Consider the following 144,179-nt stretch of genomic DNA (forward strand, 5'->3'; position numbering starts at 1 on the left):
TCAAATGAGATTTAGTGTTTGTAAACATCTTGACATTAAGTAAATTATTAGAGAGAGCGCTATATGGCTGCCGTCTGTAAATAATTGAGTCTGGATCAGACAATCCAGTGATCAAGAACATGAGCATCGATCTGCCCAATTGGGAACCGATGACATGTGTCAACCAAGTCAGGGAGCCTGACTACCCGATTCCACTGAACGCCTTTTAAGACAAGCATAGTCGCCTTTTATGGCAAGTATTGTTGAAGACGTATTTCACCCCGGATCTTCACGGGTTCTAATTAATTTCATCTGTTTTCAAATTCTCCATTCCATTGACCATTATAGCATTCAAAATAATGCGTATTTTAAAGCTTGCGTATGATATCGCGTTCATTAGTTGAAGGAATTACCCGCATGGTCTATATGAGCTTTAAGAAACGTGAGTAATGAGACAACATATACATACTAACGACTTGAGTTGAGTCAAACAAACAAAAAACCAAACAAGTTTCCGTCGAAAGATGGACCCACATTGTGTGGAATTGCAAACCTAACACCTAAACCTAAGAGGTTCATGCGCTACGCCCCGACAGTGACTAAAATACATAAACGAAACCAGACTTACCTTGAAGTTAAAGTTTGATTGTGGCTATGGAATGCTGGAAGTTTAGTTGAGATAGAGACCGATCGACGGTCCGTTTCTTGAGCATCTGTGCCATACGACACCAGGCAGAAAAATATGCTCAGTGCATGTATGGGAGAGAACGGAAAGAAAGCATACCTAAATTGCAATCAACCTTCAACTTCCAGGTAAATCTGGTAACCGTTTAATTTCTGTGTTCTGCTACGTCACGAATGCTTCCAGTTCACATGAGATTTCAAAGCCATAATGACACACAAGATGTGTGTGACTCTCCGGTTGTTATATAATGTCTGTTTTAATGAAATCCAAACTCTCCTGAGACTAAGCATGCTTGAAGCTGCAGATTCAACTGTATTATGATCACAGTCGGAAACATTTTGCACTGGGATGCAACATCTTCAAACACATTCAGCGCATGGAATGAGGTAATATCTAGGCCACCAATCACTGTATTGGTCTAACACCTTGGCCAAAAAGGGATTCTCATGAAGTACTGGCACACAATAATGATGTTAATGTTAACAGTGAACAATTGGCATATGAGAAGTTAGAGCAGCCCTAGTACTGTAGGCGCCAAACGTCTACATATCAAACGCAGACTGGTTTATCACGCTCTTAATCCATTTACCAATAGTATTGGTGGATGCCTGTTTGTGTGAGGACTGGTAACTGATCAAGAGTTGAGTCGTATCCCCTCTGAAGGTTGAAGTGGCATCAACACATCGTTGTAAAAGCACACAATCTGACATTTCTAGGATAAACAGCTATCTAGTTCTTGGCAGGGCGAAAGTGCGTTAATTTGCATAATCTGAAGACTGAATGAGTACTAGATATCTCCATAAGCAAGATGTATAACAGCTTAAGTGATAGCAGTCTTTGAGTTATACTCAGAGCAAGTAACATGGTCAGTTTGAATGTCAAATCTCTCAGTAACAGGACTTGCGTGTCTCCCATACCTATGTATTGCAACACCACTGATGCATCCCAAAGACTTGAGCATCGTGATTGAGTTGGTCTGCTCGGATAGACTCCTCGGCATGACCTCGCTGAAAAGTTCAGTCAAAAAGTCGAACAAAAGTATTCACAGAGGCACAAAGAGAATTAACTATTCTTTTACCACAGCACATCCCACTTTGGAAGGAAGACTTGATATTGTTTGTGAGTGGACTTCCGCCATGAGGAAAGGATGATGGGGCGAGTATCCTAATTTCCTCTGATTTCCATTGCTTTCCGGGCAAGAAGCAAGCAAGCAGTACCATTTTCTTAATGAGCGGATGAAGTTCTGACTTGTGATGAGGTATCAACAGATCTATCCGACGTGGCAACAGGCGAGGGCGGTCTACTAAAACCCACGTCAATATAGCATACCATTGCTGTGCCGGCCAGCCAAGGACTATTATCGGTGTTTTGACTCCCTCACTATTCTCTGAAGACCCCTGCTGATGACACCGGAAGGAGGGAACAAATAACAGCAAAATGTGTTCCATGGTTTGCTAAAAGCATCACAATAAAGTGCACCTGGGTCTAAGCTATGCATTCAACCTTGAAGCAAAAAGAGCAATATCAGGGATGCCCTATAGCCGTTCAAAGAGAAATTGATTAAGCATTCACTCTGTCTTGTCATCAAATATCCTTGACGCCTTCACAGCAACAACATTTTTGGAACATGCAGTGTGATGTGCTGTTTCCTTGACTCAAACTACTATGGTTTGTCCAATTTGCTAACAAACCCTATATCTTGCAACTGTATAGCTGTTGCTTTCACAGTGTGACTCCATTCTAATTTGTCATCCCTTTGTAGGTAGTAACCATTCAAATAAGGATAGTACAACCAAGCTGTCAGAGGGATGTATAGATGTATTGTTAAGTTTTAGGCACACATGCCTAGCCATTGTGGAAACAGGTATATTCATACAAAATACCTTTCCAAATGATGTCCTTGGGCAATTGGGACTGAATAGGATGCATTCTGCAAGTCATAAAACAGTTTGGGTTTATAAGTCTTACGGCTTGATATAAAGATGCTAACATAAAATGTTCATTGATGACATTTCTATTAAATTCTTTCAGATTCAAAATGATTCTGTAAGAGTCGTCTGTCTCAAGTCTTGATAAAAATGGAAGATATGCATTCTTCCTTGCACAATCGCACTAACCCGAGGAGAATGTAATGTCATGTCACATGGAGCCGGAATGTCAATGTGAAAACCAACAACTCTAATACTCTGTCTTATATAGAAGGATCTTGTGTGATCATTTCAGAATAACCCCAAAACATCTACATGATCCTGCTATCAAAGAAAACAGAGAGTAATGGGATATTAACACTCACATAAGACACACATAAAACATTTACTTCAGTTAATGTCTCTTTTTTGCAGGTGGGGATTCTGGACCCGACCTAAGCAAGATCCCCTACTTCCTAGAATGGGGATAGCGTGGGTAACTTCTGTCTCTCTGTCAAAATCGACCTCTGAACCTGGTACCATAGCTGGCATGGACATATGGCTTGATCATGTCCTTCCGACGGGCATTAAGGTCAAAGATTGCCATGCTGGCCATTCCAGTTGCGCCATCTCTAATGATACCTACAACTTCATCCTTTAGTGTAGACAAATTATCAATGACCTTCGTTTGCAATCATAGGTGAGTCACTCTAAAACATGCAGCTTTTTCACGTATCAGGATTAAAGCTTCAATATAACCGTCAAATTTTATCACTGTGTTACAAATCTGTTTTCTCCTTCATCAGCTATATCTAATCTAGCTTGGGAATTTTTTATGACAAACAAAAGGAACAAATACATTTTGTCTTATTCCTTTTTGTAACAAAGGATATGCATTTTGTCATGTATCCGGGTGGAGACATCAGGTGTGCACTAAATTTCATTTTAAAAAAAATATTATTTCTGGAGTAGTTGAAAACAATAGACCTTTTTCCCATTCCTGGCAGACGTTTGTGATTTTCAAGATGAATTTTGGAGTTTAAAAAATCGTTTTCTCTCGTATACAAGAAAAATGTCATTCCTGTAGCAGTTCCATAAAAGTATGAAATAATCAGTGATCTCTTATCCTGTGGAAGTGGAACTCCCTATCATGCTCATTAACAGCTTCTGGTTGAGAGTGATAAACATATGGCGATGATGTTCAAGACAAAACCTGTAAGGAAAATCAAGTTGAAAAGGTAAACATTTGCAAGTAATTTGTATGGGTGTCTTTTAAGTAACATCAATAAACAAAAGAAACAAACAATTAACCAAAACGATGTGTTTCTCTTTGCATTTGGAACCACAATTACAACACAAGGATGTTGTATGAAATGGGAAAGGGAATAGTCACTATTTTTTTCTGAAGTTACTTAAACAATTTGTCTATCAAATAACACTCCTTTCTGTAAGATCTATTTTGTTATTGGAAAGACCATCAGTGTTACTTCAAAGAAAAATATCTTGATCAGTCACATATGCTTTCTTTTTTAATGTCAATGTCATTAACAGCTTAATTGTGATAAAGATCTAAGGTGTATATATGCTGAAACTAAAACATGCTTTATCCTTTCTCTTCTGAATGCAGCTATACTTATTTTTGTACAAGGTTGTTACTGGAGAGACAAGGTACATAACTGCAAAGACAATTCAATACAAATTTGAAAATACCCAGTATATCTAGTAGGTCTTTGTTCATCTAGATTTGCTGTGTGCCCACATTAGGAACATTAAGTTTATATTTGAAGTAACAATTGATATTTTCCTTTACAATTTGTATGTTTTACACCTTTCAAAAGTACCCGTTATTTAAAAGACTTATGTTGTTACTGCAAAGACAGTTTAATATAATGATCTTTCATTTTTGTTTTTCTTTGATGATTTATTCAGATGTACATTAAGATATGAGACAATTACCTTATGCTTAACACAGACGTATGTTATTGAAACATTGCTCGTCATGATGTGGCTGAGATATTGCCGATGGGACGTTAAATATTAACTCATTCAGTCTTTAAACTCTGCATGCTTATATCCATTTTAAAGACTGTTATTTGAAAGACAGTGTGTGACAGAGTAATAATCAGTCTGCAAAGCATTGAATATCCAGTTTCTTAAATAATTTAATTGGTAATAATCTAAAACAAAACCATCAGTGAAACATTCATTTCTGTATGCTTTTCAGAACTGGCAAAATGGATCTGAGAAATACAGAGAATAAATTTTGTTGATTTATTTGTTACTTGAGACAGCTTGAGGCAGACGATCAAAACTTTGATGCTTTTGTTAGTAGCAAGCCTGCTTACGTGTTTGAGGCAGATGATCAAAACTTGGATTCTTTTGTTAGTTGTAAACCTGTTTGACACTTTGGGGATGGTGATCCAAACTTTGATACATTTGTTACTTGTAAACATGTTTGATAGTTTGACAAATTCGTGACAAATACTGTCAAAAGTGTCGTTATTTTTTTTTCTGAGTTCCTAATAGAAACAAATGCCAAGATGGTAACTGCTCCCTTAATTGTTGTTTATTAAAGCACAAAGTCTAGAGTTTTTTGTTTTCCATTAGCATGTTCTGAAATGCCTTTCCAGTAACACTGACATGCCTTTGGGGTAACACATTGTCAAAGTTTTATAATATAGACTTTATATTTTGGTCTACAAGTATGGTAAAAACAATACTTTTAGAAACTAGGATAGGAACCTAGCTTATCATCAATGCCACTGATATATTCTTATCCTGACTTAATATACAATTGAATTGTCTTCTCTGCAATAGACATGTCATTGTTAGTCACCTTATTTGGAGATTTGGATATAACATTTAACACGTACTATACTTCTGAGGGTAACACGCAAAGAACTCTTTCTTTCATTACAGATAGATCAAAACTTTATAAATGTTTCATGATCTAAAGAGTAAGACGTTGTCAGAAATCAATCAGAAATTTCAAAATATTTTCTTCAAATCGCCTTCAGTGCAATATTGTTTTATGAGAGACAGTTGAGGGGATTTCAAGAACATTGAAAAGTACAAGCAGATTTCACTTTTTCATCTGACACAGTGTAGATCAGGTATACTTCATAAACATGCAATCATAGAACTGAATTTTTAATTGTGTGCAACACAATAACAGGTAAGGTAGAAATTACAATGCAAACTCTTTAGGTATCAATGTAGTTTTAAGAAAAATATAAGTATTATTGTTGTTACATGAAAGACATTGTGGCTTCGACCTAATTAGTTTAATTAGGCTTCATGACAACATTGAACATAATCAAGCCTCAAATATTATTGATATGTGAACCTTAACAATCATCAGTGTAGTTTGTCATTTGTGAAAATAGTGATTGATTAATTTGTATTTGAATTATGTTGTGTTTTGTACATCAAATTGCTGCAACTTTTGAGAATGACTCAGTTTGGGTTTTCTGCAGTTTTTCTTTGTCAGTTGCCTGGACATTTAGTTATGGTCCATATCAGTTCATCTACCCTTGTAGGCACATGAGAAGCACAGTTGACTGATCTCATAGTCGCTTCCATTTTTACTTTTACTGTTGAGTCATTAGGATAACTGGTTTTAAGCATCAAGCCATTCAAATTTCCGCCAACAGAGTATTGACTGGCTCTGACGTTCTCTCCTTGTCCACAAACTGTTCGTGCATTTCTTGAAAAAAATCAGCGTTGGGCTCAGAGGAAGATCCGACAGTAGGGGATCCACTGTCTCTTAACTGTGATAACACATCTCCTGACTTGGCAAGGCTTTCTTGTGGCTCTTCATAGTCTTCTGTTGCAACGTCACCAGTGTGAGTGCAATCACATTCTGGGTCACAACCATAGTCATTGGTTTCATGTGACATCAAATGAGAGTTGTAAGTCATTGAATCCATCGCTAATTCTTTTTAAAATCGTTGATGGTTCTGGTAAGAGTACTGACCAGATGAAGCTGTGTGCTGTTTATGGCAGATTCTGTAGCAGCTTAAGTCCGCACACTGCTAGGACTGGTCCACGTAGACACATGTAGCATACCCATGCTCAACAGTTCGGCGACTGTAGCAGATATGTCTTTGTCCTGGGGTCAGACATTCTCAAGTGATCACTTGTCACATCTTCCTACGTAACCTATGTTCTAATACAACCCTTTCATGGTGCGAGTGTTCAAGACTCGTGATTGGAGGCAATCATGTTTAGTAGTGCAGTCACAGATCTTGTTTCAAAAGTGATCGTTCGAAAGATCTCGGTAATTTCCGGATGCATTGTGAAAACTAGACAGAACTCAGCCATGTCATTTTGGTTTCTCCACGTTGCCTGCGTTTGTAAAGCTGAATCGATGCAACAACGTGTTCTGATTGGACAGAAAAAAGGAGATAAATCTGCTGCCATTTTTTGCCGCTAGGGGATTTTATGAGAACCGCGAAATATGGCTGTATTAGAACAGAGGTTTGTAGGCAGATATGACAAGTAATGTCTGTCGGAAGAGAACGGGGGTCAGATTGGTGTCTGCAATTTGTGGACACGGTGTCTTTCCTCAAAGACGTGCTTTTGTTTACGTCGGCATTGTCCGCCATTTTCGGTCAAATCTGTAAATACCGAGTCTAAGCAATGAAAGACGAGGACAAGAATCAAACACTCTCAGCACACAATCCCGTAACTGTCCCTTTCGACCCTAATTTGGCTAAATTAAATAGCGCAGATCGATGCTCATCCTTTGATCACTGGATTGTTTGGTTCTGACTCGAGTATTCACGCCAAAACATTTGATGAAAATTTAAGTCTAACAGGTTTTTAATCGTACTGTTCTTTTGTTGTTCAGTTGTATGAATAATCGCCAGCAGCTGAAGGGATAGTGTAAATCCAACTAGGATCCATGCAGGTGGCAATGGTACCGTAAGTGCCCATGGTCCCAAGTGAGGCGATCTATAGCCAGTTGCTATAGTGTTTTGTCCAAATAGTGTTATTGTTTTCATGCAAGTTTTAGCAGTAATTGTGATATCTTAGTTCTTTTACTGTCCCTTGACGACAGGGTTTTATATTATATAATTATCTTCCATTTAAATGTCAAACATGTAACGATGTGGATGCAGTCTAAGTAAACTTAGTCTCAGTGTATTTCGTTACACTCCACCACTGAGTCTAACAAAACCTAGTAGAAGGTCGCGTCAGGTAACCTTTGAGCGACCAAGGACCGTCCAATCAAACGCGAGACGCTTAAATAGATTTAACCAATCAGACAACGGCTACTATTTAGGGATCGGAGGGACTTTCAAAATATTCAGGTCACTGACACAGATCTCTCCTCAAAGAAAAATCCGCATATAACACAATTATTTGACCTGCAGTATATACGCTTTGGGGTTTCTGTTGACATTGTTACCATTAGCTAATATTTCCACAAGATGACATCCTTGAATAGTGCCAAAAACACTATTTTCAGCGACTGTTTACTTACCGTTGTCATGGTTGTACGTACGCCGTGTGCATCACCCGGAAGCGAACGCACGCTATATAGCATTCGGAATCGTTCGGGTACGAACCTTTTGGAGATAAAATGTTCAAAACGTATGTGCGAATGTCCACTTTCGCGATTTGGTAAGCTGATTGGTCAATCTCAAAAGGTTACCTGACGCGACCTCCCATAAGGTTTTGTTAGACTCGGTAGTGGAGTGTAACGAAAAGTACTGAGGATAAGTTTACTTAGACTGATTTACCAAACTAAAAAGATATGAAATACATAATGCTGTTGTTAAATTATGTATCTAGGCCGTCACTTAATCAAACCTGAGTTTCGTTTTTGTTTCAGTATTTGAAGCTTGTCAAGCAAATTACGATGCGATTATCATTTTTCACCCTGAACATAATCATTACCCTTGTGGACACTTAGGGCAGAAGAAGTTTTATTCACTTGAAGTATGCATCTACAAGTATTTTCAACAAAATGGTTCCATAACGCACTACGCCCATGTAAACCTGCCACTTCTTTTTATTCTTTTGGAAATGAATTTATTCAAACAGACTTTATATAACCAAATGAGGTATATATCTCTTTTGGTGCATTTAAAACTGTCTCTCTTGCAATTGCCAACGTGCTATTTTTCCCAACATCAAACGCCAGTGCCAGTCGGATAGTTGGCCATCTCGACACTTATAGTCTAAGTAAGATTATTTCAGACATATCATCAGCTACAAATTCATACACACCACTATCCCATTATCAGTCATGAATGCTCTTGTCAAAATCAAACCTCATGAATTTCTGTTGTCTCAATGAGAATGCTGGAACTATTATCTGGAGGCTGCTCGAATATATCTCATGCTATGGAAAGGACCAGGCACCAGTAGGGTTGTTATTGATGTACAATCTATTTGGACAACAGTTGCTAAAGCCATGGCAGTATTTCTTCGGCTGTTTTCAGACACCAGTGGCCCCATGGTTAAAACATTCATTGGCGGGTGTCAGTTCTTGTATCTATTGTTATTAGTCCCTTCACATCGTGAGGTAAATAGGCCATGTTCCAGATAATTACACTTGTATTGCGACGTGCGTGTTTGCCGTAGTTTATCGCACGTACGGCAGTGTATACAGAACGTGAACTACGCACGTCCCGTCTCTTAATATTTCTATTGTACTGTTATGACAAGCTGTGAAGGAAACAACGAGCGACTGCTCCCGGTCAGACATCTAGATCACGGGGCGGTCGTGATGGGATGTTTTGTGCCTTGAAAACATCTTTTGTCAAGATGTTTTATTTTAATTCTTTTACCAAGAACACTTGACGGAATATAACTCAAATGGTGTTTTTCTATCCTTAACATCTTGCCACGTAATGCCAAAATAAGCGTCAAAAGCAAGCAGATGTTCGGTCGACGGCACGCGTTTTAAGAGGAATTTAAAACGCCGATAATAAAAAAAGAAGGAGCATTTCACATATAACCCGTTTTTGCCTTCTTTGAGCAATTACACATAATACATAAAAACGCACTGTTAACCAGCAGAGACCGTCTCAGTCATCATATTTCACACCATCCGGACATTGTTGAGTCGGACCAGACGATCCCTGCAAAGTTGTACCATGTGGAGGCAAGATTTTGTTTGTGTTGGATGCAGCCTGGAAGGCCGGACATCCTGGAGTCGTCAGAATATCACATCTATCTGTCAAAGACCCGAAAGTATTTTGACAATATCAAATTTGAGCCGACATCCTCGACCCGTACTTAGGTCCAGTTTTCAGGCAGAAGAAAATCTATCAAAAATTGTTTGGTTTAGCTGAACACACACTAGATTGGTTATTCATATGCATGTAGCTCAATTGTTATGAGACGTATGTTAATGCAGTAACAGTATTTTTAAGCATACACTTTCAACATAAATCATGTATCGGCATGGGAAAATGTGCGAATCGCTATATGCGTTAATTGCTGAGTGTTCTATTAGGAGAACAAAGCTAGAATCGTCTTGGTTACTGATGTGTCAAATTCGAAATTGCATAGCTTTCCAAGGATTCATTTAACCAGTGAGCGTCATAATCCTGTTTCATCATGGCTTGAACAGGAAGTGTTTGAACGACCAACTTAAACGTGAGGTCGCCATTGGTTGTAGGACGCGACGATGGATCAGAATGAACTCATTCATTCAAATTCGTGTTTTCTTTAACTTTATCTGAAGATAAAAAAAAAAGATAAAAAGTCTTTCTTTGTCGGATTACGGTACTGGTTATTTTAGCCAGCGACCTTAAGTAGTTATGAAGTATGCCGAGAATAAAAAGTTAAGCATGAGCCTATTTCAAAACTATCATGTGAAGCTTTGGAAGGCTGAACTAACTAGGGCCGCCAAATCATATTTAGAGTAGGTTTCACCTGGGTACTGATTTAGGGTGAGTGAGTGAGTTTAGTTTTACGCCCCACTCAGCAATATTACAGCTATATGTAAGTAATTAATCGGGTCTTGACCAGACAATCCAGTGATCAGCAACATGAGCATCGATCTGTGCATTTAGGAACCGATGAAGTGCCTACCAAGTCAGCGAGCCTGACCACCCGATCCCGTTAGTCGCCTCTCACGACAAGCATAGTCGCCTTTTATGGCAAGTATGTGTTGCCGAAGGCCTATTCCACCACGGAACCTTCACGGGACATTGATTTAGGGATGTCATAATCATTTGTATTTACAGTAGAAGGAAATGTTGTTACAAATATGATGACACCGCTTTTTAAATCAAAATAACTTCCTGTTATTCTTATACAACACTAATAAACTTTCACTCTGCCCAAAGTGTGACCATATAACAGTTATTTCTCCTTTTCACTTTTCAAAAGAGGTGACCTTTTTTAGGAACATGCATGTTTTCCAAAAGCAAATGCATCCTGTTGAAAGTAAAAGATATTTCCATTATGGTTTGTTTTTAAACTAAAGGTACTAAACCAAATTATGGTAACTCGTTTTTTGCTGAAAGATTTCCTATGTGCCAGCCTACAGTTTTGCAAAATATACTGGGTAGAGTTTCCATCATTTCACATGCTGTTTGTCTGGAACACATTTCAATGAGCACGGTTGTAGAGCAACCGCCGTGCAAATCACATCATGCAACGTACCGCCTCCGGGTCATATTTAGTTAGGGAAAAGGAGGATTCAACAATTTTTCGTCATACTTGTGTCCACAGGCATTTCTGTCTGCCTTTGAAGATATTAGCATGTACCAAATGAGTTGGACCTCATACATCTTTAAAGATCATTATCTTCACCAAGTTTACCATGAGCCCGCCATTGGTTGTAGGCAGCGATATGATCGATTTTTGCAGTTGAACTAATTCATTTGAATTCGTGTTTTTAATTCTTTAATTTTATCTAAGTATATAAAAATCAGGAATATTTTTTGTGGGATTACGGGACTGGTTATTCTTTGACGGTGGCCTTGTGTAGTTATGAAGTATTTTAATTTTGATTTAATCTGACCGTGTGCATTTTTTTTTTCATGTTTCTTCATGCGAACATTGTTTTCGCAGTGGATCGCTGGTAGGCTTATCTGACGTGTTAGTCAGCACGGTTGTCCAGCAACATCCGTGCAAGTCACCACATCATACAAAGTGCCGTCTTCACAACCCATTTAATTAGTTAAAAGAGAATTCAACAATTTCTCATCACACTTGTGTCTGTCCGTCTTTGAAGGTATTAGCATGTAGCAAATGAATCGAAATGAGTTAGGCCTCATACACCTTTAAAGAGTGACGTACTCTCTCAGACCTGGCATCGTTTGTTTCAAATATAATTATGAACATTTGCTTTTCAAGTACACAGCTGTTTATCATCATATATTGAGGAAGTTGAGAATCTCTTAACTGTAGGTATTTGGTTTCCAAGAAGGGAATGACAAAATTAATAGTGAATACAAATGTAATTAGGTGTCACATTGATAAATGTGAAAATAGCTGTTCAAATGAGAAATCTCAATGCTATAACCTTTGATCCTATTCATTTCTGTCTTACGTGACACACTGAAACGTGAACTCGGGATAAACTCCATGTTAATTTTATGTTTTCGTATGTTCAGTGTTTGTCCTTATCTGTGGAATCTGGAGTTTGCCCCTGAATGTGCATACGGATAGCCTCATCAAAATGAGAAATAGTGCCTTCCCGAAGTAAACATGATTTATCCTAAAACATCCACTTCACATTGTTTCAGATGTAGAATGCTGCAATACATCGTTACGAAACGTCAGACTTATGGATGTCAACGTCTTATTGTGGACATCCATAAATCCGGCTTTTCTTATGCTTTCTACTTCTAAATGACCTTCAACGATTTACAATGTTATCATTTTTTCCCCGTAGGACACTATAATTCAGAGGTATTATGCATTGCAAAACATAGGGGAACAATGTTCATCCAATCATTGTTATACATGAATATTTGGCATTCAATGTGGTAAAAGTGCAGAAAGTTTGAACTCGTGGAAAGGATATTTTACAACCACAAACATTGACGTTGTACAAGATGACTTACGGTCTTCCCTACAAAGCATTATTTTGACGTTAGAAAATTTACGCAACAGTTAAACTTGAGGATCATTTACCAAACCACAAAATAAACTAAAAGTATATAACCCCGTTAGTCGTAAATCTAGCTCGTCAATCCTGTTTTTTTTCCTGATAGGGACGTTTCCACATTTGGCCTCCACCCGCCGACCTCCATGGAAGAGACTGACCGTTTGTTGATGCTTTCAGATGTCTACTTCAGAAATAGCTTCGACGTGTTAAAATTAATTACCTGCCACGTATGAAACAAATAACACTTCTAGAACATGATGTTCGTATTATTCGGGACTGATACCGTGAATTTCAGCTTCATCATTTGACTGTAGATGCAACAATGTGTCTTAAATTGTAAATTGTTTATAGCACTCCGACGTCCTGCCGGCTGCAGAGTCATACAATGATGATCTACTATTTGCTTGCATGACTGTCATGCTGAGATTATTTGCCGTCCGCCCGAAAGTCAAGAGTATCGAGGCATCTTGGTAAATTGTCCAAATGACAAGTGACAAGACAGACATACACCCACACAAAAGTCACAACGTAAATTATGAAATAGCTCCATTACCATATAAACCAAATGTCACCCGACTTACACTGCGTCATGAAATTAAAGGTGCCCTAGCCTTGAATCAATTAATTGTTGTTATTTACGATTGTGACAGTGAAACCGATTTGGATGAAACATGAGATTAGGAATCTGGGGCTCCTGGCACGAAGCTACCTTTAGGCTAACATTGACTCCCATTCTTTAACATTTACCTTAGTCGAAGGAGGCCCCGATCAATACTTTATAAACTGCTCATCTATTTAAATCACATAATGTTACATACATGTATCACACATCACAATAATGCTGGTTATGGAAGCTAAAAGTCCAGAAACTCTCAGCGGTGTGGGCAGTTTACCTATCGAAACAGAATTTCTATTTGCTGTTTTATAGATTGCAGGAAAACGAATTACCAAACAACGACTATGATTAGTATTGTCGAATTATTACGATAATTCATTTAAAGCATTACATCGTACATAAATATATTTGGCGTAGTTTTAGTAGTAGGGGTATCACTGCAACATCAGCCATTGGTCCTGTCTCCTACTTTCAACTTGGACTGATAAATTTTGGAATAATGACAACTCTAATTACAATGACTAACAATGGTACCATATGCTTGGCATTATTTTTTGTATCATTAAATGTTCAACTGTGCGTCTGCGGAGCTTTCTTGTGCCAGTGGTCGAACATCCAGATCCTTAAAATATTTGTCCATGTGTTAAGGAAAATTGTTTGCCAAATGAAAGCCTGTCACGACAGTCTGTTAATAAGTATGATACAGTTAATAAGTATAATGCACTTTGCGAAGGCATGTTTTTTTTTAACAAAACATCATTAGATAAATGGAACGTGGGTGGACAATACTGTTTCATGACATTCCTCGTGAAGCTTTTCAAGTGTATTTCACGACCTTAAGCAACGGGAATATCATTTGTCACCCTGGAACATGATCATCCTTGTGGGCATTTAGTGTTTTAATCACATGAAGTTTAATTTACGTGATCTGTGCACGTTATGTGTTTCTGCTTTGTAGTTCCTTTGCGCTACCGTGAAGAAGTATCTTGAATAAGTAGGACCCACAATGTATTATGTACATGTAAATCTGCCAGTTCTGTTTGTTTTATTTGTTTGTAGTTAGTTTATGTATTTTCTTTCTTTTTCTTGAAATAACGTTATTTAAACAGTCATAATACATTCAAATTAGGCATGTGTTGTTGTACCTCTTCTCTTTTGATGAATTAAAAACTGGTTTGGGGGTTTCTTTTGTCAACATGCTTTTTTTCGAAACATTAAACGACAGTGCCAGAGAAAAATCAGTCTGGATTGTCTAAACTGAAAGTCATTTCTTTCGGGATAAAAGAAAGACCAAAGGAGAGAAATATTCGATTGTAGAAATAGATATCATCCTAAACAAAACTGATCACGACTGTGCATTTGTAGGTGATAAACACGACGTGCACTGTGGCCATCTCGACACTTGTAGTCTAGGAAATATTTGAATACTTCAGACATTTAAATGTTTACTAACGAATTCATGAACGTCTTCATCCCGTTATCCGCAAAGCTCTGACATACATAAACAATTACTTTCGTCCAAGAATACACTTGTCAAAATCAAACCTCATGCATTTCTGTTGCCTCAGTGAGAGTGGTGGAACTATTTCTTGGGGGTTGCTGAAATATATATCACCTTCACAGCAACGGAAGGACCAGTCGCAGAAGGGAATGTTTCTGTCGGACCATCCATATGCACAACAGTTGCTAAAGCCATGACAGTATCTCTTCGACTGTTTCCCGACACCAGTGGCCCCTTGGTTTATCATCCACACATTCATTGAAGAGTGTCAGGTTTTGTATCTGCCAAGTTGTTAGTCATTGTCTTGTGTCAAATATATGAAAACGGACATCCAATCAGTATTGACCGCTTTAGCGGAGCAGATTGAAGAGTGATAGCGAAAGAGTTATATATTTTAATTGTATTTGTCAAACTTTGAGATGGCCCCTCGCAGGGTGGGGTGATTGGATAAAGGTCATGTTCCAGATAATTACACTTGTATAATGCGACGTGCTGTAGTGTAACGTACGTACCGCCGCAGACAGGGTATACAGACCGTGAAGGACAAGGAAGGAAGGAAGGAAACAACGACCAACTGTTCCTCGGTCAGACATCTGGATCAAGGAGCGGTCGTAATGGGATGTTCTATGGTTTGAAAACGATCGATTCTAGGACTTTACCCAAGATGTTTTTAATGTAGCCGTCACGGAAACGAGGAACCACTGTTCCACTGGATTAGATCTCTACACAACGAGGGTGGTCTAGATGACTTGTTCTGTGGTTTGAAAAAAGATTGTTTCTAACTCAAGACATCAAGACTTCGCTCAGGGTGTTTTTGTTTCAGTTTCTTTACCTTGAACACTTGGCAGTCTATGACGGGAACAATGTTGATCTATCTTTAATACTTTGCCACATTGAGCTTCTAAAGCAACAAGATGATGTTCGGCCGACAGCACGATTAGAAGAAGCGAACTATGTAACCCACAACAGATCCTTAGAGGCAGCAGCATCATACATGTAAATCGTTTTGCCTTCTTTGAGCAATTACGCATCTACATGAAACTCACAGTTAACCAGCAGAGACCGTCTCGGTCATCGTACTGGACCACCTACATATTGATGAGTCGGACCAGACGATCCCCTTCAACCAGACACGTTGTTCTTAATGAAATGATGTGTGGGAGGGTTTCACGCATTATTTTCTGGTGAATAATTGCAAGTTGCAAGTGTATGTGTTGGGTGTCATCACTGTATCATATCTATCTCTAAAGGAAATTAGAAAATATGTTTACAATATCAAATTTGGCCCGGCTTCCTCAGTTCTGACTGAAAACTGGGCCTATCAAAGGTTGTTTTGGTTTAGATGAACTCACGCTGGATCGGTTATTCACGGAGTTCAATTATTATGAGATGTATTTAATGCAGTGACAGTATTATAGCATTCACATTCAACATTTATGGGCATAAGAAAATGTGCGAATCGTGACGTACGCGTGTTAATTGATGAGTGTTCTATTCGGGGCGTCAAAGCTATGGCGCAGGAAATAGATGCGTCAATGCGTAAGGCCCCCCACAATCCTCACATATTGTTACCATATGAAAGTAAGAAGTAAAATAATTCATCAACATCGTCAACGAACCAGAAGAATTTATTCTCATGAGCAAACACGGAATCATAATTATGGTACATGTTAAAAATGAAATTGCAATGGCGATCGTTTTGGTCACAGATGTGCTTAATTCTGAATTGCATAGCTGTTTGAAAGCTTCATTAAAGCAGTGAGTGTCATAATCCCGTTTATCATTATCTTCACCGAGCTTATCATAAAGCCGCCATTGGTTTTAGGAGGCGACGTGATGGATCGTTTTGTGCACTTGAACTCATTCACTTGAATGTTTGTTTTTAACTCTTTAATTTTTTCGAAAGATGTAAAAACCAAGAATATTCTTTGGCAGTGGCCTTATGTAGTTATGGAGTATTTTGATTTAGTCTGACATTTTATGCATTTTTCTTTATGCGAACATTATTTTGACAATGGATCGCTGGTAGCCTTATCTGACGTGATTACAGTTGTAATTCGGTGTGACTGTTAAATGTGAAAAATAGCTGGTCAAACGAGAACCTCAATGAGAACCTCAAGCGTTTATCCGACTTACTTCAGTCCTTCGTGCCACACTGAAACGTGGACTCAGGGTAGACGCCATATTATTTCTGCATATGTAAATTTGGTCAGTGTATGTATATGTCCATAACCTTCATCAAAATGGGAAAAAGCTCCTTCCCCAAGTAAACTGATTTAACCTAAAATATCCTCTTCACCTCGTTTCAGATGTAGAATGCTGCTGTTTTCGAGCACGGAGGTCATGTCTGTGGCATTGGAAAATGACCTTGCGCAACATTAATTTTGTTGATAAAAACAGAAAGCAACAAATTAGCCGAATGAAGGAATCTGCAATGATCCTGAAACGTTATGTGGAAAGAATAAAGAAACTTAAATCCACAGAATATCTATAACGACTTCTGAATGCTGTTGAAAGACCTCATGTAGTGGTATGTTTTCATTTTTAACAACTGATCAGTGCAACGCCATAATCCGTTTCTCGCTGTTCTCCCGGAGAGAACTGAAACAGCTATGTCATATTGTGTCATTTAGGCACATAAGAAAAGTTGCCAATACCGGATCCTACTTCAATCAGACTCATATAAGATTTGCATTTGCATTTTTAATGACGTTTGTTCAGGCATAAAAGTGTATTGCTATGCAACAGTGGCGACGCTAATGTTATGTACGAGTTGATGTTAATGTAACACTCTGATTAAGGCTGCAGTTGCCACATATATATTACAATTGTTTCACGCCATTTCACTAGACGCCATGAAGGCCTCCCAATCCGCGTTGCCTTGTCGAACCCACCAACAACGTTGTGCAAACGTAATTACTTTCCAACAGAACAGCCCCTGTTTTAACTCTACCGGCACAAGTTCCAGACAGCCCATTTGTATACACCCACAATGTCAGTCAACAAATGGAATGGTATCAAACCTAAGGGATCGATATGTGCGGACAACTTGTTACTCAGCAAGGGCAGGATAAGTAACACATTTTCAAGATCTTTCAATTCATGTTCGTGTCCTAAGGGACAGAGAATTCAATGTTTATAATGTTTTCCAGTGGATGCATCAAAATGGAAGAGAGATCAAACAGGGATAAACGTGTTCAGATTTTATTAGAATGAGATGGGGTTAAATTAGTGTAAAATTATTGTCTTGAAGAGAGGGTACGTACGTCCCAACATTTTCAAAATAAATATGCAATTGACCAGGATTTTAAAGCGTGGGATATTTGCGATTTTAATTGTGTCTAACTTTGACTACAATCGCCGGCTGCTGAAGGGATTATGTAAATCTAAATCCTAGGTTCCTTTGTAGGTAACAAAGGTACTGTAAGTCCCCATGGCCCCTAGTATGGTGATCTACTTTCTGATGTTGGCCATCTATAGCCTGTTCACACATTGTGTTGTCCAAATAGTGCTAATCGTTTTAACTTTCCAGTCTAGTTTTAATTCTAATTGTGACTATTCAGTTGTTTTACTATCCTTTGTTCACAGTTGTTTTATATATATTATACACGTATTCCAATTCAGTGTTACATATGCTCTGAAATATTGCCGATGTGACGTTAGATATTAACTCACTCACCAAGGATTATAATGTACTGTGGCTAAGTGTTTTCCTCTGATGTTTTAGGATATGGCTATTCGCATTACCTTCAAGACGTACTTTCGGCCAGAGGTCGACAGTCTCAGCAATCTAGTAGCGCATTAACGGCATGATTGAAAGACTATGGGGCACTTACATAGTCTGGATCAACACTGGATCAAGGAGCAGAAGTGAAGATAGATGCTTAGTAGTAATGTCACCAAGACGCTGTCTAGCTCTACCATTGACATTTAAATTAACAACCTCTTAGCTTAACTATGTATCACAGTAGCACGACACCATGACCTAAATATCTAATTTAATGTTAAAAGTGTTAATGGAATCATTGTATTCATTATGAAGAGACGATAAGTAAAGGAAAACTTGTGAATGTCTGTTGAAGAGTGTTCTGAATGACCTCCGTCAAAAGTCTGTAATCAAGGACGTGAAGGATTAACATACAGTTAAGATACTCTTCGTTGACAAGGCCTAGAGTAGTATATGTATGCATTATAGAACTAGTTTAAGTGACGACATGGGTGAATATGGCCGATGTGACGTTAAATTATAACTCACTCACTTACTCGCTTACCTGTTCATGGAGGCACACACAAGAGTTAAACCTCTCACCCGGACGTCTGTACACGTGAATACGGCTGTCACTGTACTGCAAACAAAATCTTCACTCGTCAGCGGAGAGCACATTGTTCCACTGACGCCTATTCCAACGCAAATGGCGTCTGGTCCATGTTAAACGGTTGGCTCTGTGATGTGGAAGCAGTGGTGGACGTACAACGTCGTGACCATAAATTGCTCTTACGCAGACGGTTCCTGATAGTCTGATCTGAGACACTGACGTCTGCATTTCGGAGGAGACGTCTAAGGGTGTTTGCAGTGACAGTTCTTTGCCGCAATGCTGTGATGACGATGAATCCTGTCCTGTCATCGAGTTGTTATTCGTGGACGACGTGGGAGGCGTTGTTCACGGACTTCTCCAGTTGTCTGGAAAGGAACCCATAGTCTGTGAATAACCGAGGCTGAAACATTGTGTCATCTCGCTGCCTCACGCATGGCAATCCCCTCCCCCAGATGGCGATGTTGAGGCATGATTTTGAACATGAGACTAATCTGGCCCACAGAAACCTCAATTTGAAATTCAACATTGCGGGAAAATGTGTACCTTCTAACTTCAAACCCTTCAAATGTCTGTTAGGTTATCATTCTAACATAACGTGACCTTTAAACCCTTACCAGTTGTCGATCGAATGTAGTCATTACCTCTGTAAATTTTCAAGCATATCAACCGACAGCATCTGACCCATATCACCGCTCTTCCTTGGATTCTCTTGTGTAGTGTGCTAACAAAGCCTTATCTACAGATGGGTCCAAGGACGGTGGTGCAATGGCTTGTGTCACTGTCACTGGATTCAGGACAATATCTTCTTGATTACCAGATAGCAGCTCTATTTTTAATGCAGAAGCAAAAGTCATATTAACGACTATTTAGTATATCCAAAGACACTCTAGATATAAACAATGTATAATCTTTTCCGACTCTCTTTCATGCTTCCGGGCTATTAACAGTTTCTTGCAAACATCCATTTTAAATGAAATTATTCATTTATATAGTGATCTTGCTACTGGCCAATATGGCATCGTCTTTTGTTGGTTACCCAGCCACGTTGGCCTTTCTGGGAACACACTGGCTGATCTTGCTGCCAAGGCATCATTTAACAGTGAGTTGAGTTTTACGCCAAACTCACCCATATTCTAGCTATATGGTGGTCGTCTGTATATAATTGAGTCTGATTGGGTCCATTGGCTGAGGGGATGGTGTAAATCCATCTGGGGTCCATGCAGGTAGCAAAGGTACTGTAAGTCCCCATGGTCCCTAGTATGGTGATCTACCTTCAGCTGTTGGCGACCTACATCCCGTATTTTGTATTGTATTGTTCCAAAACTCCCAGAGCAAATTTCAAATTATCAGGATTACCAGGAAAAGCGTAGTATTTTTGTGATTTGAATTACGGCTAAATTTAACTCCTATCGCCAGCGGCTGAAGGGATGAATCCAACTAGGGTCCATGCACGTAATAAAGGTTCTGCAAGTCCCCATGGTCCTTGTTATGGTGATCAACCTTCAGTTGCTGGTGATCTATTGCCCGTTCTTAGGTTATATTGTTTTCTTGCTCTATAATTTATGGTACTCGTTTGAAATTGTGATATTCTGGTAGTTTTACCGTCGGTTGATGACAGGTTTTTTATGTAAGACATATATTGACTTGAATATTGACGTAAAGTGTCCTCGTCACGATATGGCTGCAATAGTGCAATATTCACTCACTCGCTTACCTGTTCATGGAGGCACCTACAAGCAGTAAGAGTTAATGTTTTGCTTGACGCCACACTGAGCAATATTGCAGCTATATGGTAGAAGTCTGTAAATAATCGAGTCTGGACCAGACAACCAGTGTCTGACATTATGAGAATATATCTATGCAACTGGGAAACGATGACAAAGAGCATCCAAGTACGATTTCCTCTCCATCGTTGCTTCGGAGGACAATAACGGATTGTCGATATTGGTTCTAACCTGGATGGTCAGATTAACGCCAAGCGCATTGTACACAGTTTCCATCAAGCTGATGTATTGAGGTCGTCAAGCATTCATTTCACAGCAGTTCCAACTGCTAGCTGTTAATTCGACATTAATACTGGTACAATTCGTGATGATTTACATGAGCATTGTAAATGTTCTCTTAATTGCGTCAACCCTCACAGCTGTGAAGGCAGCTGCTGGTCTCGAGTTTTTCTCCTGTTACCATATAGCTTGGTTTTTGCTTGTGTTTATGACGCCTGCTAGAGATAGCCAGGATTGGCTAAATGCTTTGTAAAGACGTGTGTGATAATTATTGATAAGTAAATCAATGACAGAGTTGGGTACCTATGGAGAACTCCACTTCTAATAGTTTCCTTTTGCTTCTGTTAAGAAGAAAAGAAACTATGTTCCTTGATTCGTCTGTTTAATCGAGCTAGTAGAAACCTGGCGGTATTAATGCTTTCCCAAAGGGAACTAGTAGCATGTCGTGCTGTGTAAAACATAGAAGAGAGGGGAGGGAGAAAGTACATCCGATGAATGTGTTGGTGTGTATTGCTAAATAACAGTAGCAGGCGTGTGAGTACAGCATCAGTCATGAGTTCTGCCTCCTATTGTTCTCTTCGACATTTACTAATGATGATTCGTTTTTAAACGGTAAGCGTAATTTGATCACTCTAATGTCAATCCTCTACGGTGGTGATTAATGAAACGTCAGGCATATATTAGTCAATTGTCAATTGTGTTCAATTGTGAGTCAAGGAACTTGTGTCAGTGGTTGGACATCCAAATTCTTCAAATGTTGTTTTATTTTACAGTGTCCAATGTGTGTATATGTTGAGGAGCAATGTTAGGTATCTGCGCGGTCGCCTAATGCATAGCTGGCACCTTCACGCAAGTAAGATCAAGTCATTTTTGACGTTTTGAAAACATCATTCGCTGAGTGCTAGCTGGATGACACTGTCTCCTGACGCATTCCACCCAAATGGTTTATGTCAGTCGCATCACCTGAAAAAAACGGGAATTCATAAATATATTTCTTATTCTGAGGTATGATCATCAATGCGGCTAATCTCCGTCAGTCTGATGGAAATACTGATGACGTCATTGCTGCCTTGTAGCACTCCCTGCACCGCCGTTAAAAAACGTTTGCTACAAGTGATTTTCCTGGCACTTCACGATTGTTGGCTAAGGTATCTGTATCTCGGAAGAGATTATGTAGAAAAAATAATCAGCAGCCAGCTTCCGTCAAAGCTCGTGAGATATACCTGAAAGATGTTTAAAAAGAGAGATCGATATCAATGTATGGCCATGCAGCTAGAACGTGTGAAGTGATGATCATTCATGTCGTCTAACGTGAGAATGAGAACACATGTGTGTACCTGGCACGTGTTAATCTGACACTTCCATTAGGTCTTTGGGACTAGAGATATATAAGCATACATGTGCTTGTGATTTGTCGTGATTACACAGAAATTATGTATCACATAAGCATGCATCAGATAAACAGCTCTAGACATTGCACTGCGCCCTCAATCTCAGATATCGGGTGTTATTGTATAATGAATGATAATGATCCGACAGAAACACATTTACTTGGAGGCAATTAGAGTGAGATCGAAAGTGGTTTTTTTTCACTCTTCAGTCATTCAAAGTCTGCATACTTTTCCGAAGGTCCTCCGACAACAAACAAAATAAGAGCAAAAAAATTATGAAATATTTCAAGTTGTCGGAAATTCCTTAAAGCTGTCATGGATTAAGACAAGGACTAATGTTGCCGGTCAAGACTGGAACGTCCAGGTAATTATAGTTAAGTGTCAGTATCCTTGAACGTGTGATCCTGTCGTGTCACGTCTTCAAGCTTCTGACGACTTGGAGTTATAGTTACTTAAAAAATAAAACCTGTAAACAAGATACACGTCAAATTGGATGAAATAATTTTGTGAAGGAAATACCCATTCGACATGCCAACAAACAGCACACTTAAATGATACACCTCTTGTACTTATTCGCCTGGCACTTGGAACTTGTCGGTAGTTCATTAGTGGATTGCGCTCCCCAGTCTTGTTGAAGAGTTAACAATACGAAACTAATTATGTTGTGTATCATACAATCGTTGTGTGAAACCGCGTGTACATGTTTATCATCCAGGCGTCTATAGTGCTGACATAACATTAGGGAACTATATTATTGTTGGCACGATAAAGGTATGGGTTATCAGTACAGCGTACGACTCCTTACCATTGTTCGAAAAGTGAAATTTAGAAGTAATTGACATCTACCATCCGACGCTGGTCAGTCTGACATTTCCTCGAAAGACATCGGTAGCTTGTTGTTGGGCAGAGAGTGTAACTAAAGATCCAGTTCGGGTTACCTTCAGGCGAAAAGAAAAGAGAAAACAAGGAAAACCAAGTGAATCATCAGTACGCCATACAGCTGCCAAGCATGCTACTCAATGTGGTGGACACACCCGATGACTGATCAACTCTGATTAAACACATTTTGAATACATTGAACTGCATTTCATCTTCCCTGTCATATCATCATTTCCCCTTGTTTTGTTCCTAGAAGACAAGACACTAATTTACAATTCATGAGGAAAGAGTCTTCATTAAAGGTCAATGATCTGTAATACGAATGTCGTTGGTATATTTTCTGATCTCATAAGGACCGCTGGGATAGTTTTTGAATTGGTAGTGAAGGAATAATTGTCGCAGGTAAAGTCACCTGTGCACACAATAGTGCTTAATGAAACTCAGGGGAGATAATCAGGGGAACAATGTCGATCAGCTCCCTGCTCAATCCAAGAGACAAACGCCCGTATTTTGCTCTGTTAATTACTTCCTGCCACTTTTAAGTGAGTGCGTCTATGGCGTACAGAAGCTACAGCCACGTGAATTCGAATGAAAATATGTAAATTTCCATGGTTACACGTTTTTCTCGACGTATGTTTCTGTTGGTTCTGTATATTCTATTATCTAATTCTAAAACACAAAACTACGTGACTTATTTTTCAATTTGCGTTCTGTCAAGTGTGAAAACATACATTAGATTCTATTGAATGTCTGAGCACATTCAACTGATGAAAGGATAAAATATGAAATGGACCTTGGTTTGTTCGCGCGACTCGATGGTGAGTGTAAGAGTTTAGTATTACGTCGCAATCAGCAATATTCCATATATATGGCGGCGGTCTTAAAATGATCGAGTCTGGATCAGACAGTCCAGTGATCAACAGCATGGACATTGATCTGCGCAAGTCAGCGAACCTGACCACTTGATTCCCTTATGAGCCTCTTACGAGAGACATGGGTTACTGAAGGTCAGTAGTCTAAATCGGACCTTCCCATGATGTCCCCTTACCGCATCTCACCTCACCACTATTCGACAAGTGGGCATTATGTAAAAAAACAGTCACTTTAAGATGACAGATGTGGTATTACGAACAAAGCGATACAAAAGATAAAGCCATCTAAATTACACATTCACTCGCGAAAAGGACACTGAGCTATCTTGCAATTCGACACTCGCGTCAACTGAAGTCGGTGAGTCACGTGCTAATTGTCACGTCAGAACTCAAAACTGCTCAGTACGGTGGTTTGACTCGGGTGATCCTTGGAACGAACCCTGGAAGTTCACATGTTGATGAGTACACGGATTTCTCTATTAGACCAAAACAAAAAAACAAAAAACAAATCACAAATAATGCAATTCCAGTATTTTTGGCATATTATATGAAACTTGAATTTGTTGAAGTATGTGATAGATGGGTGTTTTTCTTTCTGGTTGGATTAATTACTAGAATGTTTTACTTTTCTATGCTAGTTTTATATCCAGACCTTTCATACCAGAGTATATTTACTGTCCAGGTTTATTCTTCAAAAGGTTTTCATTTTTCTCATATAAATTGTTTTCGTCACGATATAGCTAAGACATTGCCGATGTGACGTTAAATATTTTAACTGACTCACTCACTCACTCACTCACTCACTCATTCAGTTTCTGGGAGAAGGCAATGAACTCAAGAAAAAGTGTTCATTCAGAGCGCAAGGTGATAAATCCACAGCTTAATTCACAGCTTTACTGGCGTCAGCTACATTTCGGTGCCGCCCTTACTGGCTTTTTAAACGCTGAGCGATTCGTAAAGGCAAGCGAAAAATATAACCCCAACTGTAGAGTGGGAATTTCTTATCGTTATGGAAATGATATTTGTCAAATTTTTTTCAACGCTGAAAGTAACCGTGTTCCTGTGAGCTCTGTCTACGACTGAACACAGACGCACTCCTCTTTAAGCTTATTTGTATGTATTATCTAATAATACCATCAAAGTATACATTACGACATGAACACAGAATGCGTATTTTCTCTGGTTGCATTATGAGTGATGAAATGACTGGTCTAATCCCGGTCAGACAGTCTGTGTTCTTTCATGCTGCAAGACGTATGCACATCTTTGTAACTACATTTCGTTTCGATTTGCTATTCGTCTCAGTCAGCACTATTCCAGCTGTATATCGGCGGTCGTCACATTTGCCCATCGAGCATGCTTAACTCTTTCACCACCAGTCAACCTGAGGCATATACTGCCATGACACCGAGTTCCCAGAGACTCTGAAGTCATAGATGAGGCCTATGTTTATCAGGGAAAATATCAGCTCAATAATCATGATAATATTTTTATCATATTATTCACGTAATACGCCTACAACTTAAATACTTTTATCTTTAATAAAAATGAAGGCTTACACATTAGTATGTCCAGATAAAGCACGAAAGAAGCGAAAACTTGAATTACATTACACAATCGCACAATGAAGATGGAAATACTAAGGTTATTATGTTCGCCAGAACTTTTATGAGTACTGCTGTTGATTTTATTCTTCATTGCATTTGATTTGGTTAATTATATCCTCTAAACATTGGTAATTTCCTCACTGAGAACTCGGCTGTAGACCCGTTGCCGAAGCATGTGCGCAAGAGTGATTTTTTTTCCAAAAACATTGGTAAAATAAATCATTATTCTAATCCTGTCGAGAATATATGGCCATGTGAAATACAACAAGTGCTGACAGGCATTATGAAGAGTTATACATGTGATAAATGAATAATATGTTAGTTTGGTTCCTGAAATTATATATCATTTTGATGCGACTTATCCCGGCCCCATTTTTCGGCTGTTTATTCGCAAGTAACAGAGAAATACGTGTTAACGTGACAGAAAAGAATTTACGTTTGAGTAGCAGACTTTAGTTTAAGTGGCAGCATTGACACAATGGAAGAATAACGAGAAATCTATAGTGCTACCAAATTCACAGAAATTGCAGGAGTTGGGTGTGTGTTGAAACAAAATCAGTGATGATTTTGATGAAAAACATAAAGTTCTTGAAAATACAGTGCCTGAACTTATAATCAAATGTGGTAATCTTGGTAAATTATATGCTTGTGTGTCACCTAGTACAAGGTGAGTTGAACAAGATATTATGATAAACAAAATGCTAAATTTGATGTGAATGACTCCGGAGACCCCAACCAAATACTGCACACAGTGACAGGATTGATAAAGGACGGTCTGAAACTTAGCAATGTAAACGTTACGCACATAGAGCGGGCACAAACCAGGAACAATCATCTGGAGATTGTAATAGCGTCTCCAGAAATTGTTGAACAGAAAATTTAGGTCCTGAAATCGAAATTTAAGTTAATAAATTCTACAAAATATCCATCCATCTACGTCTCACGAGACTTAACAAAAATTCTTTTGTTGGAACTCTTCTGGAGGAACTTGGTAAAGATTCACGATATTGTATTTGTGGACCGAGAATCGTTACATCAAAATATTGGGACACATTGAAGAGTGCTCCCGGATTTGTAGGGTTTGGTCGTCATAAATGAAAACTCTTTCTCCAGAGAAAATCAATCTTTTTTGTGACATCAGGTCAACCGTAACATTATGATATTGACATTTCACGAGACATGCCGTTGCCAGACCACTGTCTACGCTAGTGGAAATTGTATTTGTCAGGACTAACAATTCACGGTAACAACTCCTCCTGCCTTCAGCAGCTGACAACTTCATGATATTTTCCACAGCAGACAACATCCGTCATCTTGCATCTGCAGACACCCTGTATTGTCATGGGACATGTGACGTGTGTTCTAGATTATACCTTCAAATCTATACCATTCATGCTGTTGTAGAACAACAGAGGACATATCATGACTTTCTAGAGTGTATTAACAACCCATTTACGTTCCAAGTACAGAAGAAAACTGTATATAATATAAATCCTGAAACTGTGACTTATTACAAGTACCTGGGTATTGTGTTTTCCTCAACACTGATACGGACAAAAGCATGTGAAATTTTGGGAATGCAAGGACGGAAAGCAATGGAACCAGTTTTATCGTTGTTAACTAGCAACAAATATATTGATTTTCAAACTGCCTGTAAAATAGTTTATTCCAAAATATCTCCTATTCTCACATATGGGTAGGAAATCTGGGGTGTAAAACACCACGAAGTAGGTTGGCTTGGGTGTGGTCGGATATGGCAGATTTTGAGTCATCTTTCTGGACTGAGGTTTTGTGTTCTTTGTTCGGGATATTTCCCCAATATAGGAATCTCCACATTCACAACAGGTCAGGTAGACTACTCCAGGGGGTGGTGTTTTGTTGCTGATTTTGCCTGTGGCTCGGAGGAGGTGTTGGATGGATTGGTCCGAAACAAAACGTCTGTATCTACTTGCTGCTGAAGGAATCGCCTTTTCTGGTGGATGACTGCTGGGGCATACGGGATACGTATTGCGAAGGGTCCCGATGTCCTAGAGGATGGTTTATGTCTTGGAGACATGATGACATTATTGGCTAACTTCTGGGTCTGCAGGTTGTATCAGGCTGTGTGGAAGGGTGTGGTATATCACACGTTATGCACGTGTGTAGATGGTCAGTGCATGAGTGGATAAATGTTTGATATATGTGAGCTTTCGATGCGATTATGATAGTTCGTATGGTGTCAAGAGGTTCCCAGGATGCCAAATTTGTATATATTTTTCATGGTTCGTTCTGTTATATATCTCAAATGTATAAACTTCGCTCATAACCATTATGGTGACCTTTTAACATTTCATCTCATCATAGACCCGTGAAGGTCGCGGGGTAGAACAGGCCTTCAGCAACACATGCTTGCCATAAAAGCCGACTATGCTTGTCGTAAGAGGCCACTAACGGGTTCGGATGATCAGACACGCGGACTTGGTTGGCACTTCATCGGTTCCCAATTGCGCAGATCGATGCTCATGTTGTTGATCAATGGATTGTCTGGTCCAGGCCTGATTACTTACAGACCGCCGCCATATAGCTGGAATATTGCTTAGTGCGGCGTAAAACTAAACTCACTCATCTCATCATATATTGCAATTTATACTTCGTGTATTTAGTGAGCCAGATAAACGATTTTTCTGTCAATACTTCCATATAACCACCAAGTACTAACTTAAAGAAAGCATTTAAAAAGAAGAAAGAAAGCTCCAATCAGACCACCCGCTATATCATCCAACACTAACGCACGCTTCAGATTGCCTTATTTTCGGTCAAATATTCACCCCTTTCGATCAAATGGTCTGGAGGTGGAACGGCTAACACAAATTTGCCATTAAATAAATTTCTGTGCATTTTGTCAGAAAAGCACAAAGGATCATTTTCATGAACATTTGTGAAATAATTTCAGATATGCAGGCTCCTGATGTTTTGTGGGTGTGCGCGCGCTGTGCGATGTACAAGGAATGACACGACATTTTTAATGTTTCCTTTAAAGAACGAATAAACTCACGTTCACATGTTTTGTTCTCTTTTATCAGTACATTTGAAAGGCTTATGGTTAGTCTTAAGCGGAACAACAAACTCATTCTTTAAACAATAATAAAACGGAGCGATTAAAAGTTGCCAATAAGTCATCTGCTTTACTCTCGCCCGCCAAGGAAACCACAGACAGGTTACGTAACACCCTGGCTAGATAACAAGCTCATCAACTTGGTGATTGCCAGACGTCAACAAAGACATCACGAATCGTTGTGTTGCTGTCAACTGCTCCCAGGTATCTGGCGATCGTGTCATCACACGCAAACACAAGCATGGAAAGCACGTGCACAACCTGGGAGCCTCCCACACGTGCATGGGGTGTCATTATGAATTTTGACGTTATTCAGGCAGGTCGATAAATCACTGTAGACCATTTGTTCCGATACTTTTCTTGCATCTGTGCATGTTCAAGGTTTTCTGGGTCAAATCACACACTACTGACTGAAAATTATATACCTGAAATTTTCATGTTATACTCCAATCACCTAACAAGGGGGATAACTGAACGAACAGCTTTGTTTTGAATGAAATCCAAGTGATGCATTCTCAAAGCATTCATTATTATTGTATCAACATATCAGTGTTGATTCAGTCCCATATATCTCCCAGTTTCGTCAATCGTACATTGAAAATACTGTTCCCCTACTTCTTTTGAAGAGTATATGTGCTTTGTTTTTGGAAGCCTGCATGAATTACATTCCCTGGGGGGTTTGACGCTTGCCTCGCTTCCTAGACAGAAGATGCTATTTAAATTTGTTTTCATCGAGTTTCAAAACCCCAAACTATTTACTAGTTGTAGTAATTATAAATGATTGATGTCCAAAAGGATTTTGCATGACAAGCTCTTAACGTAACGATTTATTCCTCGGATGTGGAGTGGTCGAAGTGACAATAATTATGAAGATTCCAGGAGGGAAATTGTTATGTTATAAGCAGTGTCATTAAAAATCCTATTGCCCATCAATCAAATGCATATTTTGCTACCAGTAGACAGTAGTTTAAATTTTGTACCTCGGTGAAAACAATCCTAAATAGCACTCATTCTCAGACTGGCGGATATTCGCGACAGGGCGACGCCATGTTTTTACAATCGTGACGTCACGGTCTAATGTCAGTTTGAAAAGCAATTAGATGGTTTGTTTTCATCAAGTTAAAAGTTCACAACCACTTCCCACTCGTAGTTAAATATGTTTTTGAATCAGGACTGAAAAGGTTTTGTATGACACTGCTTGTAACAGAACTATAAGAACGCTTTATAAAAATTATGACAACAAGCGATTTTGACAGAATCGTCCATTAAAGTAGGTTGTATCTCGGAAAATAAGCAAAGCAGGTAACAAGATTAAATGGCGTTAGATTGTGAAAACATGGAACATAGAATTTATCTAAACCGTTGTCACGATCGCTGGTTTAGATAAATCTGTAAACAAGAGAATCCATGCCTGAAAATGTACAACAGCAGCCCATATAGGTATACTTCACATAAGTCACGGAGGCGTGTCCCTCTGGTTGACATTTCGTTCGCGTGACAGAATTGTGCATTGCCGATTTACGGCAATTAAAATGGCGAAATGAGCAGTTTTAATGATGGGGTTTCATTTAAAAGGATGTTAATAAATGATTACATTATCAATATTGTTGAAAATGCACATAACATTTGGCAAAATATCTTCAAGACAATAATTCATGTGTTAAAGGGGGTATTTTTAATAATACAATCTTTAAGTCTACAGATGAATCAAGATTTGTCTTTTGCAATTGATCAGTCTCTGTTTTTTCACTGTACATTCTAGAAAACATCACGAAGTCGCACTTTTACTGTTTGATAATTTCAAAAAGAATAAATCATACCAATTTATTGACAAGTTTAACAATACAAAATAAAATAATGTCTTTACCTGTTATATATCATTTCAGCATAATAAAGGTGTGGAGTTTGGGCGTCCGTAAAACTGGTAACACATTAAGTTTATGTTCATAGAATATTTATTACAAATAATAACTACACAATAATCGTCTTCGTTTACAGGTCCCGTGACAGTTATACCTTAAATGACAAGTTACAATATTGAATTAGGATTTCATGCTCGAGGCCATAATGAAATATATCCATGAACATTAATCATGCAATAACCCAATAGATACATATAGGTGCATATATGCTTTTAAAACTAAAATTACACGTATTACAATAGTAACTGCAACACACTTTACCCTGATTTCAGAAAAAAAGAAATTAAAACGTGTTAACATATTACCGCCATCTGAGAAGAATACTAGAAAAAGTGAACATTAACAGTGCTGGAAAATCTTATTGTCGCATAGGTTTTCAACAATGGCTGTCCTGATTACATACACCACCCCAGCTAATATCGCGGAACTGGGCAAATACTGACCCAATAAAATCAGAAATCAGGCCCATCTGAGGCATTCTGGATCAGTACTATTTTGCACATTGGCGTTGAAATGGACAAGTACAGTCAAAGTATCTGGCCCACTAGACAGCCGAAACAGTTGCAAATTGGCCTCACAGTTTAGTCGACACTGGCCCGGTTTGTACTATTTAAAACGAACTGATACCAAAACAAACTCAGAAAAAACAGACCCTCGAAACACAAGGTTATCTCTAAGATTGGAATTAATGTGTTACGGTTAAGAAATTGCCGTGGAGAAAGGTGAAAGAAATTCCCTTTGGGCCAGCAAAACATAACACTGGTAAATCTTAAACATTCAGTAATATATTCAGCTAACAATGAGCAAGTTACAATGAATCACACTACGATTTCTAGTACACTGCAGTTGAGTCACAGGTCTAAGGTAATGGGTCACAAATATCAAGTAGTAACTCGCCCGAGTCTTGGTATTAAAGAGAGACCTGATATACTCAATGGAGCTTGTTTTGAGTGAGACAGCAGTCAGGCACGAAGTGTCGGATGTTTTTGACAAACAGCGGATGACGGTCAGAGGAACACAATTTCAGTATAATTCCGAGTGTAAGTCCGTAACACCGTCACCACAACAGCCAACCATTATATATACTGACACAGTCGGGAAAATTTGATCGCTAATCACTTAAGACTTTCTCCATAGTCGGAGGTCAACAAGATAAACAAGCAGTCAAGGGAGGCAACTTTGGAGCGCCATCAAAAAAGGCGTGCTGCTGAAATACTATTACTGCTGAACATGCATGATGCAAAATGTGACCCATAATAGCTAGCAGCTATAATCGATGATGATACAAATTACAAAAAAACACCATCGCAACACATAGAACAAGATGAAAACATGATGCATCATTCCTTCTTTGGTTCTGAGTTCATTGTCCCCGGTTTTATGTTAAGGTTCTCCCTGCATACAGGGTCCCGATTTCTCGCGCCTCCCACGTTCCTGGCCGTTGACACCTGAGTGACATCATTTCATCATGGAAATCAACTTCGCTCGAATTATGTGACGTCATCAATACTGCTCCCCAAACAGTTATTGCCATGTGATAAAAATTTTAAATACCAAATGTACTGTTTTTATCAGAAAAGCGTAAATTTGGCGTACCGCTGAATATCGTAAACATGAATCAAGAGAATATAGTGTCCAGGGACACGGATATCTCCACTACTGTACTGAAAAAAAAGTAATCGTCTCACCATTTCTGTGTCACCGCAGTGATATTATTATGATATAACTAAAATCATTCACATTTGTTAGTATCTGACTCCTCCACCATTCCCGGTACAGCGTATGGCTAAGTTCGTCACTTGCAACAGGATATAGTTCAGCGCGAAATTGCCCACAGGCAGTCCGAAAGATGTTCAATGAGGTATATATCGGCCGGGGTTCCTTGTGGGCCATTGATGTCTCGATGGAATTGTTCTCTAAAGAGGATGATGACCACACGGGACGGCCATGACGTTGTCACCCATGGAGATGTGGTGATTGGCTTGGGTAACAAAACGTGGTACCATGGCCGTATCCAGTAGATCCTGCGAGATCCAGCCGTGAGACTAACGAATTGCAAGCCCACACCATCCCGTTCAAGTTGGCTCAAGTTTTGCAACATCCCAGTATCATGGACGTCAGTACCTTCCCATCATGTGTGTTCCGAACGTCACAAAGTTCCTATTTATTTCTGACGTCTTTTAAATCATTTCAGGACATTGTACCACACGTACTGCATGCATGAAAATTATACTCCACTTTGCTCTGGACCATCGCTTCATGTGATTATGAAACCCATAGGGAAAGTGCAGTTTGAGATTTTCTCAAAGAAAGGAACAAAGGAAGGAACAAAACCGATTAACAGTTAGTGTCTTTCACGTGTTATTTTAACTCTGACTGACTTTTAATGAAGCCGAAAAGGGAGTAACGAGGACCTGGAAATACTGAAAAGTGGCGCAGAACTCTTTTCAGAGTGGACATTTGGCGTGAGTCACGTGGGGACATTTAGATGATTCTGATTAGCAAGAAAAGCCATGCCTATCAGGAAAGGGATGCTTTCGCACTGACCTGATGGCACAAATAGAAGCATGTATTTCATTCAACACCAGGGTAGCCATCTGTTATCACTTAAATTATTGACGGAACTGTTACTGTTCAAAAGTTGAAACCTAGAACCGTTAAACCATTTGATAAAAATGTCTTCACTTCTCTCTTTCAGTCATCAAGAAGCCAATATTGATATACTCATACTTCATGTTGCTGATGCTGCAAAACATGGCCCTGAAAAGATTATGTTTCAACCCGTAGCTGCAGATGTTGTGTTGCGTGTAGTAACGCCAGTAAGAACATGTCATTCCACCAGCGCAGAACTTTTTTGTTAAGCATGTTAGAAACAGCTTAACAGGCAGGCCATATATGGGGTAAGTCACTTCTTGTACAACTTTAACACTGGATTCAGCAGAAAAGTGTGCAAATAGATGTGCAAAGATTTATGTTTTTCTAATTAAATGCACAATTTATCTGTGCAGCAACTTCTTATAGAGTCGTTCCCAGTTGCGCAGACCGATGCTTGTACATGCTGTTGATCTGAATTTTCTGGTCGTCCAACTGATTATTTACGGACCATATAGCTGGAACATTGCAGAGTGCGGAGTTCAACACATGCTCCTTTTGCTAATCATCTTCGTTATCCCTTCTCCGACATAAACACAATTTAAAGTGTGCAATCGGTAGACGGTAGAAATACTTTGGGGAGCTTTTTTTACCCATGTGAAAAAATATTCTTCTAACAAAAACCTCTTTTGTAATTACAGTTTTAGCGGTTTGTTTCCAAATGTGGCAATTACAGGATTAAATTTACTTTCATTTTTCTTTGTTAAGGTGCAGCATCTGATCAGAATGTGATCTGGATCTCCGGCCAAACTAGCTCGTGGCTCGTGTGTGTTACTCATCGTGCACATTCACATCATTTTCGTTCATTTTGAAATTTGAATGGTAGATTTACGGGAACAATCTTAATCCACACTGATCACTACTCCTGGGGATGTTATCAAGTAGAGACAGCCTTGTCACAAATTATTCCAAGAGGCATATACTGACTGTGACATTGAGAAGGCATTGCTCATTTAATCCGACTTCCACCCTAAATCACAACTTGGGGCTACATACTTACATTAAAGCATATTGCATTCCTCTATCTTGGGGCTCTCCATTTCGTGCTTTTCCACCACTTTCCATGATCAATATGGTTCTTACTGTATGGTTCTAAGTTGGGTAGCCTAATGGTTAAAGGGTTCGCTCGTCACGCCGTAGGTCCGGGTTTCGATTCCCAACATGGATAAGATGTGTAAAGTCCATTTTCAGGTGTCCCTAGTAGTGATGGTGCTGGAAGAATGCTGAAAGAGAGGTGAAACTAAACTCTCTCACTCAAAGTTATTAATACACGGAATTCAAGCTCGATCAATACCAGCTGAGATAAGTATCAGCTACGGTAAATCCTGTGTCCCAAGTGAGAACCCTAAATGGCGTCTTGACAGGGATCCATGCATGAAAAGATTTATTCAAAAAAGACTTTAGATCTTAGAGAAACGCTATAAACGATCTTTATGGATGGATCGACACATGGATGTACATCCTCCCTTTTTGTTCGTGTTTCATGGTGGAAGGACGCATCTGACTAAGTTGTTTTGGTAATACTGTATCTCAAACTATTCATGACCCATGAAGGTAGAACAGGCCTTCAACAACCCATGCTTGCAACATTTATCTTTGTCGTAAGAGACGACTAACGGGATCGGGTGGTCAAGCCCCTTGACTTGGTTGACACGTCATCAGTTCCCAATTGCACAGATCGATGCTCATGCAGTTGATCTCTGGATTGTCTGGTCCAGATTCGATTATTTACAGACCGCCGCCATGTAGCTGGAATATTGATGAGTGCGACGTAAAACGAAACTTTCGCACTCACCAAACTCGTCGTACTCGATGATATTTGAGACGGATTGTATTTGGAACAGCCACTGGAAATGTGATTGAAGCGACGGTTTTAACGGCGTTTAAGGAAGTCATTTTAGTTTTTAGCCTGTTATGGGCTAAAGTAGAGTAAATTTCAGGGTGACGATAGTTGAGGACGTTTACATGGTCGCAGGGGAAATCATGGCATGAATTCTGGTTTCATCTACTAAAGATTCTGGCCTGGCTTAAGAACAGAACTCTGCTCTCTCTCTATTGAGGGACTGAACAGTAGCATATCATAAAAAAACATAATTGATATTTAAGTATGATCAATATACCAGCCAAGCTGGAACAACCCCGGTATTGTAATTACTCCACCCCTTCATATCTGAGATATTGCTGAATGTGTAGTTAAGCAACAAACAAATTTAAAGTCCGAATACTTATCAGAAATGGAATACAAAATAGCGAGCAAAGTGTGACGAATAATTTCCGTGGTGGGTATAGTAACTCTGTTAAGACGACCAACAATAGCCAGACAAAACCGGTGCTTACTGTAACGCGGTATTTAGTTTATTCGGTTAGTGTACTTAACCACTGGATACAGTCTAATAGGAATGAATGGGTGGCAACTAATCGCCAACAGAAAACGGTGGACAATCTCCCGAATATCGTATGACTGTCATTAATGGAAACTAGAGAATCTCCGAGCATCACATATCATATTTAATGATAAGTGCGTTTTCGTTCTGCTCAACCCTGCAAATAATCATACAACTCAAAACTCATATTATCAGAAGGATTAAATTTCTCAAATAATCGGCCGGGGTAATAATTGTTTCGAAGTTAAATGTATTTTAAAGTGAATGCTCACAAACTAAAAACAAGTTCAAGAGTTCAGTAGGACGGAGTGAAGTAAAGATCAAACTATTCGTATGTTCATGATTGCGAATGCATGGTTTCGTTAAGGTTTCAATCCTTTAAACTCTTTGTGAAAAATGTTCACTAATAGGCATTGCTTGAAGTAGAACCAAACCCACTCCAAAGTAAATTCAGTAAGTGGTGAACTTGGTTTTGAAATTAAAGTGGTGAACTCACACTCAATTTTTTCAGTAAGTAGTGGACCCTTTATGATCTAAACTAATTGGTATAGTGAGACGACCCCATACTGTCAAAACAATGATAACTGGCGATAATTACTTCAAAAGACACCGACAAGTCGGTCTGGCGCACCTCCCTGCATGTCTGTTTGTTACAAATGCCGGCCTCTCAGCTAGCCCTCCGTTGGTGCCACGATTACCAACAGAAAGGAGTTTGTTTTGATATTAACCTTGTTTATTAGGGTATTGTTTCATGAGTAAATTACCGCATTAACACACATTATGTATTTTATCATTATGAACAATAATTATCATACCAAAACTCATGCTGCCATTTGCTACTTGTAAGCCTTCTGTATAAGACCTCTGGGGCTTGGAGTCTTATGGGTAATGGAATCGGAAGACGACTTCAACTCTCTGTCAACCCTCACTTTCAGAAGAGGGTTCGAAAGTCTATTGGACAAATACGCCCAAAGGCCACGGCAAATCACAAACAATGCATAGTCATAGCAAAGGCACATGAATTCCATTTCAACACACGTACAATTAAACGCACATTGTGTCACAACTCACTCACAGTGATGCTGTGAAATGATGTGGAGAATCCCTCGTGTCCTTTAACGACGGCTCGGCAGCCGGCAGGTCACAAACTGGGCTGTATTTAATGGTCCCATTGCTAATCATGTGCCACAACCAGGCCCATTTCTTGTGAATTGACATGGTATTAATGAGTTAATGTTGAAGTTCATCATAGTTACAGTTGTAACCCTTGATGATGCGGAGCTCCTTTATAACACCTGCAGCCAACTGGTCAAGTTCAGCTACAGTCAATGGTAAGTGGAATAACATTTAAGTACACCATAGTTACCGTATGTAATCCTTCATGTTACGGAGCTTCTCTATAACATCCGGAACCAATGAGAGTTCAGACTTTACAGCCCATGGTCCCTAGTATGGTGATCTGCCTTCTGTTGTTGGCGATCTATGGCCTGTTTTTATATTGTACTGTACAAATAGTGATAATATTAGTTTTTAAGTTTCCACGCTAGTTTTAAATAGTAACTGTGATAGTCTAGTTGTTTTCTTGTCCGTCGTAGACAGATTCTTCAGAATATGCATATATATATTCCTTTTTATGTCTCGTATGTTCTCGTCACGATATGGCTGCATTATTGCCGACGTGACGTTAAATATTAACTCACTCAGACTTTACAGCGATGTTGGTCAAGGTCAGCTACATCCAACGGTAGGTGGAATTGCATTTATTGTGAATTTACATTACTTAATTGGGGTTAAATGCTTAGTCTCCTAACCAATTAATTAACATAATTAATATCACCAGTACCATGCTAGTTATTAAAGTATGTTGGAGAAATAAATGGGTAACTTTCATAACATGTCACCATTCACGGTGTTGGCAAGAGTAATGACCCCTGCGTTAACGGTCATTGGCTCAGCCACATGTGGTCGTCTAAGAGTGCCATCTTGATCGCACCAGTGAACTTGAGTAAATTCATATATATGAAAGAGAGCACGACCCAACTGCAACAATAATACCTTTTATTAGGACTATACACATGAAGATACGAACCACCAAAATCAGATAGGTCATATGGAAAAACAATGAACTAGTATCTGAGGACTTTACCGCATTAATCCTCAACCAGAATGAAGATAATGAAACTCTGACATAAGCATTGTTCTAGTAGGTGGGAAACATTTCATGTACCCCCTAAAAATATCAATACCAGCCTATCCCTGTCAAGACGAATAGTCTAAAAGTTACAAGTGGAACGCCAGACTGAAGGTAAGAATGCAAGGAATGTACCATCATATCCCTGTGTCCAGCGTCCCAAGGGTTCTAGTTGGTGTGAGTCCACCGTGGGAACTGCCACCAACTAGAATGGTTCCTGAATTTACAGGTGCCTGGCGGACGTCGGAGGGGACAGCCTCTGACTTGACCAAGAAATATTAAAACTGATACTTGGAACCCAGTAATTGTGTTACTCAAGCATCAGGTTTTAATCCATAGGAAAACTATTAATTGATCTTGATTTGATAATTGAACAGGTGATAGCAGACGCTACTGGCTACCTTCACCTATAATTTTGATTATCCTGGAGTAATTAATATTGAAGATATAGTTCAAATAAAGATAGTAACAATAGCCTTCCACTGAGTTATATGGAAGGAAATACTGTACCCCTTCCAAAATAATCCAGTTAACATAAGTGAAACCATAAGGCCTGAAAACTAGTTACTATGGGTTCAATTACATGACAAAAACATTTAAGTTAAATTGAACTGTTGACAGTAAATTTTGACATGAACTGTCCGTGACAATCACAGACACCTTAATACAGGGCTTCGTCACATCACCCCACTATGGAAGACTAACGGGATCTGGTGGTCACGCTCGCCGACTTGGTCAACATGTCTAATCGTATCCCAGTTGGGCAGATCGATGTTAGTAAACTGGCCCAGACTCGATTATTTAAAGACCACTGCCATATAGCTTCGATATTGCTGAGAGCGGCGTTACACAACAAACTATCCAGTCAACAGTGAGAGATTGCATAGCGCAGATTTCCAAGAAATGATTTCTCAACAAACACAATTTCCCATGACAAGGTTGGTATGTGTAGTTTACATACCGGTGTCTTGTTGTTGTGTTCTTAAGCATTAAGTTCAAACCAAACTATTTTTCGTCCGAATGTATACCTTAAATACAAGGGTTGCCTATGTACCTGTGTGGTATAAGAAATAGAGCAGTGATCAATTAGTTGCCTGAAAAGTTAGTCTCTAGTTAATCCCGTGTAATGGAAGGATTACGTGAAATTGCCCTCTGCATGTGAGAGTCAGCCATTTAAAGATTTGTAAGGGAGAATCAGACAACAAATGAGTATTGGAAATCCCAAATAGTTATTCAATGGAGGAGACGTAATTCCCCCCATTACTTCGGATTAGCTGACAAAATCCCAGGCGAACATTAATTTACATCTTAGTCTTATTTAACACTATGATGCAATCAGCTAATCACGCACTACTCGGTATCATGTGAGACTGACACTCACAACAACACAACAACACAATAAAGGCAAATCTCAAGTTTTAATGAAGATCTTGGGTTAACAAGAGAACAGTGAGAAATTTATGTCAGCATACAGACTGAATATGTTTACAAAAGCACCTTTCCTAGTGTCACGTATAGTGCATTATCTGAGAACTGCTTGGACTAAACGTTTATCATTAAAACAGTGTAAATAGAGTCTCCGAAGACTGCTTTATGCAGAATCTCCCATGTACGCAGCAATGTAGACAGAGCTGCTGAGCCGAGATCACGCAGGTATCAATGCCGTACCGTGCCAGGCCAATTCTAATCCAACAACATGTAGTGTATAGTGATACGGTTTGGTGTATGATACAGGACTTCTTGTAACAGTGCCTCACAGTTGCGAGGTTGTCTAATGCGTTTCGTGTCAAGTACTCATCACTGTATTTTTCTGTGTCTGGGATAGTTTTTTTTTGTCTAAGCGGTTTGGCAAGCCTACATGGCTGTTTTACTAATTCAGAAACAGAGTTCCTTTATGAGTGACACATTCTTAATATCCAACAAAAATGCAGATATTAGCAGGCTCTGATTTACAGGTAATCGGAGCGACCTGCAACACAAGAGAGATAGAAAGTATGAGCTAGACTAACGTAGGCAATAGCGCCCGAAAGACCTCAAGTGTACTCTAGTTAAATCTTTATAAACAAGTTGATAGAAAGACAAAATGTTGGATACAATAAATAAGATCGCTATGTCACAGCCAATGGTGAAATGCATTGCTTGCACAAGACTCCAGAATCCTGTTTGCACGATGGTTTTAGTCGTGTATGCACACACGTTAAATACATACAAATAGTGTCATGTGTAATGATAGATTTGTACGTAAAGCATTAATTGACTTTAAAGTCCATTCTGTTACATCTTGAAACCTCTGTGATGTCCCATCTGCATCTACATAGTTTACACCTGCTCTGTCTGAATATGTCTTTGCACCAGCTCCAGATTTATGTCACGGATTGTTTTCCAAATTTTCAGATTGCACGTTTCAGACAGAATATGAATGTTTTGCTGGTTTGTTGTTTAATGTCGCATTCAGCAATAATCCAGCTCTATGGTCTGTAAACAATCTGGACCAGAGAATTCATTAAATCAACAGCACGAACATCGATCTACGCCACTGGGATGCGATGATTCAGCGTGCCTGACCAAACGATCCCGTTACCCGCCTCGACAAGCATTGGTGGCTGAAGATCAATTCTAACTCGGATCTTCACGGGTAGAACATGAACGTGTTTTCCACTAAAAGCAAAACACTGTAAAGTCACAAAAATAGCTTTAGTGTATAGTACATTGATATAGATTTGTTCCACAATCCACAACCTGTACATACATCTGGGGATTTCGTCAGATCCATAGACCTTTCACTGTCAAAGAATCAAAACTACAAGGTACCAAATGGACTGGTTATTATTAATGGATATTTAAATGGTGCACATATCAAGGCAACCAGTTCATGTGCAGGGCGGTATTATTGTTTCCCTTAGATCACTGGATGTCAACACTGGATGTCAATCTCAACTCCGTGGGGATCATACAATCACTGCGGTGCTCATAGTCACAATACAATGTCCACGTTTACTGCACGTTGCTGCACCCGCAACTGGATGTTTGCTCGTATTCGTGCGGTCACCATCTGTTCATGTACCAACGGATTCCTGGGTTCTTCTAAGTGCACAGGGTTCTCTATTTTACACCTGGGTTTTTGACAACAAATGGACTGATGGAAAGCCTGATACCACAAACACAGTGGGTTTTACAAGAGGAAAGTATTGTGTAGTTTTGTTTCTGAAAAAATATAAGCAGTGCTTTTTAATGGAAGATGCCTTTTCGTTTACTACTCTGTTACTATCACAGAGCCAATAACGAACCCAAGACATTTGACATTTTTAATGACTACACACCAGGGCTTTATGTATGGTCTTTGATGCCAGACAATGCAAGTAATATTATCATAGAGTATGCTCATGATATAGTAAAACATACAGTAACGTGGTTCCGGGCTTTTACTGGGGCCATCTGGGATTTTTTAATCGCTGCTCGTCCTAACGAAAGGTGCACCTTTATTCTTCCTTAAGCATGCTTAGCATGAAAGGCGACACTGCTTGTCGTAAGAGCAACTAACGGGATCGGGTGGTCATCGGTTCCCAATTGCGCAGATCGGATCTCATGTTGTTGATCACTGGATTGTCTGGACTCTATTATTTACAGTCCGCCGCCATATAGCTGGAATATTGCTGAGTGTGGCGTAAAACTAAACTCTGCCTTTTGCGACTGGAAGACTCGACTTCAGGGCCAAATGGTCCCAGATCAAATTGTGTAGCACTGACGTCTTGAGATCCTTTAAACTTTGATGCAATGAAAGCATCATCCATACTAGTCGTGAATAGCTCAGCGACAAGTTCTGCCTTCTATATCTCCCCCACTGAATCGACATCTGTCCAAAAAAAGTATAACTTTTTCGTGGTCTGCTTATTAATAAGTCACGAATACACCAGTGATGCGAAATTTCTTTACGACAATTTTTTTAAAAAATATTTTCGACTCCGTTTGTTATCGATAAACGATCGATATTAAATTTACTTAACGACTGTCGACCTGCATGATCGATTTCGATAACCAGCCAAATTTTATAGCGTGTAATTTATCAAAGGAATTTGAATCTACCCCCCAGGCAGTCACATATGAGGGCATACATTCTGTATGCAAATAGTATTGAAAGTATGGAAAACCATAACGTCTGTATCATCATAATCGATGTCAGTTGTCTGCATCAACAAATCCTTGTAATCTTCGCAAACTGTACATAATTCTCGCTGTCATATTCATTTGCTCTGTTGAAATACGTGAATGTCTGAATGCAGATAGAATACCACTGCATAGAAGACTCGGCATTTACGGTAAGAGCCGTTGGACCCACAGTACACAGAGAGAGCTCTTGACGGTAAGGTGATCGTCACCACACAGACTTACGACAGAGAGAGGTCTTAGCTGTAAGGTGACCGTAACCGCACAGACTTACGACAGTCGTTATGCTAAAGTTGCATTGTTCAACGGCGCTCTGAGGTAAGATAAAGAGACGTACCATTAAATGGAAAATGGATTAACACCCACTAGGAACTATGCCTCGATTTCACATGTTACAGGTGTGTGTCGGGAAGGTACATGATTGCGAATAGTCCCGATCTAGAAGGAGACGTGTTAATATAATCTGATATTAGAATGGAGCAACAATACGGATGAATGCATTTCGTTGTACCCCAAGGTCTAATGTATAAGTGTACAGTTTTGCACTGAATTATTATAATATCATGGGACAGAACGAACTAAATTGATTTTCTAACATGCCAAATTTACTGCCTACCGACGATTAAATCCATGGTACAAATCAAACCGAACAATGACGGTGTCGTAAACTATCAATCCACGTTCAGGTCCATCTGTTTTTGTGATACTCTAGTTATCTTCCAGTCCGTCGATGACTGGTTCTTTAACTACCTGTGTTTACTGCGTACCTCTCATCACTATTTGAGATGAGGCATTTAGCTACACCTAATGTTTCCACCAGCGATAATTGCCTATTGACGGAACTATAAACCAAGAAACGTAAGTGAGTAAGTTTAGTTTTTAGGCCGCTCTCAGCAATATTCCAGTTATATGGTGGCGGTCTGTAAATAGGTCGAGTCTGGTCAGACAATCCAGTGATCAACAGCATGAACATCGATCTGCGCAAATGGGAGCATATGACATGTGTCAAACAAGTCAGCGAGTCTGACCACCCTATCCCGTTAGTCGCTCTTACGACAAGCAGTGTCGTCTTTTATGGCAAGCATGGGTTACGACAAGCAAGGTCTATTCTGCCCCGGACCTCCACGGGTCAGTTCAGTTGTTGGCGATCTACACTCCGTATTTTATATTGAATTGTCCAAATAGTGACATTAGTTTTAACTTTCCACGCTAGGTTGTATTGAAAGTGTGATGTTCTAGATTTTTTACTGTCCTTTGACGACAGGTGTTTGTAATGTATACATATTTCATTTCAATCTCAAACATGTTCTCGTCACGATATGGCTGAAATATTGCAGATGTGACGTTAAATATTAACTCACTCACTCACTCACTCACTCACTCACTTCACGGGTCAACCAAGAAACAGTTACTACAGAGTAGACGTAGTGTAGGAGACTGAACAGGGCGATGATTACTGGCAAGTAACGTGGCGTCGGTTACCAAGGCTATACGTTTGATTATGAAGGGGCATACGAATACGAGAATGACGCCAATACATTGTGATGTAATGCAAAAATGTGTACTTTATCGCCTGATGAAGTTTTGAAGGCGGCTTTGATCTTTTAGTGACGGTTCTTGAAATATATAACTTTGTGTCTGTACGGAAATTCCTTTAAAATAAAACCGTATTTGTAATGGACTTCCGTCATGATACGGCAGAAATTGACAATACCGATGTGATGTTAAATGCTCCCTCACTCATTGTAATGGACTTGGCCATGTGAGTATGGTATCGCAGCAATATGTCTGAGTGAAAGGTTTATCAGCTGAAACAGAAACCCTTCTGTGTGAACGCAAAATAGTGATACCGCTTAATCCACTAATCCTTTGTTTTTACAAGATCCATTGTCAAAAGTGGGCACAGCGCCTGTACATGCAGGAAATGAACTACAGTAAAACCTCTTGGTAGCCTGACTACCGTAGATGATTATCGGCGTTTCTGTCTGGTCTGTGTCTGAGCGCTATTAGACGAGTTATTTTTTCATTAGTGCACAGCTACAAATGCTACGGATGTGATTTCTGTGCTTTAGAGGTGAGGTTGGGTTTAACATCGTACTTAAGAATATTTTACTCATAATATATGACAACGTGCATGTGTGGCTGTTTGTACTAGCACAGATACAGTATGCTGGAGATAAGCATGATTAGCCCGCTCAAAAAATATCAGTCCTTGTTGTACCCGGTAATGCCGAGCGCCAGGCAGGAACATACAAGTACCATGAATTTGGTATGACGCGCCCGGGGATCGAACCCGCGACTTTCCACTCTCCGGGCGGACACTCTAACCACTACAGACCCGTGAAGGTCCAGGTGTAGAATAGACCTTCAGCAACCCATGCTTGTCATAAAAGGCGACTATGCTTGTCGTAAGAGGCGAGATCGGGTGGTCAGGCTCACTGACTTGGTTGACACATGTCATCCTTCCGAATTGCGCAGATCAATGCTCATGTTGTTGATCACTGGATTGTCTGGTCCAGACTCGAGTATTTACAGACCGCCGCCATATAACTGGAATGTTGCTGAGTGTGGCGTAAAACTCAACTCACTCTAACCACTACACCATTAAGACGACCTGTGCTTTATATCATACACCGTATTGCTGTGTGCAGGGACCAAGAAGCCTGGTCTATTGCTAAATGTGATCCGTCGTCAGGATTACGCCCCTGCAGTTTATCACAAAGGGAACAATATCCTGTCGATGTTAAGTGCCTTCAGTAATATTTATGCACGTGGTGTTGTTATCTATGTTGGCCTCATTCATCGCAGAAAATATACTGTATCGTGGTGTGAATTCCAGTTTTATGTAATGCTTCTGGAACTGATTAATAGTAAATAAGTAGACCTTCAGGGTATTGCTGTTTACAAAAGTAATCCCAAGGCAATCGACCATGTTCCAGGAGTGGTCTCTGGCCATAATCCAGATCCCAGAGTTATTAAAGATCAAGAAAACTCAACGATGCTAGTTTGCAGATTCCAATACCTTTGGGCATAATAAACTGAAAATTAAATTTGAAAAGAAAAAAAAACATGAACCAGATGATAGAAAACGACAGCTGAAATCGATCCCCAACGAAAAATCCTGCGGACATTCTTTCCATCCTGTTTAAAACTGGTGTTTGACACTAAAATGAGATCATAACTACGTCAGCTTGGTTGTTTATTGTAAGTCTAGCACCTACTGGTTTTGGATTGAATCGCTGATATAACAAAGTACCTCATTCTGGAAATCAACGTAAAGCATTATATGACGGCAAAAATTTGAGTCCAAAACAGCATGCTGTATTTGAGCGCATTCTCAAAGGACTCGAGAAGATCTGGGTTTTCCGCAATCCGTACTTGTCGAAAGAGGCGACTAACGGGATCGGGTTTTCAGGCTCGTTTACTTGGATGGCACAATGTCATTGATCCATATAACTTAGGGTGATACTCATGATGTTGACCAGTGGACTGTCTGGTCTGGACTTGATTACTTTACAGACCGACGCCATATAGCGGAATATTGCCGAGTGCGACATTACACGAAAATACACGAAAACCCTACCAACCAACCAAATCCATTTTTGTGGAAGCTGCGGTGATTCCCTGCATCAGGTAATGACTGTTCACAGCTCACGTTCTAATGTCACTCCCACTGTGTCCCGCCTCGAATCTCTAATGGGACCCAATCCCCCAAATTCGTGCTTTCATTTGTGAGTGTAATCCCAAACACAAGCATGCACGCACTAAAACAAAGTGAAACTGTTCTGTTAGTAAGGTTTGGGCCTAGGACAAAGCCAAGGAACAGTATTACATTGTAGGAAATTGAAAGCTTGAGTTACAGTCTATTCAGCACTGGGTGTGTACATATACATGTTCATGATTACGACCAGTCGTCGTTCCACTAGAAATCTAATGTCAGTGCTGTGTTTCACTGAAACACGAAGAATGATTTTGGATGATCAATAGAATCTCACCTTCGTGTCTAGTTATAAAAATTATATCAACACTCGTTGATAAAGGTAATGATATCCTCGACAAGCATCAGATATTTGTTACTTTATCAACTCTTCTTGATATATTTGATATCAGTACACACTTAGGTGAGATCCTCTATTTATTGTAAACGTTCCCAACGAAAAGCTGAAGAAGCTGAAGATAACTAAAGCACAGATACATGTAACTTACTAAATATATAACTTGGTCACAAAGCACAATAACTTAGTCTCGGGGCAATGTGTTGTTATTCAAGGAACTTATCTTGAGGGGTGGCTTCCAAATATCTACAACGTTGGCTGAAATACTGCAGACAGAGAATTCTGTGATCTCATCCTGTTAGTTAGATTAGAAGACGTATTGAAACCTAGACCTTGAGCTCAGGAAGCAGAGAGAAACCAAAACCGTTGTACGTCTATACAGATCTGTTTCATTTTTAGCGTTTCTTTTGAAATGTACATTAGTAAAATTGATACTCGCAATGTCACACACACTTTGTTCATCTGCTTTCCCATTAATGCTCTTTGAAGATATTCACGTCATGCTTTTTATGTTGACCATATTTCTGATTTTAGGAAATTAATTAGGGTATGTACAAGTCTTGCAAGGAACTGAAAATGCATTTGGCTCTTTAAACATTTTAAACTGCTTTAATTTTTAATGGTAAAATACCAATTTCATTAACAACAGTTGCATAAGTGTATCTTGAATCGATATATTCATGACATGTAATTTCCGTCTGTTGTTACTAATATTGGCGATGGTTCCTCTCAGACGTCAGAGACGCTTCCCTCAAAGATCAAAGACGCCGACTGTACTTTTTCCCCGAATACCTTTGATTTACATCAGGTTACGTCATAATCTACTGATGGTATGGCGCTGGCAAAGTACTTCCGATGATCTAACATATTCCTGCTAGCATCGGTCCTTCCTTTCTGTTAAGTGGCGCAGCGAATCCACATTAGTTATCCATTGACGAAAGCACTTATCTTAATATTACCCCCTAAAATATGGCAAGATGACGACAAACATTGTCTGTATCCCACAGTCACAAAATTGTCAAATCGCGTGTGGTTGCCCTAAGAGCCCTGTCTGTCTCTGAACACAGGAATACGTAATTTTGGACAGTGTACGTTGGTTACTCAGCCAAAAAATACTGACTAGAATTAGAATAGACGGGTTTTTCTTTGGTTTTGTTTTTGTATAATGGTCATGTCACGACGACCGTGGCCCCATGTCAAAACCCAGACCGTCGCACATGGCGATGATTGTTTCAGGTAATGCACCATACTCAGTGATGATACTGTATCATGGACTGGCGTGGTTACTGGCAGTGGAAACAGTTTGCACGCAACTCCACGTTTACGCGAGTCAGGGAGCGAATTTAGTTTTACCCCGTATTCAGCAAATCAGTTACTAGTATATGGCAGTTATATCGTAATTAATCGAGTCGTGACCAGACAATCCACTGACAATGGTCAATAGCATGAGCATCGATCTACGCAGCTGGGATACGATAATATGTGTCAAGTAAGTCAGCGAGCATAACAACCCAAATCAGTCAGTCGCTGCTTACAACAAGCATGGGTCATTGATGATCAGTTCTAACCCGAATCTTCATGGATGTGTTTTAAGTAAATTTCTCAGGGCAAGAAATTTGCAGCGTCTTCATGTAAGTGTAATTTTCGTAACATAGCCATACTTTATTACGCTACACTTAAGGTATGATAGACCTCATTGTTTGTAAGAAAAAGCACATTTTCCTTGTTGCGTGGCGTCCCTCGTCCCATGTCATGAAAGTTTATGGACTTAATTTAGGTCATTTTAACTGTACATTGGGTATAATGTACAGTGGCGATCCCATTGTGATTGTGTAATTGTACCATACCTGACCGGTTTCAGATACGAAACAGGTCCATCAAAGAGCATGACTTTGAAATACCTTGTGAATTTTGTGAGCGAGGAGATTTTGTGCATAATGCCAGTTCAGCATTTTTGCAACCATTACGGCCGACACACAATTATAAACATGTTGAATATATCACTGATTAGTCAGTTCCAAGCATTTGTGTACATGGATGAACGAGTGTGGATTTTTAGTAATATTTCAGCAATATTTCGTCTGGAAACTTCTGCAACAAAAGGCGACTATGCTTGTCGTAAGAGGCGACTAACGGGATCGCGTGGTCAAGCTCGCTGACTTGGTTGACACATGTCATCGGTTGCCAGTTGCGTAGATCGATGCTCATGTTGTTGATCACTGGATTGTCTGGTTCAGACTCGAGTATTTACAGACCGCCGCCATATAGCTGGAATATTGCTGAGTGCGGCGTAAAGCTAAACTCACTCACCCTGGGAACTTCTGACATGTGCTCCACACATTAGACATGTGCCCCACCATGTTAAAGCCGGCTCTTCGGCATGATGAGGAAACATTCTCTCCACTAAGCTGCCCGTCTCTCTGCAGTTCGATCTGTACTTACGCGGGGTACACTAATGTGTGGAGTATATGTTCAGTGCAATATACAGATTGTTCACCTTAAAGCATTGTAGGATATGGGTGTGCCAAGGCAGCATGTTGTCTGTTACAGTGTTTAGTATCAGGGCCAACAGTTTATCCCAGGCTTTACATGATTTAATAGATGGATATCTTTTGTGTGGACGATTCTAACATTTCGTATCGTTTCATAAACATGTATGCTATTAAACGGCAACGGCAGTTTTGTTGAAACAAAACACTTACATGGTGTCTTGAAAACTAAATTTTCAGATACAAAGTTGTAAAGGAAGCCAAGTCCTTGGGCCTATGTTTCGACTCAAATGTAACTTTTCTTCTGCATGCCATATACCTAAAGATATATTCCTGAAAACACAGAGTTGGGAGGGAATCTAACTACCCTCCTACACTGATGGGGAACCTGCTAAAGCAACCTAAAACTACAGGATTCTGTCAAGCACCACTGTCTAAAATTATGTTTTGGATCCGTCAGAAGTTCTCCTGTTGACAGTCTGCACGTCGAGGTTGATGAGCCCTCTCTCTTATATAACGACCAATGAAATTATCTTTACAATTATACATAACAGAACTACATTATGACAAGGCTAACCCTGCATTTAACTGAGTGTGCTTTAACTCTTCTTGTGAGGATTCTTACAGCAAGAAGTTATTTCTTATTCCTCCTCTAGGAGGCCTTGACTTAGAAATTATATATCCTTTATGCCTTCTGTTTAGTCCTCCTTGGCAATTGGTTAGGCCAAAAACTGACCTTACAGTGGCCTTACAACGGCATACACCGACATAGCTAAGGAAATCAGAAACGAATGAATTACCATATAGACAAGTATATGCTCAATTTAAAAAACTAAATGTAATACATACAAATCCTTATTTACAGATCGTTCAGTGTTACTTGTGCCACTGTCATTGGATCCAGAAAAGTATCTCCTGGAATACCCGATAACAACTCTGTTTGTACAGCAGAAACGTACGGCACACTAACAACTCTTAAATATATTCAGACACCCTAAACTTAAACAGTACATATCATCAATCTTTTCCGACTCTCTTTCTTGCCTTCAGGCTATTGGAAACTTACCTTACTAGTCAGACAGAACTCATCAATTATGTGACACCACCTGTTTTTTCATACTCTGATTATAAAGATATGATCAGATCCTATATCCGTCTTATGATGCAGAAGACGCGAGACACCCAAGTGGATAATTAATAAATTACATGAAATAGAACTCTATATTGGTTATATCTACTTGGGTTGTCAGTCCTGATTTGATGACTGCATTACGCGACGATATACTTTAGAATATTCATTGAAAGGAGACGATCCCTCGTTTTGTATGAGAGAATGAGTGTGATGAGAGAATCACGGTCAAGCATGTTCTGCTTGACTTTTCCACCACAAGAGATACATATTTCAGCGTAATCAAGAGTAATCACTTTCATAATGTAAGTAATATTTTAATCATTGTTTGTTTAAAAGCAGCTTTTTAACGTGGAATATTTGTTATTTTAAATTATGGGACCATTTTTCCAAACACAGCCAACGCCTGAAGTGTTTGTGTAAACCTAGCTTTGGTCCATGCAAGTGGCAAATGTACTGTAAGTCCCCATGGTCCCTAGTGTCGTGATCTACTTTCAGCTGTTGAGGTTGTATTACATGGTATTCTCAAAGATGCCATTTGTATTAACGTAAGATGTAAGTTTTAATTCTAAGTATGATTATCTAGTTGTTTTCCTTTCTTTCGATCACATGTTGCATAATATACCAAATGGCATGCTCATTTTCAAAGTCAAAAATGTTCAGACAATCTCGTCACGACATATCTGAAAGCGCTGCCGATGTGACGCTAAATATCAACTACTTCACTTGAAGTATGAACAATATCATTTGAGATTCCGCTGACGTACTGTTGTGCGTTGTTGAGTAGTTTGTATGCAAGTAAATCCTATTTGTTGAAATGTATGTCGTGCTCCCTGACAGAGTGGAAGTGCAGTATTCCATCTTCTATTTGTGTTACTCTCACAAATTGTGTCCGAGTATGTGGAGTCGTGCGTCACTGCTGAATTAGCTGTCACTTGTTTAAATGAAATGTAGAAATTCACCACGGAATGGGGATCTCGGGGAACTAGGTGGCGATATGTGTTCCTGGCGATTGTGGTTGCAGCGTTAACAAATGAGCTTCTAGGTAAGACCAGCTTCTTTCATTGAAATTGTTTCATGTTTTCGGCTGTATGTATGGTGATAGGAATTTGAAGCATTTGTGACCGCCCCCAGTTCATGTCTGTGGTGAAGACGAGAAAGCAGTGGCATATTGAATGTTATTTCACACAATAAGTTGTCAACCGTACACGCACCACAGTGGCACCACACCAGGGTACTTTAAATCATACACTACATAAGCTACATGTTGAACAACTACTTCATATATGAAACAGTCATTCATCCAGGTCCGGAATATACGTCCGCAGTTTCACTGAGTTCGTATCGGACTACGCTAACTAAACTAATTTTTGCCCTTAACGCTATGCATTCGCAGAAATACCGGCCCATTTGAACTCATTGATGTATATTCGACATATACATGCATTATCCGATAGAATTCTCTGTGCGAGACATCTGCGACAACATGAAAATATATGCCCCTATTATTACTTAATCAGAAGCTAGTATTTATTGAAACGCGAAGCAAATACTATTTTTACGTATTTTGCACCTGACAACTTCGAGTGTATCAAACTGTTCAATCATTTACGTTACCAACATGGACTTGTTATGTGAATTCCTTGAGAAGGTTGCATATGGTCATAAGCAAGATGTACAAATTGTCTCCAAACATGATCAGGAAGGCACAGCATCGATAACAGCGCGAGTGAGTATGGTTTTACGCTTGTTTTTGCAATATTCCAGCAATATTGGGGTTGGACACCAGAAATGGGCACTGTACCTACGTGCAGAATCAAATCCAGATATTCAGCTATTCAGCGCCGTGCGAATCGGTCCAGAGCGGTCCGGCAATCAGCGAAAAGTTATGTTTGTCCTCAATGCAGCATAACGTGATCACTCAATGACTGCTGGACCAGAAAAGATCCGGGTTAGAACTTATCTTCAGCAACCTGATTGTCGCAAGAGGCGACTAACTGGTGATCAGGCTTGCTGATTTGTTTGACACGTCATCGTATCACAATTGCGTATATTGATGCTCATGATGTTTCCCACTGAATTGTCTGTTCCAGACTCGATTATTTATGTCTGGAATATTGCTTAGCGCGGCGTAAAACTAAGCTCACTACTTTTAGACGCGACCGCAGTCACATTCACAAATGACGGCGTTCAAGTGACGTTGACGTGTTGTTAACTGTTCTCCAGAGAACTTACTCAGCTGCGTGAGATTGATCTCTAATCTGTTTTCGTAGTCACATTGTATATCCGCAAGGAAAGCATACGCGATTGTACATCAGCGGTTACAAAATATTTGCACGCAAGGTTAGAGACGCATATTGTGATCTTTGTGGGTAAATCTATCTACCGTCAACCATTCACATCTAAATATGAATCAAATTGTTCTTCTTGTAAAGAAATGCTACATGCGTGCCAAACAGTCCTCTGTATACAGAAACATAAAAACTACTTCAAGGTATTTTCTTACACAAGTTACAATGTCTCTTCTTCTAAGAGTATTTTTGAAAGATGGCTATGTCTGAGTATGCGGATCAATGGCCAATCTCGTTAGCCTTTCTGTGACAGAAAATGCCCTTGCACAGTGTGAGAACTAGCTAATAGCCCGCTTGCCCCTAACCAGTATATCTCCACAGTCACTCGCCGACTGACTAGTGAATTTTTAATGGGTCATTTTGTATCTACATCAACTGCGAAACTATTTCGCTCACTAACCCTAAGTGGTATTTTATAATTTTTTTTCTACATTCCTATCACTCTGGCAGTAAGTCGGTGGTGGGTGCAATATCCTGTCTGGACAAGACATTCCAAGGTTGAGACTATCTACAATATCCACCAATTACATCAGCTAGCTCGTTAGACACCACTTGCCACAGAGGATGTTTGAAGAGGACCAATACCAACACCAGCTTTAGTCGTAGTTGTTGGTTACGAATTGATGCTGTGACATTGAGCATCCATGTATTCCGCTGTAACCCATGAATAATGCGTTATAACTGATAGTAATTTAGTGGTATTATGGCTGGCGGGACTTTCGACACCATCCATAACTTCATCCATAAACATGTGAGATCGCAAAGAAATGATTTGTCGTTATACGATTGATGTTTAACTGACGGAGACGAGTTTCACTGCAGCCCAGTTTGTTTTTGCGCTATATTGGTCCAAGAATGAACACGGGGCGCTTAACTTTTATTCATAAGTATGTCGATTGACCTGAATAAAAACGTACAGAGTCGAATACCTGTCAACTCTAACGCCTTTGGATTGAGACTGACACTTCTATTACTCATCTCAGACAAGCACGAAGAAAACCCATGAATCTCATGGGTTCAAATAAGAATTAAAAACAAAAATCCGCTTCTCGAATCCTGACCTTTTAAAGTCACACTCGTTTTCAGTGACTTTTCTAAGAGGAGAATTTGCAAGTTGGCTTCAGGGGGATTAACTGACGACAATGCATTCCCCGCCATATTTTCTAAAGCTTTTTCATGGAGTTGGAAGCTCTGGCGTTTCATAGATATCATATTTGGATCATATACTTGTCAACAGAAGTTAAGGAACACGTGATTCTGACAAAAACAAGTCTTTAAAGCAACATGTGTCGTTTAGTCGTGAATGGTTGTCAGGTAATTAAGCGGGATGCCCCCAGCACAGGTCAGTATGTCCTATCGGTATGGTTTTTGTCTGATATGTCTCTTAATTTCCGGTTCTGGTTAGTATAATCAGTTGAATGAAATGTCAATGATTTATGTTAAACGAACTCATTATCAAGTACACAAGATTACCAACAATACACATGATGCCCATCAGTATATTGCTATTATTGTTTTCGTATCTTGTAAGATAATTATATCAAAAGTTCATAAGGAATTTTGTATATTCCCATGGCCATATAGTATGTTATACAGTGATGTTTCCCCACAAGTGTTGTGGCAGGCGACATGTTCAGGTGATGTCACTTCATCACTGATATCATGCACTTTCCACATTTGCAGAAAACAAGAAAACAGATTTTTTTTCAATTCACAAAATCAGCCTCTGTGTAAGTGTCCTTGTCCTTGAGCGTGTATGTATCAAACTGCGTGCGTTTCGGTCATGGCATGCTCCTTTTTTCACTTTTTGAGGTCAACATGTGTCACTTGAATCCCTTATAACACGTTATCAGTTCATGGCCTGATGGTTATTTGGAATGGTTCACAAGGCGGAGTACACGATTCACCTGGTCACTTCACAGGACGTGATCAGTTGATTGTATTCTGCACTGTCTGAAAGACCCATTTTTGAATACGGAAGCATTTTGAAGAAATGTCATATTTCTATTCGATAAAATACATTGATTACCATTTAGAGTCATTAAACGGGCATCATAAAAATGAAAATAATTGCAACAAATACTTGTATGAAGTATCTGAAATGTTTGACATGCGGGACATGAGGAACAACAGTAGACATAATTAGCACTGTGCAAACGCCATTTACTGTTGATTTGACAATCTTTGACATGAAGGGTCTGATGTGTGGATTTTGCAGCTTATTGCAACCTGCTGACCGCTTGCTGAGACTAATGAGAGACAATATCCAAGTATCCTCCACCTTGGATGCCTTACTTCCATCTTACCCCATTAGACTCACAGAAACATATTTTGTTGAATGCAATGTATGTTCGTGATGTAATTGGTCGCCATGGAACTAGTAGCAATATGTTTTCGTTTTGAAACACATATTATGCATTTAGAATTAAACGTCATGTTTCTTGCTTTCACAAAAATTCGTTCATGTTTGTAGGAAATATCTGATGTAAGCAGAGTTGTCTGTTCCTATATTCACTTCATCATGAGCTTCTGTCTTGTAATTCAACATCCAACAGAGATGAGATATCCGCGATAAGGGGAGCGTGCCTTTGGCTGTTGCTGATGCACAACACACACTCACACACACAACACACACTCACACACACAACACACACTCACACACACAACACACACTCACACACACAACACAAACACGCAGCAGACGTAAAGGATCATGATCAAACACTGGAACAGTTGATGAAGGATCAAAACTGATGGGTCAAATGACCTCGATATGCTAAACATTTCTAAGCTTTACTTCCCTCTTCATCGTTGCCAATCCGAGTAGAAATTCAACTGACATACATCAAAATGTGTTAACGTCAAATGTGCCATCTTTAACACATAACAAACAGAAAACACACAATCAATCATTGGAAGAAACTAAACCAGCGAAAAAAGAGAATTAAGTATCCAAAACCAATTAATCTTTAGTCCCAGGTTGAAAACTCTCTACTTGGATAGTAGATAGGTTCAACACTTTGCAATCTATTCTATCCAGCACTCTGTCTTCAAAACTTCGTTATACACTTCCCTAATTTCCTTAACCATACTGACTCCCCGAATGCCTGAGTATCGTAATTGTTCTTCCCTGAACAGTATACCAAGAACATTACTCTATTTGTCGAGTAATCGACATGTGATTTGTCATTCACCTGATGAGAGAAAAAGGTGATCGGGACACGTCTCTTGAGACCATTAAGAAGTTGTTAGGGTTCATCTGCAGGTCGGTTAACAACTGATTGCTCAGTGAAGATAAAAAAGGGGTTGTCGCCATTATTCAGGTTAAAATCTTACACGTTTTGTTTGCAGAACCCCGAGCGTTTCAACCGATGTACATCACATTATCCAAAGGCGTTTACAATATTACAGGAAAATTGAAGCCGCAGAACATCTCTGCTAATGTAACGAGCCATTGGTCTAATTCTGTAGATCTAAGGATTTCAGCATCGTTTAGACGTAGTACATGTTTTACTGCATATAATTTACGATTTCAGTGATCAGGCGAGTAACTCTTTCTCGTTACAAGGTAATAAACCAATCATAGAAGCCTGATGGTGATTTATCTCAGACTTTGACTGCTTCCGTTAGAAAGCCAGTATGATCTCGAACATATTGGTATGTGAGCTCGTGAACGTTTCGCCCATTTTCACGCTGTAGCCGATCCGATGTTTATGGTAGCCGAGGTTGTTTCAGATGCTGGGCGGAAGGTGGTTCCTACGACCTATTTTGAAACACGTAAACGATCGCTAGAAATTTGTCGGACAAACGGTGATATCAACGCCTTGATCAACTGTGGTGGCTGTTAGCTTCTTGGAATTGGATTTTGCCTCCGTTCAGGGGTGTTTCAAGATCGGAAAACGGTCAGCGAGTTGCTGGATGCTGTGTTTGGTGATAAAGGTTTGTTTAAGTCGTTTAATCTCTTACAGGTGGTGTTCAGGGGCTAAATAGTGACTTAATTCGTCTTGTGATTTTGTACTTTCGAATAGACCAAAACACACATTTTCTACTTCAGATACACACATGTTTATGTGTGTAACAGTTAACGATTCAAACAATGTAACCAAAACTGTTTATGCATGGGGTACGTCCCATGAAGATCCCCTCATTAGAATTATCTTCAGTAATTCAAGATTGTCATAAGAGTCGATTGACGGAAGCGGCAGGTCAAGTTTGCTGATTTGGTTGAAAAATCGTGTCCCATTGTAGGTGATCGATGTCCGTGCTGTTAATCACTGGGTTGTCTAGCCAGAATTGATTATTTACAGACCCCCGCCATACAGCTGGGATATTGCTGTGTACAGCGTAAAACTAAACTCACTCACTCACTCACATACGATACAAGTAAAATAATCAAATATGGATACTAAAAATAGTTTCATTCTTTGGTAAGCGCGCTAACCACTTGCTGACAAAGCTAAAAACGTCTAATCTTTGTTTTCAAACTTGCCTTGACTAAGGCCATTGATGTCGATAATTTCTCTAGCTGCAAAACTGGCGATGTTCCCTCGGTGAAAATATTAAGTGCAATACACACACACACACACACACACACACACACACACACACACACACACACACACACACACACACACACACACACACACACACACACACACACACACACACACACACACACACACACACACACACACACACTTGGCTTCATATTGGTGACAATGTAAGGTAATGAGGTTCCCATATACGATAGGGCGAGGTGCAACCTGATCACAAGCCTGTGCAATTGCCATCCTTAAACAACCTTTTGAACGCTGGCGATAATGTATAATCACAGTGTTTGGACGTCGCATCTCGTCCGTCCTCACCCATGCGAACAGTATCTAGTTTGATTTGTGATACGAAAATACAGCGCCTTGATCTTCCCTTGATCTTCCCACGTGGATGACGCCTCCACCAGCTTCACATTTGACGACATCACTACCTCCATTATTCTGCATGCTTCTTACTACTTACGTTAGTTTGAAAGTGTAGTGCACAGAGAGTCTACATTAAGGTGTGTATATGTGTACGCCTATAATTAAGTTCTTTGATCTCATAATCTAGAAAATGATACTATTTTGACTTAAAATACCTTACCCTGGATTAATTCCCTACGCCAATGTCGAACTAACCTAATGAGGATCGTATAGTCATTACTTTGTCGCGTGGCAGCTTTCGAGTTTGCTTAAAAAATGAACCACTTCTGACCTTGCTTGAATATTTTGACACACAGTACACAGAGGTAATATCCATGACTTATTTGCACAACAATGCACAACATTTACTAAAGTGGCAGGCAGTTGTCCATTAGAGTGATTTACTACCTTCGGTTCATCTTCTCATATGTTACTACATACAAATACTTCTCAAATATACAGAAGCCTAGCTAATTGTAAACAAGAAAATAAACCAAAGGGACTACGGTAACAGACAGATAAATGAACCGAGTCATGTCTGAGAGAAAGATATGATATATCTCTCGTGGCGACGCTAAATGGTGCCAAATGCGCCCTTTCTGAAAACGTTCTTTATGGTTTAAGAGCCAACCGGTAATTTTTCAGCTCATCCTTTGGTTCCGGGTTTTAACAAATCATCATCTTATACATGCCTGTGCAAATATGCCCCAACACAGTCACAATTTGCTAATTTATTGTAAGCAAAACTACAAAAAATATTTTATCAGTATGATATGCATGTCTCATTTCACTGTGAGAATGGCTGTATTCTATATTTTGTCACAAGCGATCTGTTTATTTTCTCTCGGTAGTGAGCAGTGAAACACTGTCGGGTTGGTGTTGTGTTACTTCAAAATGTTGGATGATGATAAAAACATCGATCTGGTATCTCATCACGTACTATTTCCGTTCAATGTAGTTTTAAAACCAACACCTCTTCAAATCCCCCGCAATGGCATAGGATTTCATAATGTACTGTTCCAAACAGCAAAGAAAACTGACACAATACATTTTCAATGTTTTATCTTTTGCTTTCAGTCTTCATACTGGGTGACATATTTTCAGATGTTGTTTGTTTAAGCAGTAATACAACGTTTAATGACACTGGAATATGGTTGAAAGCAGCGTTAAAGCCAACACTGTCAGTCACTAACAAAAACGCAGATGTACCTGATTAGTTCTATATAATAGCAAAGCGACTCAACAATCAATTCAAATGAAGATGTTCGTAAGTTGTTGCATTGTTTACTGCCTTGTTTCCTGATAACACTGATGACAGTCAGGTCTAGTAGATCGTGATTTGTTTATGCTGCTTGATCAATAAACATTGATCAGGGTCACTGTTGTACAGTGTATATGGGAACCTCATTAATTTACACTGTCACCAATATGAAGCCAAGGATGTGTGTGTGTCTGTGAACATTGAAAGCGAAAGATAAAACATTGAAAATGTATTGTGTCTGTTTGGAACGGTATAGTCGCGTGGAAGCTTTCGAGTTTGCTTAAAAAATGAACCACTTCTGACCATGCTTGAATATTTTGACACACAGTACACAGAGGTAATATCCATGACTTATTTGCACAACAATGCACAACATTTACTAAAGTGGCAGGCAGTTGTCCATTAGAGTGATTTACTACCTTCGGTTCATCTTCTTATATGTTACTACATTCAAATACTTCTCAAATATACAGAAGCCTAGCTAATTGTAAACAAGAAAATATAGATCGTGATTTGTTTATGCTGCTTGATCAATAAACATTGATCAGGGTCACTGTTGTACTGCGTCAAGTCAGTATTTTCCATTCGCATGACAATTGTTCTTCAACTACCAAAGCTTGTCGCAAGAGGCGAGTGGAGTGCTTCATTGATATGGCTCGTTGAAACATGTAGATGAAAAAATACCTCTCAAGACAGCTATCCTTTGGAACATCTATTTGATGAGATTGCATGACGCCTGCGAAAGGACAAAAACCAACCGGCAACATTGTTGTAGTTTGGCGTAGTTCAAAGCATATTCCAGACTATTGGAATATTTTCAGTGGGCTGTGCTAGTGAAGATAGTAATGCGATATCCTTACATGTTCAGGATCGGTCAAACCACCGTTTGATACCGAAGCCTGAGAGCAAGGAAACAACATATCTTTAGGGCTTGCAAGATCACTAGTATGTATTTACGCTCGCACGGGTAATTTATTTTAATTTGAAAGAAATGCAATGTTTCCTGAATCGTTTCTTAAACAGCATGTTTCAGCTTTTTGTGTACAGTGGACCATTGGTTTTAAATTATTTTATCGGTTTCTGACCACCTCGTTTGAAACAGCCATTCTTCCTGATATATTTGTTCCGATGTGATGCAGTCTGACGTGTATATGTCTTCCTGCCTCTTATTTTGATTGACAGGTCCTGTGAAATGTAGGTCATTGGTCATTGAATGGGTACTGCCTCTATGGGCGTGTTATATATAATAGTTTCTATAATACTTCATGGAATACAGAAACAGCTTTTTTACATACTTTTATTGTCACGTCACGGTTGGTTCCGATGTTTACGCAGATAACGTGTTTTTTCACCTGAATAATATGTCCCGGGTTCGATTCTCTGTTTGGGTACAATGTGTGGAATCCATTGTTGGTGTTCGCCGTGATTTGTTGATATGAGGCCGAAAATACTCACTCACTCATACACCACAGAATTTTCCCCAATATAATAGCATAATGGTACACGCTAACACTATAAGATAGAAATGTGAGGATGGACAGATGACACGCTTGTTATTTCACTCTACAGTGCCGTCAAATTTGGAACATTCGTATCTAAGCTATTTACATGACTGTCCATAACACCCGAGAGGGAAAACATTCGATGTAAATTTAAGTCTACCGAATTTTTAATCGTAGTATTCTTGCTATTTTAATTTTGGCTAGTATTCCATAAACTTGCCACCGTTTGTGGCAGGTAAATGGCAAGTAGCAAATGTATTGTAAGTCCCCATGGTCGCTGACCCGTGAAGGTCGCGGAGTAGAATAGGCATTCAGCAACCCATGCTTGCCATTTAACGGCGACTATGCTTGTCTTAAGAGGCGGCTATCGGGATCGGGTGGTCAGGCTCGCTGACTTGGTTGACACATGTCATCGGGTCAGAATTGCGCAGATCGATGCTCATGTTGTTGATCGCTGGATTGTCTGGTCCAGACTCGATTATTTACGGACCGTCGCCATATAGTTGGAATATTGCTGAGTGCGGCGTAAAAGTAAACTCACTCACTCACCCATGATCTACCTTCAGTTGTTGGCCACCTATAGCTCGTGTTTTATTATGTATTGTCTTCTTTAATTGCATTGTTTTAGTTTTTCATGCTAGTCTTATATTTACATCTGTGATATTCTAGTATTTTTACTGTCCATCGTCGACAGGTTTTTATAGTGTACATATATTCCATTTCAGTGTTAAATGTCCTCGTCACGATATAGCTGAAATATTGCCGATGTGACGTTAAATTATAATTCACTCACTGACCATAGCACTAAATTATATTACATGTACACCTCTTAAAACAATCCTTAAAGTTGAATAACCAAGGGAGTAATTTGCATTCTTTTAAACTCTTTCCATGACGAATATGGTGAGCGTTAGCTGTGAGTCTTACCTGAAGCAGATGAGTACCTAGGGTTCGAACTTCATTTTGTACTGTAATGCTTTCAGTTTCCCCAATATATTATCCCCTAAAGTGAGAAAACACGGACGACAATTTAAAAAATCAAAACCATAACACCTGTCTCGATGAAATATGATTTCTACTGAGACATCATGGTGACTGATAACTGTCTTCATAATCACTTGATCACCCAAAGTAGGGTTATACTTAGCTGTTTACAGATTTCTTTAGCCTGTCTGGGTTTCTGTCATGCATGTAATGTCATGATAGCGGCCTGTGATAGCAATCTCATCTGCATCAAACTATCCAGTGATTGACATGATGAGCAAGGGTGCACGTCCTCGTGGTGTGATGACAGTCAGCCAACTCACCAAATCTGACGACATACACAGATTCACGAGGAACTACTCCTACTCCGAGTGTCCACATGGCTGGATACCAGCCGGTCATCAGGGCCTGCTAGGTACATGCAGGATTCAAAATTAACAGGGCCTGAATGAAATCTGCAGGCCCATTTGGCTAAAATCAAACCCGAAAAAAAGACTAGTTTCATTATGCTGTTTCTACAAAATCAAGTGAAGCCTATGGCACACAGAGAATCGAAGTTGACACTTTTTTACTGTGAAACTGTAAGTTATCGTAACATGGCGGATTCAGTTGCTAATTAACTGACAGATAATATACTGAAGGTCATAAGGGCCCACACATATTTGAAACTACCGGCCCGATACAATAACAACAGGCGCTGGGCTTCCGGACCGGCGGTTATTTCGAACGCTGTTCGATGCCCCACACGGGTACACCATGTGAAGAGGTGCAAAACCAATATCAATTATACACTCAGATTTGATATGCCACATGTATTCAGTGCTGTGTTGTTCTTCTATGTATCATTTATCTGAGTGTTTAACGCTTAAGGTGGCCTTAATTTATATTGACCATGTATCAAATCATGGCATGTGCCCTCAGTCCAAAACATTTACACAACTATTTCTTCCGTATATCCACGATAATTTATTGTTTGTTATTTACTGTCACACAAACGCACTTTGCAAACTTCTTTTGACATTTACACTGTAAACTGCAGAGGAGTACTACAGAGTTGAGTACTCCCCGAAATCGGAATCTATCTTTGCCCCACAAGCATCCACAACGCGGTCCCCATGCTATATTTACCTCTGAAAGGCACCTCGAGTACATTCCTGTACACCGGAATAATAAAAAGTGAGCAGAGGACTGTCGGTAGCATATTTAGAAATCAATAGATGGGCGTGTTACAGAGCTCGGCTACGCCGGAATCTCATGTGTAGGTTTCTCATTAGCACCAGAATCATTATAACATACACATACACTGAAAGGAATCACCGCAGTTATACGGATGAAACTGTTTCTCACTGTCAGATGTTTCATTCTTGCTCTCCTGATAGGATGTTGTTTTAAGTTAGCATGGAGGACGTTTCACAGACGGAAAGGTAAGATGTATGTTAAATATGCCGACATTTTTTCTGATGAGTGTTTCTCAGAGTAGAATGGGTTTTTTATGACACGTTTTCGTTTTTTGTAAAGATTTTTGATAGGGTGTTGGTCTGGAGCAGACAATCCTGGGATGGTTATTGTCAGGCGATCCACGTCATCGGGTACATTACCCGAGTCAAACAAGTTACCGGATCGAACCACCGGTACCATTTTAGATTTCTTGAAAATTATTCCAAACCTGTTTGACGTTTTAAGGAAATAACTTTAGTCGTATACAGGAATCATTAAAAATAAATATAATCTTTGTTTCAAATACAGCATCATACCAAGCAGTTCTCACACTATCTGATACAGCAATGGCAGCATTCTCTGTAAAGACAATGTGAATACTTCGGTAAATAAATACATGAAACTACGCGTATGTTGAAAATCTCTCGCAATGACCCTCCAAAGGACCGACATTCTTGGTAGGTACAGCATGAAAAATTGGCACAAAACAAACAAATCTCAAAAGTTTAGTGTGCTTCATGTAATGAGAGAAGGGCAAACGTAGAATGAACTTTAAAGATGATGTTTCGGGATGCTCCTTTCGAGTATCAATACTAGAAAGATAACCGAGTTTATCTGACTTCCCATAGTTTATTGACATCTGAGAGCAAACGGTATCAGGCAGTGATAGGATAAGGGAGGGATGGTGTGCTGTATATCTTTGTTCTCCTTGCCAGTGTTGACTGCTTTACCGTTTTGCTTGGAATGTATACACCACTGATCCTGGCGTTCGTTTTCAGATAAATGATTTGATGACCTCGGCCAGTTTAAGCCGCAATGGCTATTGGTAGCAGCCGCACTGGAACAGGTCATTTGCATAATGAGGCATTGTACACATACGTCTATATACCTTACACTTTTCTATACGTTCAAATGATGATTTCCCAGTCTGTCTGTTAACTCGCGAGTTTGGGGAATCAGCTCGCTTGGCAGCTAGGAGGTGTAACTATACCAACCCACACACAACACGAGAACCTGAGTGAATAAACAAGGAATTTATTGTGCCACAGTCACAGGATGATTTTTACATGATTAGGTACAAATAATTATTACAACATATTGACAATCAGTAATCAGTTGCCAAGATACATTATCATTATATGCTGATATACAAAGTACACAATCATCATACGTCGATGTACACGACACATACTACATAAATCAAGATACATTTTCTAACACATAACATCAACCCAATTTCCGTTCATACATCTTATAATACTAGCATATCCAAAACAACATTACGCAGTACATAATGAAATACACAGTGTCGAACACACTCTATACATTATACCAGGATCATTCAACACTAGAAAGTATTTACTCATAATACAATAATTGAAACAATACACGACACGCTCCACGACAGCCATGAAACCACTATTATCAAATAGACAAAACATGAACAGCAATACAGAGAGCGAGTTGGGTTTTACACAACAATATTTCAGCAATAGCTTGGGACACCAGAAATGGGCTTAACACATTGTGCCCACGTGGGGAATTGAACCCGGGCCTTCAGCGTGACGAACAAACGCTCTAACCACTAGGGTACCTAGGATACCGCTCCTGAACAGAGCAATAAAGAGTAATACAGTCTAAAATATATTAACGATCCACGTTCCACATAAACATAACGACCTTGCCAAGGATCTTAACATGTGGTCATGATAGCAAAAATGTACTGCAGAAAACATTGAACAGTAATGGTAACGATTTGCCAAGGTAGAAGAAAGTAAAGGGTCTTACCTGAGTGAATAAACAAGGAGTTTATTACGCCACAGTCACAGGATGATTTGTGACTGTGGTCGTCCCTGTTTTATACCCTTTCCCAGTTGTCATAGCTAATCGGGTTCAGTTATAATATTGCTCATAACTTGTTGTATCTAAATCCTATTGCCTAATTCGACTACCGATAACGTACCTACTGCCAAGTTAAGTTACTCTATCTGTCAGAATTACATAAAGATTTTCATAACGCATTTGACCACAACGGCGTTGACAAGCGAAAGACACGATGCATCTGCTGACACATACAAGATATTGGTCTTGGACATTCGATATCAGTGTGACCACGAGTGAAGTACACGATAATTTGGATTAGCCTATCTCTATCTGTTGACACTTACAAGATATTGTTCTTGGACCTTCGTTATCAGTGTGACCCTTGGCAGATTGAAGATGTGGAACGTGTAGCATTTCGATATTTCAATAATATATTCTGTCACAGAATCTTTATAAAATATTGTGCATTTCCACCATGTTAATATATCTATCATTTATTTAGCTTAAGGTAAAATAAGAACACATTTGTTTATAAAACTAGACTAAATACGAGGTATTCAATCAATTTTAGGATGTTTGCAGCAACATACATTTCATTTATTTTATCGTGAATAGGGAATGGTGTAAACACGCTTTTCTTTTGCATTCAGTTTTACCCATTCAGTTGGTTTGAATCGTAAGATCTGTTCATATATGCAGTCTTATTTTTTCTATCCTTTTCGTCATACCGTAGTCAGAATAATTATCAAATATTCCGTCTATTTAATCACGAAAGCGACGTCAACAGTGTTTGCGATAGTTTAATTTCCCAGCTGGCCACCAGGGCCTGCTGCCACGTACATGCAGTTTTTAAAATCTACAGGCCCTGAATGGAATCTGCAGGCCCATTTGGTTTAAGTCAAACGAACAAGAAACAAAAACAAAACAGACTACATTGTACAGTTGTACGCTGTTTCTACAAAATCAAGTTAAGCCTATATTGGCACAAAGAGGAGTTAATATTTGTTACAGTGAAGTTGTTGTAACATGACAGATTCAGTTGAATACCAATTGACAGATAATTTAGTGAAGGTCATAAGGGCCCGCACAAATTTGAAACTGCCGGTCCGATACAATAACAACCAGCGCATTATCATATATTCCTATTGTTCAGTATTTGAACAACAAAAACAGCATATAACAGCTTGCGCATACATGCATATATCTAAATAAATTTCCAGTTCGTTATAAAACTCACTTTTCACAGGAGTGATAATGTGTCATAGCAAATTCCAGCTATGTGGCAGCAGTCAGTAAAGATCGATGTTCATGCCGGAGATCGCCGGATTAAGTGAGTTTAGTGTTACGCCGCACTCAACCATATTCCAGTTATATGGCGACAGTCTATAAATAATCGGACCGGGACCAGATAATCCAGTGATCAACAGCATGAACATTGGTCTACGCAATTTGGAACCGATGACATGTGGCAACCACCCGATCCCGTTAGTCGCCTTTTACAACAAGCATGGGTTATTGACGATTAATTCCTGTCCGGTTCTTTGCGGGTCAAGCCCTGGATTGTCAGATCAGACTCGATTATTTGCAGATCGCCGCCGTGTTGCAGGAATATTGCTGAGTGCATCGTAAAACTAAAGTCACTCACCCTAAATCTACCATATGGTTGAAGTGTTTTTCAGGTGAGCAATGGACCTGCCGGTGCATGTGTTTAATTAAATACGGGATCAATACATACGACGTCTGCTCCTGGAGATTAGGCACATTATATAATCAGAATACGTGTCATGTATACAGGTAGCACTCGGAGGGTTATACAGTGTATAATGTGCGAGGTAGCAACGAACAATAATTAAGTGAGTGGGTGTAATTGTACGCCGCGTTTAGAATATTTCAGCAATATCACGGCGGGGGACACAAGAAATTGACATATGGGGAATCAAACCAGGATCTTAGGCGTGACATGCCAACGCTTTGAGAACTGGGCTACCTGACCATTCCGAACAATACTTAGATCCCATAGAGAATAATGTAAATAGATTCCTGAACCTTGGATAATGACGCAGAAATACTACGACCATAATGTGCACCAGGTTACACACTAGCTGTCGCATACTAGTACGTAAACAGACACCCTCGAGGACATTCGAACGCTACATACAAAACATTTCAGGATGTATTTTCAAAGTTGTGAGCTTGCTCTTTTCCATGTTCCCTCTGCGAATAGGAAATGATGCGCAAATTACTTTTTATGTAAACTAAAAGTAATAAATTCTCTTAATATGAGTAAACAGATTGAATGTAATTCTTATATATAACGCTCAGTGTTTGTCAGTCTGTGCAAGGCAGGTTGTATACCATACCCGTAATCCGCTTTGAGAAGTGACAGAGTGACTAGATGACAGTAGTAGTATGTAGTAGACTTTTCACATGGCAAGTATTGGCTACAGTGGTACAACAGATCACATGATCACATAGGTTTACAACGGGCAAACCTATCACAAAACACTCATTACTTAATGTTTGCATATTGTCCATATTGTTGTCTTCAACTGCGTTTAATATGTCTGCAAAACACACATTTGTCTTAAAAGGATAGAAGCAGCAATTGAGTCAGCTGTTGGCAAATATTTGCAAAATCTTTACGAATAATGATTACGGTAGTGAGTCGACGATTGATGGAACTGCATTGTGTACATACTGGGAGAACTGCCTGCTATATTGCTTGCTGGGCTCTGCTAAAGGTTAATTACTAAAGGCGGTGTGTATTTGCGTGTGAAACCAGGTAATCACTTAGGTTAAAAGAGTTTAACTGCGTTTGAATGAAGTACGAACGTGTATTTATGTTGCTGAATGAATATCGAGAACGGAAGTGGTTATTTCTGGTACTCATCGAACGGTACAATTTTCTAACATGCACCTAACAGTAAATTGCTAAATCGCCAATACTTGTGACAAACGTTTGAGGACAAACGTATAAAAATGTTTATTACGCATGTGGTACTTCATAGAGGCTTCAGAACAAAGTGCTATGACACATATTCTTTGGATTTAATACATGCATATTTAGTGCGGTTAGAAACATTATTTTCAGTCCTATAATAACTCATATGATTGTATTGATCCTATATAGGAAAGCAAAATATTGCTATATTTTAATGATTTTTTCATTTACAGTGAGGGTAATAAATAGGATACAAAACTCGTTCCCCTTTCATATCAAGATATCTCCCTATTGCTTATTGTGGGGAAAATATGTCACTCGGGACATTAACCTAATGTGGAAGGAGAACGAGTTTCATAAGCTAGGATTCAGTTTTAGTCTTATCAGTACATTATTATCGCTGGTATTTTGTGTCCGTCACGGAATATTAATCTCGCTGGCGAAACGAACTAACTGCTATTGGCGAAATGAATATATATAATTGATGTGTGTGTGTTTATATATATACACATACACACACACACACACACACACACACACACACACACACACACGCATATATATATATATATATATACATCGTGTCAAAATATGTATGTATGTATGTATGTATGTATAGAAAGAGAGAGAGAGAGAGAGAGAGAGAGAGAGAGAGAGAGAGAGAGAGGTCATAAATGCTTTGAAATCCTCAGTAGAATAGTATGATTGTATTTTATCTTTGAAATAAACAAAAACCGGAATTGCTGTGTCTGTTTGTGTGTTTGTTTTTTTACCTTTCGTAACGATTCAGAAAAACAATTTTCCACACCTGTTTTATCTTTTGGTGCATCGAGACTTAACCGGAATTCTGCGTTTATTTGGGTAATCGGAGCTCACCCTGAGGAGAAAAAGAGAGATGTCCGTCAGTGTTGTTGAAACTGGGTTAAGAACTGTTAAGAAAAACGGAATGTAGAGCTTTTTAACTGTAGAGGTTTGTCATAGCTCCTACATATTCCTGCTTGGAACTGACGCTATCAAGCAAAGATTAGCTCAGGAAAAAGACGAGACTGTGAAAATCATATTATAGAGTACGAGCAATTGATTTAACAGTGGTTCAGTCACAGTGCCGGATGAAAAAGTAACACAAAGAGAATTTAACCCAAAATACGACCTACTAATCGTATTTAGACGGAAGACACTCTAAACTGTAGGTCCAAACCACGCCTATGGCACCACCGTGGTTTAACCTTTTCACGGTTGTTTTTGTTTATACACAAGCACAAACACCGATGAGTGTAAATGCTTTTTCGCTTGGCAGTAAATGTTACCGCGCGCCTGCTTAAACCGTTGTCTACGGTCTGGTGCGCGGTTACTGAAACTTATTGAATCAAAACATGGGGCAACGACGGTATTTTCTTTGAGTTGCATTTAGAGGCCGGTGTGATGGACAACGGGAAGAGCTCTATGAATATTCAACTACCATATTTAATATGATAACATGCGCAGGTGCTTGATAACCATGTTAGTAGCTGCACCGGCGCGTCGCTCTTATTAAAAATAAAGAAGTTGCAAACCTATAGTACTTGTCTGGTTGCTCAGCGAAGACACTGACCTACCAGGCTATAGTGGATTATGTCTAACTTGCACACAGAGGCGTCAGTAGGTTGTGAAATATCCATAGCAGTTATTGAATGCTCACTCTCAGTTGGTTCTTAGTTCTTTGTTCATACATACAAAATTGCAGACGTCGCATCTCCAAAAAGCAGAGATTCGATATCTGTCATGCCAAATGTTGTTTACCGTCTGAACGAAACCGATTTTCTATTCAGCCACATATAAATATAGTCGGCTGAGATAGCTGCATGTTTATTGTGTGGATAGAATCGTGTCTATGGATGATAGAGAATAAATGCAGGAATAAATATGTAGTTATAAACTACAATGATAATTGTGTATTCTCTGCCGATGAGAATAATATCCGTAAGGGAATGGGATGAGTATATTTCAGTGATGTTTATACACAGACCGATAGGCGTGGGAAGGCGGCCTAGTCAAAAGCACATAGGATAATGAATGTAAAATGCACGTGTATGTCTTTCTGTTGACCAAGAACCCAGCGTTTGATTCCGTGAAGCCGGAGTGCGTCTCAAGTACGTAAGTATGATCTTCTGCCCTTTTTACCAGCATTCAGTCACAGTCACGATGGACAATAGAGCCTGGTTCCGCACAGTGTACCCATGCGAGGAGTCTCATCGGATCAGTTAGCGAGTGTTTTGCCACCGGACTACAACACCGTTCCTTTGTCTCAAAGTGTAACTCGGAAGTTGATGCAAGGAGTTTGACGGAAGTGCAATCGTTGCTGTGACATGTTGTCTCCTGAAATCATATTTGTGTGTCTCTGTAAGAATATGGAGCGAGTATGCCTACTTAAAATTATTAGGACTTTGCAGCCTATCGGTGAGTGAGTTAGCCGGGTTTTGCGCCGCTTTTAGCAATATTCCAGCAATGTCATGGCGACGGAGACCAGAAAGGGGCTTCACATAAAGTGCTCATGTGGGAATCGAACCGGGGTCTTCAGCGTTATGAGGGAACGCCTTAACCACTAGGCCATACCACCGCCCCTGAAACTTATCAAACAGGTAAGTTGGATTATATTCAGTTGCAGTTCCTAAAACCAGAAGAATTATATAATTTACCTTGTCCGATTGTCATAAGTGTTGGTACGTGACAACATCTATGTCTGTCGAAGTGTCCATTCCCACGAATATTCTTAATGACATTTGTGTTTCTCTATTGTTTCTACATTTAGCTTTAAATTAAAGCTCGTAGTAAAGTAAGAAATGAGCTCGTATATAACTGCACACTGTGTATGTTAGTGCCCTATTTTTGTAACTGTGTTTTGTACCGCATAACTAGCAAATATACTGAAACTGACAGCTTCAGGTGAATCAATTTTCCTTAGTTCGTTACACACCGCGCACAACTCGTAAGTAATTATTGCTTACCACCAGGAAACAACACTCGTACGTCCAACTTACTGCGCAGATACAACCTTCATAAGAAACACCATATAAGCGTTGGCAGAAAAATCATTATATGGATATCTCAATGACGGATTTTACGACACTGTACTTAATCTCCTACATCACATATTTAATCATATTTCCATCTAACGAAATGAATCGATTTAACGACATTTGTTGTGCATGCATTTGCAGTGGTTCAACGGAGAGCAGCTGAGAATTCACAGTTGACAATGGCTAACCCATGTGTCACCAGTAATGACATGACATGTCAAAAGTCAGTGTCAAATTGACATGACATCTGTCCATTGACGAAATGCGAGGGCGAATGAGACGTTTGGGAACGGTAGCTTTCTCGGGAATAGTATCACCGACAGATGTAGTGGGCTGTCACAGTGCTTGGCGTATTTCCATAAATGTTTGATAGGTTTGAAATCTGGTGATCGAGAGGCGGAGGAGAGGAACTGAATAGCTTTCCTGGGAATGTATGCTTGGCGGTGTAGGCTACTTTGTCTGGCATTTGCCTGCTTTGGTGGTGCGGAATAGGACAGCAGATTGTGATCTCACAAACGTTTCGGCGAACGTGAGCTAGGCCGATCATATCAGGTCGAGGCCCCCATCGTTGCCATACCTCCTCTGATTCAGATTTGAGCACAAAGTTCACCTCGCTGAACCCCACAGTTCTCCATTGCAGGTAAGTCTCTGGACTTCTAAGTCGACGACGTCTAAGCTGAAACGCCTATTTGTTTCCAACTATACATTGAATATTAGTTACACCTACTTGCTCCAGTGCAAAAGGTGAGTCAGTTCACACGGTCACACTCACTGTATTCTTGTAAACACTCGCCAGCTGTAACCGATATCGTTTTATGGAATTTACGACGTGCGATCGAGATCAGCATAGACTGAAGCTTTATCAGTGCATCCTTATTTACCTACACACAATAAATTCCCATGTTGCCACAAAATGTATCGTGATCACAAAAGGGCGATAACTCTACACTGATGGCGTTGCAATTTAAAATATAAGTGACGTCATAGTTCATTCTCTTCTGCATGTTCTTCCCTGTAACAGCTTCGTGATTTTTGAGACTTTAGTATCAATATAATTGTTTGACTTTGATGATCGTTGGCACAACACACCAATTAACATGTAAAGGTCCGTTCGTGGCTGGTTGGTTACCAAATCATTGTTCTTTAACCTGCGTATCCGTACTCTTTCCAGTGTTTTTTTTTCTTTGGAAGACAGCCCAAAAAACTTAAAAGAATAACTCAGTGAACTATAATTGAGAAAATCGAAACTTCTCTCTCATGCTGCTTATAACTATGATAGTGATATTGGGTTTATGACGGGGCCGATCGAACTGATTTCATGTACTGCAGCCATGAAGAAATCAATTCCAGGGTTTCGTTAAAGGTTATAAGGCAACGTGTTCTGTCTAAGGCTGTATACAGTAACATATTTTAAACGTCAACTTGAAATTGCTTGTGTTAAGGTATGAAAGAGGAGACAGTAAACTACATACAAATAGTAACTGTTAAAGGTATACTGGCGGTTGTTGTCACACATGGCATCAATAATGTGTTCATTAATGTGAACACGATCAATATCAGGTTTATTAATGCAAATACATATGGTTTATACATATTTGCATTAAACCGGATACAAAAAGAAACGACAAATTAAATCGTATTTGTGCAGTGTGCGTGTTTCGGAACCTTGAGCTTGCACTTGCATTTCATACATTGTGTACATATATTGGTCTAGAATAATTTATCAAGTCGTTTAGTCTTAAAGATGCATTGACATCGCTATGTGCGTTATGTTCATCGGGCTGTAATGCTTACTGAAATAACATCATAAAGAATCATATGGCATCTACAAGGAATGCCATAGATCAGTCTGTAGGAAGAGCACAAACGTTTTAGATTGGATTCTCTAAATAGATTGGTCCCAAAACGCCTCTTGGTAGGCTTCATGCTGCGACTCTACTATTATCACAATATGTATGTAAGATGAAATGTTACATAACGTCAGTCGCGGTGAGAGCAGGTTAATTATGATGAGATGTCTGTCGACAGGAGGCAGTAAATCAGTTGTTAGCAGGCAAAGTGTTATCTTAATATGTACGTTTTAAACGAAACATAGTTGCGAGTTTAACACGAAACCTGCATACATCTGATATGTTTAACTGCAGACCGTCGTATAATGAGGGCATGAACTATCTATTAGAACTTACTAATTGCCGTCTGAGGAAGATATTTACATACAACGATGAAACATATCTTCCATACATAAACCGTTTAGGTAAACTTTGGGAAGGATGCTATACAATTACATACTGATTTCATTGAGTTTATACCTAAGCTATCAGTGCAATGTGAGCCCTGTATAAAAGTAAAACGTTAATGCGTATCGATGTACTGCGAAACAGATTCCAAAGTCAAAACACCGCAGAAAACCAAATGAACGGACCACTTACTAAAGTATATAGTTAGCAACACGAAGAGCCAAATAGGCTAACCATGCTCCCGCCAAACCATCGCTCAAGCTATCTGCCCGTGGCTTGATACAGCACCGTGGCAGCAACGACGACAAACAAATCAGGCACCCGAATATGCATTTGACCTGAAAAGTAACTGATACACATTCAAGTGGTTCCGTTTGATGCATATGAAGTCACAGATTGCTGTCAGCAGACATGGGAACACACGATGGTATAAACTACATTGTGTTTTCAACACTGACTGAAAACAGCATTACGTTTCAAAATGTTCCAAGACTGACATAAGAACGTTAAGAGGCGTGTGTTGAGAAATTTTATTCGATTTGATCATGCGCTATAGGCCGTGGACCAAGGCCCAAAATTGTGTCAACCCCCAGAAAGTGCTTCAACATAATACAGAGTTAGTGTTTTGTAACAATTACGTTTGCCATTAAAAACCCCAGACTTTTCTTGTTAAATCACTTGCACATTAATTAGTTAGAAGCCTTAGAAGGGCCATTTCTGAAGCGCTTAATCACCATGGCTGCAAGGTATTACTGACCAGTCAGATTACAGGAAGCATCTATTTTATGCGGCACTACAACATGGCCGCGGCCATGGCTGTGGAATGTTTATGTCACACTATTGACAATGAAATCAGTAACGTCCATTACGGATATAACATGAACAAGTGCGAGTGTATAGGTTGCAATATGGAAAGAACTAGATGGCACTGACAAATCTGTAGCTTTGAAAGTTAATACAGCTTCTAGAAGCACAACTAAGCTCCATCTGAAGTGTTACCAAACATTTACTGATAGGAATCGCATAGAGGGGGCTTTGAAACGAAAAGACAAGGGTTGTTTACATAAAGGCAGGATTGACTCTAATCATCAAGCACGTGCCTTAAATGGTAGATTGGATAGTGATTTATGTGGTCAATGTACATGCTTTACTTATAACGCTTGCATGTTGACTACATGTTTGCTTCCTCGTTATTTCCTTTCCACACACAGTCTGATATGGACGCACGTGATGCCTTTTGTCACTTTACCTGTCATGGACGTTCAGTTGGACAAAATACATGTTGTACAAGGATAAAAGCACTACATTTATTACAGACTTCAGGTCACTCTTTCACGATCAATATTCTGATATAAATGGCTTCATCCATAACAACATTGATCAAGCACTTTCACGCTTAGTTGCCTTCTTTTCAGTAATCAGCTTTTCGCACAAATGAATTGCATTACCATGTGTATTATAGTAAATTTGCTTCACAAACGAGAGCACAACCAGGAATTCGGAAACTTAAAGAATGACAAATATGCAGCACTTAGAACTCAAAGAGAACACAAAGCAGACTGTAATGCCTACAGACAGTTACAAATAACCGTTCAATGTTTCTTCATCAACCTTGGCACCTAGATAGGCCTTTTGCTGTAGTGGTGCCTTTTTAGTTCTGAATTTCTGAATATTTTTTCTTTTGCGTTTCCATGGCAACAGGTGTGCCTTTGCTGTTGCGGGGAAATTGATGACCTTGTCTTTTTGTTTGCATTGCATTGTCCATGAAGGTGGGGTTTTTTTCTTAATTTTCCTTTACATGCTTGTTCTAATCCGCTTGTTCTGTTTTAGTCCGGTTATTTTACTTCCTGTGTTAACAGGCCTGTTTTCTATAAGTCAGTTGCCTTTATTATGAATTCAGGACTTTTCAAAGACATGATATGACTGAAATATTGTCAACGTGACTTATAAATCTTAAATCACTCACTCACTGAAACCCTGCACCAAGGACACGCTATTTAAATTGAAGCTGACTCGTGAAGATCCGGTTTAGAATTTATCTTCTGCAATCCATGCTTGTCGTAAGAATCGACTAAAGGGATGGGGTTGCCAGGCTTGCTTACTTGGTTGACACATGACTCGTATCCCACTTGCGCAGTATTAATCACCGGATTGTCTCGTCCAGATGCCGTTGTATAGCTGGAATATTACTGAGTGCGACATTAAAAAACGAACAAACCAACCAACCGAATCCATGCAAGACTGTGTAATTAAACACAAAAAGCCTCAGGATGATATCGCCTATAGCGTTCATCTAATATAACGGATGCGAGCATCAAGTCAGAGTATACGGCGGTGCGTCTTGTTGAAGATAAATGCAACCTTTTCAACTAGGTGACAAAATATACACCAAGGGTGGAACAGGGGCTAATTACTTCCACTGTCACTTGCTTCAAGTGACAAATCATCTGGGTTGGGATTATCTCTGGTTATCAGTAAACTAGAGGTGGTGACCGGCCTAGTATTTCATCTAGTGACACTAAGTGAACCCATCCGACTCAAACTTTTAACCTACTGTAGACGTTTATTGAGTATTCCTTGACATTGGGGCGTACTGTACGACAGGTTCAGAAACGATTTGTTGATGGATTTACTTTTTCCATGTTCATTAAAGATCGTCTTCCCAGATAGGCGTGTCAATAATATATTCTTGAATTCGTAAGCTGCAACAGACGATTAAATCCTACGGTCTGAAAGACGTGTAGGAGTACTGGTGTCGTATTGCACCTTCTCGAAGATAATTTGAGTTGATGTTCAACATTTTTTCCTTCTCATCTAATTACTTTGAAATGAAGATAAGCTGAACGAACTTTTTTTGTCATGTTCACTGACAGCCATTTCTCATTTGAAAGTATACGCGTGCTTTGTAAAGTCAATGTACATATATATCCATATTTAGAGATGGAACAATGGCACCGCAAGTAAAGGTGAATGAAGCAGTAAATAGCGTAATTTGGCGTGATAATTGGACGATAAATGAAACATGGTCTGTTGAATATTTTATTATATGTCACTAATGGACACCATTTCCTGGAAGCACGTGACACAAATGTATTTGTTTAATGGATAACTCTAATTCCCAGCCACAGTCTGATGACAGGAATACCCATTGAGTCGACCTGCCCACCTGTAGCTGTTGGCTTTGTCATTAACTACGTGGTTTACTTCAATTTATACTCGAAAGTTAGCGGTACGGTCAAGAGACATGGTTAGTTGTCGCAGGTGTAAATTTCATGTCAAGCAAAAAGTAGCCGGGTATTTTGTTTTTATTGCTTATGGAATATGTGTATGATTATCATCACGAGGTTCTGTTACTGAGGCACCACTGCATGTGCCTCCATCATGTGTCTATAGTCTGTGCAAATGTCACTGTAGGTTTACAAATAAACACATATGCATTGAGTTCTTTTTGAATTCGAGCAATCGTATAGAAATATGTTGTATTATTCATGTACGTGACTTACATAAAAGCAGATGCTGGGTAAAAAGAAAGACTTTGTATAAAACCAGCTTTGATGAATACTTTGATTGGCATTTAGCAGTTGGAAAATCTCTTTGATTCCTTGTAGCGGTGTTTCTGAGATTCTAACACGGTTAATATACTAAGACTACAATATAATGACGAAACGAAAGGGATTAATAGGGACAAGCCAAGTAATTGCGTTGACGGGGGAGTAGTGATTAGGTTGGGAGCAATAACAAGGAGCTGACCATGGGAGCACTATCAATAAGGCAATCAAGAAGAACCAGTGTGGTTGATGGTATGATTATAGCATAGAGTACACGCTGAGGGGGTGGATACCTTTGTCGATGTCAAGGCTGGCTTCGTCTTTAGGATTTCTGTTTATTTTCTGGAAATTTCCTTTTTTCCATTGAAGGTTGTTATTAATGGTGACTCTTGATTTGTCATTAGAGTAAGTGGTGGGTGGTGAAGTGTAAGAGGTGTTGCAAAAGGAGAATTTTAACAAAGGCGGGTGTTCTTTTATTCTGAAGACTGTGGGTCTGTTTTTTCACTCTTTGAAAAACTTTCCACATGTTTTTTTCCTCAGTGAGTAATATTTAATTCCAAAATTCTCTCTCTCTCTCTCTCTCTCTCTCTCTCTCTCTCTCTCTCTCTCTCTCTCTCTTCTCCCTCTCAAAGTACCTACTTGAACGCGTTCGGTTCCCCAATTGTCAGTGTGACGATAAATATTAACTCACTCACCCACTCACCTGTCCAACGTCTTAGAACCATTTTGGTTTCTCAATGCACAGAACAGCATTGGTTATTGCTAAAACAATAACAAACCAGAAGTGCTAAAACAACAACACTCATTGATTCGGTCGGTCAGTCCGATTTGGCATTCGGGAACATTTTCTATTGCAAAGCTACTTATTTAATTAAAAAATAATGAAAATACTTAAAGCTAGTATTCCACATCTGAGTAATCTAACCGAAGGAGATTAAATCGTGGAAATTGAAAATCTTAGGCCATTAAAGGCTTAAGGGGAAAGGCTGTTATTCCAGTAACTGCAATGCGATAAGTATAAATACTGCAAGGTGATCACATACCACTAAATGAAGACCATTTATAGATTTTACAGTGAAATTTGTTCCCAACAGCAGCTGTATCAAATTCGATATATTTCTGCATATCAATTAGTCCTCCAATAATGTGCGGAACAGTATACAAACCGCAGTTTATCCCCACTAAATGCACCCTCTATTGATACTTAGTCTTTCTTGGCAGATATTGAGATTCTCTATATTGTGTGTACTAGTGGCTTGAAAGCGATTTAATCTTACTGACGAGAGAGAGTATGTAGAGTTAATGTTTTATGAATATAATGAATATAATCGTTTCTCACATTCATCGACTGAAAAAAATGCGATGCGTCTCAGAAATATATTATTTGACAAATCAGAGTCGTCAAAGTGCGACATTTGCCTAGTCACCATGCTAATGGTTATGTGTTTCGTCAAAGTGGTGATTGTCCCGCGTCATGTTTGTCTTCCCCCTCACTCACTCACTCACAGATAAATCGTAAATGATGGCACCTGACAATCCAGTGTTCACAATGTGCATGTACAAAAATAAGAAAATAGATTAATGGGGAATAATTGATTCGAGTATTATTGCGGATGATGATCAGGAAAATCACAAAAGTGTGACGCCGATTCCACACTTAGAATGTGAAGCCCATTACTGCCGTGAAATAGCTGGAGCACTATATTCACTCACTCACTCACTCACTCACTCATAGTATTGACAATTGAGATTTGAAGTCATAATTGTGGTATTCTGACGCGACTACGACATGAATAGAATGTTGAAAACATTTACATATAAAGTTTGCTTTTATGATTAAATTGTGTTTTTAGGTTTGCACCCAGAGAGGCTATATACGCGTCATATCAGAGGAAAATAAAGGGTGCTTGTTGTCACTTACATTTTAACAATGAAACATTTACGAGAAATTCAGCATACGTGTTTCTGTTTTGTAGTGTACTGAGTTTGTCTTTCACAAAATACACAATGTGTGCAGATATCAATATACGTTTTCAATAATAAATAAACTTTGTCAAACACGTGGTCACAAAATATTGTATCTACACAAATGATAATGCTGTGCTTTAGAAGGATGAGATCTAGTGCCGTTAATATGTTTTAGTATTAGTGTTGTGACAATGCCAATCGGAAGGTTATTGTAGGTAATAATATAAGTGCTATTAACCCCGGAATACACATGTAATGACTTCGATGTGGATGGATGTCTATTGTGCCAGTGGCATTAACAGTATACACCCAAAGTGTATGTTGACTTCCATTCATCCAAATTAAAACAACTCATTTGTTCCAATTTTGATGTTAAAAATGCATGTATACACCCAAAGTGTATGTTGACTTCCATTCATCCAAATTATAACAACTGATTTGTTCCAATTTTGATGTTAAAAATGCATGTATGGGCGTGCTGTCAGTGAATGCGGGATATCAGCATTTGTTTCATTGAATGAAAGCGGATAGGCTGGTGAAACAAACCCTATCTTCTCTGGTCTCTGTTGGCTCTGACCTAGAGGCTGTGACTTTATGCTAACCGAAACGAACTTGCACTTAATTCCTTACATTATCATTATGTTTACTTTTATTGATTAGTCTAGACACATACATATGGCAACTACAAGCGTACCTGCGAGAATGCGAAGATAACCAATTATCTTCAAACAACATAAATATTGATCAAATCGCTGACTTTTATATCCCTTGAAGCAATGGTGTGGCCAAGAACGTTGATTTCAGTAGATAGGATCTGATCCTGATCCGCAGCACACTACTTATGCCAAGGTAGAGTCAAGTCATGGTAGAGGGATTCAGTATACAGGGCGCACAGCCATATAATTCAGTGTAACGGTGCAATGTTGAGTGGTCTGTGACTCTTCTGTTGTACGCACACACACAAACACAGACACACACGCACGCACACACACACACATACAGACGCAAATACGACTAAAAATTAAAAAAACCCCGATGTAACACAAACAAACAAACAAAAAAACAACAAATCGAAATTGAGATGTATCCAACCGCGAAGATCCGGAAGAGTTGTTTTTCAGCAACTAAGTTTTTGAGACTGGATGATCAAGTTCACTGACTTATTTGACACTTGTCATCGTATCCCAAATGCATAGATAAATGCTCGCGGTGTTGATTATTGGATTGTCTGGTCCAAACCTGATTATTTACAGACCGTCGCCATCTAAATGGAAACAACAATGAATCAATCAGATGTATCGTCAATGTATTCCATGAACAAAGGTGACCAGGATGAGTGCTGTCGTAGGTGGAGCACCCTTATCCATTTAAATTTGTTTGGAACGTGGTCAAGCAGATCTGGATCTGATAACTGTTCCATAATTATGCAACGGTGTTTGGCGATACGTGATAAATTACTGGCTTCAACCAGAACTAGTCTGTCAGTCTGATCATTTCTTCACGATACTCTGCTGTACATTTGTGATGACAGATAAAGCCGATGCCCAACACATAACTTTCCTCTTTAATCTTGTGTGTTTTTGTTTTTAAAACCCCACCCCTTACCGCCATCCACACGTCCCTCTTAATTAAATTCGGTAATTAATAATCTACATGCACAAATCACTCCTGATTGATGCAGTTATGAGAAGTTCATAACTAGTATTCATTTGGTATGAATATCCGAAACACACAGTCAGATGTGTCTGTCTTCGTACTGTTAGGCTCCTTATTTTGCAGTGTATATAATGCTGATTTGCTGAGACCAACTGCTATTGTTGGTGAGGTATTAGGGTTCAAACACCCTGATGGAAACTAGGTTTCGGAATACTGACGGATCCCTCAACATTTCCATGCACGTATTGCCGTTCCATGGTTAATTTGAGACCTTCCATGCCTTTTGCATTGCATTGACGTTTCTCCTAGGAATGGTGTGTGCTCATCGACCGTTGCTCCTAATTATTTAACACGGTTCCTGTACCTGCGTGCATTTATTCAAGGACTAAAGCAACTCACATTGACTATGTTTAGCCACATCCTGTGGTATTTCGTTTTGTTTCGTCAAGACCACCCCCTAGCCTCATGTTTGTGTCGTGGAGAGATGATTACTTGAAACCAGTGACCTTTTAACTCACATTTGTATAAATCCTTTATCGGTCTTTTATTGATTCCCTTCATGATTTCAATAACTCGGAGATCTTCTGTATTCCTAGCTTTTTGCAAATAATCCATTTCCGACGCCAAAGTCTCATTTCAGCCCCCACTCTAACACTAATTGATTCTGGTCTGTTTACAACAGAACTACGTCTAAGTCATTCTAATCTTACGAACAATTGCCCTACATAGCCACAGTGATTTATCATCTCGTTTTCGCAGCTTTACGCTATTTTCGTACGTATATCTAATCTGTTCTTCCACAATACAACACTTAAAAAAATTATGTCCGATTCGAAGTTCTTCCAATGCAAGTTTGGACGTGTGTCTAATGATGCTTAGCATGTTGCTTTGCCACGTGAACTCGTTCACATGTTCAGGATTTGAGAAAATAGACATCAAATATGTCATAGGAAACGGCTTAGAGTATAAACGGTTTTCCTTTTCGCTTTTGTAGAATTATATTTTTAAAGCACATGGACAGAAATGTATAACTGAATAAGGTTCTGCCAGTCATGTGTCTCCTGCAATCCTATTACATCTGCAGGCGGCTATAGGCATACGTTGTCCTGAAGAATGAAAGTGGTGCTTTGCTTTTCAAGGTTTTGTAAACGCAAAAAACCCAAACATATGTATAGTAATCCTTGACACCGTTCCTATCTAATGCCTATTGCCAAGCACGTGTTTCACTGTTGGTATGTCTGGTGTTCTCTACTGCTGTCAATTCTAAGTGAAGAGGCCATTCACTGGAGTTCAAGTTGACCTTCCATATACTGTGAATTTGTAATGGAAAGCCCAACACCTGATCAATGACTGCAGTGATGAGCAAGATTTCTTAGTAAGAGTAACAGTAACAGTAACAGTTGCGTTTCCGAGCAAAAGTAAAATGGTGTTTTGATCAATGTTAACACTTTGAAGTAAAGTCTCATCAAAAGGTAACGCATGCCGTAAACAACAAATGTGAACATGCACGCGCGGCGACCCGAAATCACAATAAAGACTTAGAATGGAAACACCTCGCATAACGCCTTTTGATCAGCATGCAAGATGCGGTGTGTTAATTTAAACACACTGTCAAAACATGTTTATCGTGTTATTATATATCGATCTGATTCAATTCCAGTTCTTGTTTAACTCTCCCTTGCTGTGTTACACGTGCTGAAAGTCACTATTCGACAGTCCGCATCAAAGACAATTCCATGGGTTCGATCAAGGAGACGTGCCTGTTTGAAACTGCGATTCTTCGCAATTACGGCAATCTCTTCTTTCATTAATTTACCTTGAGCCATCGCTTTCAAAAGCTTGAAATTGGTTTGGTTTCTGTTTCTCTAAGAGAAATGTATTTAGGGAATGTATTTAGTTACATTAAACGCAAGCTCGATATTTAATGCGATCTTGGAATTGAACAAACTACCATCTATATTTGGACGTGTCATAAACCAGTAGTGACGCATGTCTTAGCCGTTTTCGAATGAGTATCGTAGATTGTCTCTCTGTTTATCAAGAATGATACTTATGCAGAATCCGGGACTCTCACCAACATTCAGCTTATACTTGACGAAATAAGGGAAGCAACCCTGGTCAACCTGTTACGATACCGTACTTTCAATTAGGAAAGCAGGCAACCATCGTCATGAAAGACTGCTGAGTGTCATACTGGCTAAGATCCTTTGAAAGTTGCAATCGAAATAACGATTGAACCGAGCTATTAATCTAAATTATACTTGACAACTTGAAGACGTTGTGCTTTTGCCTATGGAACTGTACAGTTGAAATCAATACTTCGACAACACGAAGATTGTATCATAAATTTCATGCCAGACATGTTGATTGCGATCTAATTCCTGTTGATAGAGTATGTCATTTTCATCTCCATCAGTGATGTGGGAAATGATTGTTAAACGGTTTCGACACTACAACCTATGTAACCAAATGTAGAAATGGCCATATTGTTTCAGAAATAGTTGTCCGTTTTTGATATACATTAAAAATTTTAATAAACATATACAAATACAGTGTTGAGCAGCCTTCCTATTCTCCGGAAAGTTCTTGGTGGGTTGGACTAGGCAGCTTTTCCTGGGAGAAGTCCCATTCGCTGTCTGGGCTGCGTGTAGAGGGGTATGGGCCATGAGCTGGTGATGAGCCTTACCGCCCTGACTGTGCCACGATCGCCCGAACCCAAAGATTTAAAGCTAACACCAAAGCACCAGGAGCAAGGTTACAGATCGAACTGGGAAAGAGTCGTGCTCATAGATGGGAGCAGATGAAGGCTTTTCAGCACAGATGAAGACTTCGTGTCTAAAGGCATCTCCATTCAAAACGCATTGTTAGAAACGTTATGTAGGACAATAAGGTGGACAAATTGTTTCGGTCAGCACGACTTATCATTCTACAGAACACGTGCTGGATTACCTCGACCGTCAAATTAGAGCAGGACAATTTCGGTCTCATAACATCGGACCGTTAGTGCAGTGTGTGTCGTTGAGTCTCATTTCCCATGTCCCATACACGATATTGACTGACAAGTGAGACATTCAGAAGGATCAAGTGGAGTTCCCTTTGTTATTTCAGGTTTGACGGTTGATCGATAACTGAAATACCAACCAATACCAGCCTGACCTCATGTTTTAACCTCAAAGTGACATTATATTGTGTTGTTATACATGGAAGAACGTGTAAAAATGTCGTACACTCATGTCGTTTGATATACATGTAGTTGGTAACTTCATTGATATTGGCCCTGTTTTAAGAAAGGCAATGTCGGTTTAAACGTTTTTCTGCTTCTTTGTTTACAACTGACACATTACATAATCCAAACATATCAAACACATTCGCTTTGCTGAACGTCTCCACGTGGACAGAGCCTCTTAAGGGTATTTGTCCAATCAAGGTAAGGAAAATCAAGGCTTAACGAAGGCTCTGAAATATTTGTGTCAGACATGTAGATAGCTTTTCCAAAACTGACTCACAGTTCTAAACGTGATGCAGTTTCCTGTTTGTACTTGTACCATGAAGCACGGTGGTTTTCACAAGTTCACACAATGACGTACGTATACGGTACAGTCAGAAATATAATCATAACGAAACAGGTAAATGTGGAGATTGTTTCATATAACTCTTGACATTTGCAACTGTTTGTATGGATTCTTATTTTCAACCTCTAAACCAAAACGAAGGACACTATGAATGGCGAACCGGAAATTCTTAGGACAATAAAAATGAATACTCTGAGCAAGTGCGTGAGTATGGTTTTGCGCCGGGACACGTAACATGGGCTACACACATTGCCCCCATGTGGGGAATCGAACCCGGTTCGTAAGCCAGACGAGCTAACGCTTTAACCACTGTGTTATCCCACCGTACCGATTAATCGGAAATCATCTTACCATTAAATACATCATTACACAGACAAGTGTAAAATCATATCGCAATTAATTTAATAAACTGAACTTAATTTAATTAACTGGGTTGACATAAATATCGATATCGTAGCAATACTGCTGAGAGACGCATTGATTCCAAATTCCACCAACCCTATTCCGAACACTCGACCAGTCCATGGGGTATTGATTACTCTTCTCGTTTCTGATGACAAACAGCTTCGCAAACAGAATAAAAACTTCGGGCTGAAACGTAAGGGGTTATAATCCATTCTGTGATCAGGCACTGTGTTTACAGGCATATGTCATACAGCAAATAGGACGTTACAAATAAAAGCAGTTTTATGTGCTCCTATTGTATTGTAGTACATGATACAGAAACATAACCATACAGAACCACACAGTTCCCGTAATTATGTGAAATCTCTGCTGAAACAAAATCATTGTACGGTCCCAAATACCTTCTGTATCACAACCACATATTGTTTATCCCAGGTGTTCACGAAAGGTCATTCTGTATCTGTATTCTGTTTATGCAAGATAACGATCAATCACGATTGATTCCAACAATGTTTCCGTTCCGTTAATGACAGAAGCAATGTGGGGGTGACTATTCCTTCCTTCACGCCAGTGTCAGTATGAGTGAGTGAGTGAAGCAGCCGGAATTAGATGAGGTCCATGACACCCGGATGTTAAAGGTGAGCTACGCTTCATTACCTGATTTCCTTTCGCCATCCCTTGGTCTGGACGTATTGTAGAACAACGACACACTCCCTCTGCTCATTTTGTCGATCATTAAGTATCGATTGGCCTGATTCAGAGAATTCAGCTGACAGGTAGAGTAGCCACGGCAAGACATTACTGAAACGTGTTATTCCATTTAATTGGGGAGCGCGGTATCGGGGCCGTTTTTCTATGATCACTTTCACATCAGAAGTAATTAATCACGAACAAGGTTACCAGTTTGGTCTGCTTTTGACGTTCCTCATATTTGATCAGCTCACATTAAATGTGTAACGTTTTGAGAAAGTTTTACACTCGATAGCTTGGAAACGATCTACATGCACGAACTGTTTATGTGTCCCACAGGACAGTTTTTTTAGACGGCCGCTCTACATCTGTACATTCATACAGGCCATCATCACTAAATCATTCAGCAGGTGATCGTTATCCTTTGCGGTGTTAGTCTGACCTTGAAAGTTTCAACTAGTAATGTAAAAATTCAGTATGTTAAAAGTGGCGCTGTACCTCTGCCACATACCCATAGAGTCACTCCTGTTATACAAGAGTTGCAGAAGTAGTAGTAGGAGGAGGAGCAGCACTAGTAGTAGTAGTGGTAGTAGTAGTAGTAGGAGGAGGAGCAGCAGCAGCAGCAGCAGCAGTAGTAGTAGTAGTAGTAGTAGTAGTAGTAGATGTGCTTTGTTGCCTACTGTCCACATACGCATACAAATGCTTCCCTGTTCCGTTTGAACAGATGTATGGCTTTATCCTCGTCTACATGTGATTGACAGTGGATCAGACATTGAGTGTTGATATTGATTGGTTACTACAGGATTCGTATCAGATATAAGCGGATATAAAACGGCCTGGGGTGCTGCTGCGCGACGTACATGTGGACTCCAAGTGTATTTCTGCCTGGGTTGCATAGGCGTTGTAGTCTTCGTTTTTACCAGAAGGTCTAGATGTAGTCATATAGGGACCATTAGCGGCACCAAATGCGGATGCCATCGATCACCATTTGAGCAGCACTTCCTCATTACCACGCATATAAGCCTGTATAATCTCTGTCCCACTGACATGTTTAATTATGTACCTCGCTCACAGAGGTTTTAATACTGATTATAGTGTAGAACCTTGGACAAAGTGCTTCCGGATGAATACTTCACGCAAGCTGTTGCGACTCGTGAATGCAAGCCAAGGGTTATAACGTGAGACCATATCACTCTTATCAGGGATCAAAGTCGAAATATCCAATACGGTCATAAAAAAATAATTGAAATAAAATCCAGCCTAAACATGTAGTGGCTCTCTCATAATTCAGGAATGTATCTGAGTTTCCTTCATGGCAGGCATGAAAGGGCGTGTGCGATAAAAATAATCTTGGAACAACGCCATCACCTGACTGGCACTACATGTTCCTTTCAATCAAGGTAGATTGATGAGACAAAAACGAAGAATTCTTACAAAAACGAAGAATTCTTGCAAAAACGAAGAGTTCTTACAGAAACAATAGTACACGTGAGGATGATAGAAGAGGGAGATTAACAAAGATGCAATTATTGGCTGTATCAAAGTCGCAAGCGAGTTCAAAGTAGTATAAATGGAAATAAGCGTCGTCCAAAGAACGTTTTCAATTTGTTAGGTGCTGAGTAAATTAAAATGGAAAAAGAGAATGTGCAGCGTAGTTGTTAGTACATGTATATTACCTTTATATTAGTAATTACGTTTTAACAATAAATTCACTATATACTTTATATAGCACATATACCGTATGGTGTATTTATTACCAGCGACGAATTTTGCATCAATTAACATTCGAACTGAATTCCATATAAAATCAATGTCCATGTAGTTCATCGAAGTATTTAAAACGCGTTCTTGCTTCTCAATTATCAAGATACTTGTACAATATTGACAATAGCAATATAAAGCAGATTAAAAGGCATATATACTCTACTGACACTGAAGGGAATTCGCCACATCTGGTTACATTGGAGCGAACTGAAACTAACATTAGGTTAGTTCCATCCGGGATTCGAACACAGACTCTCAGACAAAAGGTCAGAGCTCTAACACATCCAGCCTCTTCGGCGTTCGCAACATTGAAAGTGTGGCAAGTGTAAATTGGTGATTAGATGCCTTATCGCGGAGATACCACTCAGCTTGACTAAAGATCAATTTCAGCAGCTGCAAAGAGTTCAGAACACAGCAGAAAAGGTAGTGAGTAGGACCACCATGAGAAATCACATTCAACCTGTGATTAAATCTCTTTGGCTACGTGTAGAAGAGAGGATACAGTTCGGCATTTTGTCACTGACATTCCAGGATGTTCACAAAACATCTCCTTCATACCTCCAAACTTTATCATCTGTCTCCCGGCCTACGCGAAGCCTACGCTCTGCCGATTAGCTCCTCCCTACAATTTGCTGCCAAAACCTTTCAGTGTACATCATCTGTACTTTAGAACTGTCTGCATTATGACCTGTAATGTTCTTCCTCAGTTGACATTTGTAATGCTCATTTTTTTTTTTTTTTTTTTTTTTTTTTTTAATCAAAATGTCTCTAAAACACAGCCATGTGTGGAACCAACATTGTTATTGAGAATGTTCTATTAGTGGAATTATGCTTTCTTTGTTATCCTTTCATAGCTGCAAACGTACGCGACAACCTGATGGTATACAGTACGGATACTTCAACGTTAGACTGTCACATGTGGGTGCAACTGAACTCGTGCTCAATGTCACGTTAATCATGCTGCAGTGTATAACTGCACTGTCAGCGCTACAATGGTTCAAGGAATAATCGTCCTTGAACCCAGCGGAAGTAGTACATTTGAAAGTCTATATTTGTCTGGGATTAAGTGAGATAAAGAACGTGTAACCGTAATACCTCACACGGCAATCTCATTGCTTTACACCAGTAAGACGTTCATATATCAAACCTATTATTCTTCTCTATTTAAAGTGCCCCAAATCACAACTACTCTTACACGTATTCGTCGGATAATTTTGCAATGTGGTCGGGCGTCTTTGAAACGACGATACATTCATCTGGTTAGACGAATCTCACAAACAATTACCTCACGTAGTACCTCAATTTTCTGAAACTAATTTGGAAATCGACATCACGCGGCAAGGGTTGTGTATGTCAGCTAGGTAGATGGACGAGTCAGTTGACTTCGACATTGTATTATTATTACCGCGGGATCGCTGCACATATACTGGGCTATGACCTCTGGACTTTACTTGAGCACACTATTGCATGCTCTCGTTCACATCGTATCCACTTTATGTGACCAGGAAATGCCATCAGGCCTGTCCCAGAGGAAAATGGAAGTATTGTAACAGTTACTTTTGGTATTTTAGTACGAAATGTAACTGAAAAACTCATATTTTATTAATAAACCGTTACTTACATTTACTTACGACTTCCAAATGTATTTTATTTATGCATAGCTTGAAATGCCAGTTTACTCGGTCATGATCCGGGAGGACGCCATATAGGATTCCTTTTATCCATTAGCTGCCACAATAAATATTACAAGTCATAAAACTGCGATGTCTGAAAACCAGATTTTTACCTCAGATGTTCTGAAGAACAGGAGAGAGCCACAACTGATCTCCGGCATTATTGATTTCCAGTTGTCTTCGCCTTACGCTTGCTTCAAGCAAGGGCAACAACCGGAGTTTAAGATCATTGTTTACTGCTTGCTTTTACCTGACAGAAGTTTCAGAACTAGCAGTCTTCTTATGACGCAACATTACGTATAGAATGCACTGGGGCTGAATGCTTTCAGTGATAAATACGTTTTTCTTACTTTTATAACACGGATATGGATTGGGTAGGGTTTTAAAATTGTATTTGAGTGAGTCTTAAGACTGCTAAATCGGATTAACAAACGAGTCCTCTGTGTTCCTGCTATGGCTGTTATATTTCTCGTCATGAATTTACGCTCAAATGTGCCTAATGAATATCGAATGTTATAGCTGATGCAACTTATAACTGTGGCAGCGGAGGAGAGCCGAATGGTTCAAGCGTTGGCTCGTGGTCGAAGACCAAAGTTCGATTCCTCATATAGGAACACTGTTTGAAGTCAATTTCAGGTGTTTCCTGCCGTCGTGTTGCAGATAATTCAAATCTGGATTTGAAAATGAGAAATATATTTTCAAAATTTATGTTTTGTAGACACTCTGCATCCATACTTTTTGTTGTGAGTCTTCAGAACATGTTTTTATGCTATGATTTGCTATAAGCCTGAACTGGTAAGTAGGTTTTGCGATATTTCATGGAATGTACTTATATACCGCATTGCTTTGTATCAAAAGGCAGTTGAGACACGGCAATGAGGTCACTGCCCATCTGTGTATATGTTTCGAACCCGGCCTTTAAGTTCATGGACATACGAATTCTTTGATGATTACTGTATAACGCCGTTATGATTCTTCAAGTAGAAAACAATTTGCGTCATAGCGATTCCTTGTTGCAATAGATCCAAGAGCCACTAACCTTTATAGTATGTTCGCAGAAAGATGCGATTAAACATAACGGCGACTCTGCCTTAGTGATTTTGTTCATGATAAGTGGTTTCTCTCGCAACACTAGTTAAAGGTCACCGTCTTACAGATAGAATGTTCCTGACTGTGCACTCGAAACACAGGACATGATGCATTGTCCCACTACTTTCATGTAATAAATGGGTCGGCAATGGAACTCGTATAAATGCTTAAAAAGTGTCTGAAATGTCATTCGTACAGAGCATCTCTCCCTGAAGGAATATCATTTAACTGATCAGGGGAAGAATGTCCCATATAATGTAATATGACGTAATGTAATGTAGTGTAATGTAATGTGTTGTTTAAGTGTTGTAATGTATGTATGTATATGTATGTATGTATGTATGTATGTATGTATGTATGTATGTATGTATGTATGTATGTATGTATGTATGTATGTATGTATGTATGTATGTATGTATGTATGTATGTATGTATGTATGTATGTATGTATGTATGTATAACTACCGTGAGAGAGTCTAGTAGCCATTTGCCGAAAGGAGTAGCCGTGAAAAACCTATTGTCAATTGAAATGTTTCCAGTTCCTTACGGGTTAGTCAATTTGGATTTTACGCCGCTTTTAGCAATTGTGCACCAATATCACGGCGGGGGACATCAGACATGGGCCGCACACATTGTACACATGTGGGGAATCTAACCTCGATCCTAGAGGTGAAAGTTTTAGCCACTAGGTTACATCAGCGACCAGTCCCTGAACAGGTAGCTGGAATTATCCTCACTGGCGCATTAAAGAACGTTCAGTCATACGCTAGTAATTGTGGCAAATTCACGCCATAAAGTAATGTGAATAACAGTCAGGTTATCGCCATGAATAGGTCTGATAATCACTTCCCCAGGGTCAGTAACCTACAGAGTATTATGAGGGACGAGTATGTTAACTGGGATATTGCTATTTTTAGCATCAAGTTCCAGCGGATCCAGTGTAATATCCGGGCATTACAGAGATCAGGGTATGAGTGTGTTAAAGTTTACAGCCACAGAAGCAGTCTTTCAGCCACATCGTGACGCAGAGTTCAGGGAATGCCAATGAAATAACACAAGGTGACCTAAAGTGTCATAGATTCGATAAGGCTTGAAGAATTAAGTCCAATCTAATACACTTACCTTTCGAAGGAAATTTTAGACTTGTTTTGATCTCTTCTAAGCTTGTCGCCAATTACAATATTAAGTAGGTAAAAGCTCTCAGCAAGCGTGCATGTAGAATACTAATTCTGAATGCACAACAAAATAATTTATGTGATCACTTTCTTATATACATTTCAGGTTATTTTCCATCAACCTTTCTTCGCAACTTCCTAGAAATATGCACGTGTGCAGCTGCATTTCCATGACAGAACCCCACAAAACCTAATATAAAGATTATACGAACACACGATAGGGACTACTCCGAACGACCGATTAAATTTTTTGATTACACGATACCATAAGTGGTCATATGTGGCACACACGCACGCACGCACACACACTCACTCACGTTCACTTAAACACATTCACACACAAATGCGACATTTTATTAATGGTCCATGTCACGTTAGCCAACATAAAACGTTTGTCATTTGTTGCAGAAAGTGGGTGTTTAAATATATGGGTTCAATGTTGTGTAAGTCAAGTGATCATTATCAAACATGAACATAAAGACCAGATCTGAATGACAACAATTCTAGCTTGGTTTCAAGCACTAGTGGATTTTGGTTCCATGGGAGTGGTACACATCTGAAAGCTACATAAATATGTGCTTACTTCTCGTATTAATTCTACACACCAGCTGAATTTAGTCCTGTTCACCCATTCACTTAGCTGTCATCAATTGCCTCCTTAATTATCAACCCAATCAATAAGTGAATCAAAGGCAACTTTTCGAAGTTTATTTATTACGCTTTTAGTAAACTCTTTGATGTCGAATGTAATCCGTTCGTGACTATACTGATCAACTGTACCTGACTTCATATATCTGTTAGGTAGAAATATGGCACAGTAAAACCACTCGCTCATATGATTCTACTAAATCACCAAATATGAATAGGTTAATACTTCTCTTTAACATTTACAATATGCCATTTAGAGCAAAGTATTGATCAAGGCGTCGACGTCTTGATGGACCTTGAACACATTGGCCTTTAAGGCATGACAGTCCCAGCGTTCGGTGGAAGGTGGATCAAACGTTTCAACTGGACCATGGGAAAGATTGAACGTGACAGGTTTCACTGCAATATTGGATTGCGTATCGATGCATGAAAACTCAATTTAACTTGTAAAGATGTGCAGTGTCATTCCAAGTCACATTAAAGTGATTGACATTCTGGTTCACCCAAAGTCAAACATCACTCTGTGATGTTTCCAGCACAAGTGCAATACTAAATAAACGGTGCAAGTCTCATCTAATAATATTTTACTTTCTTGCAGGATTAAGGATGCCACGGTGCAAGCAGATATGAGTATAAGGTGACACTCATAATTGCGTTCTGGACAAATACAAGATGGCAAGACCTGATCAGGCTTGAGGCAAGCCCTTGTTCTTGGCTGACAGTATGGAAGAAGACACAATGTTTTGTTCGTTAAACATAATTCTGGAGATAAGCGATAATACGACCTGAGTATGGCGTCGTATTCAGTGTTCAACATTAACACTGTTACACTGTCCACAGTGACGACAGATGCTTCATCTACGACCATTCATCTACCTGCAGTCGGATACAATGTCATGGGTTCAGTCTTTTCTACTCTCTCCATCGCTGCCTTTTTCGCCAACGGATGCGGAGTACTTGTGTTCCTCAGAAATAAGACGCTACGCTCGCCAACAAATTTGTTCATCATGTCGTTAAGCATATGCGACATACTGATGGCAATTGTCTCAACCATTTCATGTGCTGCCAGCTTTAGCCATGGATGGGTGTTTGGCCATGTGGTCTGTGTTCTCGAAGGTTTCATGGTGTACTTCCTAGGTCTTACCTCCATGTATCTTCTGGCTGCCATATCAGTTGACAGATACATTGTGATGTCCAAGCCTCTCTTGTCCTATAAGATTACCCATCGAGTGGCAGCAACTGCAATCGCTGTGTGTTGGGCGTTGGGCTTCTTCTGGGCAGCTCTTCCTTTGGTAGGATGGAATCAGTATAACTTGGAAGGGGTCGGGATTTCTTGCAGTATTGTATGGCAGAGTGAAGACGCCGTCAACATCAGCTACATCGTCGTAATCTTCTCCTTCTGTTTCATCTTCCCCTTGTGTCTCATGGCCTTCTCCTACTATAATGTTTACATGACGGTGAGTCGAGATAGATATAAATGCGTCTTTATTGCTAAATACTGAAACATTACTCGCATGGATCCCATTGAGAAAACATATGAGCCAAATGACTAAAACCCATCTTTAAGGCGTTATGGTTTGTCTTGGACTAAGGGTTATCAGTTAACTTTCCTAAAGATAGCGAAATGTTATATTCTGAGTATATCAAGCCATGATTTCTTTTCGAACTTCCATCGACATATTTATTTAGAGTTAATAGTCCATTAGAGTTGTATAGCAGCTTTCACGGAAGGGCATCGTTTATGTCAACAGTCGTCGTTTACTAAGATACGAATATATGTGTTTGTAAGTGATTGTGTCGGGGAGCAGTGGTTGCGTTCAGTCATGTAAGAGTTCGACCATAAAGTCCTAATGGTCATAATTATCCTGTTGCATGCAACAGTCACTTCATGATTTATTACTACTGCCAGTATATACTATCCAAAAAAGGAAACACATAGGCCAGGAATCTGTTGCGAAAATGTTGTATTTGAAACATGTATAACTCGTCCACAAATAGACTTTAGTGCATAAACTAAGTTTAGTGAGTGAGTGAGTGAGTTATAATTTAACATCACATCGGCGATATTTCAGCCATATCGTGACGTGAACAAACATGATTGTAAAGAATATGTATATATTATAGAATCCGTCTTCAAAGTACGGTAAAACAACTAGAGTATCACATTCGAATTTAAAACTAGCACATGAAGTTAAAACTAGCAGCACAATTTGGACAAGACATAATATAGAAATGGGCTAAAGGTCACCAACAGCAGAAGGTAGATCACCATGTTAGGTACCAAGGGGACGTACATTACTTTTGCACATTTGCTACCTGCATGGACCCTAGTTGAATTTACACCATCCCCTCAGCCGCTGGCGATAATAGGGAAATGTAGCCAAAATTAAAATGACAAAAATACTGCGTTTAAAAATTGATATGTTTAAATTTGACTTCGAAGGGTTTGGGACTTATGTCCCCTCTCAGGGGGACAATAATTTTACGATACTTTTACCCCCTTTGAGAGTACAGCCACTAACAATCGCATTTGCTAATCCATACTACCATGTTTAAAATAGGAACTTTCTATTTACAAAACATATTTTTCAAAATTTATCTAACAATTGCATTTCTTTCAAAAATTCAATGATTAAATGATAATTAACATTCAATAGATTCTTCATTGTTTTTACATTAAAATATTTATCCCTTGTGATGGCAAAATCAATATAGTCAAAAAAGACATGCTGGACCATGATTCCTTCATCACAAAGGATACAAAACGGAGGATCCTCACCTTTAAGTAAATATCCATGGGTGTATCTAGTATGGCCAATGCGACATCGCCGCATAATAACCTCTTCAAATCTGGACTGACAACCCAAGTAGGTGTAACAAATGTAGGGTTTTATTGCATGTAATTTATTGATACCTACCTGGGTGTCCCACTTCTTCTGCATCAGATCACGGATGTAAGTTCTAATGCTAGCTTTATCGTCTGAGTATGGAATAGGAAGTGGTGTCACAGATTTGTTGAGTGCTTCTTTGACAGCAAGCTCGGCCATTGTGTTCCCAGAGATTCCTATATGGCTGGGTAACCAACAAAAGACGATGTCACATTGACCAGTAGCAAGATCATTATATAACTCACCAATTTCTATTAAAAGTGGATGTTTACAAGATATGTTTTTAATAGCCTGAAGACAAGAAAGAGAGTCGGAAAAGATTGTATACTGTTTATGTTTAGGATGTCTTTGAATATATTTGAGAGCTGTTAGTATTGCGTTTGCTTCTGCTGTGAAAATAGAGCTGTTATCCAATAATCTAGAAGATGTTGTTCTCGATCTAATGACAGTGGCACAAACAACTGCGCCACCATCCTTGGATCCATCAGTAAATAAGGATTTGTATGCACTGTATTTACTTTTTAATTGATTGCATTCTTGTTTATATTGTAATTGGTTAGTTTCTGATTTTTAAAACTTTGGTCAGCTTGTGGCCTAACTAATTGCCAAGAAAGTGAAGAAAGAAGACTGGAAGGAGATATGTTCTCTAACCTGATGCCAGCAGCAGAAACATAGAGGTGGAACAAGTGAAGATTTGTTGTTATACAAATCCTCATAAAGAGGACAGTTATGAGCAGGATTAGATTCATTTGAATATAACTTTGTAATATATTGTAAACACAATTTGATACGGTGAAGTTTTAAAGATGGCTCATCGGCCTCAACGTAGAGACTGTCAAGGGGAGATGTTCTGAAACATCCAGGACAAAGCCTCAGACCTTGGTGATGCACAGAATCTAATAGCTTTAGGTTACTTTTGCAGGCCCCGGCATATACGATGGAGCTGTAATCAAGTTTCGATCGGACCAGAGATATAAATGAAGGAGGGTAGTTTGTTCCCCACCCCATTTTGAATTAGACACAAATTTTAACAAATCGAGTGCCTTCAGGCATTTGGCTTTGAGGTACTTAATATTTGGCAGAAAGGTTAGATGCGAATCAAAGATGAGACCAAGAAATTTAGCTTCCTTCACCATAAACTAAGTTTAGAAAAAGGTAATGTCGATACACCCAAGTGGATACATTATGACAATGGAGATGATGAGAGCGATGGTGAACCCTTTCAACCTGTTTCGTGCTGCTTGACTGGATCTCCTCCGAAGTCAAGGCACCCTGGCTGCTGTGCTCTCATCCGGACGTACCGATCTTCGGCTGCACTGGTAACTCGAGGTCTGTCCGTACGGGGATGGTCATATGTTATACCTCTCTGCTGCATAATGTCAAGTGGAAGGTGATTTCTGGCGATGTCTTTTTAATCCTTTGAAGAAATGTTATCAAAATCAACATTTTTAGGTAAAATCGATTTTTTACTTGCGCAATTGTGTAAAATCATGTCATCAACGCTTTTGTTACATATTTTGACGATTGTTTAATCAAAATAGGTAATGAGTAGTTTTGTAAAAATACAAATCGCCTATGCGTTTCTTTTTGGGGATAGTATATACTGTGTCAATTTTGAACGTATACTGAACAACAAAAGAAACGCATATTCCGAAAATATGAAATGTCATCAATGTAAGCGTTCATGTTTATGTCTTCTTTTTATAAACTTGACAAAAAGCGTTTCTTTCTCTGTTGAGTATATAATGTCAAATTCAACATTATTCTGGCATTCAATAGCCATTTGGAAAACTCAACACTTACGCAGAAGTAATAAATTAGATTTCGGCTCACCTAATCAATATACAGGAACGTGTGGAGAGACCGTAGTGCAGCTTTAATTACACTGGCCCACAAAAGAAACGCATAGGTGAAAATCCAATGTTATGAGAGATGATTTATTAACTTAAATTGCTCAAAAAGTAATGGAACTTGAGCAATGATAATTCACACGGGTATTAACAAATGTGTGTCAAGACATATACAATCATTCACAGTGGTATTAAGCGTCTCTATTTTCCATGGCATAGTGAGAAAGTCAGTATCTGGTGTGACCACCACGGGCATCAATCACTGCTCTGCATCGCCTGGGCATTGACTGTATAAGACGTCGTATCCGCCTTTGTGTGATTCTTCTCCACTCATCTCGCAACGCATTCACCAACTGTAGACGTGTCTGTGGCTGCGGCTGTCGACGTCGTAACCGTTTACCCAATTGGTCCCATAAATGTTCAACTGGGTTCAAATCCGGCGATTTTGAGGGCCATGGAAGAACTGTAATGTTGTTGTTGGCAAGGAAATCCGTGGTAATGCGTGCTGTGTGCGGTCTTGCATTGTCGTGCTGGAAAATTTCCCTTCTAGCGTCAATTGTAGGAACAACATGACGGTTCAGAATTTCATCCCGGTAGCGTACAGCATTGAGATTCCCTTGCACATGCACCAACTGTGTCCTGCCGTTCATAGATATGCCTCCCCACATCATTACACCTCCACCACCATGTCTGTTGACCTCACGAACGCACTGTCGAGCATATCTCTCATTTCGACGTCTGTAAACACGCATCCTTCCATCATGTCTGTACAGCAGAAAACGTGACTCATCGCTGAACCAGATCCTCCTCCAATTTAAGAGGTTCCATGCCCGAACGTTCCTGCACTACTGAAGACGTGCACGACGGTGATGGGGATGCAGAACAGGTCCTGCATGAGGTCGCTTAGGTCGAATTCCATGCTCTCTTAGGCGATTCCTGATGGTTTGTGGAGAGACTCTACGCAGCCCAGGAACGTGATCAGCGGTATACGTAGCAGTGACGGCCCGATTACGCAGATGAAGCACCCGGATGTAGCGGTCTTGTGCTGGAGTTGTCACCCTTGGTCTCCCACTCCTTGGACGGTCTCTGGTCGAGTTGTGTTGCGTGTATCGTTGCCAGAGACGGGAAATCGTGCTCTGCCTCACATTCAGACGTCTGGCAACTGATGACTGACTTTCCCCAGCTTCCAGACGTCCAATGGCTCTATTTCTGTTTTCTTCATTTAACCTTGGTATTTTTCGCGTCGCATAGAAAGAAATTCGAAGAATGAATCGCAACAGGACCTGTCCCCTTTTATAGCCATCATAATCAAGATTGAGATCCTGCATTTGCACGTGCATAATGCTTTCAGATTTTCCCACGTGCAGATTATACAAAGCGTTTTCAAGGTGCTGTGGTGTGGCGAATAATCACCAGAGGTTGTGTTTGTTTGTCTGTTTTGGTTGTATTGACTATAAAAACACTTAATATTTACATTAATTGTCATTCCATTCCATATTTTCCGAAAAAATCTACTTTAAAAATGAGATTTCAGCTATGCGTTTCTTTTTTGGGTCAGTGTACTTTGTACATAGAAATACCCATGTACATGCAGATACGTGCGTGGTTGCTTGTGCAAGTTCGCAGTAAAGCTGGCTTTACCGTCACTGCGGACTGAGATATCATCTTGCACAAAACATAGATACCCCACTCGGAAAACTCGGGAATTACTACCAGTCCTTGTTTGATACCGGTCAAAGAAATGTTTCTGTTGCCTTCAAACATTTAGATGAATAGTTTTATATGGCTTCAGACACAGGTTATGTTGCAATCTTGTACTATTTTCACTTCACTTTCTCTCAAATGATAATTATTCTTTGTGAATAGAAACACAGGAATTAAACCCATTCTTGTGTAACTGATACGTATACTACACCTCATCAGTGGAACTTCAACTGTGAAAGTGTGTTATGTTTCCCGTGCTGTATGAAGAAAACCGAACCCCATAAATATAGGATTACATCACGACATTCCATAATGCTGACTCAATGAGTACACTCCAATGGACAATGATATCAAAATGACAGAAGAACAATATCACACGAGCAATAAAGCTCCTTAATAGTGACGGTTATTGAACCAACTGATTGCTTGTGATTACACAGAGCGTTAATAATTGGCGCGACACAATGTCGGTCAGAACATTACAGGTGTTAGTTTGTGGGAAATAGGTCAAGATAAACACATAAATGTATTATTAAAAGAAAACCTGAATGTGTGCGTGAGCAAAGGAAGCAAGCAGGTGTATTTGTCATATCCTGAAACGTACCTCTGTCTATGGAATAACGTCTTATATTGTGATTCGATATGTTGGAGCATATCGACATGTTAAGATCCGAGGTAGAATAGGCATTCAGCAACCCATGCGTGCCATAAAACACGACAATGTTTGTCGCAAGAGGGATAGTTAGTCAGGCTCGCTGACTTGGTTGACACGTGTCATCGGTTCCCAATTGCTCAGATCGATGCTCACGCTGTTGATCACGGGAATGCCTGGTCCATTGCTGAGTGCGGCGTAAAAGTAAACTCACTCACTCACTCATCTCACATTATTATCTGCAATGTATGAAACGTAATAATTTGGATGACCATATGGAATACTCACTCACTCACTCACTCACTCACTCACTCACTCACTCACTCACTCACTCACTCACTCACGTACTCACTTGTGAATATTTAACGGATCAGAAACTGATTGGGGAAAGGTTAAGGCCATACTCATTACTTGAATGTGTCCCTTTATATAGCGCCAACCTCCACACCAAAAATGGCCATAGCGCTAAGAATGAATAAGCTACTAATGAAGTCCATTGATACAGAACTTAGGGTAGAGGATTGCTTTGGAATGACTTTTACAGTTTTCAAGTGTGGGAGACATCTTAAGTTCATCACTGAGTGAATTTCAGTTAACCGATGGTAACACTTGTACCCAAATGATTTGTGGTTTCCCTCTATATCCTAGCCTTTTCCCTCACAAGGGATACATATTTCAATTTCAATTTCAGTGAAAGATCCCTTTAATCTAAATTATTATTTAATCATTGATTCTTTTAAAAGAAATAGGATTGCTAGATGAATTGTACAGATGTGCTCTGTAAATAATTCAGTATTTTATGATTTGTAGCTTGGATTAGTAACTGAGATTGTTAGTTGCTATAACCTCAAAGGGGTTGACCCCTTATTGTCCCCCTGGGTACGTAAGTCCCAAACCTTTTACAGTCAGTTTAAACCTACCATGATTTTTATACGTAGTAATTTTGACAGACATTCCTTACATCGCCAGCAGCTGAAGGTGGCAGTCCAACTAGGGTGCGTGAAGGTAGAATAGGTACTTTAAGTCCCCATGGTCCCTAGTATGGTGATCTGTCTTCGTTTGTTGGCAATATATAGACTGTTTTATATTGCATTGCCCATGTAGTGCTACTGGTTTTAACTTTCCACTCTAGTTTAATTCTACTCGTGATATTCTAGTTGTTTTACTGTTCTTCTACATGTTTATATATTATTAATATCCACGTTCTGTTTCAGAGTTCAATATACTCTCGTCGCGACATTGCTGAAATATTGCTGATGAAACACTAAATATTAACTCACTCATTCACTTACATCCGAGCCCATGAAGTAGAGGAACGTTTAAGATATCGCATTATTATTGTGTCGGATTTTGCCTTGTGTCTGGATGCGTAAACGTGATTGAAAAACAGTGATACGGGCAAAGGAAAATATACCCGTCACACAAACATGGTCCTGAATATGCGATTCTATGCTTTACGAACACGTTAGTAGATCGTTAAACACTCTCGATTTGCGTATCAGCACCGAATATCCAGTTCTTATGTGTTTCATTTTTTCATTATTTCTAGTTTTAAAACATTAGTCCACACTTTGGCCCGGAAATTTTCTTGCTATTGAACGGTTATATTGAACTGGATTGTTCGTTGCAATTACTTGAATAACGCATTCAATCATAGGTTTCAATGAATTTAATATTTTCAAGCAGTGTCAACTCTTCTGACAAGAGCAGATTTCATCTTGATATGCAATCATTCAGCAGTTTGACCTGAAACGAAATCACTTTAGGTTGATTTGATCCTGTAGAGAGACCTGGTTTTCCTACTAGTACGAAAACCAAAATTCCCTTACGGACGTGTTTGTTAATTTACTGCAACGGCTAGACGGACGGTTCAAGTTCTTGGCAATATCATCCCTAAGAGAGCTTCATGGCTGGTGAAAAGTGGCCATTTAACGCCGGATAGGGCATAACTACATTAGTCTCAGGTTGACAGGGCCACAACTGCTTGTTCCCTTTATGTCCGATGTTCTTTAATGTTGTCAGCTCTGAACAGCTTGTTATCGGAAACATGCCAGAGGAAGGGACTGGGCATACATATCGCGAATATTACATTCTTCTCAAGGGTCACTCCAAGACTGCTGCGTCTATGGCCGTTAAATAGCTCTCTTATTGCTGAACTCACGTGGAGATTAGATTGCTATCTATTCGCTATGTTTGTTAAAACATCTATTCATTCCATCACGTCGAAAATCTAATTTCATCAAAAGTAACTCCACATGTGATTGTATAGATTTAGCTGTGAGACCTTTACTGAAGCTGCTTGTACAGGCTAGATTTCTCGTTGTCTCCTTTGAATGAAAACCCACCACCACTACACACAAGAAAAACACATAGATGGAAACCTGTTCAAAGTACCGTCAAGTCCTTTATCCAGATACCATTAAATGTGGTTCATATACGTTCACAAACGTAAAAAAAACTGGATATAATTCGATTTCCAAATTTTCATTTCAGGTCCGAAATATTGCAAAATGTAATGTGTGGGACTCAAAGAGTCGAGTGGCCAGAAAGAATCTCAGGCTGGAACAAAAGTTGTTTAAGACATGTTTGCTCATGGTTTGTAAGTATATCCTGTATGCATGTTGCGTGAGTGGGTTATCTAGGCTTTCAATGGTTTTCCAGAAAACTGACGACGGAAGACACATGCATGGAGGTTTAGTCATGATGTGGTAACCGTCTTAGGCGTGAAGGGTTAATGCTTTGACCACGAGACTACCTCGCGTATGGACCAAAGACTAATATAATATGTACATGTTATGATGGGGACGAATCAAAATGTAATAATATATATTTAGCGTCACATCGGCAATATTTCAGCCAAATCATGATGAGAACATGTTTGGCATTAAAATGGAATATTGTAGAAAATGTATCACTCATTCATTTTACATAATTATATTGTTAGAGCTGTCCTTGGCTAGTTATGGCATATGGACAAAACATACTTTTTATATGTTTATGTATATTTTATTTTCTAAATACATTTATCTACAAATTACACAAAAGCGAAAGAAACTGGAGAGCAAGAAAGAATATAACGATATGACTGATGGTGATATATATGGAACTGGAAACACAGTTCTATGTTAACCTTTATGTAGTGTTTCGGAAAATGTTATCACATTCTGAAAACGCTTGAAATGATTTGGTCAAATCAAAGTTTCAAGAGTATGCAATAATTTAACTGGCAATTTAAACTACGCGTGGGAAACTAGTTTTTGACATATGTATAACAAACCCTTGTGAGGGTTTATGGATAAGTTTAATATCTTACAGATAGTGCGATGGCGATGGGATGCACCGACAGGTCATATGTTTGCCACAACGTTAGGCCTGTGTCTGACGTCTTTTGCATCAGTTTCCCTTGTTCATAGAATCATTATTTCCAATGGCTGTAATAATATCCAACAAGCTTCCGGAGCGGAGACAACATCATTTATCTTGCATTCATATCATATGGGTGATCATTTAGAGGTTGTGTTAAGTAACTGTGCAAACATACCGTGTCAAAAAAGAAACTTCACATTCTTTGTTCAGGGCATTATTAAAGAACAAGAGATGGTAAGATGGTTAAATTGTTATTATTTCATTGCTGAGATCTGTGTGATGTATTCGATACTCTGACAGTGCCACAATCAGTTCCATTAGTTTACACCGCCGTTCAAAAAATTGGTATACAGAATGTCAAGTCACAAGATTAAAAATTCGAAATTTCCGAAAATAACCGATCTTCCCGCTTGCAACATGCCAACGGCACGTTCACGTTGCACATTTGACAATCGTGGCACTTAAAGTAGCTCTAGAACTCTGGTTTAAAAGTGCTTTTTTTTCAATTCTTGAGACCAATGCAAATACGTACAAATGAAGAAAAACTTCGATGTGAAGATCACGTGATCGACTGCACGTGCAAAACGTGCGAAAAATAGGGATCCCATCTTGGATACATAGATGTAGCATCAGAGAAAAGTATTCATTATCTTTAAAACTTACATTTTGTGAAGTTTCTTTTTTTACTCAGCATAGAATCTGTAACGCTGATGAAGCCCACCAGATGGTATCAGGTTTCTTTTGCTGTAACCGTGTCCATCACGTCATCTACTTTCTTCCATTGTAGTTGGCACCAAGTCCATCAAATGGTCACTTGCTTTCTTCTATTGTAGCTGGTACCAAGTGCAATACACGCCATCTGTTTCTACTGTAGTAGGAGTATACAAAGTCTATTACATGCCATTAACTTTCTTCTGTTGTAGTTGGTACCAAGTCCATCATATGTCAGCGGTTTTCTTCTGTTGTAGGCGTGTACCCAGGCCATCATGTGTAGTCTGTTTTCTTCTGTTGTAGGCGTGTACCTGCTGTCATGGCTACCATACACAGCTGTATCTTTCATGTCGGCGTTTGGTGCAGGAGATATTATTTCCCCTTTGATGGCAACGATCCCGGCTCTTGTAGCTAAGTGTAATGGATTATGGAACCCTATGATTTACATAGCCACAAATGCTCAATTCAGGAATGCCTTCTATGAACTCCTACCGTGTGCGAGTTTGAGGACAGATGCTGAGAGCAATACTGAAGGAAGACAGGGGTCTTCGGAAGACAGAACATACAGATTTGGGTTCCGTGGTGGAAAGAAAAGCCAAACCAGTCAGACGTTTGGTCTAACATTAATGAAGGATAGTATCGCTGTCGATAACACTGTAGTGGAAGAATTATCACCACGGGAGTCTCCTGTCAATGGTAGATGTGTAATCCAGAGAGTTGAGTTGTCTGATATGAGTAACGGAAACATAGCGGATATTTAATTGAAGTGTATTTTGAGAAGCTGATCATAACATATTTCCTCACTATAACTAATGAAAGCGTATTGTGTCATTTATGTCCATCGTGACGTTGTGCCCAGTGAAAGTTCTTATACATGTGACGTACATTCCATGAATGTGAAAAAGAATCACCATATTACTTCGATCTGCTCAAAATACCTTATAAACGATACTTTCAGATACGTAAATTGCAAAGGTTACAAATCATGAGCCTTATGTTTAATCTAATGAACACTCTCATAACATTCATCTTGTAACGATATCTACATGTTGGTCATAGTGTGGTGATTTGCTCACATCCGGTAATTACGAAAATATTCCGATAGTTGTTGCATCAAATAATAAGTTTACCATTCACATATATTGGGCGAACGAAATATGTTATGGACATGTGTACTTTCTAATGTCTTTGTTCACACTGAAGCATCAAAAGTATTAAAGGTTGTTTTCATACAGAACTCAAACTTATCGATTTCAAGGTTTAAGTATCTCTCTGTAATATTGGTCACAGAAAACTTGTTTGAACTTATTGCTCGGTGTCCTTGAAATGTGAAGCAGATAAGAGTTCAAGAGCGATTCGATTTGGAAATACAAATGCATTTACGTCAGGTCCATGTTTAAAGTCAGATGGGTATGGCACTCAAAAGCTCAACCTCAAAGAGTCTTTTGTATAACAATGTTGTATAATACAGAAGATATCAGTCTCACGAGATGGTGCTAGACACGTGTGAATATCCAGTATATGTGGACACCAACAACGTTTTACAACGATTTTGGTTGAGCGTTGCTCAATATTGCCTTGGACAAACAGCTACAAATGGGGTAGTTGCTTCTGTACATCATAGTCAAAATATCATGCATGCCTGTGCACGTTCGTTCGTTTGTGAAGTCGTTCGTGTGTATGCTCGGTGTTCATTTACTTGTTACTTCTGACAGCCGGCTATACACTTGTGTAATCTTCTAATTTAATTCTAAAGTTCCTTTTCACCTTTTTTCAATTGAAAAATAATCAACACTGTGCAATATATGCGTTCATTCAATTCCTTGGTGTCCATAATGATTTGCTACACTAACATGTTGAACATAAATATGTAGTATCTACAGAAGATGTTTCTTTTTCCATATTTGGTTTTGATATAGTGTGTGCTGTACGGTTTATAACAGTTAACTCTCAATTTCATTTCTTCTTGTATATATAACTAGTCGACGTCATTACGTAGGTCACTGGGTATGGGGAGTTATAAGCTCTTGAAATTTTTGCATCAATACATCGGTTTATGTAATGCACAGACCAGGTCCGAGTTTGATACAAATGACGTGAACGACGTCCACTCCAACACCTAAATCTAGGTCATGAATCAGATTCCTTTTCAGTGTGTTTAAGCATCGATATGAAAGGAAACCCAAAGATCACTCGCCTCACATACCTTTATCACTTGCAGGCGGGGGTCATGTTCGTATCCAGAGTTGGGAGACTCAACTCCACATGGACAGTGAAACCTTCAATAATATGCTCTTGAAATGATGTAGTACTACTGAATATGCTACAACAACATACAAAGTAATTATGAAGTGACAAAAACCTTCCCACAATCATAACATGCTGAATGAATCTGACTACATTATGAATACAGTGGAGTGAGTGAGATAAGGTTTCAGCAGCGGTTTAACCAAAAGCAGACTATAAACTCATGAGACATGCATCGTGCATCGAGAACCAAACTACATTGAAAACAACCAGAAAACCACAGATACAGAAACAGATACAAAACTGAGATGTAAGTTTAAAACTTTAGACTCTACTAAATATAACACACGCTATAAATCGTGAACTGAAGGCTGATCACCATACTACAGGCGTGTGCTACATGACGTGTGCTGGCACGTTTGCTTCTTTGCATGGACCCACAGTGGATTTACACCATCACTTCAGTCGTTGACGATTGTGCTGTTTATACCTTTGAAAATCTATTTATGCAAATGCAAACTATTCAGTTTCTCTAAAGAAAATGAAATAATGTTCTTGTTTAATGGAAACAAAATCAGTACAGGAAATGATGAACACAACATGATGGATCGTGATCATCTCATCACACGGATCGTGATCATCTCATCACATGGATCATGACCATCTCATCACATGGATCGTGATCATCTCATCACACGGAATTCAGAATGGAGGTACCAGGTACTTATGTGTTTATCGAATGATACTCTCAAGATAACGTCTTCAAATATGGATCGACATCCCAAAAAGGGGTAACCAATAGTGGGTTTGATTTCATGAAATTCATATCTATACCTGCTTGAGTGCCCCGCTTCTGTTGCACCAAAGCTGTACGTTCTCAAGACGTAGTGACACATATTTGCTGATTGCTGCTTTAGCTGCAGCATAGTGTTGCCAGAAATTCCAACATGGTTGGGTAACCATCAAGTAGCGCGCTGTCCTATTGGTAAGAAGCAGGAACGTTAAAAAATTCAATAATTTCTGTTAAAATGTTTAGATGACATGTCCTATTAGCATGAACGTACAAAAGAGAGTCTGAAAGTATGACGAATTGTGTATAAAAATGATGGTGCTATGTGATGACCAAAGAGTGACCATATCATGCGCATCAGCAGACCTCATATCATGAGAAGTCAATTCTTCCTCGAAAATACTCCATATATCGAATAAGCAGTAATTGTGTCCCTCATTATTGATGGATATATTTTAGGTAAGGTAACGTATACGTTTGTCGACGTCATCCTTGACACCGGCTAGTACATTTGTGTGAACAAGGAACAATTGTATCACTCCTTAGAGTTTGTTCCACGTGAGGTAGGGTAACGCAAACGTTTATCGACTTCATCTTTGACACCTTCTTGCATGGTTGTTTGTACTTTATGAATAATTGATTGTGACGCCCACATTACTCACCTCTGGACAGTGATTTAGTCCAGCAGTTCTACAAAACACAAAGAAAATAACAAAGACGAGGAGACTGGTTGTTTGTCTTCACACAGTTGTTCATTATCGATTGCCTGGGAATACATATTTGCCTGATGTGTATTTTCCGGACAAAGAGACTATTTGATAACCGTGAAATGGAGTGTAAATATGGGAAATGAAAACGATATTACGGGTAGCACATAATGGCAGGTATCTCGTTACGTGTAATGTCATACCGAAGATAATCATTTCTTTAGATTTAGTCAATCATCAATGTTACATTAGATGCTGTGTAGACAATGGCGCTTGAGTGAACAGCTCAAATTGGCACAATGTTGCTATATTACATGTAACCATATTAGTGTTTAAAAACAACAAAAGAAAAACCCTGTCAAAACATGATGGACATGAAGAGCAATATTTTATCCAAGTCGAAAACGCAGCTTTGTATGAGATGTATTTGAAATAAACACACAGACTTGAATGGCTTATATATAGATGCGATTTGCAATTGAACTTGATTGGTTTACACATCGGTAACAATTTCCTCTTCGGGACAATTACATTGGATAAACAATTGCTCCACTTGGCAAGGGACCAATATACACGCAGTTCATCGAGGAAAGCTTGGAAGTCTCACTAGTAATCGCAAAATGGTTTTAATTGTTACAAATATCTGTCTCTGAATGAGGCATGCATTATACCCAGAGCATAGTCAAATATTTAGAGATGTTCGATCACATGTTAATCTGTTGGACGCCAACGTGGTTTTAAGAGAGACTAGCAGTGACGCACCGCAATTACATGAATGAAAAATACTACACTGACATGTCAAAAATAACTGTCAGAAAATAATGCGTATGTGATGATACCAGCAGCATTTGACGGGAAAGTCGTGGTTTAATTTGGCATGTATAACTTTTGTTATCTATCCTACAGAAGATAAATATTTGGAAATTATTTGTTTCGTCTTCAAATGTAGGGTTAGTTATCTTGTGTGCGTCGGGTCACAGAGTACATCTATAAGATGTCGTGAATTTAATACAATGTAACGCCAGGTCCAGACTCGATTATTTACAGACTGCCACATATAGCTGGAATATTGTTGAGAGCGGCGTGAAACTAAACTCACTCACTAACACATTGTAACTGTGCACTTGTCTGTTGATGGCAGCACTCTAATGCTGAATGACAGATTCATGTATCTATTCAGTCAGTCTGTCAGACGAAGTGAAAACAGATACTAGTCATTAAAGGTAAGGGTTAGTGGTTGAACTGATAAATATTATTCGTGTCTTCATAACCAAACCATTTCAAATTGTCTGTAGCCTACATGATTCCAGTGGTGGCAGTTACATTTTGTATCCTGTTTTACAGCAGGCGAGTTCAATGGTGGTGTTTTTGTTATTCTCGCATAACTGAAAATTAGACTTTTGAAGCCATGCATCCTTAGAGGCATTCTTTGTCCAGCCATTGTCCTCTACTGTTGGGACGAACACAGGTTGTTTTAAACATATTTTGTGAGAAAAGGATTGGGTACAAGTTATACAACATAGAACACCTTCTCCGTAGTATTTACATAATATTATTTACATTCATTATTCAAGATGGACAGACAAGAAAAGAAAGATGAGAAAGATTGGGGCAATTGCAATAATTAAGAAAATCTTTTTGATTGACAAATATATGTTTGAACAATTTTAGATACGTTTTGATTTGCATGATCAGTCAGATCTGTATTGCCACGAACAGTAAATCAGAGTTTATAGTAACATTGGTAACACTGCGTAAATTAACCATCATGGTAGATCTCTGCTGAGTATACTTGACAGTCAAATAGGTAATGATAAGAATTTTCACAAATATATCCACAAGAACATTTGGGGTTATCTATTATGCCAGCACGGAATAAATCGTTATTCAGTTGACTACACATGTAACGTAGTTTTGTAAGGGTGATATTACTGATTCTCGGTCCAAAATCAAAGTATTTGGGAGCTGTACATGTGTTTTGTGTTACAGCAATATTTGATTTAAAAGAATTCAGTGACACGCTTTTTCTAACTTCAACTGGAAATTCATTCCACATTCTAATTGTGGATGGAAAATACGAGTTATAAGAAAACTTCAAACGGGAGAAGGGAAGAGAGATATCGTCAGAGTTACGAAGATTATGGTTACTTTTAGAGGCTACCTTCCCAGGAACAAGATCATTCGGGTACGATGGTGCCATATTATGCTGTATTTTGCAAAAAAGACAAAGTTTTCGCTTTCTCCTACGCTCTGCTAAAGATTCCCAACCAGTTTCATAATACAGATGTTCATGATGTGTATATTTAGGTAAACCTGTTACAATTCTTACTGCTTCTAATTGCAGTTGTTCTAACCTATTTGCTTGGTATTGAGCACACCCATCCCATACCTCACATGCATATTCGAAGTGGGGTCTTATGAACATTACATAAATTCTATGCAATACACAGCGCGGTAATACAAATTGAGTTTACGTAGAGAAGAAATCATTTTTGAAGTTGTTTTTACAATATTACCAATGTGGTCAGACCATTTATAATCTTTTGAAAACGTTAATCCCAAATGTTTATGATTTTCAACGGTTTTGACCCGAACCCCGATAAAGTAGAGTTTGAGTGCCTCAATATTCTTATGTAAGGTGAAAATAATTGCCTCAGTTTTATCAGGATTATATGTTATAAGCCACCGCTTTGCCCAAGCCCGCACTCGTTCCACGTTTGAATTCAGTTCTCTTTCAATGAATAGATGATCATGAGAAAATAAGCCTAGCTACGAATCATCAGCAAATAATCGTGCCAAGCAGTCTACGTCATCAGCAATGTCATTGACATAAACAAGAAATAAGAAAGGACCGAGGACTGACCCTTGTGGGACACCAGCTTGTAAATACCTCGGCTTGGATAGGGCTCCATTTACAAAGACGCTTTGTGAACGATTACTTATGTAATCAGCTAGCCAATTTAACAATGAACTATGAATTCCGTACTTTTCTAATTTCAACAATAAACCTTTATGCCACACACAATCAAAAGCTTTAGAGACATCACAAAAAGACTTACAATAGTGTTTTTTATCATCTAAGGCCTCACATATTTGGTCATAACTTTCAATTAATTGATGGACAGTTGAATGACTAGACTGAAATCCTGATTGATACATATATAATAATTGATTTACATGAAAATAGTTGCGCAGATGTTTGAACATCACTCTCTCAAACACCTTGCCCACACAACTGATCAAGGATATAGGTCGATAGCTCGAGACCACTGAACGGTCGCTCTTTTTAAATAAGGGCAATACATGTGCTTCTTTCCACATACTTGGGTATATACTTGTCTTTAATGATTGATTGAATAACATGCATAGTGGGATACTCATTGAATGTGCTACATTTTTAAGAAACTTAAAAACAGGTTCCAGAAATCCGGTGTGATTTTGACGCGTTTGAACTTCTTCGTTTCGTCGAAGATATCATTTAATCCGACATGAGGCGAATCGAATAAACTACTGTTTATTCAATATAATAATGTAATACCTAAAAGCTTTTTAAAAACCCATGACAAAACCAGCCTATTATTTCGTATGTTCCACTTGCATCACTTTAATGGCGACCAACTTATTTTCTAGCAGGTAGTTCTTGAAAGTTACGCAACAGTTTGAAATGGCGGACAAGCCAGTGTTTACATATTACAGTAGGTTGACATGAAGTGGCAGTGGAGACAATACTTGACTGACTGTCGAATATGAACCCTGCAGAATCGACAAAATGGATCCTTTTTCTGATCAGGACCCCGTTCAACAAAGTTCCCATAAGCCTTAGATCTCGCAGCATTCGTGCCTCCTAAAAAGTGCGAAGATCTTATAATAAGCTTACGTGAGCTTTGTTGAAAGGGTCCAGTGTTGCAACTGATCAAAGATTGTTATGACAGGGGAGTTCCGATCGTGATTACATGCAACGAAAGAGCAACAATGCAGGCGTAACACAATGATTTGTGTGAATATGACTTGCTTGAGATTCTTTGGATATTGTTTCCATCATTTATCACAGGATTGTGGCCAAACTATTTAAAAGTGAACGGACATAGATCACCAGCAGTGGCACGCTGGCAGAAACAGAACGTTGGTGCTTCTGTTTTTTAAATGTAGTTTCGAAACACGCAACGAGGGCATTGTGGAATATAAGTGCCATAAATTTGATGCTTTGTCTGACGTGTTTGAAACTTAATGGATATACCATGTTGTTAGTAAACCATCCAACTGGTTGTTGTTGTAATTTTTTGGTAAATATTATTACAACGATGTCAGATTTATACGTTAAATATTGTTTGTTTATGTTTGGTTTTGCACATTGTAATTGAGTGTCAATATTTCTATAACATGAAGCATTATGATATTTAGGTTCTCTAATACGTGAGGAGGAGGCAAATACATGATTGTATTTTGCGAGTCTTAATAAATGATGTATTCAAATTCACATTTGTTATGCTGATATTAGCAATGTTGGTGGTCTAGCTGAAGTAGTACAGCAGTGTTCTGTATGTACTGAAATCAGACGCATTTTCAATTGGCAGTGTCTTGTGTTTTTTTGCCGAAGCAAATGCGAGTATTTCGGATGGTAGAATTGAGATTACACTTCCACAGTTAAGTACAATTCCTAGTACGTTTGTACTCTCGAAGTCAGGCACTTGATCTACGGCACGTAAAGTCAGGTAACCTGCCCACTTCCGTTAAGATGGACCCAACCCCCCCCCCCCCCCCCCCTCCTCCACCATTTAGCTAGATATGGAAACGTATGAAATGGTAGAACTGAGTCGTGTCATACTGATCGATGCATTGTTATATGTTTTTGTCACTCACTTCTACATCCCCAAGTAATAGGTAAGAATATTTATGTACTATTTCCACAAGCCGTCTTAGCTACTATGAGATATGTCACGAATAATACTTATTCCGTTGTCTCACTGATTCCGATTCACAAGAAAAGCATATTCATTCAGTTATTACATGTTACAGGTATGCGTTATACTGACTTTCCTCCAACGTAAAACTAAGCGGGGAGGGAGAGAATATAACATATGAGAAAATATATGACATATATATTTTCTGCATCTTTGATGCTCGTTTGTTGTAACTCACGTGTGGATGTTTTAACGATATACCTACTTGTATTTGAAGTTTTTGTTAAGCGTACCAATGCAGCGGTAGAATACAATAATTCGTAGGCAAATACGATTGACAATAAATATCAAGCCTAATGTTGGATAGTGTCTTCAATATTTCGGTGTCTATCGCAAAACATATATTTCACAGTCATCTACTACACTTTTAACAAGTAATTGAGAAATTGTCCAAGTCGCAAATATAAAACGTCCAAATGACATAAGCTGAATTCATCAAGTGTAGAATAAAAACCTTCGGCCTGAAAACCTAACGATAATAATAACATTCTGCAAAACATTATTCAACACAAACGTCGGACTGAGTATCAACCTCGTTTAAAAAATATTTAGAGCTTAAAGCTGAATGCTCGGAACAAGGTCAAAGCTATCAATACTCCCGCTTTTCCTATCCTTACCTATGTTTTTTTGGAGTAATTGATTGGACACGATATCAAGGGTCTTGACCGCCTGACAAGAAGGATCATATCTGATAAGAGAGCCCACCACCCGCGTTCCTCTCTCAATCGCTTATATTATGCCAATTAGTGGGTGAGGTCGGGGTCTGATTAATGTGAGGCTCTTCATGATGAGTGTGTACTCTAGTGTACTTTTGCACACATGTATAGATGGGATGATTCTCTGGTGATGCATATCAAAACATGGAAAGCAATTTTAAGCGTGTCAAGGTTGTTGTTATTCTATCCTAGCTGGGCGAGGTAACCAGTGCAGATTCATGAGGATTGGAGAGATCTCTATACAGTAAACCATACAAATGTACAACTCTGCTGTCGTCGTGAAAGTCAAATATAACGTAAACAGTTATCACAGACAGCTTCCATAAAACAGCAGAATTACCCTTTAAAATATACGTCTATTCAGAAAAGAGAAGCTTCTACAAACATATCGCGTACCACTTTTAAGACCGGTTTCCTGTTTTACTCCATGTACATGTAATAAGATGAGTCCTATACAACGCCAGTAACTTGAAATGTCAAAGTGTTTTTCAAATCAGTGTGGCTGAACATTAAAACAACCACCTAGATTCTTGCAGCAATATAATCGGGTGATCCATGCCTTAAGTCGACGCTGTGTGAATGCTACGTTGCGCACAATTTGAACTCATACAACTAACTGCATGCAACCAAGTTTTAAACTGCATTGTGTGAATACCCCTTTAGATACGTTAACTTTGCTGCGTATAAACATGCACCGGAACCACTTTCATCCAGTAAATAACCCTTTAGACATGTTAACTTTGACGCTTACAAACTGGTACCAGAACTAGCTGTATCGAGTGAATGGCCTTTTAAATGGGACCAGCATCTTATGGTATCTCGTGGCTTTGAGCACTAATGCAATGAAATATGGACAGCACAGGTCGGATCATAACGTGTCAGAGTTTCTTATTATCATACTGCAATACTGCAGCATGGTACATGCTATCGCAGTTAAAATCCAAGCATTAGGCCTGGACTTGACCAGACACACATACAGCCCACTACCTATCTTGGTGCACACTTATTCAAATTCACCTAAAAGCCAACGATGTATTATTGAGTTTGTTGCTCAATGTTGTTCAAAGGATATTAAAACATACAGCAATAGAACATAACATGCTTGTTTCTAAAGATTGCTACAGATATCCTGTGAGTTGTTCATTATTTGTTCATTATTCATTGATCGTGTGTGGTTATTTAGTGATTTCACAACACAGTTTTGTTCCAATTTGTTTCCGGATTAACCTCAGAGTGAGACGCCGATTCACCAACAAGCGAAATAAACTATCTTCTAAACCACTGCGGTTTGTGCTGAAATGAAAGACTGGCGACACGAACATGAACCATTAAAATATAGCACAGACAAGTCTACAATATTCAGTATTATGTATTGAGCAGACAAGAGCAAGGTACTAGGTTTCACAATTGATGTTTCTAGTACAATGCAACTGAGTCAAATCTATAGTAATGGACCACAAATATAATATCAACTAACCAAAGTCTTGGTTTTCAGTGAGACAGTAATACTAAATCAGCGGTCAACGCTGGCGAAGAGAGAGACAGATGTAGGTAGGCCGAATGATGACCTTACTTCTGTATTACTCTGAGTGTCCGTGTTTGTGTCGTCAAAACAACCAGCCTCATATATAAACAGTCACTGATTCGTGAGCATTCCAGCAAAGTATCGAAGCTTCGTGTTCGGCCTCGCGTTTACCAACAGTCAAAAATACATACTCATATGCAGAAGAGTGCCTAAGCACGTGTTGCAGATCGTCCAAGACCTTGTGAGCTGGGTGTGACGTCGCACCAAGATGACATACAAGTCAAGTTACGCCGTGCCAGTTTATCAGAGGGGTCCACAAAGTACGCAGTCTAGACTACCAGTTGCCCAACTTCCATTTTGGGCTGAGCGGGTTAGGCGGCTGACTGTGTGTGCTGGTGATTAGAAGCCTGACTCTGAGGAGGTGCGGGTTCGAATCCCGGATGGGACTAAACCCAATAAAGTATCAAAATTTATACTTTACTAAGAAGGTGTAATCCCAAATATGTCATAGATTCCCCCGTTACAGTGTTACGACGAAGAGCCATTGTGTTGCCGGTACGGCTGCTGTAGGATTTTACACTTGTCATTTTTTCTTCCTCTGTTCAGTGTGAAGTAAGCGTCGGAGGTTCACGTAACGTTTTTTATCCCATATTGTATTTTAACCTAGGCAGCATTTCTTACCTACCCTTGGGTGAGAAGCTTATGTGAGGAAACTGGTATTGGTCACGTGTGAGCTAGATTTCCAGGTTTGGGATGGTGATGATGTTTGGGATTTGGTACTAATTTCATTATTAAATTCGTTGATACGTTACTTGCACTTCACTTTAATTATTCGTGCCAGGCATCTATATAGTTACGTGTTATTATCAGGTTACTATCATAAACCAGTATATATGCAATGAAACAAACTAAGAATAGACTTCCACTATATTTTTCAACTTGGTATTCTTATCACAAAATGAAAATGCTTTGTGAAATCAGTGACACCCTTGCACACATGCATGTGACTATCGGTAGCAAAGACAGGTTTGGTTCCCTTTGAACATACAATGGTACTTCTATTGGCGAGATGTCACAAGTTTCACGTATTGTTTCACGATGTGTCTGTCGATTGTGAGATCGACCTGCCTAGTTATTTGGATGATGAACTGATGAAGGAGACCGTCATATCTGCCTCTGAAAAACATGAGCCAAAACACACCACAGAAAACAATGCATAACATGATACATTTGTTCCATGAGAGCAAATGGAGATTCCAGCCACCATCTACAGCCATGGTATACAAGTCACTTTTACAATAATCATCCCAGACACGTAATATGCAAATTTCACGTCTTCGTTAATTGCAGGATGTAATCTACAGTCTGATATCATACTCTTCACAGCACCTGTAACAACCCATCTGTAACATCCCAAACGGAGGAGTCGCTCTCCGGGGAAAACTGTGGCGAAGAAGAGTAGTGTATGCAATCTCGGCAATGTCACACTCAAACACACGGGTTTCATATAACAAAAACGTACTTTTCTGTGTTTCTGGTTTTGGTCCATTAGTGATATTGTATCTGAAATCAATGAGTAGCGCTAGCAAATGTCACAAACGATTGCAAAGATGTCACACTCTTGATTACTGTTTGTTTGCAAGAGAACACTAATCTACGATGTATTTTCGTCTTTAATGTATTCACTTTGGTTTGTTCAGTTAAGCATCATCATGGCCGTTTGTTCATGCTTTTGTGGTAGGTCACCTGAGAGATGGATACAGTCACAATAACTGTTTATTATTTTTCTTTCCTACATACAATAACTGTTTCATCTTTTTCTTTCATTCATTCGCGCAGATGGGCCTTGGAAGATTGGCTTTGTTCTTGATGAAGGGTAACATGTGATGACAGACAAGACTTGCATTGGTTGGATATGATGGTGATCCTGATAGATGATGGGATTGGATTTACTACTTGGCGCGAGGTTGTGGTAAGATGGTTTTTGACACATGTCTGTCGAGCCCTTGTGACTTATTGATTTGAATATTATCTGTGCCACTATCGATCCATTTGGCTTCCATGCCAATGACCTTCACCAATCAGCAGTATTTAACCCCCCACCCCACATGCCCTCCTTCTCTTCCACTACCGATCAATGCTTATTGTCTATCAGTAACTATTTAAGCCTGGTGTTACATGCACTTGTGGCTTCTATTTGTCCACCGCTATTATCAATTTGTGTGACAACACTGGCGTTCGTTGCTAAGTTTCCGCGTTTGCCATCATATCGTGTTTTAGCCATTTGCATTAGACAATTTATCTCTTAAATTTTCAACAGGCATGTGCTGTTTTGCAGAACCGCATATCACACGAATGTAGTATCAGTACAGAAATGGGTTCATTCATACGAAATTAAAATTCCTTAAAATATCAGATGGTCATTTTATCTCAGATTAGCCCAGTTCACAACCCCCTTATATGTCTTTGATAACGCAATGAAAAAGGGCTCTAGTCGGACTTATGTATTTAGCCACCAATGAAAGTCCGAAGAAAAGTACATGCGCGACGAAACAATGATCAAGAAAGAGCAAACCAAACGAAAACGTACTTCCTATGACGAGGACCTATTTTACGCGAATTAGTGAGTGAGTTAATATTTATCGTCACATCGGCAGTATCTCCGCCATATCGTGACGAGAACAATACACAAAACATGATATCTATCAATAATACTTGAAACAATCTAAAATCTGTTGACAAAGAACAGCAAAACTACTAGTATATCACAGACATTCATTTAAATCTAGTAATGATATCTAAAACAGTTTAATTACTGAGGAGAATACAATATAAAAAATGGCTATAGATTGCCAACAACTGAAGGTAGATCACCATACTAGGGACCATGGGGACTTACAGTACTTTTGCTACCTGCATGGACCCTAGCTGGATTTACATCATCCCTTCAGCCGTTAGCAATTTCGTGATATCTAGCCATATATTAAAACTACACGTATGCTACGAGTAAAACAGTGGAGAGCTTTAATTTACTTCGAATGTTATGGGGCTTACGTACCCTCTCGGGAGGACAATAATTTTACTGTACTTTAACCCCCCTTGAGGATACTGCCACTAACAATTTCAGTTACTAATTGAAACTTCCAGTCATAAAATATTTATCTATTTACAGCTCAGACAACAAATCTAACTCTTTTAAAAAAGCAATAATTAAATGAGAACTATGATTAATAAAAAGATCCTGCAAAGTTCGTGATGTAGTGAGTGAGTTAATATTTAACGTCACATCGGCAATATTGCAGCCATATCGTGACGAGAACATACATGACAAAAAAGAATATATATGCATATTATGAAGACCCTGTCTACGAAGGACAGTAAACCCACTAGATTATCACAGTTCGTATTAAAACTAGCGTGGAAACTTAAAAAATGATAGTATCACTATTTGGACAATACAATATAAAAAACTGACTATAGATCGCCAACAACAGAAGGTAGATCACCACACTAGGGACCATGGGGACTTACAGTACCTTTGCTTCCTACATGGACCCTAGTTGGATTTACACCATCCCTTCAGCTGCTGGCGATTGTACGAAAATTTAGCCAAAATTAAAAGAACATGAATACTACGATTAACAACCTGGTAGACTTAAATTTACTGTGAATGTTTGTGGACTTCTCTCAGCACCCTCTCAGGAGGACAATAATTTTACAATACTTCAACCCCCTTTGAGGGTACAGCCATCGACAATTCAAGTTACTAATCTAAACTACCAATAATTAAAATACAACTATCTACAGAACATAATAATCAGAATTCATTCATGAAATAAATTTCTTTTAAAAATCCAATAATTAAATGAGCACTAACTGTCTTAAAAAGATCTGACATTGTTTTTACATTAAAATATTTATCCCTTGTGATGGAGAATTCAACACAGTCAAGCAGGATATGCTTGACCGTGGTTCTCTCATCACAAGGGATGCAAAATGGAGGATCCTCACCTTTAAGCAAATATTTATAGGTATATCTTGTGTGGCCAATACGACATCGTCTTAAAGTAACCTCTTCAAATCTGGACTGACGACCCAAGTAGGTGTAACCAATATAAGGTTTTATTTAATGTAATTTATTTATACCTACTTGGGTGTCCCACTTCTTCTGCATCAGGTCACGGATATAAGATCTAATGCAAGCTTTGTAATCTGAATATGGAATAAGAAGTGGTGTCACAGATTTGTTGAGTGCTGCCTTAGCAGCAAGATCGGCCGGAAATGCCAACGTGGCTGGGTAACCAACAGAAGACGATGTCGTACTGGCCAGTAGCAAGATCATTATATAATTCAATAATTTCAATTAAAAATGGATGTTTACAAGAAAGATATTTAATCGCCTGAAGACAAGAAAGAGAGTCGGAATAGATTATATATTGTTTATGTTTATGGCGTCTTTGAATATGTTTAAGAGCTGTTAATATGGCGTTAGCCTCAGCGGTAAAAATAGAACTGTTGTCTGGTAATCTAGAAGATATTGTTCTTGATCCAATGACAGTGGCACAAGCTACTGCGCCACCGTCCTTGGACCCATCGGTAAATAAGGATTTATAACTGCTATATTTATGTTTCAATTCATTATATTCTTGCTTATACTGTAATTCATTAGTTTCTGATTTTTTAAATGTCGTTAATGTTAGGTCAACTTGTGGCCTAACCATCTGCCAAGGAGGAGAAGAAAGAAGACGGGAAGGAGCTATGTTTTCAAGCTCAATGCTGGAAGCAGAAATAAGTGATTTTATTCTTAAACCAAGAGGCGGTACAAGCGAAGATTTCATATTGTATATGTCCTCACACAGAGGACTGAAAACACAGTCATATGCAGGGTTTGACTCATTGGAATATAATTTTGTTACATACTGTAAAGCTAATTTGATACGTCGCTGCTCAAGAGATGACTCATCGGCCTCAACGTACAGCCTGTCAACAGGTGAAGTTCGAAAGGAGCCAAGACAAAGTCTTAGACCTTGATGGTGAACAGAATCTAAAAGTTTCAAGTTGCTTTTACAGGCTCCACCATATACAATGGAGCCATAATCAAGTTTTGACCGGATCAGTGATCGATAAAGTTGCAGGAGGGTAGCTTGGTCCCCTCTCCATTTAGAATTTGAAACGACTTTCAACAAGTCAAGTGCCTTCAGGCATTTAGTTTTGAGGGATTTGATATGTGGTAGAAACGTTAAATGTGAGTCAAAAATTAATCCCAAGAACTTGGCCTCCTTTACAACTTTGATGGGAGTGCCATCTAGAGATAGTTCAGGGTCTTTATGTGGCTTATATTTTCTGCAAAAATGTATACAATTAGTTTTCGATTTAGAAAATTTAAAGCCGTTTTCAAGACACCATTTATTTATTTTGTTTAAACACAACTGCAGTTGCCGTTCAATAGTATGCATAGTTTTACCACGACAAGAAATATTAAAATCATCCACAAATAACGATCCATCAATTGAATCGTTTAAAACTTTTGATAAACTGTTGATCTTGATGCTAAAAAGAGTGACAGATAAAATACTGCCTTGTGGAACACCCTGATCCTGATTGTAATGATCAGACAGGGTAGAACCCACACGGACCTGGAATTGTCTGTCATATAAAAAGTTGGCAATAAATTGAAGTAAACGACCTCGCAAACCAAAGTCATGTAAATCCCTCAAAATACCATGTTTCCAGGTTGTCTCATATGCTTTTTCAAGATCAAAAAAGATAGACACAGCATGTTGTTTATTAATTAGTGCGTTTTTAACAAATGGTTCCAGTCGCACTAAGTGATCGACAGTACTTCTGTTTTTACGGAAACCACACTGTATATCTGTGATAAGCTTATTTGTTTCCAAGTACCAAACAAGTCGATTATTTATCATGCGTTCCATGGTCTTGCAAACACAGCTAGTTAGTGAAATAGGTCGATAATTGGACGGATCCGTATGATCACGTTCAGGTTTAGGTATTGGTACTACTATGGCGTCACGCCATGACGGAGGAAAGTTACCCGATGTCCAAATATCATCAAAGATATTGAGAAGAGTTTCTAGGCAGGATTCTGGTAAGTGCTTCAGGAGTTGATAATGTACGTTATCAGCTCCAGTAGCAGTGTCATGAGCTTGATGAAGAGCAGTATGGAGTTCATGAATAGAAAACGTTTCATTATAATCTTCCCCATTATCAGAATTGAAATTAATAGTTTTCTTTTCTTCTTGTTTTTGATATTGCTGGAATTTTGGTACATAATTTGAAGAGGAAGAGTGTTTAGCAAGGGTTTCACCTAGTTTATTAGCAATATCTGATTTATCAGTAAGCAATTGATCTCCATGTTTAAGATGATGGACAGTAGATTTAGTACCTTTACCTTTGATTTTCTGGACCATGTTCCATACCTTGGACATGGGTGTCCGAGAATTTATTTTGGACACATAATTTTGCCAAGATTGGCGTTTGGTTTGTTTAAAAGTACGCCGTGCTTTAGCATTTAAAATTTTAAATTTATTATGCACCATAGGATGGCGACGGAAATAATGTTCTGCTTTTTTCCTTGCCTTCCTAGCTTGTTTGCACTCATCGTTGAACCATGGTTTTCTTATGTGTGGAACTGCAGAGGAATTTGGTATACACTCATCAGGTATGGAATTCAGTTCATCAGAAAAAGATTTAATAGCATCAGGAACGTCAATAAAACGTTCGGGTTTAAGTTTTTCAGCACACAGTGTTTCATATAAAGCCCAGTTAGCCTCTTTAAAATTCCGTCTTGATGATGGAGGAACATCAGATGGAGTTACAGCTTTTAATATAGTAGGAAAATGGTCACTTCCACACAGGTCATCGTGGACTGACCATTCAAATTCATTTAATAGTTCTGAATTTGTCAATGACAAGTCGAGAGCAGAATAAGTCCCTGTACCAGGGTGTAAATATGTGTTGGAACCATCATTATAAATGTCATTGTCAGAACAAAAGTCTTCCAACAATTTACCTCTAGTGTTTGTATTTACACTACCCCAGAGTGGGTTGTGCCCATTTAAATCTCCCATTATAATACAGGGCTTCGGGAGTTGATCATATAGAGCTTGAAGATCGGTTTTGGCAAAAGCCGAAGATGGTGAAATAGAAAGAGAGCATAGCGTAAACGCTACATGTAAAGTAATTCTCACAGCAACAGCCTGCATATTAGTATTAAGTGAAACAGGGCTTTGAATAACGTTTTGTTTGACTAAAATGGATGATCCGCCAGTGGCCCTATCACCCGGAGGTGAAACACAATGATATGCACTAAAATGACGAAGGTCAAATGTATCTGTTTGCTTTAACTATGTCTCTTGGAGACATAACGCTGAAGGTGTGAAATCATGGACTAATAGCTGTAATTCATGTAAATTTGTCCTCAATAACTATTTAAGCCTGGTGTTACATGCACTTGTGGCTTCTATTTGTCCACCGCTATTATCAATTTGTGTGACAACACTGGCGTTCGTTGCTAAGTTTCCGCGTTTGCCATCATATCGTGTTTTAGCCATTTGCATTAGACAATTTATCTCTTAAATTTTCAACAGGCATGTGCTGTTTTGCAGAACCGCATATCACACGAATGTAGTATCAGTACAGAAATGGGTTCATTCATACGAAATTAAAATTCCTTAAAATATCAGATGGTCATTTTATCTCAGATTAGCCCAGTTCACAACCCCCTTATATGTCTTTGATAACGCAATGAAAAAGGGCTCTAGTCGGACTTATGTATTTAGCCACCAATGAAAGTCCGAAGAAAAGTACATGCGCGACGAAACAATGATCAAGAAAGAGCAAACCAAACGAAAACGTACTTCCTATGACGAGGACCTATTTTACGCGAATTAGTGAGTGAGTTAATATTTATCGTCACATCGGCAGTATCTCCGCCATATCGTGACGAGAACAATACACAAAACATGATATCTATCAATAATACTTGAAACAATCTAAAATCTGTTGACAAAGAACAGCAAAACTACTAGTATATCACAGACATTCATTTAAATCTAGTAATGATATCTAAAACAGTTTAATTACTGAGGAGAATACAATATAAAAAATGGCTATAGATTGCCAACAACTGAAGGTAGATCACCATACTAGGGACCATGGGGACTTACAGTACTTTTGCTACCTGCATGGACCCTAGCTGGATTTACATCATCCCTTCAGCCGTTAGCAATTTCGTGATATCTAGCCATATATTAAAACTACACGTATGCTACGAGTAAAACAGTGGAGAGCTTTAATTTACTTCGAATGTTATGGGGCTTACGTACCCTCTCGGGAGGACAATAATTTTACTGTACTTTAACCCCCCTTGAGGATACTGCCACTAACAATTTCAGTTACTAATTGAAACTTCCAGTCATAAAATATTTATCTATTTACAGCTCAGACAACAAATCTAACTCTTTTAAAAAAGCAATAATTAAATGAGAACTATGATTAATAAAAAGATCCTGCAAAGTTCGTGATGTAGTGAGTGAGTTAATATTTAACGTCACATCGGCAATATTGCAGCCATATCGTGACGAGAACATACATGACAAAAAAGAATATATATGCATATTATGAAGACCCTGTCTACGAAGGACAGTAAACCCACTAGATTATCACAGTTCGTATTAAAACTAGCGTGGAAACTTAAAAAATGATAGTATCACTATTTGGACAATACAATATAAAAAACTGACTATAGATCGCCAACAACAGAAGGTAGATCACCACACTAGGGACCATGGGGACTTACAGTACCTTTGCTTCCTACATGGACCCTAGTTGGATTTACACCATCCCTTCAGCTGCTGGCGATTGTACGAAAATTTAGCCAAAATTAAAAGAACATGAATACTACGATTAACAACCTGGTAGACTTAAATTTACTGTGAATGTTTGTGGACTTCTCTCAGCACCCTCTCAGGAGGACAATAATTTTACAATACTTCAACCCCCTTTGAGGGTACAGCCATCGACAATTCAAGTTACTAATCTAAACTACCAATAATTAAAATACAACTATCTACAGAACATAATAATCAGAATTCATTCATGAAATAAATTTCTTTTAAAAATCCAATAATTAAATGAGCACTAACTGTCTTAAAAAGATCTGACATTGTTTTTACATTAAAATATTTATCCCTTGTGATGGAGAATTCAACACAGTCAAGCAGGATATGCTTGACCGTGGTTCTCTCATCACAAGGGATGCAAAATGGAGGATCCTCACCTTTAAGCAAATATTTATAGGTATATCTTGTGTGGCCAATACGACATCGTCTTAAAGTAACCTCTTCAAATCTGGACTGACGACCCAAGTAGGTGTAACCAATATAAGGTTTTATTTAATGTAATTTATTTATACCTACTTGGGTGTCCCACTTCTTCTGCATCAGGTCACGGATATAAGATCTAATGCAAGCTTTGTAATCTGAATATGGAATAAGAAGTGGTGTCACAGATTTGTTGAGTGCTGCCTTAGCAGCAAGATCGGCCGGAAATGCCAACGTGGCTGGGTAACCAACAGAAGACGATGTCGTACTGGCCAGTAGCAAGATCATTATATAATTCAATAATTTCAATTAAAAATGGATGTTTACAAGAAAGATATTTAATCGCCTGAAGACAAGAAAGAGAGTCGGAATAGATTATATATTGTTTATGTTTATGGCGTCTTTGAATATGTTTAAGAGCTGTTAATATGGCGTTAGCCTCAGCGGTAAAAATAGAACTGTTGTCTGGTAATCTAGAAGATATTGTTCTTGATCCAATGACAGTGGCACAAGCTACTGCGCCACCGTCCTTGGACCCATCGGTAAATAAGGATTTATAACTGCTATATTTATGTTTCAATTCATTATATTCTTGCTTATACTGTAATTCATTAGTTTCTGATTTTTTAAATGTCGTTAATGTTAGGTCAACTTGTGGCCTAACCATCTGCCAAGGAGGAGAAGAAAGAAGACGGGAAGGAGCTATGTTTTCAAGCTCAATGCTGGAAGCAGAAATAAGTGATTTTATTCTTAAACCAAGAGGCGGTACAAGCGAAGATTTCATATTGTATATGTCCTCACACAGAGGACTGAAAACACAGTCATATGCAGGGTTTGACTCATTGGAATATAATTTTGTTACATACTGTAAAGCTAATTTGATACGTCGCTGCTCAAGAGATGACTCATCGGCCTCAACGTACAGCCTGTCAACAGGTGAAGTTCGAAAGGAGCCAAGACAAAGTCTTAGACCTTGATGGTGAACAGAATCTAAAAGTTTCAAGTTGCTTTTACAGGCTCCACCATATACAATGGAGCCATAATCAAGTTTTGACCGGATCAGTGATCGATAAAGTTGCAGGAGGGTAGCTTGGTCCCCTCTCCATTTAGAATTTGAAACGACTTTCAACAAGTCAAGTGCCTTCAGGCATTTAGTTTTGAGGGATTTGATATGTGGTAGAAACGTTAAATGTGAGTCAAAAATTAATCCCAAGAACTTGGCCTCCTTTACAACTTTGATGGGAGTGCCATCTAGAGATAGTTCAGGGTCTTTATGTGGCTTATATTTTCTGCAAAAATGTATACAATTAGTTTTCGATTTAGAAAATTTAAAGCCGTTTTCAAGACACCATTTATTTATTTTGTTTAAACACAACTGCAGTTGCCGTTCAATAGTATGCATAGTTTTACCACGACAAGAAATATTAAAATCATCCACAAATAACGATCCATCAATTGAATCGTTTAAAACTTTTGATAAACTGTTGATCTTGATGCTAAAAAGAGTGACAGATAAAATACTGCCTTGTGGAACACCCTGATCCTGATTGTAATGATCAGACAGGGTAGAACCCACACGGACCTGGAATTGTCTGTCATATAAAAAGTTGGCAATAAATTGAAGTAAACGACCTCGCAAACCAAAGTCATGTAAATCCCTCAAAATACCATGTTTCCAGGTTGTCTCATATGCTTTTTCAAGATCAAAAAAGATAGACACAGCATGTTGTTTATTAATTAGTGCGTTTTTAACAAATGGTTCCAGTCGCACTAAGTGATCGACAGTACTTCTGTTTTTACGGAAACCACACTGTATATCTGTGATAAGCTTATTTGTTTCCAAGTACCAAACAAGTCGATTATTTATCATGCGTTCCATGGTCTTGCAAACACAGCTAGTTAGTGAAATAGGTCGATAATTGGACGGATCCGTATGATCACGTTCAGGTTTAGGTATTGGTACTACTATGGCGTCACGCCATGACGGAGGAAAGTTACCCGATGTCCAAATATCATCAAAGATATTGAGAAGAGTTTCTAGGCAGGATTCTGGTAAGTGCTTCAGGAGTTGATAATGTACGTTATCAGCTCCAGTAGCAGTGTCATGAGCTTGATGAAGAGCAGTATGGAGTTCATGAATAGAAAACGTTTCATTATAATCTTCCCCATTATCAGAATTGAAATTAATAGTTTTCTTTTCTTCTTGTTTTTGATATTGCTGGAATTTTGGTACATAATTTGAAGAGGAAGAGTGTTTAGCAAGGGTTTCACCTAGTTTATTAGCAATATCTGATTTATCAGTAAGCAATTGATCTCCATGTTTAAGATGATGGACAGTAGATTTAGTACCTTTACCTTTGATTTTCTGGACCATGTTCCATACCTTGGACATGGGTGTCCGAGAATTTATTTTGGACACATAATTTTGCCAAGATTGGCGTTTGGTTTGTTTAAAAGTACGCCGTGCTTTAGCATTTAAAATTTTAAATTTATTATGCACCATAGGATGGCGACGGAAATAATGTTCTGCTTTTTTCCTTGCCTTCCTAGCTTGTTTGCACTCATCGTTGAACCATGGTTTTCTTATGTGTGGAACTGCAGAGGAATTTGGTATACACTCATCAGGTATGGAATTCAGTTCATCAGAAAAAGATTTAATAGCATCAGGAACGTCAATAAAACGTTCGGGTTTAAGTTTTTCAGCACACAGTGTTTCATATAAAGCCCAGTTAGCCTCTTTAAAATTCCGTCTTGATGATGGAGGAACATCAGATGGAGTTACAGCTTTTAATATAGTAGGAAAATGGTCACTTCCACACAGGTCATCGTGGACTGACCATTCAAATTCATTTAATAGTTCTGAATTTGTCAATGACAAGTCGAGAGCAGAATAAGTCCCTGTACCAGGGTGTAAATATGTGTTGGAACCATCATTATAAATGTCATTGTCAGAACAAAAGTCTTCCAACAATTTACCTCTAGTGTTTGTATTTACACTACCCCAGAGTGGGTTGTGCCCATTTAAATCTCCCATTATAATACAGGGCTTCGGGAGTTGATCATATAGAGCTTGAAGATCGGTTTTGGCAAAAGCCGAAGATGGTGAAATAGAAAGAGAGCATAGCGTAAACGCTACATGTAAAGTAATTCTCACAGCAACAGCCTGCATATTAGTATTAAGTGAAACAGGGCTTTGAATAACGTTTTGTTTGACTAAAATGGATGATCCGCCAGTGGCCCTATCACCCGGAGGTGAAACACAATGATATGCACTAAAATGACGAAGGTCAAATGTATCTGTTTGCTTTAACTATGTCTCTTGGAGACATAACGCTGAAGGTGTGAAATCATGGACTAATAGCTGTAATTCATGTAAATTTGTCCTCAATCCTCTGCAGTTCCACTGTACAATAGTATTGGAATAAAGTATCTTTTGGGGGGATTTATTGGGGATCTACCCCGCACTCTTGTGGAGGGCGACAAGCTATGTGCCCTAGAATGGACGTTTTCAGAAACGTCCATATCTTCAAGAGACCCATATTTATTGTACAATTGAATTTTATTTTGTGACCCCTTAGGAGCTCTGCTACTGTGTTGTTTTAAAGCATCAGGCTTTGGCTTCGGTTTACTTTTCACCGTTTGTTGACTATCAGATGTTGATTGAGACTTTGAATGTGACTGAGATGATGATGATTTGTGATCAGAAGACGACTTTGAGGTACTAGGGAGTCAGTCTGTGATGATATAGCAGGGTACAAAGGCTGTGGAGAATCGCAATTGACCCAAGTCAAGGTAGTTTGGCAGCCTGTGGATGATTTTGTTATTTTAGAGCGTGACTGCAATGTTGTTTTTGCTACTGCAGCATAACTTTCTGAAAGATCAGATCTTTTTACTATATTTTTAGCCTCAGAAAAAGAGATATTTTGAGTGAATTTGATTTTATTTATTTCCATTTGTTCTTTCCAAACAGGACATTGTTTAGAAAATGAGGAATGGTCGCCTGAGCAGTTGGTGCATTTTTTAAAATCACTGGTACAATCTTCTGTTGTGTGTGTCTTCTCACCACAGTGGGCACACACAACGGACAATGTACAAGTATTTACACCATGGCCGTACTTCTGACATTTAAAACATCTGAGCGGGTTCGGAATGTACACGTCAACCTTGATGTTGCAGTAACCAGCCTTCAATGATTTTGGAGCTATCGGAGATGAAAAGGAGAACAGATAAGTATTGGTTGGAACACTTTCATTGTTTTTACGGACTGAAAAGCGTTTGACGTCGAGCACACCTTGATCTTTCCTTTCAGTCATGATGTCAAGTTCTGTCATGTCAGAAAACAACCGATCACGGTCTCTGATGTTCCCTTTGCTCGTGTTCAACGTCTTATGAGCAGATACAGTAACTGGAATTCCAACAAACGATTCTATGCTCATCAAATTGACTGACTGCTGCCGTTTCCCACACTCAACCTGCAGTGCGCCTGAACGTAACCGTTTAATGTTCTTAACTTCCCCGACAATACCTTGAATACCTTTGGCAACTGCGAATGGGTTCAATTTTAGAGGCGTTTTATCAGCAGATTCAATCACAAGAAAACGTGGCCAAAACTCAGTTGATCTGGACGGTCGAAGGTCATTATCATCAACATCATTTTCAAGAGGACGTTTGGGTTTTTTTGTGGGGATTTCATAAGCCATATTTAGGGCTGAGATTTCAAAATCCGAGCTCCCCACCCACCACGGAGTATCACAAGGACAATGCTAAAAACAAGCGGATCTCCAGCTTGCAGCACCAAGGATACCCGGATGATATACTCCAGCAGAAAAATTAAAAGATTAATAGTTCCACCAGATTGGCCCATGAGCCACCGCCTTCTGGCATAGGACTCTAGGCAAATTTCCGAACAACATATGTCAAAATCAAAAATGTTTTAGATAATATAGCCAAGTCCAAAGTTATAACAATTCTAAATGATCTGTGTGCATCGAAAAATATAACAATACTCCATGCACAGGGCTTGGCATGACCAGCCGATTGGTCGAACCGGGCCCATTCGACCACCCGTCTAGGCGAAGTCAGGGCCAAAGTGGTGTATTGAGCAACAGGAACACGATTGCAGGCCCCTATTGCCCTCAACCACTAGGATCCCCTCCTCCGCCGACACAGGGCCGCAACCCACGACAAACGGGTTGGTGGACCAAATATCCCCCCGGGTCCACTACGGGGGTGTCGGCGAGCTCTTGGCGTTACCCAGCACCCACCACGAGGAGGTGGCTCGCCACGGGTGCCTTTACGCGAATTAACATTCATTCGTTCATGCGCATGTTTCACGTCTCAAACTAATAAAACTCATTAAAGCAGGGTCGTTTTGTGATAATCTAATAATTTGCTGGCCTTCGTTGACAGGGTTTATATATCATATGTATGTATTATGAGTTTAGAACTAGGTTTAGTCACGGTATGGTTGAAATATTGCCGATGCGATATTAGATCTTAACTCAGTCACCCGTCAAAGACGATGAAGGTGATTTAATTTCACAGCTGCAATGACAAGTGTGTTAGAACAGATTTCAATCGGTGTCATCCATATCATCGATGCTCATGTTGTTGATCATTGGATTGTCTGGTCCAGACTCGATTATCTAAAATCAGTTTCACGGAGCACTCAGCAATATTCAAATCATATGGCGGCGGTCTGTAAATAATCGAGTCTGGACCAGACAATCCAGTATAAAAAACAGCAAGAGCATCGACCTACGCGATTAGGAACAGACATCTGTCAGCTAAGTCAGCTAAACTGACCATCCGGTCCTGTTAGTCGCCGACAAGCATAGTCGCTTTTTATGGCAAGCATGGGTTGTTGAAGACCTATTCTACCCCGGATCTTCACGGGTCACTATGCTAGCAATGTCTGGACGAACAAAGACCGGCATAGGCATTGCACAATAACGTATCTATCCATAAGTATTATGTTGATCTTTTACATGACACCGATGCGTGGGAAATAAAGACTCACAGAATTAGCTATCATGCTCTTAAATTCAGTAATTGTTTTACGTCTAAAAATGGTTTCAGTATTTTGGAACATTTCCGTCATGGAGACAAACAAACCTCTGGAATGATATACATACACAGGGGTTAAAAACACAATAGACTCGCCTTTGCATGGGTCGGAGCAAAAATAATCTCACAACAATTACTATGGCGTCTTCTTGGAAGGAACTTGTATCGCGTTTAGCATACGGCAAATCTAAATAGGGTGTGTAGGAGTCTGATTTGTTTCCCCAATTGAGCAATTTATCATGTAGTCGACGTGGGGATGTTTATCTAAACAGGCGTTCTATTTCCATGTAATCATTTAGATAATGTGCTGATTGCTGTTGAAGTACAGGCTTCCCTTGGACTGCATCATGTGTGGGAGTTTATCATATTGGTCCTACACTCTGAGAGTTTAAATTCCCAGTGTGACTCGACCCTAAAGAGTACTACAGTTCACTCATTACTGCAGAAAGGTAACATTATTTAACACAAAACAAACAAAACCATGAACGTGTATCCATTAACTTGACTAAAATATCACCTTTACAAACTATTCTTTGGTGATGTTCATTCATATTTAGTTCGCATAAGTCCACGCAAGAAGCAAATGTACTGTAAGTCCCCATAGTCCCTAGTATGGTGATCTACCTTCGGTTATTGGTGATATATAGCCCGTATTTTATATTGTATTGTCCAAATAGTGATATTATTTTCCACGCTAGTTTTATATTGTAACTGTGATATTCTAGTTATTTTACTGTCCTTTGACGACAGATTTTTATCGTGTATACAAATTGCATTTCAATATCAAATATGTTCTCGTCACGATATGGGTGAAATATTGCCGATGTGACGCTAAATATTAACTCAATCAGTCACTAGTTCGCAGAAGGCTCGTTTAACTGTGCATTTAACTGTGTTGTGTTCACTAGAAAGCACTGGAAAGAGCGTCTATCTAGGTGCGGGGATCGGATGCGTGAGATACTGGTGAATGAATGAGTAGGTTGCGGAAATTGTGATCATGTGGGGAATCGAACCCGGATCTTCGGCGTAACGAGCGAACGGCTTAACTCCTGGAAAAAAGTAAAACTGAAAAGTGATATACCATAACTCTAAATAAACATGTAGCAAAGCACGTTAATTTCAACCTAAACTGCGCCTCCGTCATGCCACGGCTGAGAAAAACATCAGCGTCTCCGACCCGTGGGTATACCTGAAACGGGAATGGCCCAAAATGACCTGGCATTTTGCTGTTACCACGTTGCTTTGTGAATTGACTGTTGACAATACATCTTTCCAAGAGGACGATGGGGTAGCCTAATGGTTAAAGCGTTCGCTCGTCACGCTGAAGATCTGTGTTCGATTCCCCAAATGGGTACTATGTCTGAAGCCCATTTTTTATGTTGCTGGAATATTGCTAAAGGCGGCGTAAAACTAAACTCACTCACTCACACTCTTTTCAAGACCGTGTCCCGATGCCCAGTCTCATATAGACAGATTTCAATGATATCTTGTCATCAGTTACACAGAGACTAAGGAAAAAACAGAAAAATATTATTTCTTTGCACTGAAACTATCATATGCATCACATGCAATGAATTTGTTCCAGTACTATATGGTTTCAACTTTCATCAAACCTTTTGGTGACGTAAGTCGAAAATGTGTACCGTTTTTGTGCACGAGTACAGCAATGATAAACTCAGACACATTATAACGACAAAACAGTAATCTAACACACGATCCCATTCACCTCTATGGCATTAGCATACCTGGGTCACTTCAAAGTGCTTCTTCTTAACTGAACGTTTGAAAACACATCTGTAAAGGAATTCAAACAAAGCAAGTATTTGGTTAAGCTTGTTATATAAGCATCACAGTTGCGTCATGTCTGCACGCACTATTAATGTCAATGCATATCGATGCCAAAAGGACCTTTTGACGTGATTCAATTGCGACGTAGTCAGCCTTTACGAACAATCAGAACATTCTTAATGAGGCCTCATGAATATTCATATATGTATCAAAATGAGGCTAAATTGGACAAAGATACATTCGCACAAATCTCAATCTGTACTTCCTGGTTTTAAATTTCCCTTGAACCGTACATTAAGAAACTGTCCGGTAATCCTGGAAAATAGCGGAGAAATAGGAAAGGTCTACAAATACTGTTCCGAAGCAATTCCACGGATTGAAGGGCGAATGATTACTGTTCTTCACGAAACATCTCGATATGTCACATGACCTAGGTATATGGTTAAAGTTTACGACGTTGCGCAAGCAGTTATGAAGGGAAGGCGCTCTTAAGTCACGGAAATATTACCAAGCTCAATCATTCTCGTTTACTTTATCAACATATGTACAAAGCAAAAGACTAACATATTTCGTGACCTAGATTTAAATATTCTACTTCCACATGGGAGTAGTGTTGTTATTTCTTGAGTTGGATAATCGAGGTTATCTTAAGATAATTAGATCAAGATAGCTCTCCTTGAATGGATCTCGGCCAAACAAAATTGTTTTATTCATGTGACGGAATCTATTTGTACGGTATTTTCTGTTTGAAATGTATTGTCCTATAGAATCTGTTTTATAGATACAGGTTATGTATCCATGCATAAATTTTCAGTTGCACCCACTGGTGATGGCGATGTGCCACAATTGCTGAGGGAAACTAATCGCCATGCATTCATTTACATACATTACATTCACTAGCTGTGCTGGTTGGGCAAGGTATTTCACCAAACCTGGGAAGATAGGTATTCAACGAAAGAAAGATTTCCAGCTAATCAGTGCCAATGTTTGAAAAAATGTAATACCGTAAAAACTTCAGTTATTTTTTCATCATACGTGAATTTACTAATTCCAAACGTCAAGTTTGCTGTTCAGTTCTTCTATCTTGTCGTCCTTTTCCCTTAGTTGTCTCTCCTTTGCTTGCAATTTGTGACTGAGTTGTTCTATGTAGGACAAGGGGGTCAGTGGCTTCTTTACCACTTAGTATGATCTGTCTTTCTTACTGTACTTGAGATGACTGGGGTGGATTGTGGAAGGTTCTTCAACTAGTGACATGCTTGACCAGCAGCATCTGAAATATTTTAAGCAATAAATATATTTCAGTTGTTGACTGTCCAGTAATATTTCATGTATCCCAGAAGTGCTGGTCAGTATGCAGCAACTTTGAAAGTACATGTTTAATGGGTTATTAACAACATGTGTGTGTGTGCTGGATGTACTTGAAGTGTTACCTTGAATAGCTTTGAATATTTTATTACTTTGAACATTTGCAAATTAAAATATCCTTGCGTTCACGACATGAGTGTCTTCACATGTCCATATGTTTTAAAAATATAATGGACCGTTCATAAATTATTTTAGGTGGGGTGATGTACTTTCTTTAGTGAGGGGAGTGGTTGAGGGTCAGTTGTGTACACATGAGCCACGGGGATGGTCAATGAATTTTTACATGAAAAGGGGGGAAGGGGGGTGCGGTGTGAATGTGCATGTGAGTGTGTGTGTGACTTTCACATTCCAATGTGCCCCTAATTAAAAACCTTGAATAGAGAACAGTTTGTACACTTCACGTCAATACTATCTATACCATACTTACTGAAGTACCTGTGAATAATTTTCCAGGATATCTAAATATTTTCGTAAACCATTTCCTTCGTGTGATGTTATCTTTGGGAATACGGTGAAAACACGCCGTAAACCAGTCCGACACAAAGGCACACAGCAGTAATCTTTCGTTTTCGAGGGCGCCACTTTCAAGGCTGCGTCAACCTATTTAAGCCTCGCTTTAAATCTGACTTCGAGGTGATGCAAATTGGCTAATAATGGTCTACACCCTATAAAAAAATTCGAATGCTCACCAAGATATCACCAAGTATAGTCTTTTAAAGTGTGACAAAGTCACGAGTCACGAGTCGATCAGAATAACTGTAATTGATGACGTCACGTTCAGATCCAGGGAACATGGAATAGACAAAGGATTTAACGTTCTCCGAAGTCTAGTCAGTAAGTGAGTTAAGATCTGAAGGTAGATCACTGGACTAGGGACAATGGGGACTTACGGTACTCTAGCCGGTTGGAGGAGAGATTCTGTACACAGGTACAACAATGTCATCTCTCCATTCTGTATTAGTCGTTGGGAATAGAATTTGTCCCCCAGCCACATGTGTTGGCTTTACGAGGCGACTTCATGGATCAGATGGTCAGACTGGATGATCCGACTGACGATGTGTCAGTGTCCCCCGATGGCGAGGACGGATACCCATAATAAGGAATTAGGCCCAGAAACGATTATCATCAAGTTCATACAGACATACCCCACTAACCCACATTAACAGACGTCTACACGTGACTATTAATTGATTGTGTGATGTCCCATAGAGCAACCTATTCATTATCGACCAATCCAAAGGACGACAGTACCCACTTTTCCTTGAACCAGTTACAGCCAGGGCAATTGAACGTAAACAGTGAGGTCGCTACATATGTAGGTTACACTTTCGTCTCATATTCCCGGATCACTTTAATTTTGTAGAGATAACCCGTGGGCAGTTGCTGCAAATATGCTGCAAGAGGCGGCTGACACGTTTCACGTCTTGTAAATAAATGTTTTTATCTTAAAGACTTCAGTGTTGTGCTCAAAATCTCTCAGACACGTTTATGGTAGACATGAGCATGCGAAAGACTTTTCTAAATTTGATTCATAACTGACCCAAATTATCTTCGATGTAATTCTCCGTTATATTTGCATCATATGCTTAATACAGTCCGAACGCTTGTCTTGCCACAATAAGGTCGGTATCCTTCAATGTGCTGCACTTTCCGCAAAGAGTAAAGTTATCACGGGAAGGGCTTTATGGGACGTTCTTATAAAGTGTCTTCCAAAGGCTTATTATGAAAAGTTTCAAAATTTACATCAACACGTAATGACTTGAATCTGTCCACTTCTGAACAGAGCTGGGGCAATCACACGACGGACCTGGACGGATGTTTATGAGCGCTCTACAAATATGCCATTATGGAGAACCTCTTTAAATGGTAGCTTGCATTATGTCGAGGTTTATGATTTGAAACTACCGCTAATGAGGAAACAAGGGTCCTAGGATACATATGAATGGATGTGTTTAGTCGCCTTTGAAGATACATTTACTGGACAGATGCGACGAGTTTCATGTATGATCTTTCAAAAACATCTGACGCGGTAACGTGCCTGTCCCTTGTGAGATCGATTTGTAAGATCTTTGATTGATGATCTGACGAAGGTGAAAACCTTTACCTACTGCGAAGCATGATGATTCTTTAGATAAAGAGCCACAGCACACTGTATAGCACAATGAAAAACTTGAAATGTTGGCTTTGGCCTAGAATTGGTCTTAGTAGGACAAGGTAAAGCTGTTGGATGATGGGATTGGATTAGGTCTTGGCTCGGAGTCCTTCTTGATAGCTTTGTGACACATCTGCGGAGCGTTTGGAACTTATTAATTTAATTATCTGTGTTAGTATCTGTGCCACTATCGATCCAGCTGGTTCCCATGCCTATCACTTTCAGTGCTTATTATCTATCAGTAACTATTTGGGCCTGAAGTTACACGTGCTTTTGGCTTCTATTTGTCCACCGCAATCGTTAATTAACAGAAGTATGTACAGGCCAAGTTTCCACCATTGCAATCATATCACGTTTCTTGTTCTCATATATACATATAGAACATTGCCTCTTTATAATTGAGAAAGTAACATTATCCTTGAACATTGTGTTCAAGTTCCAAATACAACCAATGCTATATTATTTGGTGGTTTGTTTAAAGGATATTGTCTGTTACTTATAGCTACGTGTGTTTAAGTATTCTCTTACAACGAACTCATTTTGTACACAACACATAAAAATGTTATCAGGAAACATGGCGATATTTCACAGTGGTGTCTTTTAAGATAACAATGCTACCTATTTCAAGAGGAACAAAGAACTGCTTAAAATTTGCACAGTAAGTTCTCTATCCACAAATGCTATGGTGACCCTGAAATACCCCTGGTGCAGAAGTAGAAGTACAAGTGTTGTTCTTGGTTTCCAAACCAGTTTTACGTCAGATTTTTCAGATTTTCAGATTTCGCAAACCTCTGAAATATTATGCGTAGGAGTTAAAACCCAACTGATCAATTGGCTCGCCTTGCTGGAGCCGGAGCACAAAATATCTCACTGCGATTACTTTAGGGTTTGTTTGAAAGGAATTTGTGTCGCGTTCAGCATACTATAAATCTAAATACAATGAGAACCCGATTTCTTTCCCAACGTGAGCGATAAAATATTGTGACGATCAATTTAGTCTGACCTCCCCACTCACAATGAATTAGAAACTACCAGAAACGATTATACGCAAGTCACATCAAGACACAGCCCAATAACCCACATTAACGGACATCTAAACGTGACTATGAATTGATTGTGTTATGGCAGCCTCCTCATTGTCGACTTGCACAAAGAATGACGGTGCCGACTTCTCCGTTGCTGGACAACAGAGAAGCTCTTTGGCCACATTACGTTGCAGTTATCTCCCATTGGTGATAAAGGCTGGGGGCTATATGTGCCCTAAGACCCCGCTCCATCTGTGTGTCTGTAAGCTTTGTGCGTACATTGCGTTGAAGACGTGATTGACATTTTGAATATATACCCTTCAAAGGAAAGTAGGGGAACCTGCACTATGACGTCTGGTAGAACAAAAAACATTGAGAAACGTTACAATGACATTCATCTTGTGTATGTAGCATCATTTCAGGTTATCACCACACACAAACACAAAGCATGCACAACGTGGGAGCCTCCTACACGTGCATGAATCTTGACGTTTTCAATCTTGACAGGTCGATAAATCACTGCATACCATTTCTTCCGATAATTTTCTTGCATCTGTGCATGGTCAGGTTTTTCGGGGTCAAATCACACAATACTGACTGAAAATTGTAAACCTGAATTTTTTATGTCATACTCCAGTCACCTAACAAGGGGATAACTGAACGAACAGCTTTGCTAAATCCTAAATACCTAAATCATACATATACTCGTGTGCTGCATGTATGATATAATGTATGATATAAAATGTGATAGTGTTGCGTAGGCCATATGGCTGGATGAAACTAACTGCTCCTATTTATCTTTTTTCTACGTGACACTTTTACTATGTGTAATAACACTTAAATAAAATATTATCTTATCAAACCCTTTATCATGCTACCTGCACTACCTGCATGGGTTCATGAATTTAACGTCACCTCGACAATATTCCAGTCTACGACGAGCATACATAGTAAACACAAGTAACTTTTAGAAAAGACCTGAGGCCTCCATAAGAAGATCTGGCATTTCAGTTAAGCATAACTCCTGGGAGATATAATTTTCCTTCAGGTATTCTGTTATAAGGGTAACGCTATTTTTCAGGCCATTTGCAGGAGCCCGAGGTCTTTCATTAACTGCCAGACGAAGGAGGGCAGTTGAAAAGACCGTGGGCTCCTGCAAATGATAATGCCCTTAAAAATAGCGTTACCGTTATCATATATAGATAAAAATTAATAGAATTTTTAATAATACAAGAATAGGAACAACGGCATCGCTTTAGAAGCATTTACTGCCAACAACAAACGACGGAGATCACTGACAAACTTTATACAACTATAGACATGTCATACAACACAGATGACGTCACTATTGAGAGTGACGACATTCGACCTTGACCTTTGCCGATACTACCAGCCGCCATTGTTTTCAGCGATGAACAAATTTAAGACTTCAAGTCGATAGTTTCATTGCTGTATGATGTCAGTTATGGTACAATTGTTATGGCTGGCACAGGCAGGAAAGTGCGTATTGGCACAAGTACATGTGACGAATGTGAGCCAGATATATGGTCAAAAACGACCCCTTGTTCACGAGCCGTAGGTGATTGAACTTCAACAGCTGAGCTACTTATGGCGTCACCTAACAAACGGCCCGTCGTCAAGCATTTTGCGGGCATTTTCAAGTTACAGTGGCCCGTTCATTTATGATAACGTGCGGGTGTTTTAATGATAATTTTATCCATTTTAGCTATAATTAAAAGAAGTGGTTAGTAATTTGTTTTACTTTTTCCTTACTTTCGGAGTCACCTTTGTCATACTTACTTGAGTAGAATGTGTGTGGACGGGTATATAGTCAGCGTTCAGTGCTGTCTCTATGCCCTGCCCACCTTGTCCCATATATGTTCGATGGTCTTACCACCTTAATGCTGAAGGATTGTCCTTTTTCCCTGTAGTCCAGTCCAGTTTCGTGGTGAATAATGGTAGATCTTATAGACGCCCTCCATGAGCTTGTCAAGAACTCCACAAGGACAGATCTTTCCCAGCATTGGGCCAGTTCCAATCTTGGTGCGATAAACGGAATGGGTATCACCTATGGGACATCATTTCTTACTTTTGCCGTCACCAGTCCTTGTCATCATTGCTAGTCTTTGACATGCAGTAAGGACTGTGTACACAAAACGGATGAATGTGACAATAAGAGCAGTTAAAACCTGATTTGTGAAGTGTTTGTTTTTTTCGCATCAAGAAATATAAATTCGTTATAAACATGCGTTATCCAACACTCACCACAAAGAATGTTCTTCATGAGTGTCCCGTCCGACTGAATGTTTTCGTTGTCTGTGAATATAATCAGGTCTAGTAGTGTGTCATTCTCCGCTGAGAATATTCAAGACTTTGAAATGAATCAACTACTCAAGATAAGAACTGTAATTACATGTACATTTGATTGATTTTAATTTTATATTAATGTGCTTCCTCAGAGTAATTTACTGGAGAAAAAAAGCATGTTGGATGGCTGTAATATCTTAAATCCTGCAGAAAACAAATGGTCATTACAGAAGGAAATTGCAGACATCAAGGATGTGAATGGTGATCATGAAAAAGCTATGAATGTCATAGACTCTCTTTGATTTTGATTTATGCTATAACTTTTATTTTATTGGGTTTATGATCAAAGCCCCAAAATGTTGATAATTTGTAACACTTAAAGGATGGGTAATTGCCTTAAGAAAAGGGGAATTCTGCAGCTAAATTAATTCTTCCCCGAATATTCTGTACACCTGAAATTGTTGTGTTTATCCGACAAGGATTTTTCATATTCACAGGTGAACTCTCAGTCACCGTGATGCATTGAAAATGTAGTTGAATGGCCGCCATTCGTCTTCCTGGGCACCCAACCTTAATATGCATTACGCCCCTCGAAGAAGTGAATCAATCAATCTACTTTGATTGTGAAATACTTCAAAAAGGAAGTTTCACTAAAAACGCAAATCTCATGTATTTACATTATGAGTAAACTTGCTGGCGGGGAAACTGCAGGTTTCACAGAATCAGCCGGCAGTGCCTAATCATGCTGGTTCATGAGGTCATATACACACATTGCCATTAGTTCCTGCAAAACACAACACCACATGACCGACACGACACAACACCTGGGCAATTAACCAGCGAGTTTAATAAACTAGTACACCATCAGTCAACATTAGAATGCTTGCAACCAAGATTCAGAAAATGTTATGATCACAATAAAAACGCACATCAAAAATTTAAGTGATGCAACGGAATTACACACAGAAATTTTAATACCATTTTAGTAACAATGCAAAACAATGTTCTAATATAACCAGCATATACACGTTTGAACATAATGTGCTCAATCCTGAATGGTTTCTTACTTTACCAGTGTGGGCTTTTAAACAAGCTGCATACTATAATAGACCCAATGCATAACAAAACATAAACAGCATCCATAGTTAAACGGGACTGAAGTGACATAGTATCAGTAGTAGAAACATGGAATAGCATCAGTAACATAGACTACCAGGTACAGGTAGCCAAGGGTATGTAGTGAGTGAGTAAGTAAATATCTTAAGACATGCCCGCCCAAGGGTACTAATAACATGGGTTGAACAAAAGCAAACATTGAAGGTACATCAACCCATGGGCCCCGCGGAACAGTGAACAACATATTTGTCTTACCAAACACCCCCAAATTGATTTTGTCTTACCAAACACCCCAAAATTTATTTTGTCTTACCAAACACCCCCAAATTGATTTTGTCTTACCAAACACCCCAAACTGATTTTGTCTTACCAAACACCCCAAAATTAATTTTGAACCGTTGAAGCATGGGTAGCGAATCGTACACTTCAGCCTACCTGTGTGAATCAAACGATTCGAATCTTGCATCTTGCTGGGTTTTTTTGTTTTGTTTTTTATCCCCACCATGTTTTGTCTCAGTACTTATAAAGTCGCCGCGGTGTAATTCCCCGTCTTAATATTCACAGGGACTACATTTATTTATTTATTTATTTATTTATTTATTTATTTATTTATTTATTTATTTATTTATTTATTTATTTATTTATTTATTTATTTATTTATTTATTTATTTATTTATTTATTTATTTATTTATTTATGTTGGAATCCGAGCCATTTGGAAAACAAATTTAGAGTTATCTCCTTTCCATCGATTTGCATTCGCAAATCATCGGTATCCAATGAGCTGCTAATGGCAGCCGGGTTACATTGAAATGTGCCTCGCTTGGGTAAATTGAAAATGACGGAAGAGCTCATTTATGTGTGAGGTACGATAAACGGCAAGTGAGTATAGGTTCTTAACAGTAAATAGACGTGTTGTAGACAAACAATGTTTGTGGGTAAAGTTCAGAATGAATTAAATTGGCTGGCCCGCTTCTATATCATAGTGTGGACACAATGACGACGTGGAAAAAGGATGATCAACATAGAACAAGATGTATATAAATGTGTTATGCCTTGATTCTGTCAGCTCAGCTCCATCTGACTAACGCTATAACAGTTACAAGTGTTTGACTGTGTCTGTTATCAATTTAACCCTTGATCGTGAATCAATGCAATTTATTCCTAAATATCAACTGCATAAAAATTGATAAATTGTTAAAACAGTTACGGAGCCACATGACTTATCACGCATTTGAAAGCACTACCCCATTTCACATTTATGATTTCAAGGACCAAATAACCTCGGTCTTGTTTCGGTATATTGTGCTGTTCTCTATTGTTAAACTGGTGTAGATTTATATATTTTTGTGTATATCTGTGATATTCTAGTTACTTTACTCTCCGTCGTTGACTGGATTGTAGTATCAATCTTTAATTATTGTTAATCTATATATTGATTTAGTCACGATATGGCTGAAATATTGCCAAAGTGACGTGTAAATTCTAACTCACTCACTCACTCGATCTTGTTTCGGAACAACGAAACTGTTCTGTTCAAGGAGACAGCTACAACATATTAGTAGCGTAATCGGCTGTATACTGAGTGCTTTGTTGTGTGTAAAACATCGGCCTTGTGCCAGATACCGTGAAAATCCGCCGTAAAAGCCTAGTTTAATGACCTTCGATTGGGAACTATTAATTTTGTTTTTGTGTATGATTATTCCTTTTGTTTTAGTTTCACTTTTTCTCGAAATGAAAAACGATTTCATTCCCTCCCACCGAAATAAACAAATTCTATACGTTCGTCACGACAAGAAGAAGCAATGACACGGTACGCTCTAATCAGCCATCAACTCAAATAAGAGATGGCTTGTCAGAAAATCAGTTGAAATTACACCAAACAGGAATTCGAACTTAATCAGGCAGATGAAAGTCCAAGCTTATACAGAGCCTAAAAACTTCACGATCCTCACAGATGTAGCTCAAAGGCAATATCTGGCGTCACCCAGTAAGCGTATAAAGCATTTCATGTGACATATTTGTACTTGCACAAAAGCATCGGTATTTAGCGGATAATGAGAAATAGGTCTGTCGTTTTAAATCACCACTGAAATATTTTTGGCTGTGTGCATGGACACTCTGAAGAAAGGTCGGTCAGAAGAAACATAATTTGGAGTTACAATATAGCCATTGGATAAAAGGCAACGCATGGCTTGTCATTCACACATCGATCAATATGTACAGTCGTACACTCTATATCATCACATGACCAATCAAGTATTAGTTCTCAACACGCTGATATCACTCTTAAGTTTGCGCGTAGGGAAGGTGTTATTGGCATTTTCTTGGAAGTAGAATGGGCCAAATCATAGTATTGACGTATAATGAGTGAGTGAGTTTAGCTTTACGCCACACTCGACACTATTCCAGCAAATTGGGCGGCGGTCTATAAATAATCGCTTCTGGACCAGGCAACTTCATGATCAACAGCATGGGCATCGATCTCCACAGTTGGCAACCGATGACATGTGGCTACCAAGGCAACGAGCCTGACCACCCAATCCCCTTAGTCGTCTCTTAACACAAGCATGAGTTACTGAAGATTAATATTCTAACCCGGACTCCCACGCAATACAATGTACGATGATTATGCGAAAACTAAGAAACGTCAGATGCACAAATATCAGCTATATTCTTGATTTCAGTAGTGAAAAACTGTACGTCTAATATGTACCTTCGTGGGCTACTTCTTCCTTATCATTACATTAATGCCATTTGCTGTTACTGCAGTTATCATGTATCCATTATTTCTGGTTACTGACGGGCACAAGAAAGGCAAGTGTACATGTAAGTGTATTACAGTTCTGTAATGCACATAGGCTAGATATGGACAAATATTGAAATGGAAGTTGTATTACTATCAGTGGAATCATACTGTTTTTCATTTGTATAATCATTGATTAGGTGCTTGTTATTATGGGTCACAGTCCGTATCATATATGTTTAATGGCAATGGTATTTTTAGCGTCAGGTCTTTATGATAGCGCTCCAGTTACCTGCCCTTGGCAGTCTATTGTTAACTTCCTGTTCGTGAACGTTCTGGCTGAATACTGATACAGACACGTTTTTTGGGAATGTTGGAATGAATTGTACTAGAAATGTGTACTATGAATCACTGTAAGTTGCTCATTGTTTGCTCAATGTAATATTGAATATTGTAACAATTCACAAAGTGTGTTGCATACGACGTTACAGATGGAGATATGGGTCTGGTATCACCTGCGATAACACAACAGCCACAAAATTAGAAACTACACATTGTGAACTGTGTGTGGTATACAAAATGCACCACTATTGTCGATGACATGACAAGGCCGAGGAATGGAGTTGTTGCAATTAGGATATGAACTGGTGACTACGAGAAACTGTTAGGGGATAACCTCCACGTCATCACCCCATATAGCAATTCACGTTATATTTTCTTTTTCTAGAATTGTACAACTCGTCGTTTTGACTCATCAATTATTATGGAACGTCAAGTGCATTTTTTATGTCATGTCATTTTCGCTTAACAAGCACTGGACCTTTCCACCACCTTCTCAATACTGACGTTTCAGCTGGCCTGTGAAGATCACACAGAAGAAAGCAGCCCGAATAGTAATAAAATATGTTCAGTAAATTTGAGACCAATTTTCTTTCGAATTCATCTTCATGCAGTACTCTTTACATGGCACAGAACCATTGACGGCCCGTCTTATTTTGATAACGGATCCTGAATTCAAATGCAACATAGCACACAAAAAGTCATTTTAATGTCACACGGCATTTATTGTACTCTTAGTGGATTGATTAATGTTGGGGGGGGGGGGGGAACACAACAGAAACTCCTGACACTATTTAGCTAGTATAGGCCAGCCATGGTCCTAGAAGGGACAAAGTCCGAAGGATACCATTCGCTTAGAGGACGTATTGCCTCTTCTGCAGGAACCATTAGGACTCCACTGAGAACAAGACTATACTCTCTGTCATTGCCAGAAGACTTTAGTCTCTGTCAGAAAATCAATTTAACGACACTGGCAACGTTTACTGGTGGGTTCTCGATATTGTTCTCATGCGTTTGGGGAAAACCAGAAACAGATTCATATGTGTCATACACACAAAAAACGCATTTTCCTGAATCTGAAATTTGCTAACAAAGGAATAGATGCTATAAATATACGCTTTAAACCCACATCCATCAGATTCCTAAAATGTACCAAAGTATTTCCGAATTTAGGAAATACAAACTATACCTTCCATCACAGGCTTAGACTCAGTAGAGAAAATATAGGTACTTACTGCAGGCAACTCTTCCTCCGAAAACGGCAATGTGCATGTTTAGTGTTATTGTAGACATAACTCTGCCTATTGACAAGTGCAGTTAACTATGTTTATAAAGAACCAGCTTGCAACGAACTAACGGATTTAAGAACTGATTTCTGTGTCCTTGCCTCTTGTTATATATTATAGTCGGAATGCGTACATAAACGTACCCCGTTTTGTACTCTATCGTACAAGTTACGTCTGGCCTTACGTGGTATAGTGTTGAAGCGGCACAATAAATGTAAATTACTAGGGGCCTCTTCTGAACCGGATCACAAATTGGAATTGCGTTACTGAAAAATAAAAGCCAACATATTGAATGCCTTCATTATAGATCAGTTATGACGACAGTGCGATTTACTTGTGAGCTTTGATACTGGATTTGTTTAGGTTTCGAGAACAAGTTCATTTTCAAAACGTTTGATCGTACGTTTCTTTGACAGTAATAAGTCAATATGTAATGCAAAAACATATTATGAAAAGCATGGTGGCCTAAAGTCGACACACAAAGGTTTTCTTGTAGATTCGGGAAGCAATGACTAGCTATGACTGACCTGAAGTTCGACCACCTGGCTACTGGATTCTTTGTATTTTGAATCATGCGTTTTGCATTGTGTATTTTACGTATTGCGTGAAGCGAATCCATTCATCACATTTGGATAAATAAGTTTATGCTTGTGTTCTAAACGGAAGTAAAGGGTATAACGAGTTGGTTCTCTTACAGTCACAGTCGATATATACATATAGTTTCTGTCGGCTGAAATACTGTCTGTGTGGTATAAAATGCTAATGGCACTGTTTCACACCACACTCCTCTAAAAGTACATGATGTATTTCTTTCATATACTATCAGCCCTCAGGGAAGGACTTTTATCCTGAACAAAAATTGAAACCTGACACGTATATTTTCTGGTTCTTTGTTCAAGTCGTGAGGTCAGTGAGGAGACGTTGTGCAGCAGTACTCGCGTCTGACGTTGGTAAAACACGATAGTGACGTCGCTTTGATTGCCTTTCATGCCAGTGTGAATTCCTTTCTTAACGGTCACGAAGCATTTACCCTTTTTGACGCTATATGCTATAGATAACAATATTGTGTGTGGTTTTATCTTACAATTTTGTACTACAAAGTTCCAATGAAATCGTGCAACGTTTCATTAAATCGACTCTCGCGCCCTTTCTCAGATGAATATCTTTTTCAAGAGAACCCCGAGAGGGTTAGGTCCATTGGACTGAATTAATATTTAACGTCACCTAGGCAATATTTCAGCCATATCGTGACGAGAACATATCTGACATTGAAAAGGAATATATGGATATTAAAACAAATGTCGACGAAGGACAGTAAAACAACGAGAATATCACAATTTAAATTAAAACAAGCATGAAAAGTTAAAAGTTATAGCACTATTTGGACAATACAATATAAAAACAGACTACAGGTCGCCAGGAACAGAATCTAGATCACCACATTAAGGACAATGGGGACTTACAATATCTTTGCTACCTGCATGGACCGTAGCTGGATTCCATCCGATCAGCCGCTGGCGATTGTAATAAATGTTAATTAATGTAAAATTAAAATAACAAACGATACTACGGCTAAAAAGAATAAAATATTATGGGTCTTACGTGCCTTCACCTTTACGTAATTTCACAATACTTCAACCCCCTTTGAAGGTACGGCCACAAACAATCTCAGTTACTAATCTAAACTTCCAATAATAAGATTATCCATTTACAATTGTTAAGAGTATGTATTTTCTGTATATTTTTGTTATTAATTCAGTAATAATTATTATTGGGTCACAACGTTTAGTGTTTTGAATAGAAATTATGGTGGGTCACATTTCGTATAATGGGTGGTCCACATTTTTAAGATTTTGGTAGCAGGCTGTCCGGAAATTAT

The 144,179-nt window shown here is 39.1% G+C and overlaps 1 protein-coding gene across 3 annotated transcripts; it reads left to right on the forward strand.

Annotated features, from left to right (window-relative positions):
• Window positions 1-33,668: 33,668 nt before the first annotated feature.
• LOC137284259 (parapinopsin-like) lies at window positions 33,669-103,058 on the forward strand. 3 transcript variants are annotated; one of them, XM_067816003.1, is made up of 4 exons: window positions 33,669-33,753; window positions 91,252-92,110; window positions 100,241-100,346; window positions 102,128-103,058. In XM_067816003.1, the coding sequence occupies exons 2-4, from the start codon at window positions 91,445-91,447 to the stop codon at window positions 102,583-102,585; spliced, it is 1,230 nt and encodes a 409-aa protein (XP_067672104.1). In that variant the 5' UTR covers window positions 33,669-33,753; window positions 91,252-91,444; the 3' UTR covers window positions 102,586-103,058. The 3 variants fall into 3 exon arrangements, with proteins under 3 accessions (XP_067672104.1, XP_067672106.1, XP_067672105.1); XM_067816005.1 differs by lacking the exon at window positions 33,669-33,753 and adding an exon at window positions 37,142-37,220; XM_067816004.1 differs by lacking the exon at window positions 33,669-33,753 and adding an exon at window positions 62,240-62,394.
• The last annotated feature ends 41,121 nt before the right edge of the window (window positions 103,059-144,179 follow it).

Source organism: Haliotis asinina, chromosome 5, assembly GCF_037392515.1.
Source record: "Haliotis asinina isolate JCU_RB_2024 chromosome 5, JCU_Hal_asi_v2, whole genome shotgun sequence".
NCBI lineage: Eukaryota > Metazoa > Mollusca > Gastropoda > Lepetellida > Haliotidae > Haliotis > Haliotis asinina.

Coding starts and splice junctions, on each gene's coding strand:
- LOC137284259 (XM_067816003.1), top strand. CDS start 91,445: ATGGCGTCGTATTCAGTGTTCAACATTAACACTGTTACACTGTCCACA. Junction 92,111..100,240: donor ACTATAATGTTTACATGACG/GTGAGTCGAGAT, acceptor TTTTCATTTCAG/GTCCGAAATATTGCAAAATG. Junction 100,347..102,127: donor GACATGTTTGCTCATGGTTT/GTAAGTATATCC, acceptor CTTCTGTTGTAG/GCGTGTACCTGCTGTCATGG.